Here is a 125,292-nt window from a genome sequence, read left to right as displayed (position 1 = left end):
TTTACCTGGAAATATGAACCTCTTATTCCCCTTTTGCTTCCCTTTTTAAATTTTTCAATTACAGTTCACATTCAGTATTATTTTATAGTAATTTCAGGTGTGCAGCATAGTGGTCAGACATTTATATAATTAAAGAAATGATCCCCCTGACTAGTCTAGTACCCATCTGGCATTATATGTAGTTGTTGCCATATTGTTGACTATATTCCCTATGCTGTACTTTACCTCCCAATGACTATTTTGTAAGTACCAATTTGTATTTATTAATCCCTTCACCTTTTTCACCCCTTAAATCCCTCCTATCACCCCAACAAATTTAGTACCCATCTGACACTATACATAGTTATCACAGTATTATTGACTCTGTTCCTTATGCTGTACCCTACATTGCCATAACTACTTTGTAACAACAATTTATACTGCTTAATCCCTTCCCCTTTTTTCACCCATACCCCCAAACCTTCTCCCATCTAGCAACCATCACAATGTTTTCTGTATCTATGAGTTTGTTTTGTTTGTTAATTTTGTTCTTAAGATTCCACATATAAGCAAAATCATGTTGCATCTGTCTTACTCTGTCTGATATTCCACTCAGCACAATATTCTCCAGGTCCATCCATGCCACTGGAGATGGCAAGAACCCATTCCCTTCCATGGCTGAGCAATATTTCATTGTATATATATATACCCTCATTATCCATTCTTTCCTTGACAGACATCCAGGTTCACTCCACATCTTGGCCATTGTAAACAATGCTGCAATGAACATATGGATGCACACATCTCCAAGTAGCATTTTGGGTTTCTTCAGATAAATACCCAGAAGTGGGATTGCTGGGTCCTTCACTGTCTCTTCATACATCCTTTGTTTTAAAGTCTTTTTTGTCTGTTATAAGTATTGCTACCCCTGCTATGTCTCCAGGTCTTCACCTAGTATCCTTATGTAGTAGGTGCCCTGTGGAGCCCAGTTACGGAGTCCCCCTGGTCACCTTCTCCCCGTGCTCCAGGTGTGTCATTTATGTGGATTGTGTGTGCCCTCCTGTTATAGTTGAGCCTTGATTACTATTGGCATATCAGTGGGTGGCATTGGTCCTCAGGCTGATTGGCTGTGGGATTTAGCAACATCCACTGCTTATGGGCTGCTTTGTGAATGGCTTACCCCAGTGAGTGGGATTCACCCCAGTAGGCTCTGGTGCCTGTCGAGGCCGCCCTTTGGGAGTGCCACTTATGGGGCTAGTTTGGCAGTGTTCTGCTGTGGTCTGAAGCCAACCTCCAAGTATGTTGGTTCTCGGGACTTTTGAGAAGGGCTCTGGTGCAGGCCCAGGTCACTACCCACTGCCTGTGACTGTTTGGGCACTACCTGGTAGGAGCTACAAAGTGATACACGGTTGTTCACTGCCTGTGCTAAACCTGGAGGCGCATGGGCGAGGCCACACTACAAACCAAGGACATCTGCCACCAGTACCAGGCCTGAGGTAGTTCTGCAGAAACCCAGGACACCCTGAGGCCTGCTGCCACCTACTGGCTCCCTTAAGGTTTAGCTGCTGATAGAGCCTTGTGTGGTCTGCAAGTTGGGTGAGGCAGGGTCTCGGAGTCATTAGAGTGGGTGACAGTTGTGGTCACCAGGTTAATGTAAATTCTGGTTTGATGGCAGTGCCTGGCGCTATTCAGCAAAAGTCTCAGAGCATACCAAGGCCAGTCGCCATGAGCCTGGGGCCTGTCAGACTCTGATAGTTTTCCAAGAAAGAGTGCAATATGGGTGGGACTGGCTGCTCCTGGAGAAAGTGCATTGGGTGTTGGGGCAAATGAGTAGGGTGGGAACCCAGTGAGTCAGCAGGGTGGAGCAGTGGAGCGCACCAGACCAATCAGATTCAGATTTGGCTGTAATTGTCAGGGGCGGGCTCAGCACATTAAAGATGGTAGCTGCCTGCCCTGCAGCATAAGAGGACCCCACACAGGAAAAATGGCAACTGACATCCAGCCCTTGACCTGCAGCCACACACCTCAGTCTGCTCCTCCTATGCCTCCAACACCTCCAAGTCGCTGTCCCTCCACCAGATCCTAAGGTGAGTGCCTGTGAGCAAGTGAGCCTGTGTGTGGGCCATTTAAGAGGCTGTCTGGGTTTCCTGCAGTTTTTCATCCCACCCAATGGTTTTTCACAGCCAGTTGCTGTAGGGGCTCCTCTTCCTGGCACTAGTACTCTGGGGTGGGGAGTCTGGTGTGGAGCTCAGGTCCCTCCCTCCTTTGGGGGAACCTCCACAGCCAAGCTATCCCTCCTGATTTTCAACCACCACACAGGTTTGGGGCTCATTCCGCGTCTCTGCACCTACTACCAGTCTCAATGTGGCTTTATATTTTCAGTTATAGGACTTCCGTTCTGCTAGACTTCAGATGATTCTGCAGGTTGATTATTCTGTAATCTAGTTGTAATTTTAATGTGTTCACAGAAGGGCTCAGGCACCGTGTTTCTCTACTTCACTATCTTGGATCTCCCTCACTTAATTTATATTCTTTTGCTGGCTTTTCAGATGTCCCCAAATCTCACCTGTAGCCTCCAAAGTGAGTAGGGTGTTACAACCAATGTTATCTCATCCTTGTCACCATAATGGGTAAGGGAGTATGTCACTTCTGGAGAGATTTGGCAGTGTCTGGGAGGAATACTAAACTTGTGAAAACGTAAAATTTTCTTACTTATCTGCAATCAAGTCCACAGGAGTTAAGAGCAGCACAGAGTGCTGGCAACATATTCCACAGTTCATACTTCAGCATAAGAAAGTGGTCAAAGGAACTGAAGAGTAAATTATCTTACATTCAGCATATTTGAGTCTTCTGTATTTCTCTCTTAAAAACAAAATATCTTTGGCTCCAATTTTACCGTAAGGATACATTTGCTGACTTATAGGTCTAAAGTCATAAGGGCAATCTTCTCTTTTTACATCTTTTTGTTCATGGAAATACCAGTATGTTACAGAAAACAAGAACATGGAGAAACTCTTAGGAGCACATTTTGCCGTTCTAATTTTGAACCTTCTTACATAAAGAAAACATAAGTTTGACTTTTAACTGTGCTTCACTCATTATACTTGGAATCTAGAAAATGACTTCTGAGGAAGTATTTTTTTTCTTTCATGGAAAAAGTCTCTAGGGAGGATGTCATTACACACTGTTTAAAAGAATAATGTTTTCAAAAGAATAATGCTTCCGTTTGTCCTGCATGGATGCTGTTACTGGGATTTAAACTTGCTTTATGTGACAGATTCTCCGTTTACTTAACCTCATTCGACATTCCTCTCTTCTACTCTTTCTCATTCAAAAGGATGAATTGTCTGAAATGATCAAAAGCAAATTTTGAAAAAAAAGGAAAATTGCCCTTTGAGGCTACCAAGCAAACTTGATCTCAGATCCAAACATTCAGGCGTACTTTCTAATAGAGATGAAAAGTACAAATAAGTGCCAAGTCCAGCTTTCCTTTTGTTTGCGTTAGGTTAGAGCAGACAGTAAATTAGTCACCATAGCATGACCACTCTAATACGTTAGCTCAGTTTCAAAGTAATTTCTAAAAATATGGCAATCGTGTATCTTTAAAAGAAAATTAATTAAATGGATTTTTTCCCTTTCAATGACCTCGTATATATTTCACTTAAAAAGAAGTTTCCACAGACAGTGATTTAAGTGGTTAAGCAAAAAAAAAAAAAAAAAAAAAAACCTGAAACAAATCACTGCTCTTCATACAGAGACATGTTTTATATCAAGGGTAGTGCATATTTGGTTAAAACTAAGGGATTCTTTGTATCTTCCAGAAAATGAAGCAATGTTTAATCTCCCTTGTAACTGAGTAATCAACTATGGAATCTCAGCACTACTCACTATGAAAGGAGTGCTTCAAGTTCATGGAATTATATGTGAGCTGTTGTTCAGGGGATTGGCAGGACTTTCAGTCCCAGCCTTAACGAAAATTTGGGAATCATTGGCATACAGAGCTTGTCTGAGCAGTGGAAGGGACATATGCCCCTATTTACAGTAACTGATTAGCTAATGAACAGCCGTGATGATGTATGTGACCTATTATCTGCTGAGAAAACATTCTTTTGAGATCATAGCCATAATTGATAATAAAGTCACATATAAGACCTTATTCTGGGACTGTTTTAATAATTAAAATTTATTGCATTGCTTAGAATATTGAATTCTTCCACAGTATTTTAGTCATAATTTTTAAGAAGTATCCAGTGTTCTAAGGTAACTAGAAAATAGTTTTAACAATATTATGCACACTCAGTATGTTTGTAAAAAGAAAAATTTACATTATCATTTACTCTGTTTTTTTAAAAGTCTTGATAGTTCACAAACCACCCACAAAGAGCTCAGAAATTTCTCCAAATTATTAAGAGAAAGCGAGTTATAAAATGTTACATTTGTAAGTTAAAAATAAATTCCTCTTTTTCCTTAGAAATATGAAACAAGATTAAAGTGGATATGGTCCTGGGTAGGAGGGCCATGTAATTTTATCTTTCAAGCTGGGCGCTTTTGAGAGTTAAAGGAGGAGCAAATAACAGATATAAACCAAGACTCTTCTAGGAAAACTAGGACATATGGTCATCTGTGTCATCGATTACAGGAAATAAAAGGGGTTAGGAGGTGTGTGAGGGTCTAACTTGAAGTTTCATGCTAAAAAAAGAAACTTGAGATGATAATCTGATGGAGCCTCCAAAATCTGCAGAGGAGGAAACAGACTTCAGCAGAGGGAGCTCTCCTCTCTCCCACTCCCTGCCCTGTGCTTAGCTCTGCTTATTTCCATTGGCAAAGTCCATTGGCTTGATTCTCGCCTCTTTATGTTCATGTTGAGAAGAGGTCAGTTTGTGCGACTTATTTACCTTACTGGCAAAGGTGATATTGTTCCAGCAATGTTTCATTCAGCTAGATATTTGCTTTATCCTATGTAATGTCAGTGAAGTACTGACAGTTTTGAGGAAATGATAGAGACATCATACATTCTATTACATGGTCTAAATGTTTAATTCTTGGTCATCTATTTTAATAGACAGGTTCAAACTGTTAAACAAGACATGTAGTCAGCATGTGAAAAATAAAAGTCAAAGTTGCATAATGACTTTTCTTTTCCTTGGCTGTATAGTTTCCCTCTTTCTTTTGGGGGTTTATTTTTTGGTTTGGGTTGTGCATTTTTTTTATTTTTTTTTTTGTATAAATTGCAAACACACATAATTGAAAAAATAAAATAGTGCTAGAAGGCTTGTATTTTAAAAAATCTGCCCAATCCCTTCTCAGTTTTGATTCGTGCTTCCCAGAAGTAACCAATTTCTGATAATCTTAGCTGTTGTATCCATTATATCCTTGTTTATGATAAGGTCTAAAACTTCCTCCCTCTGAAGGAGAGGATTTAGCTGTCTTATTCTGTCTTCATACTGATTTTATTCATCCCCAACCTTCTAACAGAACTAGCATCATTTTTGGTTAAGTCAGTATTCAGTATTTATAAAATGCTATTGTATAAAAAGTGCTTTCAAACGTGATGCTATATGAACAGGGACTTGAAAGAAATGAAGGTATGAACTATGGAGACACCTATGAGAAGAGAATTCCAGGCAGAACAGCAGTTACAAAGCCTAGAGGGCAGTATATGTTTGGTGTGTTTCAGGACTAGGAGGCCAGTGCAGAGTAGGAGAGAAGAGAATGGTGCAAGCAAGATCTGATCATACATGCCCTCACAGGTTGCAGCAGACTTGGGTTCTGAGGTGGGAAGTCAGCTGAAAGAATGGAATTGCGATTAACTGAGATGTGGCAGGCTGCAGGAGGAACAAGTATGGGGAGGTTGAGTCCAGGAGCTTGTATACTTTCTAAACATCCAAGAGGAGACACATAAGTGGATTCCATCAGAAGATACAATTGTTAGTGCCTTCTTAGGTTAAATGGAAACACTCTAGCTGTGTAAGAGGAGAAATGCATTCTGAGTAATGGAATCGCATAAAGAAACCAGTATGAAAAACCAAGTCTCGTCCAAAAACTCACCCAGATTGGTGTGGTTGGCTCCCAGGGCATGTAATGAGGAATGGCTGAAGGTGAGACTGGAAAGGAAAACAGGGAGTATATTGTGCAGGACTTTGTATGGCATGCTAAGGAATTGGGACTGTATTCTGGAGTGAGGGCTCCTCACATTTTTCATGCCTCAGCATAACTGAGGGGTACAAAAAATACCCATTACTGAGCCAGCACAGCAGTGATTTTTATCGGGTGATCTATGTGGAGGAAGCAAAAGGGATTTGAGTGAGGGGAGATGATATGGTGATGTTGTGTATCTTGTGTGTGTGTGTGTGTGTGTGTGTGTGTGTGTGTGTGTGTGGTTTTGAAAAATCCTTGAGGTGGTGCTGATATGCCTCCATTTTCCATACATTCTAAAGGAGGATTTCCCTCTAATTGGAAGTCACTGCCAACAATGGAGAGCTATTGAAAGATTTTTCTTCTTTATTTTTCATTTTTATTTTTTTAAAGATTTTATTGGGGAAGGGGAACAGGACTTTATTGGGGAACAGTGTGTACTTCTAGGACTCTTTTCCAAGTCAAGTTGTTGTCCTTTCAATCTTAGTTGTGGAGGGTGCCGTTCAGCTTCAAGTTGTTGTCCTTTCAGTCTTAGTTGTGGAGGGCGCAGCTCAGCTCCAGGTCCAGTTGCCGTAGCTAGTTGCGGGGGGCGCAACCCACCAGTTGAGAGCCCGCGCTCCAACCAACTGAGCCATCTGGGAGGCAGCTCAGCTCAAGGTGCCATGTTCAATCTTAGTTGCAGGGGGCAGAGCCCACCGTCTCTTGTGGGACTCGAGGAATCGAACTGGCAACCTTGTGGTTGAGAGCCCACTGGCCCATGTGGGAATCAAACTGGCAGCCTTCGGAGTTAGAAGCCTGGAGCTCTAACCGCCTGAGCCACCGGACCAGCCCAAGATTTTTCTTCTTAAATAATCAGATTTGCATTTTAGAAAGACAACTGGAACTTCAACATAGAGGATGGACCCAATGGGAAGGAGATTAGGAGGCTATTTCCATAGTCTAAGTAGGAGATAATCAGCTCCTTAACTAAGTCTAGAGAGGGAATATTTAAGACTCAGCTCACAGGTAAAACCAATAACCAAAGGAATGTATATTTTGAAGGAATTTTGGTCAAAAGATGATAAACCAATGGGCCCTCAGAATGTCTGTGTCTCTGAGTCCCACTAGCTGTAAAAGAACATGGTTGCCTGCCATGGCTCTGTCCCAATTACCTGACTTTCCCTGAATACATTTAGGAAATTATTCAAATCTTCCTGCCATTTCTCTTTTCAGCCTGCCTGTTTCAGGGGCTTCACCTAGACTGGTGTGGCCGAGAGTGCAAGGTGTGGAATGGATGGTGGTAGAAAACAAGACTGGAAATTTAGAAGGGGGTGGAGAGGATGTCTCCCTTTTCACCCTCCATTTAATTTTTGAGAATAGTGCCAATTGTATGAGCATTCTTCTGATTATCCCAGGCATTTGGATTCCCTTTTAAATGGAAAAAGTAAAAGTGCTGCTTTTTCTGCATGTCTCCAGAAATTAGTTATTGGGAAGTCTTTGTCATGGGAGGATCATATGATTTTAGTGGTGAATCCCAAAGGAAACACTCATGATTTGGGATGGGATTTTGAGGCTTTGGTTTAAAGTAGAATTTCTTCAAGCAACAGCTTCTAAAAGCATTTCAGTCAGCCCAGCACTTTCCAAATTAAACAATGAAAAATGACTTTAGTATGTATTAGGAATTGTTTTCTGAATAAGTTTTCACTGGTTTAGGCACCTTCTTTTTCTTTGAAAGAAATAGTAATACAGGATAGCTTTCTGTGTGAGGAGAACATCTTGTCAGTTTTCCCTATTTCTACTCTTCAGCATTTGTTGTTTACCACTTTTTAATTTTGTCCTGGACAAGAGACGGCTCCTAAAATATAAGAAAATCCTATTTATTTACTTCTTGTGCAGATAATCTCGATTTCTTAGCTCCTTCACCCCACTCTCTAAGGAATTTGTTTTACTGACAGGATGGGTCCATGTCATTTATTAGAGTTTTGAGGAGAATTCTTAGAGCACTGTATATATTAAAGCTCTGTTCTTGATACAAAAAGAACTGAAAAGAGGAAAATGTGATTATTTTGAAAGATGAATCCACAGAACTTTTTTCAAAGTCAAAGTTGACATATAAACTGCAGTAACATATTAAAACATCACTATTACTGAATACTTCCCTCAGGTAGCTCACACTTAGGCGACATAAAAAGGTCCTAAAAACCGCTGCTCCATCTGTCTCCCCCACTAGACTACACTCCTTGAGGGCAGGGATTTTATCTCTCACTCCTTATGTATACTTGGTTCTTACACAGTGACTGGCACAAACGTCTTATTCAAAACAGACTTGATGATTGACAATAAATGAACAGAGCACAGAAGATGGTGGTCCTCAAAGACCATCACATACAGACCTCCAGCTCTTACACCGAACTAATAACATCACTAACCTCCCACATAGCTGTGATGCTCCTGCTGGACCCTGGAGCTGTTTCAACATTGCCACCCTGGGCTGTGGTGGCCCTAAAATTCAATCTCCACGACAGGGTACATCAGAAAGATAGACGTTCACAAGATACACGTGCAGCTGCTATATAGCTGTTATTGCTAATACACGTGATGGTCCCAAGTGGGATGGAAAGCCCAGATGCCAAAGCACCACTTACAATAACACCCCGTTTGTGTGGGATGTTGTAAACCACAGGCATCAACAGACGGTTGCTAAGCTTCAGCAGTTGCCCGTGAGAATGCCTTCTGAGTTCCTAACATTGTGCAATCCAGCAAGCAAGGCCTCACCAGCACAGCTGACTTCCTAGAGAACATACTAGGACAATACGGTCTGGGTGCAAGCGATGTGGGCGGACAGTGTGGCTGAGGGGGTTGGTTATTGAGCTGGCCTGGCAGCCACACCTCTACACACGCCGAGTCACACCGTGGCACCTCAGAGTACACGGGGTTTCCTGAAAAAGACTGGCAAGGGGAGTATCTCATATAAGTTATACACTTTTTTCTCTATTTCTAACGAGAATTTCTGTGTTGCCTAGTGGATATTTAAGAGCCTTACAGATGATTCACCTTTGTGAATTCACTGCTAAGGAGTGGTCATTTTTTTTAGTGTAAAAAAGTAATTTGGATGCCAGAGGAAGAAGTAGGGAATGAAAGACTATTTGATAATTCTGTAAAACAAGTTTTGTTGTTAAAATAGGATGTAAAGAGCCCACATGCTAGGCTTATTTTATAAAATGTGCTAAAATTCATGAAAACATGGCTCAGTCCATGTTTACACCATTTTTATGTTACAGCATACTGGATAGCAATGATAATAATACCCATATTACTGAGGCCTAATAGAGTTCGAGAGCATTGCACACATTTGCATACCAATTCCATAAGGAAGATACTAGCTACAGCCCCATCTTATAAATTAGGAAGCTAGGTTCAGAGAAGTTAAGAAATGTGACCATAAAACACACAGCCAGTAATTATTATGGGCTATTGCATGAAGCTCAAAATAAAACAATGTTTTGATATTTGTTTTTAATTATTTGGAGTGTTCAAAATGCCACATTATAATCACTTAAATTATTGAGTGATGACCAGAAAATTATTGAAACTATTAAAGTCTCACTACAATGTTTTACCGTTAATCCTGTAAAACCAAAAAGAGTAAGCAAAAATGTTTTTTGTCAAAGATTTTTAAAATAAGATAGATTGAAGGACATCTCATATTTTAGAAATTACTACAAGTATTTGTCATAGTTTAGAATCCTGCAGCATGGCTTACAGAGAGCACAAGATACATCATCAGTACAAATACCAGACTTCTACTTTCTGTTTGCAGTCTCATCTTGTACCCAAACTTTGAGTCGCTTTGATTCTTTCATAGTAGAACTTCATAAACATAAAAAAAAATTATTTACTAATTTCTTCATATCCACCTCTGAATTTAGTGTTGTTCTCCAGACTTTGCTCTTTACTCATAAAATGTTTGTGGTTTTTCAGATGATTGAAATGAATGAAGTCATTGTAAAACTATAATGCTTTCAACTGGCTGGCTAATACTTTATATAAAATAAGCCTACTTTATTACCTCCTCCTAAAGAAGACAAACATTTGGCTGAAATAATTATTAACAGGCATGGAGATATCGAAGAGGCTAGAAAATATTTCACAGTTAATGCATCTTTCAGGTAGTCAATCACTTGTCACTCACATTGCTTTTGAAGCACCAGCATTATATGAAAGGAAAAAAAATGGAACTGCAGTTTTGGATTTATTTCCCCCTGTTTTGGCAGATATTTTAAAATCTTTGTTTTCACTTTTGACTAAATTTTGTTCTTACTTGTTTGTATTTTTGGAGATCATGCCTGTTCTTTTCTAGAACTAGAATTGTGTATTTTAGAATGTTAGAGTTGAAAGGGACCCTGAAGATAATATAGTCTACCCCTCCCATTTTACAGTTAGGGAAACACCTTGCTAGGGCAGGTAAGGGTATCATCTAAATAAACATTGCCTGCTTTGACTTTTCCACTGCTAGTTGGGCCAACACTCGGTTGGGGAATAAACAGGGATGAAAACAAGTTTATAATGCCATCAATCTGGCTGTTGGATTGTTCTTCCCCAAAATATTTTCAAGTGAGTTATAGACTTAAATGTTTGAACTATATTAATTCATTTCATTGAACAAAGATGGCTGATATTATGTTTACTACGGTAAATATCTGATTCTTTTCTTTGGATACCAGTTAGGTGAGCAAGTTAAGTGTTAACGCCCCATAGAGCACAATAGCCTATTATGGCGGTGAATTAGCGCCCTCTAGTACATTTCCTAGTCACCACTGTTAAAAAAATCTTTTATAAAATGTAGTTGTGAAACTAAAATATTCTAAATACTGTGCTGGGTTCTTTAAACTATCTCACTTTAATTTTCACAAAAATTGAATGACCTCAGTTGAAACAGCTTTGAAAGGAGATAACGCTAATATGCAATCTAGTGAGGCCTACCTCAGCTTGAGAAGAGAGTTGAGGAAAGGGAACGACTGACTTTACTGAGGGGTGCCGTGATGAACAAGAAGTCCTGGCTCTCTGGGAGCTCCCGGATTGGCAGGGAAGACAGAACTCTGGGAAGGAATGTTGCAATAGATACTTTAAGAACTACTGCAGCATGATTTATTTTTTTTAATGGTGTGGGAGCAATGAAACAGAAACACTAACTCTGCTTGGAGATTTGAAGATAACTTCAGTGAAAAAATGATATCGGGCTGAGTATAAAAGGAAGAGAGCAGTTTGTCAGGTGAAGAGCAGAGAAATGTCATTCAAGGCAGCGTTAAGAGCAAGTGAGAAGACATAGAATTGAGGAAGAAGACCATGATATGAGTTCAGGTACTATGGGGGGGGGGGGTTCAGTGCTGTTGGAAACTGGGGTGCGTGGGAGTGAGGCTGAGATGGGTGGAGCTAGACTAGGAAGAGCTTCTGTGACAACATAAGGAGTATAAAACTTGTGTTTTTGACAATTGGGAGCACTGGAGGTTTTCAACTGGAAAATAATGTAATTGGATTTCTTTTTTTTTCCTGCTTATGAGCTGAGAAATGTAACCCATAGCCAGAAAACTAAAACAAATATACTGAACGAAGCAAAATCATAAAGCAGAGACTTCTGTAACCCTCACCCTGGCATAGAAATAGAATATTGCGAACACCCCACTTCTCCCTACTCCAAGCATAATCCCATTCAAGCCCACTGTTTTAGTGATTCTTAATCACTACTGTGGTTTTCTTTATAGTTTTGTTACATCCTCAGAAAATAAAGTTTAGTTTTGGCTCTTTCTAGACTTTTTCTGAATGGAATCATTTGTGTTTGATTTCTATTACTCAACATTGTGTTTTTAACTCATCTTTGTTATCACTTGTTACTGTAGCAGCATTTATTTATTTTCATTGCTGTATAGTATTCTCGTTTGCATATTTCAGTTTATCTTGTCTGCTATTATTGGATATTTGTTTTTTGATTTTTTTTAAACCAGCTGTTGCCTAATACAAACTATAATGCTATGAGCTTTTGTACCCTGTATCCTGTTCACCTGTGAATAACAGTTTCTAGCGCATATTCAGATTCCTTTTTCAGGAAATTAACTCTGATAGGATTGTGTGGCATAAACTAGAGTGGGGTGAAGCATGAAGGGTCTGGTCAGTGATGGCAAAGTAGAGATGTCCGATATGAGGGACAGTCCTGAGACAGACCAAGCTGCACAGAAAATGGAGTGGCACCCACAGCTGACACTGAGTTTTTCAGCTTGAAAGACTAATATCCTTAACTGACTTAAAATTTCTGTGGGAGAAATAAGTTTTAGGGTAAAATGAGTTCTATTTTGGGTTTGAAGTGACTGCTGGACGCACAATGTAAATACCGGCTCTGCAATCAGAAGTGTCTATCTAGAACTTAGGAAATGAAGATGTGGAAATGGTAACATACAGTTGGTTGTCAAAGCTATGGGAAAGGAGAATAATGAAAACCGACACTTTTTGAGCATTTACTATGTGCCAGGCACTATTCTAAGAATGTTATATGTATCGACTCATTTAATTTTCACAACCACCCAAATGAGGCAGAAAACATTATTATTTTCTTTTTATAGATGAGAGAACTGAGGCACAGAGAGGTCAATTAGTTTGCCCAATGTCACACATCTAGTCAGTGGTGCCTCCAAAATGAGATTACTTAGGAAGTGTGTGGGGTAAGGATTGAATGTTAATGACTACCAGTGTTAATGGTTAGGAGGAGGAGGAGCCTGGCAGGGAGACTGAGGTGAATAGTCACTGAGTTAGGAGAAGAGCCAGAGAGTGATTAATAGCCACACTTAAATGAACTTAATGAGGTAAGTACTGCAGGTGCCTGACACTCCTGGAGGAGGTCAAAGGCCAAAGTAGAGTCACAGACAGTCAAGCTCTCAGTCTGGTGTCCACGAAACCTATTCAGGCTTAGTCCATTGCTTGCTTCCAAGAAAGAAAGTGAAACCTCTTTAAAGAATCTAATAAAAATTATAGAAAAATAGTTATTTCCCTTTGGTTGCTGTCTACAGTTAAAGTAAAAAGAAAACCCCTCCCTTAAGGAACTCAGGTATGTGTGGGTATGGGAAGATAGTGGGGAAACACGCTAGGTAGTGGGGAAGATGAGTGCTACATACCAGACGACTCTACTGAGTAAACGATCTGAGCGGGGCAGGAAGGAAGTTGTGGGAGAGTCCCTGCTCTGCCAAGGCCGGCAGCCCCCGATCCCCCACTGTGGCTTGGTGACTCTGATGAAAGTGGGTTGCAGTGGGTGGCCAGGTGGCCTTCAGCTGTACCTGAAACCTGTCCACAGCCCTATCTTGTCCCTGGTGTCGCTCTGTTTCTCTCTGGATAGACCTAGCTACAGTTTGTCACAAGGTTGGCATTTGAAATATGGTAGGGTTTCCATTTAACAAATGACACTCCTGTGCCAAGCAAAAAAAGGTTTGATCTTTTTTCTTTTTGTTTATACTTCCATAGGAAGAACTGTCTAGTCATTCAAAAATCTTAAGATAACAATAGGTTCCAGATTTTCAAATATATTACCTAATATAAACAATGTATCTACAAATTGTAACATGCAGAAAGGTATTTTTTAAGATTAAGAGTGTCAGACTTTCTAAATGTACTTGTTAATTTTGACATCTACAGTTGTGTCTTGCACACGGTGGATACTTAAAAGATACATGAGCCTTAATTTGATTTTACTCTCATGGGTGGCTCTTGAGGGCAGGATTGACACCGTGCTAAGATCTAGCGGTCATATTCCAACCAGGCCATCCCATTATTCTGAGTTCTCATGAGAGCTCCAGAGAACAATGCTTGAGAGCTAGCTTCCTTGAACATGACTGCACAGAACTTTCAGATTCACAGTATGAACGTGAACTTCCTTTCAAGAGTTTCATTTCTTTCTTATCTAAGAAATGTTTTGTGATTCCTGACAATGATAGTGTGGAGAAACAAAGGACTGCAGTTAAAACAAAAAAAAACCCATAACCACTGGTTTTCTAATGTGCTTAACATGAGAATCTCTCACTCATTTCCTAAAAGCTGAAGTAAATTGGTGTTCAGTTATAGATTTTCAAAAAGTGTAAAGGTCTTTCAAATATTATCTAGTCTACACTAGGAGAAAATTCTTGAATCCTCTCCTCACCATTAGTATATTTCCACTAAGTTACTATATTTCCAGTAAGGGTTGAACTTCTGAGCCACGTCCTCTCAGAGCAAGGCTGGGTATAAAGGGCTGGGTGATCTTCAATAGACCCAGAAATAGAACCAGCCACTGTTCCAGAGGTGGTGGGGGTAGATGGCAGGGTCCTAGACTCAGCTGCATGTTCTGGGAGAAAATTCAGGCTGGCAGGCAGAACCCAGACTTTCATGGCTATAGGAACCTGTAATAAGGACAGAATGATCACTGGTGTCTGGCAGATCCATGACGGGGGGAACACAGTGGTGGCAACCCCAGGATGTACTGATTGGAGACACAATATAACAGGATAATAAATAGGTCAGGATGCAGGTCAGTCTGTAATGAGTTTCAGGGGCAGGATTGTAAACTACATACTCTGGTCTATAAAGCCCCTCAACCTGACCTCCTACCTGTAGTGCTGCCCTCATGATGTGCCACCTTCCTCCTAAACCTCAATACCCCCATCACCCTGGCTTTCTTTCCAACCACAGAATACCAAGCTCCTTGGCACCCCAGAGCCTTGGTCATTCAAATTTCTGCTTAAATGTCTTCTCATAGAGACTTTCTCAGGACACTCCACATGATTCCATTATAATTATCTGCACGACCTTGAGGACCCCTCCCCCCAATTATCTATATCTTCTCCACTATAATGTAAACTCAATGAAAGCAAGGTGTCTGTTTTTCTTGTTCCTGTTGTATCATCTAATTATCCCAGGTACTTTAATAGGTACCTAGCATATAAACATTGAAATGCATGATTGAATGAACAAATTAATAAATTGGCTAAAAAGGAATTACTCCATTCAGGACAGGGGACTGATAAGATAAAAGTTTCTATAACTAAAAATATTTAAAACCAAATCCTTGACTAAATAACAGGGTTTAGGGAGAAAAGGAAGGCTGTCGCCAAATACAAAAGTCTTAATAAATGCAGAGAGAATTAAGAGATGGCAGGAGTGAGGTGGAGGCGGAGGTCGTGCTGAATAGCTTGAGCCTCCTCAGGGGAGAACAAACCATTAGAAAATAGTGGGAAAGCCCAGGTTTGGACATAGCAATGGGAGAATGCCAGCCCTTCCTCTTGCTTTGAGAAATGTGGGAGAATAAATAAACCTCACTCAAGAGGATAGAATGGAAAGATAACATTAGGTTACAGTTAAGGGACATTTGGATAAAGCCATCTGCAGAAATGTTGTGGATATAGTGGGATTTATTCATGATGGTATATGGAAAGTGTGGAGGGGGAGGAAACATCTTAGAAGAGTATGAGATGGGGGTGAAGAAGACTCTAGTAGTAAGAAGAGCAGAGTCCCATGAGGGACAAGGGAAGAAAGATTTTTCTATTTTGGAGATGTAGGATTTACAGAGATGATAGAGCACAAGCGATCCGCCTCAAACACGCAACTTTGCTGCAAGTTTTTAGGGAGTCTGGCAGGACCTGGTCTAATCTCAGAGAACAGGGCCCAACTGTCCTGTATGACAGTAAGGACCCTGATCTGGGCACGCTTCTGAAGACTCACACAGTGAGCATAGCTATTCACCCAAATGCTATGGAATGGTAGTCTTATGTCAGGCACTGGTGGTGGGAAGCAGCAAAGAGGTTAAGTTGAACTAAGAAAAGAATAGTACATTTCTTGCCCCTGCTCTCACAATTCACTCGGTTCCATAAGCTACTTTTCCCCCCAAATAAATAAAGCAAACCTAGTGGATGGGTGCCAACAGCAACTGGTTCACTGTGACCTGCCCACCCAGACTCCATATCCTGACACCCTTTGTGCTGTAAGGTGGACAGCTAAGGGCACACCAATTCTTTTAAGGTAGTAGAGAATCACTGAGTCACTGAATAAAACCTTTGGTCTACAGCTGAGCATTCATTTGGATTCTTAAATTATGTGCAACAGTTGTTTGTTATCGATTCCCAGAGTTGCAATGTAAGAGGTAATCCCTCACATTGAGTATTCATTTAATGGGCACACCCTGTATGTAAAGTTGCTTGACATACGCGACTCAATTTACTCGTCTCAACAGTCTTGAAATGTGAGCACTATTAACTATTATCCTGCTTTTACTAATGAGAATGCTGAGTCTTATGGGGCTAACTTATCACACACACACTGCACCTAACTTCAAAGGCCCTCTTCTTTCAAGTACATCTCACCTCTGGAACCACACAGAGTAAGGCTCAGTTTCACAGAAGCGGTTACAGTTTGTGTCAAAGCAATGTGCTTTGAGAAAACTAAAGTTGGAAGGAAGAAACAACATGCTTGTTAGATGTAGCTGCAGTTTGAAAGGTTTTTGGTTCCAATAGTATTTATGAAGAACCATGTACCCCCTCCCCCACAGTGATCAACCTGACGATCACTGAGAAAGAATTTGACACTCCTCCAGGTACTGACACTGTCAGGACATATCTGGGAGGAAGAACAAAGAGGTAGAACTCAATATGATATATTTAGTCTAATGTCCTTAGTCTGTGGGAGAGCAGGCAGAGAAGAAAACAGTCAGGGTGAATGACACCAGAGGTTCTGTCCAAAGGGGGACAGGAAGGGGACAGGACATCATGGAGGTACTAGAACTTGAACTGGGCTTTCTTGTGAATTAGCTTATTAAAGAGAAACCAGAAATTTGTCCTTGAATAATGTTTCCTGTAAATGATCAATTTCTTTTTAACTGTTTGGTCTGACTGGGAGTCGGCTTAGGAGCTTGGAGTGGCTGCAATAGAGGAAAATCTGGTATTTTCCCCAGTTAGCCCAAGTAAAAAGTATTGTTGCAACTGCATTGGGGCAGGAAGGGTAAAGAAAGTCCCCTAGTTGGTTGTCAGCTGGGTGGAATCCGAGGTTACAATAGAACGGAGTGTGTCCTCAGTCAGCCTTCCTGAAATGGTGGAGCAGCCTGTGGAAAGGGGTGGTTAATGGCATGTGTGCTTGGGTTTGTCAACCAGGGCTTGTTTGGTTGAAATAAGAAAGCGAAAGGTCGTAAGGCCAGAGAAAACTTCTCTTTTTGAAAGCGGTTTCCTGACAGACGGTTGAAAGCTTCAGACCCCAGCCCACCCAAACCATTCGAGGCGCAGGGCATGGGCGAGGCAGAAGCGTCCGCAGCGCCTTGGGGAAGGAGGCCCATGGAGAAGTTTCAAGCGGTGCTGGACCTGCACCTCAAGCATCGCAACGCTCTGGGCTATGGCCTGGTGACCTTGCTGACCGCGAGCGGGGAGCGCATCTTCTCCACCGCAGTGTTCCAGTGTCCCTGCAGCGCCACCTGGAACCTGTCGTATGGCCTGGTATTCCTGCTGGTACCCGCGATGGGACTCTTTCTCCTGGGCTACGCGCTAAATGCCCGCACGTGGCGACTGCTGACCGGCTGCTGCGCCCCAGGCACCCGCTCGAGCTGCGGCTCCTGCCGGCGCGGAGTCCTGGTGTGTGCGCAGCTCAGCGGGATGGCCGCGGTCGCGCCCCTCACCTGGCTGGCCGTGGCGCTACTCGGGGGCAACTTCTATGAGTGCGCTGCTAGTGGAAGCGACATCCTGGTGCGGTGTTTGTGCCCCGGGGGTGACTCCGCCTGTGCCGCCCAGCTGCCCCTGGTGCCATGCAAGGGCAGCGCTCCCGAAGGGCCGGACCTCCGGAAGGAGCTCAGGGCCCAGTCGCAGGTGAGGTGCTGGCGTAGGACGCTGGGGGAGGAGCGGAGAGAGGCGGGCTTCTGCGGGGCGGACCGGGTGAAGTAGAAATTGGTGCCCGTGTACCAGATAAGTGACACCGAAGACAAATTAGAATGGCTTCTTCCTTCTAATGAGCCGACAGCAAATATTTAAATAAACTGAATGAGAAAGAGGGAAGGCACTCATATAGTCGCAGGCACCTACTCTGGGCCAGACACGGCGCTAGACCCTTTACCTCCTACGTCAAGTTGTTTGCCCAGCCAGAGCAAGGCAGAAGAATTGTTACAATAAAATGAGTCTTCCTGGCTCTAAAGCCAACACCCTACACTGCTTCCGGGCATATAAAACTCAGAGGTTCTTGAAAATGAATGCTTGTTCATTAGATTTGCCAAAATTCCACGTCTTGAGTTCTAGTGGAGTGATATATAAGTATCTCCCTGGCCCTTTGACGTGACTTGGAATATAACTGACTTGCTAAGCCAGCAGACGTACTGAGGGGCTTGGGAAGTTACTGCTACTCCTTTTTCTTAAGTGATTAAGACCTAAAACTGTTGCTTGTTCATCATCATGACTGCTGAGTAGTTCAAACTTTATCTGAGGATCTTAACATTTTTTTGTGAAACAGGTGACTAGATTAGTATTTTGTTGTGTTTTCCTAGGTACTGGGCTGGGTCCTGATAGCAGCTGTTATCATCTTCCTTCTGATTTTTACATCTGTCGCCCGATGCCTGTCTCCAGTTAGTTTTCTGCAGCTGAAATTTTGGAAAATCTATTTGGAACAGGAGCAACAGATCTTCAAAAGAGAAGCCACAGAGCATGCAAACAAATTGGCAAAAGAGAATGTTAAATGTTTCTTTGAGTCCTCGCATCCAAAGGAATCCAAAACCCCAAGCATGAAAGAGTGGCAGCAGATTTCCTCAGTATATACTTTCAATCCGAAGGAACCGTACTACAGCATGTTGCACAAATATGTTAACAGAAAAGATAAGAATGATAGTATCAGATCTGCTTCAGGAGATACAGTGATTCCTGCTCTTGACTTTGTAGATGCATCTGGTATGACTAGTGATGTGCCCTTATGAATGAATAGAAAAAAATTTCTTTTGAGTTTTTGCTTCATTAAAAAAAATAAGCATTAGGATTGTTTATGATGGCTTTCATCTTTTGGTCTTCCCAAGTGTGGAGACATGGAATTTTAGATCTGAAATAAAAATTTAGAACTTTACCTCTTTATTATATTAATTATTTAAAAAAAGAAGTGAGGTTAAATGATTCACTCAAAGTGACAAACTGTAACTAGATCAGCAGTTTTACATCTCTATTCTAGGGTCCTTTTCACTGAATAATAATGCTGATTTTCAAATTAAAAGACTTCAGTGGCAAAGACAGTGAAAGAACAATTGAATTTCAGACCTTTCTTTTAGATTATCTGTTGTTAATTTCAAGTTGACTTTCTTGCAGGCAATACCTTCCTTGTTTGGAATTTTAAAATACTGATATTTTATGTCTCTAATGTAATTACTAAACAAAAATACAAAAATTCATCATGAAAAGGAAAGTAAACTTTTTAAAATGCAAAATTGAAAACTGAGTTTATGGTAATTTCAGGCAATAATTGTTGTTCTCAGTTTGTCAGATCAGAGGGAAATTTTAAAAGCTGTTTATTATGGTAAATTTCAAGTATGCACAGAAGTACAGAGGATAGTATTACAAACCTCTATATAGTCATTACACAGACTCAACAAATGGAGAAGTCAGATAAAACCAATACCATACAAATAAATATCGACCTATAAATTGTGAGTTGATTTAGATTAGGGGAAGAGGGAACTGGGAAAGTCTGTGAGAAACTGAAGTCTGTAAAGTAGGAGAAGAGCATTTCAGTTTGCAGGAACAGTATGTGCAAAGACTGAGATGAGAAATATCTTAGCAGAACTGGAAGCCTTAAAGGTAAGTGGGAAAAAATGAGCAAGGGACAGATGGTGGAGCCCCTTGAAGTCATGCAAAAGATTTCGGTTTTCATCCTCGGAGCACTTTAGAAAGATTGATCTGCTTTTCTTGTAGAAAAAGGAATGGAAGGGGGAAGAGGGAGAGCCAAGGTGGAAATGGAGAGACTATAATCAGGAGGCCACAGCAGTGGAAATAGGCAGGAGTGAACTTGAACTGGGTTGGTGGTGATGAAGATAGAAAAACGGAGATAGCTTCAAGGTTGATTTTGATTATAGACATAGATAGAATTTGTTGATGGAGATGATGCAAGGATTTGTTGGGAACAACGATATCTACCGATAAATTCTGTTGCTTGATGACGCGAGGATTGAATTTTCAGGGGACATTAGATTGTCATTCCTGCCCATCCTACAAATTTATGGCTATTTTGTGCATTTAAAAAATGAGATATGAAAACTTTAAACTGTAAAACAATTGAGCACTGATTAGCCCTCTTTCCTCTCTTGGCAGACTCTTGTGCCAGCTTCTATCACAGGGTCATTAAAAAGAACTAGTCAGCAGGGCTGAATGTCCTGTTATTGAGAGTCATATATAACAAGAAAGCTCATAGCAGAAACTTCATTGTCAGTGTTTTTCTATTCCCTAATGAATACTTTTGAAAATCATATCATGACTGCTTTCATTTTTGCTTCCTTTATTTTATTTCCCAATTTCTTTTGCATATTTTTCCCTTCCAATACTTTTTTGCTCTGGTCTACCTTTTATTCTGACATTGTTGATGTCATTCCTTTGTAATATAGTCTTTCCAGAGGAAGTCATATACTCTGTGTCTACACAAATATTATAAATGTAGTTCTGCAACTTTTTCACATAAAATATAATTGTTCCATGCACGTATATGACAATTTACCTCACAAAAAAATTACTGCATAGTATTCTACCGATCAGTATAGGTATGATCCCTTTTTTGTTAAAAAATTACACACACAACTATACACATATATTCATAAAGTATATAAAGATAAACACCAAATTGTCAAACGTGGTCAATTCTGGAGACTAATAAATGGGGGAGGGGATTTGTTTTTAAACCTCACACACATCTGATCTTTGGATTTTTTGGTAATGAGTAATAAATATTAACTGTGTCATTAGCAAAGATTAAAAAGGACCCTTACACTGGTGTAGGATTTTATATTCAACAAAACAGTTTTGCATCTTTCACTTCCTTTCATTTTCATGTGTATACCCATGTAGGATACCCATGAAGCACATCACTCACACAAGTGAGGAACTGAAGATTAGAGAGCTTACACTACTAGTCCAAGGTTACATGTCAACAAAAGCAGAACTGAAGCTGGGAAGCTGACCTCTCTGGATCATGAGGTTCAAAGTGGCTATTTGGCTGCTTTTATTACAGTTTTTTTCCCTTTTTAGCCCATGTGCCCTTGTAAGCAGAGAAGATAAAGATGTCCTAGTGGCCCCAATATTTTTCATCTCATTCAGAAACTTGGCAACTATTGATAGCTAAAACCATTTTGAACAACCACAGTGAGATCAAGACACAGCACAATTATGTCATGATGGGAATATGTCACTGCTGTTTGATAGTACACACTACTCATCTTAACCTGGCCGCAAACATGCCACATCTTGGACTCAAGGAGCATTTATTTCTACACTCCATGTATGTTTATTTGCTGGCTCGCCAAATGAGTCTTCATAAACACCCTGGCTTTACACTGCCCTAAAGCCGTAAGCTTGGAAAAGACTCAGACAGAGCATCTAATATTAATATTTGTTGATAAACAATCATATTGTTCTAAGAGATGATTCTACAATGTATTGAGTACTGGTAAGATGATACAATTTACAGAGCATAAGTTTATGCATGGTTTCTTTGCTCCATCCAAAGCCATGGACAGAAATATAGTCTATGAACTGATTAAAGAAGCAAGTCCTGAGGGAAGCATTCAAAAATAGAGTTAGCCATGTACACAAATTTCTTTGGCTGAAAAACATCTTGGAACGCCTAAGTCTCACAACATCTTGCATCTTATCTACCAGGTGGCCTATTGTAAATAACCCTTCCAAAGACAAGAGATGGAGAAATACTCCCTGTCTGAGTCAGTCCCAGCAGCAGCAACCACTGTCTATTTTGTCAGCAAGAAACTCCCACTGAGTGCCTACCATGTGTCAATCACTGGGCCTGCCCTGAGCACTAAACCATTAGTTGATCTTATTTTCTCTCTTCTTCATTACCAACTTATGAAATACCTGTTGTGAATTGCAATGTAAGGGCTATGAAATTTATTATATTGCATTCTTATCTAAGGAAAGATATCTGTATCAAAGAAAGGACATGGTCTGTCAAGATCCTTTGCCACAAAGAGCAGAGCATTAAAAATTTCCAAATGAAAGAAAAATTCTACAAGATTAGGTAATTTATTATCATTTTTAAAATTGTGAGATATCAAACATAGAAAAGAGTATATGAAACACTTATGTACAATTTAAAAAATAGTGACAAAGCAAACATCTATAGGATCACCACAGAGGGAAAAGAGATAGTATATTTCCAGTATCCCCAAAACCCCATGCCCACGGTGCCTCTTCACAATCTCAACTCTTTCTACCTAGAAGTGGGAAGCGATCATTTCCTTACTTTTGTAGTCAGCAGGGTGGAGCCCCAGAACTCACCAGACCAATCAGATTCAGATTTGGCCATAAACGTGGGAGGCGGAGTCAGCGCATTAAAGATGGCAGCCGCCTGCTCAGCTGTTGGGAGAATGACCCCACAGAGGGAAAATAGCGACTATCTTCTAGCCCTGGCCTCAAGGCAACACACCTCAGTCTGCTCCCCATATGCCTCTGATGCCACCCAAGTCACGGACCCTCCACTGGAGCCCAAGGTGAGTGACTATGAACGAGTGAGTCTGTGTGCGGGCTGTTTAAAAGGACACCTGGGTTTCCCACAGCCTTCTGTCCCACCTGGATGGTTGGAATCCCCACTGTTTTTCACAGCCAGAAGTTGTGGGGGACTCTTCTTCCTGGCACTAGTACTCTCGGCTGGGGAACCTGGAGTGGGCCTGAAGTTCTTCACTCTCCCGGGGGTAACCTGCGCGGCTGACGTATTCCTCCCTGTTTTCAACCGCCAAAGGTGTGGGACCAGCCTGGTTCGCCTCTCTGCCCCTCCTACGAGTCTTGACGTGGCTTCTTCTTTATATCCTTAGTTATAAAACTCCTGTTCACCCAGACTTCAGATGGTTCTCCAGGTTGATTTTTCTGTAATTTAGTTGCAATTTTCATGTGTTCATGGATGGAAGCAGACATGGTGTTTATCTACTCCACCATCTTAGATTTCCTCTTATTATCTGCTTTTATGTTTGTTTTTGTTTGGAAGATTATGTCTAGAACAACTTACTTATTTTAATTGCTGTGTAATATTCCACTGCATGAATATACCATCTATAATAATCTAGTTGTCCATTTATCTGCTGATGGACACTTGGGTTGTTCTCAGTTTCTGATTCTTATGAGCAATGCTGGAGTGAACATTCACGTATTTGTATCTGGTATATATGGATGAGTGTTTGTTCAGGGTGTGTTCTTAGGAATAGATGGTAACACAAGGACATGTACAAATTCTAGTTTGTTAGATAATGTTGAATAATTGCCATAATGGTCGTGCTGCTTTACACTACTGTGAGACTTCCCAATGCTTCTTATCTGTGTAACACTTGTTATTTCCAATTACTTACTTTTTGTCACTCTGGTGAATATGTAGTGGTGTTTTTCACTGAGGTTTTAATTGGCATTTCCCTGACTGGTAAAGGCTTTTCCACAGCTTTTTATATGTTTACTAGCCACTTGGATGTCCTCTTTTATGAAATACCTAGTCAAGCATTTTGCCATTTTTTATATGGAGATTGTTGGTCTTTTCCCTGTTGATTCATAAGATTTCATTATTTCATTCAGTTAAACCAACAAATCTTTATTGAGTGCCTGCTATGTTCTGGGCATATTTTAGGTGTTTAGGTACATCAGTGAACCAACAGCAAAGACCCTGACCTTGTAGAGTTTACATTCTAAGGAGAGAGAGAGAGAGATAATAGACAGTAAGCGTTATATATAAAGAAGTAAATAATTGGGTATGTAAGGAGAAAAAGAATACTGTAAAAAAAATGAGAATACTCTAAGAGGCATTAGAAATGCTGGAAGTTAAAGAACTATTACCCTCATTGAGATGTAACCTTTGAGCAGAGAGACTTGAAAGGGTGGCCTGAGATGTGAGCTAGGGGACAAAGGTAGGCCATGAGGTCAGAGAGGTAAGGGGGTGGAAGACAGATCATATAAAGCATTTGGGCCATTGTAAGGAGTTTGGTTTTTGCTCTGAATGCACTGAATAACCACCTCACACATTCCCTAAAACACCTAAATTATCTGATGACTGAATCAGCCCATTGGATACCCTGGGATAATCAACAGAAGGCAAGAATTTGCTGATAAAAAAAAGGAAGTAATGCTCCCTTTTAGACTATAGATGTCCATAGCCCTGCAATTAGGGAAATGACGCCTAAGACCTAATGGACTTTGTTACTGTGGAATTAAAATCAGATGGGAAGTGTGTGTGTGTGTGTGTGTGTGTGTGTGTGTGTGTGTGTGTACATGAGTTCTCTTTTGGTGCCTTGCATACATTTTTATAGTCAGTTTTGCTAGGAGAATATTACTCTAGAAAACTTGATTTGATAAGATTATTGATAATGGTCAGAAATGAACTTATATATCCAATAGTTACAGATTGCTTTTAAAACTCTATAGCTCACTTTTCAGAGATTCTCCATGTCAAATTTTGGGCTCCATTTAAGTAATTCCCTCATGTTCACCATGAACTTCTTAATACATTCACTTTCAGTCATTCAAGAAGAAACATCCAAACATATATTGAGAATACCTACTATATGTGGGAGTTTTATAATACCATGATTAAGAACTCAGTCACTGGAGACAAAGTACTATTTACTGTGTGGCTTATGAACTACAGAAACTTATTTCTCACAGTTCTGGAGGCTAGAAGTCCAATATTAAGGTACCAGCAGATTCGGTGTCTGGTGAGGGCCCATTTCCTTTTCATAAATGGCCATTTTCTTGCGGTGTCTTCACATGATGGAAGGGGCAAGAGAGCTCTCTGGAGTCTCTTTTATCAGGATATTAATCCCATTCATGAGAGCAAAGCCTCCCAAAGGCCCCACCTCCAGATTCCATCAATTAGAGATTAGGTTTCAATATATGAATGGGGGGCAGCGGACACAAATATTCATGTCCTAGCTGAGCCTCTACTAAGGATGTGACCTTAAACATCTCTCCAAATCTAAATTTCAGCATCTACAAAATGTAGAACAATCATATTACTTACCCAGATGATTTTTGGAAAGATTAAATGAGATAGTGCCTAGAAAATGCTCAATAAACAAAATTTGTTGTTATTGTTGTAAGGCAGTAGTTTGAATGGATTGAAGAAAAAGTAGAGAAATAACATGTAATCTGTTCTCTTAAGAAGTTTGTAGGCAAATAACTAAACAGTTAACCACAATAGAAATAAGAATAAAATATACTGTAATAGAAATGTAAGCAAAATGTTTTGAGAAAAGAGAAAACAAATTCTCCCTAGGATTTTTGGAGAAATTTTCATTATAAAAAGAAATGTTTTAGCTAAGCCTTGAGAATAAGTTAGATTCCACTCATCAGGGAGAGATTGAAAAGTCAAGTTTACTGAAAGTATAATCTCATAAACTCACAGGCTACCCAAAGCCACCCAATAAAGGCCTGTCCTAGTACATTCCTACTAACCAATGTTGCTTTGGAACATGGTAATTAGCAACAAGTCCTAAAGGATTCTCTCTGGGATGCCATTTCAGGGTTTTTCCACAATAGCTCATCCCTCTAGAGTGCTCTTTTCTTGAATTCATCCTCTTTTGGGGAGCATGGTGATTGTATTTTTCAATGTGATGATTCATTCAGTATGTGTAGGACTTTTTAAAACATGGTGGCAGTTTAAGAATCTATCTAATTCAAACCAATATTTCTATGGAAAACTAACTCTTTCAAAAGTCTTCCCAGCATATTTGCAGTGTCTGGTGATCCTTTTTCAGGTACTGAATGGCATTTGTGGACATAAATATTTTGCTTTGACATTGTGGATCAAAACAAATCAACTCCTTCCTATATTTAAAGCTCTTAGGTGCTCTTCTCCTTTGTCTCCTTTCCTCAACAATTTGCTTTTTCCTAGAGTCAGTCACTTACATTTAGCGCTGGTTTAACACACTGAATCACTTTGTCTCGGGGGTCAGGTGTAAGGTGCTGAGATGAGTTTCTAGTTTCCCAGAGTCTGTCTCCCCTGATTCTAGATTATTGCAATAGTCTTTTACTTGGTTTACCTGTCTGTAGTTCCTCCTTCTTCCAATCTCTCATTCCTGTAATTGCATAATTAATTTTACCTAACACTGATTCTGTCACCCTGATTGAGAGATCCCTACTATTTGTCCTATCAAATCTAGACTCTAAGCTCCATGTAAGAAAGAGGTTACCACTCAATTTCTGAAAAAAGGAGCTAAGTGTATTGCTTGCTAAGCAAAACAGAACTGTGCTTGTAGGGCACAGGCTCCTTAAACAAAGAAATTTGCTGATCTTACAGAGGGTTTGAGACAGTGGTAGATTTCAAGAATTTGTGGACTTTTTGAAGTGAGAATTGGCAGAATTTTAAGCATAGAAGTACAGTTATTGGAGTAACTGATTGGCTGACTTTCAGAAGTGTGAGATTATCACTGATTGGTTGACTTTTAGCATCATGGTTACTGAAGCAAAGTTGTTAATGGTCAACTGGGACAGGTTTCAATTTGGTTCTAGTAGTTTCTTATTCAAGGCTTGAGTCTGTGTCTCTTTCTATGTCCCAATTCCTTTCTTGAATTTGGGGGATAGGGAAATTTTATTTTCACATGATTAGAAAGAGACTGTCTGATTTTGTTCCCCACTGTATGCCCAGTGCTTAATATTGTTGCTTAGTAAACAGATCTATTATACATTTCTTTACCTGTCTGTCTTAGTCTGTTTGGGCTGCTATAGCAAAATGCCATAGACTGGGTGGCTTATAAACAACAAAAATTTATTTCTCACTGTTCTTGAGAATGGGAAGTCCAAGATCAAGGCACTGGCAGATTCACTGTCTGGGGAGAACCTGTTTTATGGTTCATAGACAGCTGTCTATTCACTGTAACTTCACATGGCAGAAGGAATGAGAGATCTCTATGAAGAGTCTTTTAAAAGGGCACTTATGCCATTCATGAGGGCTACATCCTCATGACCTAATCACCTTACAAAGGCCCCACCTCCAAACACTGTCCCACTCGGAATTAGGTTTCAACATATGAATTTTGAGGACACAAATATTCAGTTCATAGCACTGCTGTTCAAAGCCTTTAAAATCTACCTGCCCCCCACCTCCATCCCAAATGGCTACTCTTATTTTTCAATATTCCCCAATATATTACCTCTGACTTAATCAGGCCTTCTGACCATTATGCCGTGCCCGTTGACCAGTATGAAACAAGCAGGCTCAGTTGCACCTCCCCACTCAGTTGATTCTCTTGTCTGCCATTACCCTAATGTCTTGTCTGGAATTTGATTTTACCCTACTTATAAGCTACCATGTTTCCCCGAAAATAAGACCTAGCCAGACCAACAGCTATAATACATCTTTTGGAGCAAAAATTAATATAAGACCCGGTATTTTATATATTATATTATGTTATGTTATATTATATTCTATTATATTAAAGACCCGGTCTTATATTATAGTAAAATAAGACTGGGTCGTATATTAATTTTTGCTCCAAAAGATGCATTAGAGCTGATGGTCCGGCTAGGTCTTATTTTCGGGGAAACATGGTAACAGATAACGTATTACTGTATCACGGAAGCTGACAGAAAAGATGAAATTTCTGGGTCAAAGACAAAAAACTATATTAATCACAGCAGATTAAAGAACGTGAGCATCATTTTTGCATTGGTTCCCCTTGCCGCCAAGGGTAAAACACAGAAGGCTAAGATAGAGACCTGCACCCACAGCAGATTGCATTACTAGAAAGAACACTGAGCTTGGGGCACCACCATTTTATAGGAAGTAGTAATCAAGCCTGATCGTTACACAAAAGGGAGCTTACTTCATCTCTCAATGTTGTTTGCTGCAAAACCAACCCTGAAAAATGGCCTGGGTAGAAAGCAGTCAGAGCTTTGCATTCTGGCATACTAGTAAGACATATAAGAGCATAAGAGACTCATGGAGGACTGCCTCCCAACACATATTTTCTATCTTTTAAGCCCCATCTCAATCGTACTTTCTCCTCAATGCCTTCCCCAGCTACATCAGTCCACAGTAATGTCTTTCTCCTCTCAGCTCTTATGACTTCACCTCTCAAACTCATGTAGCACTTGGTCACATACCTCTCTGTATCATATTAAAACTATATGTTTTCTCTTTCCAGCATGACTTCAGGCTTTTGAAGACTTAAAAAGAAAGGATTATTATTCAAATGCCACAAAACAACAAGTGAGATAAGACAAGTTGATAAAAACAAATGAGAAAAATTAAACATTTTATTATTTTATTAAGAAAAAATTTTCAGTATTGCAAATATTTCTTGAAATTTTAAGAAACAAGGCACATAACCATAGGGAAAAAAAATATCAACAACCAGAGGCTGCATTTTGGTAATTACATTATCATTCTCAGACTTGAAAACCATGTGTTCATATATGTTGGTCTTTGGTTTGTGACACTCCATTTCTTAAAGGTAGATTATAGCATAAGAAAAACAATTATATAACCATATTTAATATTTTTATTATGATAGAAAAGAAATAAAATTTAAAAGACAACACTTTTTTTTTTTCATGGAGTACCCACTATCAACTTGGGTTATTGATGTTCCAAAAAACACAATTTGGGATACAGTAATTCAGATAATTAGAGGCAGATGGAAAATTAATGGTTGTTTGGCTTACTTCACAATATTCTTAAATCACATAGTCTATCCAAAAATAGCAACTTGGATAAACTCAAGGCTGAGACATGGTCTAACTATGGGGCGACTTATTTCAATGGCCAAGCAAGTAGATAGATACATAGAGGATTCATTAAATCATAATTTATTTCATGGAGACCAGATAATCATGAGTTTAGGCATCTTTAAAGACACTTAAAAGCACTTGGAGAAAGGGTAGAGCATCAAAATAAAAAACAGATGTTTTTCCTCTTAAAAATCAAAACACTCCTAACCCCTTTCTTAGCTCCCAGCTCTGTTCAAGCTTTCTCGATGAGACAACTGTTCCTATCCAATTCATATGCAATCTAAGAAGACTAACTTTAATGATTCCACATTTTTTAACTTTAAAACTGCTTGACACTGTTCATACCAACAGAATTCCTCAATCTTTCCAGCCTCATAAGCCCAATTATCCTAGCTAGAAGCTGCTTAAATCTCCCTGCAGATGTCTAGTGAAGCTCTCTCTATATTTTATTTTCATAAAATCTGAATCTTTATTTCAGATCTTTTATATTCCTACTACAATTTGAGATTCAACAATTTACACTTATTAAAAATAATGCTTGGTAAATAGGGCTACTGGCAGTGAAGGACAACCGAAAGAAGTACTTCTGGTTTAAACTATTGGTTTGAAAGTACATATTCAACCACAATAAAACAAAAGCAAAGAGGTCTTTTGAATGTCATAGAGCAAATAACAGAATTGGAAAAAGCAACACAATCTTTAGAAGCTGAAAAGCAGATGGTAAGTGGTAATTGGCCTAACAGACCTGAGAAATCTGAATTCTAGGCCAGAACTGGAGAAAGATAAGAAGCAATATAAATTGTACCATGGAATTTGTAGGGAAAAAAAAGGATGGGTTCTCAGGAATTAGCAGCACCAGCCACCTCTGGAAGTGGGGCTGGAGGTGAGGCTAAAATCAGGATTGGTTGAAAGTTTGTTTAAGAACTGGTCCCTTAGATTTGTGTCTCCATTCCAAGTATCCGGACAACTACTCCGTCTCCTAACAAAAGATGGGAGTTGTAATCTCTAGATGCAGTTTTCCAAAAGATTTCTTAACTGAGGGACACTAGGCTACTTGAAGGCAGGGATACTACCGTGTTTTCCCGAAAATAAGACCTAGCCAGATCATCAGCTCTAATGTGTCTTTTGGAGCAAAAATTAATATAAGACCCGGTTTTATTTTACTATAATAGAAGACCATGTCTTTAATGTAATATAATATAATATAATATAATATAATATAATATAATATAATATAATATAATATAATACCGGGTCTTATATTAATGTTTGCTCCAAAAGATGCAGTAGAGCTGATAGTCTGGCTAGGTCTTATTTTCGGGGAGACATGGTATATTAAACAAATGGGAATTAAGTTAAAATGTATACGCAGAATTTTTATTTCCTCAGTCTTGCTCCCCAACCTGGTTCCCAGAATGCTGGACTTCAGGCCTGTGTTCTCCAGACACTAGGTCAGAAGAGCCATATCTAACAAATCTGACTATCTAAGAAAGGAGACTTCGATAAAATGATACATTTTGAGAGTCATATTTAAATTCCCCAACTAATCATCCTATGTTGAAGCGCATAATCTACAAGCTCCACCAAAGTTCATATTTTATAACATAAGTGGATAACTAAGGAGCTCCAGAGATTTGAGAAATGTATGAAAGACAAAAGCCAAACAAACAAAATTACTTGGAGGAAACAGAAGCAGTGTGCTTTTAAGGAAAAAAAAAACATTACTTTTCATGATTTTAGAGATAAAATAGGAGACCTTACATGTATGGAATAACTAGGATGAGGTTAAAGACATTTAGAGGACAAAAGAATTCTTGGAAATTAGTAACATGATAGCAGAAATTAAAAATGCAATAGAAGGATTAGATAATAAACTTGGGGAAATTTCCCAGGAAGTGAAGTATTAAGATAAAGAGAGAAGATAAAGATAGAAAAGAGAGAAAAGTAAAGAAAATTAGATGGCTAGTCTAGGAGCTATGACATCCTACAAATGAGACCCAGAAGAAAGAGAAAATGGGTAGACTAGAATAAGAAATCATAAAAAAACATTCAATATGTTTTCCCCAAAATGAACAGCACAGACTTCTATCTGACGAGCTCCATCGGGTGATCGGCTCAGTAGAAGAATGCAGGTCCGCAGTGAGATGCATCAGGGTGCGATGTGGGAACACTGGGGAAAAGGAGATTTTTCAGAGAAAGAACAGACCAAGTTTCCCAGAGAGAAGCAAAAATCAAATGTCATTGAACTTCTGAAAACAAATGGAAGCTGGATAATCATGTCTTCACAAACTTTATCTCCTTTTCACTGTCAGAAAGCTACTAAAGTAGGAACTCTTCCAGAAGAGGGAGTACACCAACAAAGTCATAGGATCAAGGAAACAAAGGATCCCATAGAATATCGGGGAGAAGGGACTCTGTAAGATGATGATGAAAGGAAAAGAGAAAAATGATAGTTCAGCTCTCCATAAGATTAGCCTGATACAGGTTGATCAAAGTTTAGGAAAGAAGAAAGTTAAAATTTTAACAAAATTATGAGTTCTTAATATTTTACTGGAAAAATCACTGTGACCTCTTTCAAATAGTGTGTGGTGGTTTTAAAACACGTCTACAGATTCTTTGAAATTCCTCCCTTCAAAAGATAAATTCCCTCCCTTGATTGTATGGTGGACTTATTGACTCATTTCTAATGAACAGAAAAAAAGTGGAAGTGATGATAATGCATCTTCAGACCCTAGGTCATAAAAGGTATTGCTGCAGCCTTTCTCTCTCTCTCTCTCTCTCTCTCTCTCTCTCTCTCTCTCTCTCTCTCTCTCTCTCTCTCTCTCTCTCTCTTCACCCCCCATCCCCCCATTACTCTCTCTGATGGAATTCAACTGTCAGGTTGTGAAGTCAATCAAGCAGCCACTGGAGAGGCCCATGTGGTGAGAAACTAAAACTTCCCGCTGATAGTCACATGAGTGGTCTGTCTTAGAGTTAAATCTTCCAGCTTTAGTCAAGCCTTCACATGACTGCATCTGACTCGACTGACATTCTGATTACAGCCTTGAGAGAAATCCTGAACCAGAAGCAGCCAGCTAAGCTCTTCCTAAATTCTTGACCTACAGAAACTGTGAGATAATAAATTGTTGTTATAAGCCACTAAGTTAAGAGGTGCTTTGTTACATAGCAAAAGGTAACTGATACATAGCCTTTTGAAATTTGCTAATTTATAACTATAAGGTCCATCCTCCCCTGTGATGCTGAATGACATGGCATCTTATTTTCTCTACTTGAATGTCCCAGGCTCCTCTTCTCCTGCTGGCCAAGAGACATTTTGGTGAGACTTTTACACTGCACTCTTGGGTAAAAAGAACTAATTTTGATAGGTTAAGGAACTGGGATTTGTATTTGCCCAACTACTGGTTGGTGAGCATCCTCTTCTTCCTGCGTCAAAGTTCTCAGCAACATCCAAATCTTATAAATTTGAGTCAGTTTTTCTTTTTCCCACTGCAATAGCTAAGCAATAATTCAACATCAAAAGGCTTGGGAAAGACTTCTTTAAGAAGATAAATTAATAGAAAACTTAATTTGTTTGAAAATATTGAGAGATTTATGCAAGTGGGGAAAGAGTTTGGGGATTAGTGATCTAAGAATACACAAAGCTAAGGGCGGCAGGTTAGCCCAGTTGGTTAGAGTGTTGTGCTGGTTCGATCCCCACATGGGCCATTGTGAGCTGTACCCTCCACAACTAGATTGAAACAACTGCTTGACTTAGAGGTGATGGGCCCTGGATAAACACACTTAAAATAAAAAGAAAATTAAAAAAAAAAAGAATAAAGTTATGAAAATGTAAAAATCTATTCTATTATTAACTTTAGGGAAAGCCAAAAGTTGTGGAGGAAAGGAAATCTACTCTTATTATCATATATGGTCGAGCGGTCAATAATGTTTACACAGTCATTGTAGTGTAACCCCTGACTATTGATCTAACCCCAATTACACTATACTAGGAAGAATGAGAATCAAGAAGTTTGCCTATGTCTGTGGTTAGGATGGCAGCTGTGTGAGAGAGTCTCATGTTTCTTGTGTGGGAATTTAAAAATCATGCCTCAAAGTGAAAAATCAAAAAAGAGCTATATAAGCATATTATGTATGGTATTTCAGGAAATGTAAAAAAAAAAAATGGTTACAAGAGTAGAAAGGAGATGCTCGTGTGAAACAGGAAGTGATAGAAGGCAGAGGTGGTAGAGGTCAAGGAGGAGAGCTAGGGAGATTATTTACACTCTCATTTGACTCTAAACTATTTGCATGAACACATTTTTAAAACATAAATTAAAAAGAAAAGAAATAATTACTAAAATGTACAGAGATAATCTGTAAATGTTACCGTTACTAATTGGTACTTTACATCTTTTGCAATGCCAAATTCTCTTCCAGGGGTACCCAAAATATGGTCCTTACATCTACAGAGAGGCATGTCTACATGACATTAATTTCTACTAAATATCTTCCAGTGTTTTCTGATCTTATTCAAAATGATCCTATGACGGGAGCCGTAATAATCTGCTCTTTGAGAAGAATCTTTTTGTGTCCTGAGATGGGACAAAATCTCTAGTGGTCACTTTAATCAGTTCTGGTGACTATTTTGTTTTCTCTATTGATTTAAAGGATGAAAAACAATATTCCAGTTATTTAATAGATTTTCTTCATTTTGACTTTCCCTTCTCTTTGCAATGTCACTCAAAAAATTTTAAACAGGTGCCAGCTTTATTTAATAAATTTTTATCAAGCGTTCGTTACATATCATAGTCTAGTGTGTGGTGGGGAGCAGGCCTGTAATCAAATAATTATAATGCACTTGGATTTGTATGAAGATTAGTGTGTGTACATGTCAGAGAAATAGTCTAGTGATAATTTGCCTGGGAGCTGCCTCAAATATTTTTGGAATGAGGCAAGGTATAAATTGATGAAGGAGTGGAAGAGAGGTGATGTGAGAAGGTTTTAGAGAACATGAGCCCTGAAGATGTTTTTGGAAGAATTGTTTACCAGGTATACAAGCAGGGGAAGAGCACTGCAGGAAGAAGGGACATGTGAAACAGAACAGAGGCACAAACAGTACTGTGTATTAAGGAATCAAATTACTTCAGCACTGATCTGAATGCAAGGACTGCAGAGGAAGGTAGAGGGCTGGTCACAGAGGCCTTCGTTTGTCATTATAGGGGACTTACACTTCACCCTGTAGACAATGGAGAGGCAGTACAGAAATCAGTAATATCATCAGATATAGATGGATCATCCTGGTGAAGGACTATTTTTACTTGATATTATGAAAATTATATATACTTATAGAAAAATAAAATACTATGATGAAGTGCTATAGACATAAATTTAAAACTTCTTAACATTTTTTGAAAAGTGTTTATTATGAAAAGTTTCAAGAATAAACAGAAGTAGAGAAAATAATATAATGAAGTCTCATGTACCCATAAGTCAGTTTCAACAATTATTAACTATTTACCAATTCTATCTATGCTTCAAAACACTTCCATCATTCCTAGATTATTTTGTGACACATCTGAATATCATATAATTTCATCTAATACTAATATGTAAGTGTATGACTCGTATATCTCAAAAGGAAAGGATACTTTGAAAAGAAATAGAATGAGTACATTGGCAGTTACAAAATAGTAGTCACGGGGATGTAAAATACAGCATAGGGAATATAGTGAATAATATTGTAATAATTATGTATGGTGTCAGATGGGTACTAGACTTATCAGGGGGATCACTTTGTAAGTTATATAAATGTCTAACCACTATGCTATACACCTGAAATTAATATAATATTGAATTCATCTGTAATTGAAAAATAAAAATATTTTAAAAACTCTTATCTAGAAGCTACCTGTTTTATAAATGTCCTCGATCTTTTAAAGTGATGTTAAAATGTGTTGTTTTTATTACAGAATATACATACGTCAAAGATTAAGTTGGAAAATACGAAAAACAAACAAACAAAATAGAATGTACAACACCAAGAGTGAACCATAATGTAAACTATGGGCTCTGGTGATTTTCATGTTTCAGTGTAGGTTTATCAATTGTAACAAATGTACCTGTCTGGTGGGAATATTGACTATGGGGGGAGGCTATGAATTTATGAAGGCAGGGGTATATGGGAAAGCTCTGTACCTTTCAATAAAGTCTTAATTAAAATAATAAAACAAAACCTAACCAAAAAACCTAACACAATCATCACACCTAAGAAATAACAATTTCTCAATATCAAATATACAGTCAGTACTTAAATTCCCATATCTCTCATAAAGGTATTACATTTTTGAATTGGGATTCAAATAAAGTCTATATACTGTAAGGTTTCAGTCTCTTAAATGTCATTTAAATCAATTCTCTATTATAGTCATTTGATTCATTATTTAAAAAATTTTTAAATGTGGTAAAGTACACATAATATAAAATTTACCAGCTTACCATTTTTAAGTGTACAATTCAGTAGTATTAAGTACTTCACATTGTTGTGTAACCATTACCACCATCCATCTCCAGAACTCTCTTCATCTTGCAAAACTGAAACTGTACCCATTAAAGAATGACTCCCATTCTTCTCTCCCCTCAGACCCTCATGACCACCATTCTATTTTCTGTCTCTGTGCACTTGACTAGTCTAGGTACCTCATATAAGTGGAATGATACAATATTTGTCTTGTGATTGGCTTATTAAGCTTAGCATAATGTCTTCAAGGTGCATCTATGTTGTAGCATATGACAGAATTTCCTTCCTTTTTTAAGGCTGAATAATATTCCATTATAAGTATATACCACATTTTGTTTATCCATTCATCTTCTGATGGTATGATAGTTAGGTTATTTCTATTGTGAATAATGCTGCTATGGACATCAGTATACAAATATGCCTCTGAGATCCTGCTTATGATTCTTTTCGATAGATACCCAGAAGTGGAATTGCTGGATCATATGGTAGTTCTATTTTTAATTTTTTGAGGAATCACCATACTATTTATACCATAGTGTAAATGTCACTGCACCATTTTACCTTCCCACCAACAGGGCACAAGGGTTCTAATTTCTCTGCATCCTTGCCAATACTCGTTATTTTCTGTTTTTTTTTTTGTTTTTGTTTTTGTTTTTTAATAATAGCCATCCTAATGGGTGTGAGGTGGTATCTCATTATGGTTTCTATTTGCATCTCCCTAATGATTGTGATGTCAAGCATCTTTTCATGTACTTATTGGACATTTGTATATTTTTTATGTATTCTGGACATTAATCTCCTATCAGATATATGAGTCACAAATATTTTCTCCTATCCCATGGATTGCCTTTTCACTCTGCTAATTTTGTCCTTTGATGCATATAAGTTTTTAATTTTGATGTAGTATAATTTATCTATTTTTTTCTTTCATTGCCGGTGCCTTTGGTGTCATATTTGGATTTTTAAGAAGATGTGAATCATAGATTCATATTGATAATTTCCAGTCCAAATCTGGACAACAAGGTTCTTTAAAATTAATTTTAACTTTATGGAACAGGCCTTTTTAATCTTCTTTTTCTTATGCCAAAAATCCCAGGTCTTAACAACACCAACTTGATTACTGTTTTTCTTTATACCACAATACACATCCAAAATAATAATACCAACAGTACCATAAACAATTTGATTACTGAAAGAAGTTTCAGATTTTTTATTTTGTATTCTCCGCTGTTCCTTTTTGTCCTTAGGGTATATCCCCCTAAAGTTGTAGAATCAAATTACTGTGTTTAAAATCACTTGAATTGGTTCTCCTCTATATTTTATACCACTAACTCAATATGCAGTTAGGTTTATTTATTTAATTTTGCTTTAATCTGTGAAGAATTGCTTTTAATTTAAAATGTTTAATTATTCTGTAAAGTGATTGCATGGCTACAAAGTTATATCATTCAAACAAGAACTATTTTGAGAAGCCTAGGTTTTATCCTTGTTGCTTCCATACTGTTTTCTCCCTCACACATTTTTTTTAAAAGGTAGGTAAGTGATTTTACTGTTCCAAAGGAAAGACATAGCTGTCTGAGTCCAAATAGTTGTCTATGGTTAGGCAGATTTGTCTGGTTAAGTTAAAGAATGCTATATGTATGTATATATGTATATACATACATATATACATATATACATACATATATATATGGGCAAATGGGCAAATATCAATAAGATAAACAGTAATTCCAAATAGACATGAATATAATAGTATATATAATATGTACTATATATTAATATATATTATGTAATATATCACACATGATACATACATTTTATGCACACATGCACATGTACCCATGAATGTACATATATTAGGTAGGTAACCTTTTAAAAAATGTTCTCAATTAAGTCTTCCATTTAAAAATATGTTTGTAACCCATATTTCTTAGATAAATTTTAGTTTACTATGCACACTTTTCTCTACCTTCCTTTTTTTACTTAGCAATATATCCTAGAGGTCACCATGCTATACAATAGCTATTACTTATTTATTTTTTATAGCAGTATAGTACTCCATTTTGTGGATATGCTATAGTTTATTCAATCAGTCCTCAATTGACAGACATTTGGTTTTTATTCTTTAGTTAGTACAACTGAATAGTCTTGTGCATATGTACATTTAATATTTTGCCATATTTGATTATTCTTTTTTGTGAATTAATTTAAACAGAAATATAAATATGTTATCTTTTTCCAAAATTTTTAATATATATCTTTAAAAAATGATAACATCCTAAATAACCACAATACCATTATCACACATTGCATAACTAACAAAATGGTAGTTGATTTTCAGGGAGAGCAAGAAGAAAAAGCCATTGTTGGTGGTGGTAAGGATGAAAACTAAGGCCGTTGCAGTGTGTAGGGAAAACAGGATATTGATTCAAGGGACATTTAGGAAACTGGGTTGTTATTCAGTGAGACTTGGGGATATAATAAGCACTTCTACTGTGGTTCTTTTTTTTTTTTTATAGGGGAAGGGGAACAGGACTTTATTGGGGAACAGTGTGTACTTCCAGAACTTTTTTCCAAGTCAAGTTGTTGTCCTTTCAGTCTTAGTTGTGGATGGTACCATTCAGCTTCAAGTTGTTGTCCTTTCAGTCTTAGTTGTGGAGGGCGCAGCTCAGCTCCAGGTCCAGTTGCCGTTGCTAGTTGCTAGTTGCAGGGGGTGCAGTCCACCATCCCGTGCGGGAGTTGAACCGGCAACCTTGTGGTTGAGAGGATGTGCTCCAAACAACTAAGCCATCCGGGAGCTCAGCGGCAGCACAGTTCAAGGTGCCATGCTCAATCTTAGTTGCAGGGGGCACTGCCCACCATCCCTTGCAGGACTCGAGGAATCAAACTGGCAACCTTGTGGTTGAGAGCCCACTGGCTCATGTGGGAATTGAACCAGCAGCCTTCGGAGTTAGGAGTACAGAGCTCCAACCGCCTGAGCCACCGGGCCAGCCCTACTGTGGTTCTTTTAAGATACATTCAATCTACCTATGAGGGTAAATAAATTATCTTTGATCATGTACCTACTTGTAGTATTACAGTCCACATGTTTTTTTTTTCTTTTTTCTTTCTTTTTTTTAGTTTCAGGTGTACAAAACAATGTAATAGTTAGACATTTATCGTTTATATCCCTCATAGTGATAAGCCCCCTCCCCCATCTACTACCCCTCTGACATCACAAACAGCCATTATATTTCCACTGTCTCTATTCCTAATGCTGTACTCCACTTCTTGCATATATATATATATATATATATATATATATATATATATAATTGTAGATGACTTTCATTATTGTTCAGCTTCAGCTTCAGGTGTACAGTGCAGCGATCAGGCATCTACATCATCCCTGAGGTGGTCTCCCTAATGAGACAAGTGTCCATCGGATACCCTACAAAATCTTTACAACATTATTGATTACATTCCCCAAATTGACTTTCATATCGCAGTGGCAATCTTGTGCTTTCTAATCCCCTCACCTTCCCCCTTATCCCTACCCACCTCCCATCTAGCAGCCCTCAGTTTTTCCTCTATGTCTCTGAGACTGTTTCTGATTAGTTCATTCATTTATTCTTTTCTTTAGATTCCCTATATAAGTGAGATCATATGGTATTTGTCTTTCTCTGTCTGACTTATTTCACTTAACATAATGTTCTCTAGGTCCGTCCATATTGTTGCAAATGGTAAGATTTCTTTCTTCTTTATGGCCGAGTAATACTCCATTGTATAAATGTACCGCAGTTTCTTAATCCAGTCATCTACCGATGGGCATTTCGGTTGTTTCCATATCTTTGCTATAGTCCACATGGTTTTTAATTTTAAACAATATGCATTGAAGAAAATGATCCACTGAAGAAACCAAAGGACATGTAAAATAATGATCTTTTACCTTATTTGTCATGAAAACTCTGGCCACTCCAGAAAATTAAGGGGCAGACCAAATATTCAGTAAAGTTATGATCTCCAGCTTAATCCCCACCTTGAGCAAAGCAAAGTTCATGGTGCTGTGCACAATCAGTTGAGACATCCTAGATATCCTCATGACCAAAGGAGTCTATATTAAGGGCACATTCCATGTGCTTTATATTGGCATTTTAGAGAATATTGTTTTAAAAGCTTGACATTAACAATAGAAGGCCAAATGAATAACATAAAATGGCAAATAATCTTCCGAGATTGGCCAATTAGACCTGTAGGTTATCATCTCATTCATTCATTCATTTTGTATATATGCCACTCAGAAAATACTATCTGGTATTGATTGAGTGTCAAGGACTGTGCCAGGTTCTGCAAATACAAAGATACTTGTAAATACGATGTGCTCTTTGCCAAAGAGTAATTCATAGATAAACTGGGAGGAAAGATATGTAGGAAAATACTCAGCATATAAGGTAGGAATTGGTATTAGGTTAGTGCAAAAGTAATTGCGGTTTTTGCAATTATTTTTAACCTTTTAAACCGCAATTACTTTTGCACCAACCTAATAAAAGGTACTAAAGAAACCAGAGATTAGGGGGCAACTCACTTAGTCCAGAGGTGGGGTGCAGAGATGGTTCAGTTAGGATGGTCTTCATTGAGTAAGTGACATATGCAGGAGGTTGATGAGTTGGATTTCACTTGGTGGATAAGGAGTATAATGTTCTAACATTACATCCTGTAGGTGGAAAAACCTCTGAGAGGTTTGCAGTGCAGTTGTACCACTCTCTACTTTGCATTTTCTAGAAATCATTTAATTCGAGTGAAATGGAAGTGGAGAGTGAAATGGAAGTGGAAACTAGAGGTGGGAAACCAGTCAGGAAGCAGTACAGATGAGCCGCTGAACTAAGGGGAACAGAAAGATCAAGAGGAGTTTAGGATGTAGAATTAGAAGAACTTGGTGACAGACTAGATGTAAATAGTAAGAAAGAGGAAGAAGTGAAAAGGTAATAGGTTTTTAGTTTTGACAATGGGGTCATTAACTAGGTAATGAAATATTGGATGAAAAGAGATTTAGCAGGGGATGAGAGAAAATAGAGTTGAGTTTATACCCAAATATGTGCTTCTGGGACATGTAGATTGAGTGACAAGTACGTAATAGGAGCAGATGGGTGAAGAGGGTGGAGAGGAGAGGTTTTCCGTGTGAGGGTTACACTCACTATCCAGGTGGAATGTCTGCCTTAAGAAAAGAGCCAACCATGGAGCCTGCGTGTATCAAAATATTTGGAAGGTAGAGGAAGTGGAGGGGAATGAAGGAGATTTAGAATTAATAAGACGACTGAAGTACAGGAGGAGAATCACTATGGAAAAATTTAAGGTGAGCATTTTTACATAGGATTGTCCAGTTTCACACCTGGCACGCTGTCTTCGTCAGTTTGGGTTGCTGTAATAAAATTCCATAGTCTTGATGGCTTAAATCATTTATTTCTCACAGTTCTGGAGTCTGGGAAGGCCAAGATCAAGGTGATAGCCGCTTCATTGTCTGGTTTGTAGATGGCCGCCCTGTTGTACCCCCACAGGGCAAAGGGAGAAAGCTCTTGTATCTCTTTCTCTCCTTCTAAGAACATTAATGCCATCATTAGGGCCCCACCCTCGTGACCTAATCTAACCCTAATCACCTACCAAAGGTTCCACCTTCAAATACTATCATACTGAGGATCAGGGCTTCAACATATGAAATTTAGGGGGAGACATTCAGTCTATAGAACATTCTATCTGCTATGTCATGTTTTCTTACAGTTTGTCAGTGAAGGATGAGGGATGCATTGGTGGCCAGTCAGGGAAGCAGTGTCAGGAGAATGGCTTTTTTTTTCTAGGATGACAGGGACTTAATCATACTTTTAGGCTTATGAGAAGGAGCCAAGAAGAAGGAGAGAGGGGTAAGTGATAATGTCCTTAAAGAGGTAGTGAGTACTAGAACATGCCTGTGTCTCTATAAGACTAAACAATCCCAGGTATTAACACTTATTTATTCTATTTGCTCTTCCCTGGGTTCGTCCTCATGACATCATTGTCCAGCTTCCCTGTCTCAGGACCTTCATTAATTTAGAAAAGTAGAATACTTCAGATAAACTGCAAGACCAAGTTTGGTCTTACATGTAAGATTTTATCTTTATAGCTTTTGCTTAAAGCCTACCATCATAGAACTAGAAAAAACTTTCTGAGTAGTTTGTCTCTCTGCCTCCAAGCCAAATTTGCCACAAATATTTCTACCTCTAAAAGGTAGCTACAAGGTATATTGTTCAGAATTAGTTCAATTATGTTCAACTACATTTAACTTGATAGAGTACAAGTCTTTGCCAAGAGATAGCTGGCTCATTCCATGCATAGAAATACCATCTTAATCAACTGTTGGACCTGGAGAAGTTAAATTCTTGGCAAAAAATTGCCCTTTGAGCTGTCTAAACTAGAGCAACTAGTTTCAGGGCTCCTCTCCCCCTATTCATTCATTTTGGTTTGATAGCCTCATGAGGGACTTTACCCAGCAGGGATTCAGAAAATTTAATAGGGCAATTTTTCACCTCAGGAAGGTTGAAGGATACATTATTTAGACCTGGGTCTCTTCCAGACAATATTTAGGGACTATTGACAGTGGGGTGGGGATTTTCCTCCATCTGTCGATTTTTAGTTATCTCTGGAGAAGTGAAAATTATGTCTGTGGACACTTTTATTTATTGGCTCCAGCTTTTGTGCTGCCTTTCCTGGGAATGTTTTTCTCAACAGTGGCATTTGTCAGCTTTCCACAGGATTCTGTGCAAACACTTGGAAAGTCTTTCCCAAAGGGGAGCAATGCTACTTCTTTTACAACCTTGGGAAAATCTCCCTACAAGTTTTCGCAGTCCAGGTATGTGGCTGTCTGTGGTTTTCTTCAGTAGTCATTTCTATTTGTGAACCATGAGCAGTTTCAGGATGCAGGAGTACCTGGGGCAGCTTCGTAGCCACAATCGATTCACTGCATGGGAAAGCTCCCTAAAAGAACCAACAGCCAAATCTCCCTATCTCCTTCAGAGACAGAGGAAGTCCTGCTTGTGATTCCTGTGGTCTCAAGGAAGTGCATCCAGTCAGAATATTACCCCCCGCTCTGCCCTGTTGTGTTGGAGCACAGGGAAAGCAAAGTTCATGTGTATTTTCTCTCTAGGCATGTGTATGATTTTTCAACCCGAAGGCTGGGGTGTTTTATACATCTGGGTGTGATAGCAGAGAGTATGAGAGGTGGCCTACAGCAGAAGATAGCCTTCTCCAGTCTCTGCCCACCTCCATCTCCACACAGACATTGAATCTTGCTTTGAGGGAAGACTGAGCCAAGAGTCATGAGTTCTAGCAAGGTCCTTCCTAAACCTTCAATCCCATTCCCATCTATGCCCACTCTCACCTTCATCACTCTTTTCTCAGGGGAAAAGGAAATCTTTACATAGTTCAGAATCAAATCTTTCTCTTAAAAACTGGATCCCACCCTCTTACACCTCCTTACAACGTAGCTTCATCAATCATTCCATCTCTCCTGTATTTTCAAATGCTTGCGTTCTTAAAAAGTAAAAATAAAAGAGTAAACAGTTTAACTTTGTGCTGACTATCCTATGTCTCTTTCCATTTACAGTCAATTTCCAAGAATCATCTATACACCATATCTCACCTCCTGTTGCCTCTTCAATCCAACACAATGAGGCTGCGGCCTCCATCTTGTTCTGTAACTCCTGAGGCAACGACCTTCTCCTTATCAAACCCAGCATCCTTTTCTGGCCTAACTTTCTTGGCTTTTCTGCGGCATCCAGTACTTTTAACCACTCTATTCTCCTTGAAACATTCTTGGTTTCAGTGTAACCAGTTTCTCCCATCTATAGTGCTGACTGAAAATTTGGCCTCACTTGTGCTCTTCTTTCCTTAATGGCTTTTGAATGTGATTTTTCTTGAGATTCTACCTTTGCTCCTATATTTTTCTCAAGTCTGTGCTCACCCCAGATTTTGCCATGACACCCACTACCTGCAATATTACCCATATACTAATGACTCCAAAGTCCATCTTCAGTTCAGATCTCTTGTCTGAGCTCCTACTGTTGTTTAGATGTTTCAAAGTTTCCTTAAACTCAAAATACTCAAAATGTATTAGCTTATTTCCTAATCTGGCTCCACTTCCTGTGGTCCCTCACTCAGCCTCCCAAACTAGACACCCAGGAGCGGTTGCCAGCTGCCTTTACTCACCAGCTCCGCATCTTAATGCACTTGAAGTGCTGGTAAATTTAGCTCCTTCGTGGTTTCATATGTAGCCCCAGACTATTACCAACTTAGTGTCTCAGATTGTTGTGAAAATTAAGTGACACACCACAAAATTAATGCGCCTAGCACCTGATAAAAATCTTAATAGAATCTAAAACCAAGAAAGCAGCATTTCCAGGTGTTTATATTATTTGGCATGTACAGGTCATTGGGAATAATCAATTCCTCTTTTAAGTCATTGAAATTTATGTGATTCACATACTACACTGACATAGCGAGTCACTAAATACAGCCTGCTGGCTTGAAAGATTTAGGCCACTGGGAGGCTCCAAACATTAGAGGATTGTTCTGACTTTGGACTTCTCAAGTGACTCCTGATGTGATTTAAGTTTCCAGTGGAAATAGTTGAAGCAAAGATGGGAAATCTATAAGGTTTTGTTTTGTTTTAAAAGAGCTTCCACTGCCCTCATATAAAATGCCTTCTCCCTAGAGAATCTTTTCTGGGGCTTGTGTGCTGGTATAGTTTGCGTGCTGCAAACTATAATGCAGTTTTTCTATTTTCTCCTTCCTATAACCCTTTCCTCTCTGTGAGTATGAGAGCTACTGTGAATCCAAATTCTATTTCATTGAGTAGTCAACCATGTGAAAAATATAATAATAAACAGTTTATTCTCTTTGGTATTCTCCGATACGTTGCAAATTATCTATTACATATTTATCATGCAATGAACTTTATTGCATTACCATAACAGAAACCCAATCTACTCTCTTAAAGAATACAGTGCTTTTATTGGTTCATGTAAAACGCAGGATTTCTTCTCTTCAATCCAGTCATCTTTGTCCCCCTCCCTATGTTAGCAGCGATGATGGTGGTCTGGGGCATGCCATGTCCTGACTGGCTTAGAGCCAGCTGGCAAGAGGCTGGTTTTAAACAGAGAATGAGACTCTGTGTCCAGGTGATAGCATGGAGCAGGGGATGACTTCCCCTGAAGTGGGTAGGTTGCCTAATAAAGAAATGGTGGGCACCTGAACGGAAAATTGCCATTCTGTCAGGAGGCAGAAAGGTATAAGTAACCAACAAATGTTCATTACATGAAGCATAATTAAAATAAAGGATATGGAAGAGGGAATAAAAGAGGAAGTAAAGGAGTTGCAAGAAGATACTTGGTCCTTCATAAACAGGGAGAAGAAGGAACTTTCCACTTATTCACATAGCCCATTTCAACTGCTAAAGAGATCCAGGCTTGTAATAACTAATAGATGAACTGGAGAGATTTGAGAAGACAATAAATAAGTGTATGGGCTGCTGAGGGACGTATTTCTGATTCCTGGCAACTTTAAATAGGCAATAGGCAAGCCTCCTCAGGAAACAGCTTAAGTAACAATTTGGTGAGGTCAATTGAAAGCTCTAAACTATCTCTCTGTTCCAAACCTTTCTTCCCCTTTAGCTTTTCCAAGATAATAAAAATCTCTGCATTGATCAAGTTTCCAGATTCTATTACTGGTCTTGTGTGGAACTGGTTTAAAGTTCCTTCCATTGATGCTACACCTGTCCCAGTGGTCCTATTTTGTCCTTAATACCTACGTCAACGTCCTTTTAAAGAGACAGTAGAGTAGGTGGGGAACAAACAATTTCCTGTAGTCTCTTAAAGTCTAAAAATGTGGAATTTCAGCTGTTATTGATGTCATTTAAACGCATTTATAATTATAGATAGTTATCATATCCTATCCACTCATTTTACAAAGAGAGAGAGAGCGATTATACACCTTAGATAGGTATTATGTCTTACCCAGGATCAGTCACTAGTCAGCATCGGCTGAAGCCACTAGAAACAGGACTGTATCTTGAGGCTCCTGAGTCCTAGTTGAGGTCTATCTCTACCATGTCACTTACACCCATTTTAACCGGTGGTGTTACTAACTGTAACTTTTAATTTGAGTTCCCTGCAGAATCCAGTAGATTCTGGACTGCCATATAGGTTGCCCTTGTATGCTGATGGTCTGGCGAAGAATATTGTTTATTTCATCCAGGACATTCTGAATTTTAAATATGTTCTGGTCACGGACAAAATATACTTTGTGAAGTTTTTAGGGGATAAAATGGCAGTAAAAATTCTAACTGAATAAGCTTTGAGGTAAGACAGTATTCTCAAAGAACATTATTCACCTCTCATTTTAGAGATTTTCTGGCCTCACCATCACCAATATTTCATGAGCAAAGGAAAAAAAAGTTGGTGAATGCCAGCTACCTAAAAATTAAATAAATTAAATGAATTAAAATCAAATCTTGTTTTTAAATGTTTCAGAATTGGCATCCAAATAAATATCTTGCCTTGATGATTACAAATCAAGAATAGCTTCAGGAGGATGAAGCAGTATGCCAAGCCAATATATGAGAAAAATCACATCTATAGTTTTTCAAATATATGGAAGATTGCTACAAATAGAACTGTTTCTATAGAGAATGCAATGTACAGTATCTAGAAACTAAATATAGTGAACTCTATGTTGTATTATTTCATCCACTTTTCCATTGAGAAGAGATAAATACATCACTTACATAGGTGACACTTTTTTTCTGTTACCATAAATAAATGAAATGACTAGACCTCTTAGGCTAGACTACGTAATAGGTGGAATTCATGCTTGCTATCTTATAAGGAGTTATTTGTAATAGAAATCTTGACATGAAATTGCAAATGTGTGATTTATAAGCAAAAGGAAAAAAAAATAGCTTTGTATACTAGTGCCCTGCACTTTACATTTCTGGCAGATTTATAAGCCTTTTAAAGCCCATGCTATTAAGCATTCAAAATTTCAATGGCTACATATGTTTAGCTCAATTAGCCAGCCTGGGGCATTCTGCATGCTATTCTTCATTTTTTCCGTCTGTATTTTTTCTCATCTAGCTTTTTCAGAAATGTTATTCCTATTTCTGTCACACTGTCGCCTTTTAGTCTGTCTTGCAAGAATGTAACATCAGCAGCCAAATGAACCTAGGAAAGAAGAGAAAAAAAAAACAGGTCTGCATCATTCAGGGTAAAAAACTGGCTACATTTTTCTGCCTCTTTTTTCAGCTTTATTTACCCCATAAGAAGCTGACTTTCCTTGTGGAATGATAAAAAAGAGCTTGCTCTATGGGTGAAGGGCCCTTTACTGTGTGTCCTCCAGATGGCCTGGCTATGTGTCAGCTCTGTGATGTGAGTCTGAAAAGGAAAGGGTGGTCCAGACCAGGCCCAACTTGGATGGCTCTATGGCCAGCCCAGAGATGTGGGCCCATGCCAAGTTTTGCTCACAAGGCTGAACTCTGGATCCATCTCAAGAAGAACACAAATTCCCACTCAAAGATAGCTTTGACCCAATGTACCTTGCAAGCAGAACCTCCAAGGATAAATGAATTCATAAACAATTCCTCTCCAACTCACTTGCCGTAAGTCATTCTGTCATTCGCTAAATAGCATCATCATTTATCCTAACAACATTTAGCAATCACTTATGGCTTTGAGAGTTTTGAAAAAACCATCAACTAAATAAATTATGAATATAAAATTAAAGATTGAAATTATAAATATGAATATTTGATACCCAGGCCTTCTTTTCCTCTGTAAAGTATATCCCATTTCCCAGACATTGAAGTCAGTCCTTAGGGTTTACTTCTCTATTCATTGAAATGTATTCATGTAAGAACAGCCGGTTATTGCTGACCTACCCACAATAGAATACTGTTCAGCTATTTTAAGTCATCAGGGTGAATAAGATAAAAAAGGAATGTACCTAATAAAAGCAAATAATCAGTGGAAAATCCCGGGTCTAGTAGGCAATTAATTAATATTTATTGAATTTTATCTGACTCACTCCCCTCTCACATTAAGAATTCCTTGACCACCCAGCCTGGATTTATTAAACCATAGACCTTAGTGTGCTAAGTTGTCTGGCTCATACAGGGTGCAAAAACCATGCCTTTGTGATGCCCACCACCCAACTTTGAAATATTGAAGATAGACTCATCCTCATTTTTTCCTATAAGATCCTTTTTGTCTTTGTCAAAATTTAACATAATATCAACTAAAATAACAAGGAGACTACATTGAAACTATTTGGATATTTGGGGCCACATGAAGCCTGATACCGATTTGTCATTCAGCATATACAATCAATTGTTATCCGTGCAAGATGGAGACTTCGTTATCCTATTTTTGACTTTGTTTTATGGTTCATCCTATAAATTCCCAGAACTCCATCCTTCTCCTTTCTTGATTTCATGGCCATTGATTGCAGAGCAAGCATTAAAAAAGTGGTAGGGTAGAAGCATGGACAATCTGTGTGAATAAACATTATTTCTATTGTTTTACTCATTTGGATTACCTGTTACTATACCGTTCCCCTAACTAGCACAAATAATTAAAAATTATGTGCATGCCTCATTATTGATTGGTCAACACATGTCTAGCCTTTGGCTACTGTCTGGTCCCACTATTCTAAATAGCTGAGCTTTTGGGAAAATGAGACTTGTGATTATTACCTCTGCCTAAGCTGCTGTTGGCTCATTAGTCTTTGATGGATTGATTGTCTTCTTCTCGGTTGCTCCTTCTAGGTATCCTTTAGTGCCTTTATATTCTCTGTTTAACTTCCTCATTGCGTTTTGTTGCTTACTAGGGTTCCACCTGTGACTTCTTTTTCTCTTTACACTCTCTCTAAACATTCTTTCAGAGTTCCAGTGCCTCTTCAGTTCACATTTCCCTGTACTTCCAGACATGTGTAACAACTGCTTAGCAGATACCATCGTGTGTGTATTAGACACCGCAATACCAGCAGCTTCCAAACTGAACTCTATGTTGTCTTTCCCAAACCCAAATGTACTTCTCCTGGTTTTGCTTTCTTGATTAATAGTACAACCATCCCTATAGATTGCTCAGGAACCTGAAAATAATTCCTGAATCTTTTTTCCCAGTCTTGCTCCTTTCAGTCAACTGATAACCGAGTTGTAAATCTGTTCTGCCTTCTTAATGTTGCTCAGATTGATCTTTTCCTATCCACTCCTTATGTCAGGGATTTTCTGTTTTTTCTTTTTTTCTTGAGGTTACCATCATCAACTTCCTAACTGCTCTCTCCCCCCCCCTCCAGCACTGCCCCCTCCAGGATACTTTCATTTTGTTGACAAAGGAGTGAAATTCCTAAGACACAAATTTCAAAATATCATTGCCCGTTTATAAACCCATAATGTATTGCTGCGGTTTTCAATATAAAAATCTAAATTCCCAACTTATCATATGAATCCCTGCCCCCTTTTTAATCAGGGCTCTGTAAAGAATTTAAATCTTTCTCATGACAATGCCTTTTTCAATGTACATGTCAATCATACTGAAAAAAAGAGTGACATATTCTTTTTGTGCCTTTGGACATGCTGGAATATTATTTTACTTGGAATATTATTTCCCCTGCTCCCTTTACCCCATGGCCTTCACCTAACGCCTATCTAATCCTTCAATGCCAGATCAGAGTTTCTCTAGGAAGTCTTCCATGCCCCCTCACCCAAACCAACCCAGGTATTACCATAACCCTTAGTCACACTTCTTTACACATCTGATTTCTCTACAGAACAGAAGATTCTGGAAGGGCAGCAACTGTGTCTTGTTCATCTTTGTAAGTCTAGTGCCTAACTCTCAGCAGATGCTAATAATCACCTTAGTTAAATCAATAAATAATTCAGGTGTGGAAGCCAATCTCCAAAATGGCATGCAATGATCCTTGCCTCCTGTTATTCTCACCCTCGGGTAGTCCCTGCCCACTTTGTCCCAGGGCTGGCAACACCTGTTGTGATTAGATCTACAGATAAGCCTATGTGGCCATGAACTTCATGAAGCCTTTAGCCAACTGCAGCTAGGCACTGAGGCTATGTGAGTGAACTTGGAGGGGGATTCTCTAGCCTCAGCTGAGTCTTCAGAGACTTGCAGCCCTGACCAGGAGCTTGACTGCATGTGTATTAAGCTGTGAAAAGCTCTCAGCCAGAGCCACAACCACCCAGCCAAGGATCAGACTTCTGATCCTTAGAAACGGTGAGATAATAAACATTTTTTGTTTGTTTGTTTTAAACTGCTATATTCTGGGGTAATTTGTTACCCAGCACTAGATAACGAATAATCCCAGCAAAATGAAGTTTGTGCTTTACCATTTCCAGGGCACCTCTGATAATCCCACAGAGTAAATTGCAGTAGCACAGAGCAGATCGCCCAGGAGGGAGCTCTTCCACGAACTCCACCAGAGGGTTCTTGTCTAGAATCAGGGAAAATTCATTTCTGCTTGAATTGTTACAGGTCACAGTGGGTGTAATTCCCAAATACATCTTGAAAGCAACCTAACAAAGAGGGGGAAAAATTACTAAAACTGTCTAGAACAAATATCTACGAATAGGGCCCCCAAATGCCCTCTCTCAGGCAGTACAGCACAATGGTTAAGTACATGGAATCCGTTCTTATGAAGTCTGGGTTCACGCTTAGCTTGGAAACGTCTGACCCTAGGACTTGTGCAAGTCTGAAAACACTTCTATTTTTATGGAACATCTTAAGGGGCTAGTTTTCTATGGAAACAGTATGGCTTATGAAACAGTTTAAGCATTATTTCCAAAATTTTTTTCCCCAAAAATAAATATCTTTTAGGAGGGTGGGAAATTAAAATATCAACAACACATTAGTATATTTGTCACATTAAGCCCTAGTAAAAGATAAGATCTTGAATTAGAAGGTACCCAGGACACAATCCAAATGTGATAGAACAGACGATATTATGGGAAGATTAGACCCAAGGGTGTGTTTTGGGAAGTGGAGAGAGTCATATCACAGAGGATGACAAGTCTCTGAGAAGGAGCAAGCAGTAGTGGTGGGAGACACATAAATGAGTCATAAAGTAACTTCTCAAAAAAGTCTCCTGCTTTACAGGACTTCAAAGATTTTACAATGTAGAAATGGAGGAAAGTAAACTGGGAAGCAGAGAAGCAAAATGACATAGCCAAGGCTATACTATAGCAGTTGCTTGACTCCTAGTTCAAGGAACTTTCTTTTCACAAAACGCACAGTCCTGGAATTTGACATTTATTAATGGAAATTTGTCAGCATGATATGTTGTCACTTTTAAGTGCCGTAATTCATTTAATTTTAAAATTAACACCAGTGTAGGAGAGAAATGGAAACAATTTCCTTAAATTATTTCTAATTAGAAGTACTGAAACGTTCATTCATTCATTCATTCATTCATTCATTCCTCAGTGAGTACTCTAGCACAATACCTGGCACACAGTGGGAGTTCAATAACTATTTGAAAAAAAATTGTTGAGTGAGCATGCATTCTGTGTTTGACACCATGTTTAGACCCAGAATACAAAAGTTGATAAAATGTAGTTCCTGTTTTATAATAGCTGGTATTCAAAAAAGTGCTACAGATATTAAACAAATAAGTGCAATGGTATAATAAGTCCTACAGGTACAATGTTATGCATTAGGAAGCAATCCTGGAAATAATTGCGGAGGAAGAAACTTCTACCCTGTTCATGAATATTGAATGAGATTTTTTCGGGTGAACAAAGTGGGGAGGGGCACTGGTGGTGATATTCTGGGTAGAGGGAACCTGTCATGGGCATGAAACACCATGATAAACTTCATGAGGTTAACATTTATAAACTTGTGGCAGTGGGGAGGCCCAAACCATGAATAAGCTCAGGCAGAATTAAATTTCTGAGGAAATTTTAAGGTTTAGAGGAATCTCCTTCATGTCAGCATGGAGGATGGATTTAGGATTGTGAGCAGGGTGGTCATGAAGTGAAAGACAGAGACACCAATCGAGAGGTTACTATGACAGCCTAGGAAAGAAATGATGAGGACTCGTCTCATTTTGTCTTTTATTCAACATGCAAATACTCCCTAAACTTTTCCATATGAATTTCAAATAGCCCAAATCCTAAAACTTGGTTGAAGTCTCTGACACAAGCCAGCTTAAAAGGATGTAAAATGAATCTCCCAGATCTTAAGTCAAGGAGCAAGAGAAAAGAAAAAAATCATAAAACTCCAGGCTTGGAGACTGATTTGGCTACCAACCAATTGGCTGAAATCCATTTCTGCTAATGTTGATTCCTCTGGTTGGAAAATTCCTAGACTATTCTTTGTTTGAGTGAGAACTTCTTTCAAATTCTCAAACCAAGCAGCACGGAAATAACATTAAAATGGAGGCTATGCACTTGGAGTTAACTCTAATTCTCAGTATTTGGGCTCTAGTCTCACGGCCCAACACCCACCAGTAGGAGGCATTATCTAAACATGATTGGGAAAGAGTCATTCCTAGGGAATGACATTGTTTCCTCATCTGTCGGAACTGCCTGAGGAAGAGCCTGTTTCCACCGTCCGCCACGGCCACAGCTTCTCTGCCGATCAATAAGGGCAAAGCATTTTCCCTCTTTATCTCCAACATGGATGCTTTTCAGGGGATTTTAAAATTCGTCATTAACCAGAAAACTGTTATTGGCTACAGCTTCATGGCTCTGCTGACCATGGGAAGTGAGCGTCTCTTTTCACTCGTGGCGTTTAAGTGCCCCTGCAGCACTGAGAATGTGGTCTACGGGCTGGTTTTCCTTTTTGCTCCTGCCTGGGTGTTACTGATCCTGGGATTCTTTGTGAACAACAGGACATGGAGACTCTTCACAGGCTGCTGCAGGAATCCCAGGAAAACCTTGCCCAGAGGCCGCTTCTGTTATGTGTTTGTCCAGATCATTCTGAGTTCATTGGTGGCTCCAGTGATGTGGCTGTCTGTGGCTTTGCTCAATGGGACTTTTTATGAATGTGCCATGAGTGGGACAAACAGTTCAAACCTCCTGAAATGGATTTGCAAGGGCAAGCCCAAAGAATGCTGGGAAGAACTTTACAAAATATCATGTGGCAAAACCAGCATGACACCCACAGACAATGAAGAACTGAAACTGTCCCTGCAAGCCCAGTCTCAGGTAAAAAAGGACAAACTCTCCTTTTTCTCCCAGTTTGCAATATTCTCTCTGTTCTCCTTTCATCCAGGGCTGAGTCTGAATCCTGCTAGGACATTTTGATACGAAATGGAAATTGGAACATGATGCAGTCTTAAGACAATCTCAGCAAAAGCTTTTTAGAGGTTGGGTGGCTCAGTGAAATTTCTGATTGAAGTGTCTTTTCCATTTCTGAAAAGAAAATGTCCTCTGGGTTATGTGTAGGTAAATATTTAAGTACTTTAAAACAATCTGTCGGGGTTGACTTTATAAATAATGCATAACACTAACTCATAATTGAGTGTTAAGGGCAGAGCTGTAATTAAAAATTACTGTCTTGTATCAATGATTTATTTTCAAACTGATTTCTCAGAAAAAGAAAAACACACACACATAGCATTCATCTTTTAAAATATAGCTGACTCAAACGAGCTAATACTTTGCAAAGTTGCATGTAATATAATTAATATAGAAATTCCCTTAAATGATTTTTGGCAACTGCTATCTCTCTATATAAATATTGTCAGGATTCAGAAGAGTTTCCCATATAAAGTAGGATTTGGCAATCTTTAAGTAGGCTTCAGTGAAAAGTGATCATATTCTCTAGGGAGGTTACGTCCTATGCTCTTTGTGCTGTACAGGTAAAGAAGTTGTTACATTACTTTAGAAGCTCAGGATTTGGGGCATTGCTTTATTTAACAGAAGGAAATCATAGCTTTACCTAACTGACGTAAGGAAGTAGCCTGTCAGCCTTCCAGGTGCATGAGCACAAATCCAGATGTGAAGCCTTGCCCTGGCCTCAGGAAAAGACCGAATTCCTTCTTGTGAGTAGTAGGAATTGCATTCCCCAAACCAAAACAAGGAATTAGAGTAGATAAGCAGATCCACAATTGATCAGGAATGCTATTTGTTTCTGAATAAATGCACTGAAAATAGTATAATTTTACTTTTTCAACAAGGACTTGTCTTTACAGCAGCACGTTAAGAAAAGTCTGTTTTTAAAATCATATATTCCAAAGCTGGTTGGCGGTATAGTCATATACTTTTCATAAACCGATAGGCCTAAAAATACCCCAAAGTTTTTTCTTTAATGCATAAAGCGCACCCTAGATAAAAACATGCCAGGCTCCCAGATGTCTTCCTTCTTTTGTTGAAGGAAGGTATTAATTACCAATGTTACGACACAATGAGTGATTTTTGATTTATGTCCCCAGGCACCAGGCTCCATTAAATTAGTGCCAGATCCAAACACTCATCACTGTGTTAGCTTTTCTTCTCTAAACACAAACATAAGGAAATCACGCACACACTGTCATAGCGTAGCCTGGGCACACTGACCTGTTTACTTTTCAGCAGAATGAGAAGGACCTGGGGCTGATTCCTGGGGGAGGATGCATGAGGGATGTGAACAAGAAGAGCTGTATCAACAGCAGGTGCTCACCGCAGTGGTTCACACAGGCCGGAGCAACAAACAGTCCAGACTAATAGTTGGGTATGTGGGTGGGGGTGGAAAAAGTGTCCCATGGGTGGGGCACATAACAAGACATCCAGCTGGGTGGCACTCTATTTTTAAGGAAGGTAGAGAATAGCAGTGGAAAGAACTTGGCCTTGGAGTTGACTAGTCTTGGGTTTGAGTCCTGACTCGATCACTTAGTAGCTATGTGACCAAGAACTAATGGTTTGACCTCTCTGAGCCCCGATTTTCTCTAGTTGGGGGTAATAACACCTACCTCAGAGGGTTGCTGAAAGGTATAGAGATAATGGACATAAACGGGCATAAAGCTGCTGGTACAGTAAGTGTTCTAAATTCATGAGGAAACTGCCAGGGTTTAAGGGAAGAGACTCAGGCAGAATGGGACACTATTGAGGGTTGGGGTGGGAGCATCCCCCGTGCCTAGTTACACTCTGGGTACTGTGAATTGGGGAAGAACAAAAGAGGGCTCAGTGCTCAGCACGCAGGTGAGAGCGAGGTGGTACTCAGGTCATGCAATGGGAGGAGGGGGAGTCTGAAGCTGATCAAATAGCTTAGAACTCAAGCAGAATTGGCTCACACAGGAGGCCCGGCTGGGGAAGGAGGACGGGAGAGGATGAAGCACAAAGGCAGTCCTGAGGCAGCCAACCACAAATGATTTCAGGCAAATGTAAGGACTTTCACGGGATGGAAGCTGTGCCTCATTCATTGACAGAAAGATACCATGAGTTCAGTAATGCTTTCATGTACACACGTGTACATTTGAAAAATAGCTTCAAAAAAAAAAATAGCTGCATGTGATAATAACTTACTGAATGCACGTGTATGTCTACATCATTTCATTTTAATGCCTCAAATCACCCTCTGAACTAGGTAACCCCATTTTACAATTGAGGAAACTGAGGCACAGAGCATACCCATAGTAAGGGAAAAGTTCAGATGTAAACCCAACTAGTGCCAATCCAGAGTTGGCATTCGTGTGGAGTCTGAGACCTTTACACTGACTCTCTGGTCTGAGCCAGAGTGTGGGAACCACTGGTTTAAAGCATTGGAGCTAATTTGTGGTTCTGTTGCTGTCTGAACGGGTCTGTTTGCAGATTTTTTTGGTTTCTATTTTCAAATAGGCCCATTTGCTGAGAAATACTAAGGGTCATTTCACTGAAATGTCAAGAGAAACTTTGAAAAGAATTCTGCTAGTTGCCCAAATATGAAATTAATTCCAATTGTGAAAAATATAATTAGAACAACAACAAAAAATTTCTAAGATAAGTTATACAGACTTCTGTTTTTAATATTCAGGAAAAAAACAGCCAACTGAACCAGTTCATATTCACAGAAAAATTTGTTTTTTCTGATTATCAAGATTCAGAACCAATAATCCTGAAGGTTTGGAATGACTGCAATTTTTTTCTTAGCTTTGATGCAGCCTTTCAATTCTTATAGTTTCAGTTTCCTTATTGTGTTATGTCTGTCTCGCTTTATCATAGATAATGAGTAGTATTTCTCTTAGAGAGGGCTGCTGTCCCTGCAAACAATAGAACATGGGAAAAATCAGTCACTAGCCACATCTATGCATTTATCAATGCCTGAAAACACCTGGCTAAGGAATTGCTCGTTTGCTCAAATGATCACATTTACCCATGCACAGAAGTCTTTCCTCTAATCGTTAATACTACTTGAGGTTTTGATTTATCTGATTCTTGGATAATCTGTACTTTTTGATTTTTTCTAATTTGCTTGCCTTCTGGTTATTTCTTTGCATACAAGCAATGATGGATCAGATAGAGAATAATTAAGTAAACTCACACTTTATTTTGACTGTTAGGAAAGTGTTGTCAAAAAATTAAGATGGAGAATTTCAAGTAAAATATGGCAATGACTGTTGTAGTAATTTAGCCGTACACTTCCCAATAATATCACCTCAGCTCCCTGAGAAGTGGCTTTGCTTTGACATGTCCTCAATATTTCTTTCTTTCTAAGATTTTAGGATGGTTCCTGATTTGTTCAGCATCTTTTTTCTCTCTGCTCACCCTTTGTTATGCTCGCTGTCAATCTAAAGTTAGCTACCTTCAGCTGAGTTTTTGGAAGACGTATACACAAAAGGAGAAGAAGCAGTTGGAAAATACATTTCTGGACTATGCAAACAAGCTGAGTGAGAGAAATCTGAAATGCTTTTTTGAAAACAAGAGGCCAGATGTCTTCCCCATGCCTACTTTTGCTGCTTGGGAGGCTGCTTCGGAGCTACATTCTTTCAACCAAAGCCAGCAACACTACAGCAGCCTTCATAGGGTGGTAGAAGATGGTCTGGAACTTAGCCCTGAGGACGAAGAGACCACAATGGTTCTCATGGATACTGCCCACAATGGGTAGCTCATCTGCCATCACTGACTCACGGTGTCCAGGGATACACTCATTCTGACATCTTCCTACTGAATCCACAGCAACCTGGGTATCTCTTTTTTCTCGCATTTAGTGTTCCTTTATAAGACAATAACACAAAGGGAAGCAGCTTTGCTGCATTCAGGTGCAGACAGTGTCAAGATGTGCTCATACTGATGCCGTGTGACTGGTCAAGGATGGCAACAAAGGTGCTCTTGCATTGGTTGGGGGTTGGGCTCAGTGTCTTCAAATTCTAAAATTTTAAGATTCCACAGCAAGACTCATGCAAGAAGGTCTGCCACTCTATGTACATACTGGTCATGGCATCTGGGGGCTGACGTGGTGACTTGGGAGTGAGCCAGATACTTCACAGTCGGCTCTGTACACAGTGGGATCTGCAGTGTAGTCAGCAGAAAACCTTGTCCTGTAAACCTATCCTCCTGCCTTTCAAGGATATATGAAATTCTACCATCTGAAATTCATTTCCTTAGACTCTGAAGACATCAGTTCTCAAAAATAATACATTGGAAGGATATAATGCCTAAAATTCAGAACTTTTCACATGTTTTTAATGTTCAATGAACGTATGTCCCTGCAGGCAGAACTGTATTATGACTTTTGTGGGCTCTAGGCACTTTTGCCTTCTTGGACCCCTTTCTACATGAAGAAATACATGCACACACACACTGTATAATATAAAGACAAATGTATTAAAATTATGTATTAAACCATTGTTTTCAATCCCAAGTTAATTTATTTTCTTCTGATTTTAAAAGAAATTAAAAACACGATGGGCCTTAGGGACAGTCCCTATTGTGCTGATGGGTGAGTTGGCTCTGACTAGAGGTCTGGGAAACTGTCCAAAGCAGTGCTGGTGTACAGTCGTTTTGCAGTTCCATGTTTATCAGAAAAAATGCAAATTTTGTGTTCTACTATGTAGTATATCCGCATTAGTTGAAATACATATATGATATATAATATATGTGCATATGCATACATATATATACATATATATTTAATTCCCCTTGAATCTCTGTCTTCTAGTGATGTTATTGGAGTACATAAGAATGCTATTATTGCATTACACATATCAATTTTATACCTCTCTGCTTTACTGATTCTTCTTTTATTCTTTGTAAAGCTTTTCAGAGTTAGAAAACAACCATTTTGCAACCCCTAATGACATAATGGATCCAGACAGTAAATAATGAATTCTAAACTAGGTGAAACCATGATGGGGTAAGGACCATACAACTTGAAACCATTCATCTAAACATCCCTAAAAATGGGACAACTGGATATTATGTGCCTGCCAATGTGATGCAAAGCAAGAGTAAATACACAGTACCATCTGTGAAATAGTCTTTTCAAAAAAATTAAACCTGAATCTAATCTAGTATTTAGATTTTACTAGTTTACAGGAAATATGGGCAAAAGAAAATAAGTGAATTAACAATATGAGAAAGGAACCAAGTAAATGTAGAATACGACGTAGAACAATTAAGTTCGTGAACTTATCCTAGAAAAAGTGCTACATACCTCACTGCTGAATATCACTATGGTCACCTTCAAAGTACTCCCCTTGGGAAGCTATGCCCCGACGCAAGCACCTAGTCCACCCTTCAAAATAATTTTGGAACTCTTCCTGGAATGGCCATCAAAGTTGTTGTCATATTACCCTTGATATCCTGAATGTCATCAAAATGTCTTCCTTTCAATATTTCCTTTGTCTTTCGGTAAAGAAAGAAGTCATTGGGGTCCAGATCAGATAAGTAGGGAGGGTGTTCCAATACAGTTATTTGTTTACTGGCTAAAGATTCCCTCACAGACAATGCTGTGTGAGCTAGTGCATTGTTGTGATGCAAGAGCCATGAATTGTTGGCGAAATTTCAGGTTGTCTAAATTTTCATGCAGCCTTTTCATCACTTCCAAGTAGTAAACTTGATTAACTGTTTTGTCCAGTTGGTACAAATTAAAAATGAATGATCCCTCTGAAATCAAAAAATGCTTAGCAACATCGTTGTAATAATTTCACGAATTTAATTGTCATGCTTCGTATACTACATTCTATTTCACATATGATCCAGTTTTCCACAATGGCATAAAAAAAAGGAGAATAAAAGAGACAGAAGAGACATAACAACCAGAAGCAGCCTGTGTACCTTATTGGCATCCTGTTTCAAACAATGAGCTGTATGTAACAAGACAACTTCGAAGTATTTAAGAAAATATGAATGACTATTAAATGGGTATGAGACGATTTTAGGGAATTATTCCTTTTGTTACATATGATAATAGCATGATGGTGTATGTTTTTGAAAAAGTATTGATTGGTTACAGATGCATATTGAAATATTTATATGTGAATTAACCATGTCTAGAATTATCTTTAAAATAATTTCAGCACAAAAAAGGAGAGCTAAAAGATGAAATGAGAGTGGCAAATATTGGTACTTACTAAAGCTGAATAGTAGGTACATGGGATTTGTTACATATTCTCTTTACATTTGCATATGTTTGAAAAATTTCATAATAGTTATGGAATAAAACAAATTATATACTTGCCTCGGTTATTTTGCTGAAGTTTGTCAGTCAACTCCCACATGCCTGGAGATTATCCTCTAGTATCATTCTCAGTAAAGGTTCTCTGGAATAGTAGTCCCTTAATTCTTACATATTCAAATTGTTGGCCTGTTCTATACTCGAAGGGCAGCTTAGCTGTTTCACACTTTCTCTACTTGAGTATATTTTAAGGGTTACTCCATTGTCTTTTGTCATTGAATGTTGCTAGGGGAAAATCCAATGACATCATGATTTATTACTAACATGATGTTTTTGTCTATATTCTCATAGCATTCTTTATCTTTATCTTTAAATTGAAAACATTTTATTTTGTTTCAAGAACATGAAATAGGGAATCATTCCCATCTCTCCACCCCCCCCCCATACACACCTTTTTGTTTTTTGTTCTACATGATTATCAAGAAACCTTACGGTTTTGGGTTTAGAACTAAACCACTACTATGTTCCTATTGGAATTTCACTAATTTAATAATAATTTTAAAACACTTCGTTAATTATGTAGTAACTTGTTTCACCTCTTCCTACCCTTTCTTTTCCTTTTGCCCTCCATGCAACCAGAACAGAATCCATACTTGACTTTTTGACATTTGCAGCTTCTCACCTGTGAGGTAAATAGCAAGGAGCAGTGGATCTGTATATGCACCTCTTATGTGGCAGCTTCAAGGATGAAAATTGTTCCTCTTTATGTGGTTGCTGCCTTGATTGTCATCACATATTCAACCCAATCCCGTCATTACTCAAAGTTCCCAAGGGAGCCTAGACTGCCCTGAGGAGCTGACACAAGGAAGGTTCTAGCTCCAGCTCTAATCATTTCTAGCAGTGGCTTCTGACTAAGGCTTAGTGAAGCCCAGAATGTGTACTGAGACCCAGTGAGATGTCAGGAGAGGCCAAAGAGCAAGCTGAGCTGCTGAGGCTGGAGCCGGAGCACGAAGGGTAACCCCAGCAGGAGCCTACATTACTGGTAGGCAAGGCAAATGCCAGTGGCTTTGGATTTATTCTTTTTTGAGTAGGATTTTGATAAAAGAGAATTAGGTTAGTTTAATCCCTCTGGGGAGTTAGAACATACTTATTACAAATATAAAATGTTATATTTGAGTCTGGAAGGAAACCTGCTTTTAGGCAGCTTCAAATAATATTTTCAATGTTCAGTTGTTTTTTAAAATTGAGTTATACAGGAAGAACAGTTGTCTAGCTATAAGACAGATCATATTCTAAATTTTGCTCTTCCACTAAGGAGGAGAGGCAGAATTGATGTTTATGACAACCTACTATGTGCTGGATACTTTACATATGGTTTATATTTAAAATTCACAAGTATACTGAGAAGGAGACATTACTGTTTTTATTTTTATGAATAGCACTAAAGTTCAAAAACATTAAGGTTAAGCCACAGGTGAGAGATGGAACCTAAAAAAAAATTTGGACTTGAATTTATATGAGTCTTAACTTTCACCACATAAAATGTTTCATCATGTTGGTGTATCGTCAGATACTCACCTAGCCATCAAAAGCATTTTTCCTCATTGTTTTAAGTCAGAGTGTTAGATTGGTATATCTCCGAGTTTCTTTCAACTCTGTTGTCCTGAATCTGACAGTCAGTAGCACATGAGTTACCAGTCAACTGGCTTCTTGGTGTTCTTCTGGGAATGGATGTCGATCTCCAAATTTCCTGGCCTGGCCTTTGTCTGGACCCCCTGGCTTCTTTCCCATCCTGCATAGCTTTTCCACCTTGGGTTTCTAGACATTTGGGGTAGTTATGCTCAAACTATGCTTCTAGTTCACTATATCAATTAGGTCAACTTCTTACTTTATTTCCTTTGATCAAAATGACTATTGATAAGGAATTTTCAGCAATAGAAAGTTCATAAAAGATTTAGAGCAGTCCCCAAACTTACATTTTTATATCTTCACATGTCACCTTGCCTCTACATCAATCAACCTAGAGTGCCAAGGACACAGTTTTCAAAACCCTTGCTCTAAAACAGTGGATGCCCACTAAGATCACTTGGAGAGTATTTTAAAAGTTCTTGTATTGAGCCCTATTTTCAGAGAACAGTATTTAATTGGTTAAAAGTAAGATCTGGGCATCACGATTTTTATTTTAGGAAGGCTCTAGGTGACTCAATGGAACAATAAGAATTAATAACCGTTACCCTGGAGAAATCACAGAGAAGTCAGGCCAAGTCTGGACAAAACTACACTTCTGACATGAACTAAGAATGACACCAAGCAAGGATGACCCAGAGTTTGGATGGCCTTTCCTGGTGTTTCTCTGAATCCTTAGGCCCAGATAGTTCTTGCTTTAGCCTTTGGGATTTTGTTTACCAAAGTATTCCCTCAATAGTTTTCATCTCCTGGTAAGGAATTTTGTTTTAAAAAATTATATTAATGAAATACTCCCAAAGCTATTGATATTTTCAATCTGTGAGTTAAAAGGGGGCTATATAGTAAGCCTGACAAGCTCAGGGGGCCACATGGCAGGGCTCACAAGCTCAGTGACCATAGGATGGTTTAATTATAAATTCCTAACTGGGCAGACCATGGCGGGTAGTCACATCCCAGGCCTACAGCTTCCTTAGCAAAGGTCAACCTTGACCTTCAGTGGGCTCTACACCATTCTCATGCATCTAGGACAACATACCTTTGACATGTCAGAGTAATTTTCTTTTCCTGCCCCTTGAAGGCCCAACTGCAGGCACCAGAGCACAAGACCAGAGCATGAGGCCACAGAACCCTTCCCTGTTATCTTGTTCCCTGGATACCATCTCTATGTACTGTAATTCTTAATTAATTATCCTCTACCCACCAATGTAAAAGAAGTATGTATTTCTCCATTTTCCTTTTTATCCTGTCTTAGAGATAGTCCCACTTTGCTTTCTCCCACCTCCTTAATCTATCACCAGTGGATTCCATGCACCTTCCATAAGTTTTCTCCTTTGATTCTAATGTATAAAATAAGCTGCAAAACTGCCGTTTTCTGGAGCATGTTCTCAATCTATTGGGATTTTGTTTCTGGGCATGTCCTCAAAATTTGGCGTAAATAAACTCTTTTAAAACTTTTTTATAGGCTGGACGTTCTTTTTTCAACAAATCTAGACACTTAGATTTGTTTTGTAAGTCAGTCTCTCATAAGTTTTATCCAAATAAGTTAAGAAATAGAAACAAAACCAAGAATCTCCAATGGAAAATTAGGGTAGACTAGATTTTGTAAAAATTTTCTCTATCCACTTCTTTTTTAAAAAATTAGATTTATTGAGATAACATTGGTTAAGAGCAATTATATAAATTTTACACCAGATTTTCATGTGCTGCGATATCTGGAGGATTGAAAACTTTCCCCTGGAACATCTTTGGTAATAGCATCAATAAGATAAGATGCCTAATGTAATGCCAGATATCCTATAAGTCCTGATCACAAACAGAAGTGAAAGGTGAACATTCAAGAGTAAGGGGAGATGACTTGTAGAATTAACTGAGACTTGAACCTTAAGAGATACTTGTCTGGGGCTAGAGGAAAAATAATGTTACGCAAATGTAGTCACAATAAAAGTTTGAGGGTAATTTTCCTGCAGGTGACTTGCCTTCATAGTGGAACTCTGCCGTAAGTAATTGATGTGATCTGTTGGGTTAGACCCAATCAGTCTGCAAAATCCATAGACCTTGTGCTATGCATATACACTTTTCCACAAAAGAAAACTTCCTACGCTTTTCTTCTTTCACCCCACCCAGAGGTACAAAGGGGAATAGTTCAAGAGTGTGGGTGTTTATGTAAGGCAGTTCTTGCCCACTCAGAGGGGAGAATTAAGACTAAATGGTTATGTTTGTTTAAACAAGTTTTTTATTTTTAATAATTCGTCTGCCATATTTCTGGCCCAAATGGTGAGTTTTCAGAATATTTTATGAATTGCTTTTGCTGTGAATAGTCATCATTTTTTAAATATTGAGAATTGTATAACTATAAAAGATTTTTCTTTCTTTTTAATTTTTCCACTCTCTTATTCCCTCCTTAAAAAAAAAAAAAGTGCTACTAAGTAGGAAACTGGCCTGACATTCAGCTGTGATGCCAGCCTTCTCTGGAATGCTGTGTGGTGTGCTGTGACTTCCACGGAATTCAATCTCTGCTTATCAAGGGCTCCCATTTATTTTAATATCATGTGTTGGAAGAAGTGGAAAAATAATCACTAAGCTCCTACCACTAACTTGAGGGTTAATCTTTGAAAATAGTGATTAATAGCAAAGAAGCGTGTTCTACTTTAGGCTTGATCTGATTAGCTTCCATTGTTCAGTTGAGGGATTAACGGAAGCAGTCATTCCAGGAAGATGTTGAGAATCACTCAAGTATGGTGCTTTAACCCTTGTGTCCACTCCTGCCTCCTCTGCGCTGAGAACTGCTCTCTGTGACCTGGTCACCAGTTGCCACTCTGTTGGTTGTCAACCTACATTTAAAGGTCTTCTGAGACCCTGCTGAGTCTTTCACTTGCACCTTTTCAGTTCCTTGCAGGACTCACATGGTAAGGAATGTCTGGCTCCCAAATGCAACCTAAACTCTGAGGACCCTACCATTTTAGTACCTCAGTTTCCCACTTCAATTTTTTCGGTCGGAGTGGGAGGCACATATAATAATGGCTAAATTCTCAAGCATTTATTTACAAATTATTCTCGTATACAACAGTGGCAAAATACCTAAATATTTTAGGATTGGGGGATCTCTGTAACTAGCACAGTCACAACTGGGGGCTGTTTGATGTATGTGAAATAAGTGGTAGCCACCTTGGACCCTCTCCCCACTTCTCACCCTGCCCTGTAGGGATTTCCTGGCAGATTATCTTGGACAAAGCATTGAGTTGTCTGAGATGGAGTAGATTTGAGCCAAATGGACGTTGCCGTTCTTTAGTATCTGTGGGGGGAGCACAGAGCCTCATCTCTATGTCCCAGAAGGCAGAAGGTGGAACCAGGGCACATTATCATCTGGTGATGCTGTCAGCTGGGCATGGCAGTGACATGCTCCCAGCCCTAATGATGTGAAAGCAGCATGAACGCATCACCTTTTGAGAGGATCATCAGCCCACACCAGTCCTCCACGTCAGTGAGAGATTTTAACACAGGGCAAGGATTGCCTAGTAATCAAAAGGTTTCAGGTCTCCCCCCCCCCCTTTTTTTTTTCATTGAGACTTCATTTCTTAGTCTACCCCTTAAAATGAGTTGGGTGTAAGAGGGTGGGATGTGTGGGGGAGTTTGCTTGGAAGGAAGATTCATTTAAAGAACGGGGCGGAGGGGGTGGGGGAGAGAGCCTCCTGTTTTGTGCATACACTTATGCTGTCAACATAATTCAAGTGTTGCATTGTACTGGGTGCATTACATTTAGGCTTATACCCAGAACCGTGAAATATGGTGATTTTTTTTTTCAGAGAAAGTATTTCTTTCTAAAATGTATGTTGTTTGGAAAATGAAAGAAGCCAAATATAATCAGAAAAAAAGAAAGGAAGGAAAACAAACTATTGAAACATAAGGAACAAAGCTGTTTGTTTTGTTTTTAAAGAAAGAAAAATAACTTAAGATATGCTGATGTCTCTGACTTGAATGGCTGGTTCAAGTTCATTTCACCTGGGCAGGTTTCCTACTCACATAAAAAATCAGGTAGCATTCTTTGAAAAAACACAGAATGCCAAGAGAAAGGACTAAAAAAGATTTAGAAAAAGAGAAACAAAAGCATAAGCCCCATAGGATTAGAGAACCAGAGCAAACTTTTCTGAGAAAATCAAAAGAAAACCTAATACTGTCTATTGTACTGCAACATCATTTCTCCTAGGAGAATTTGGCTATCTCCCTTCCACCAAAGCGTCTCTCTGAGTTTACTGTTCTGAGAAATGTCTGTCCTACTCCTGCTAACGGTTCAGAATATTTACTTTCAACTAACAGTGTGGTTTCCCTTGAAATGCTTCCTGAGGAAAACATTTCATTTTATCTTTTGAAAGATTTGCTTACTTGATTATTATCTGCAAAATGCATAGCAAAGACAATTCTTTCTACTTCAATGCTTTATAGTTAGCATGTGAAATGGAGCCTGCTACACTATTCTATCCAGGAGTTCTAGCCTCTGAAACAAAGGAAAACAAACACCAGCATCAGTCAGTAAGATGAATAACGCGAGGAGGGGACTCAGGTCAAGTAACATTCATAAATTACTGTTAATAATTTTCCAGACAGAAAAAAACAAATTCTGTGACAATTTGCCCTGTTTTGGAAAATCTCAGAATGTTTTTCATACCCAAACCCCCCTCCTTCGTGGTGTCCTGTGATGGTCAAGTTCTGTGTCTCATTATCCTGCTGTTGTGGCCACAGTTAATGGACTAAGATGGGGATTTAAGAGCACAGTCCATCCATAGTTTGGCTACTGGCCTAGCATGAAAACTCTACCCAATAGAGGGCTACTGATTGACTGGACAGGTTTTAGATAGAGACTCTCTTTTTGGAACTTTAAATATGAGACACACAGAAAAAGCCAAAGTTTTGGGTGATTAGGCAGAAAATAAAAGATACCCCCCCCCCCCCAAAAAAAAAGAGAATAAGCACAAGCCATAAGGCAAGAACTGAGAGGCAGCAGAAGCACTGAGGTAGAGACAAGAAAAAAATAGAAAGCCGTTAGTAAGTAGCTGCAAGAGCAAAATAAGCAGAGAATAGTTGAGTCACCAAAATGGTGGAGGACTGAAGTAGGGAATCACATATGTCTGCTTCTGAGATGACAAGATGGACTGAAGGATTTTTTCCAATTTCTGTTCTTCCATGAGACCTTAGCGCTTGTGTCCTAGAATATCCTTATGATCAACCTCTACAACCTGGCATAACCCAAAGGCTAGCAACCTAAAGGAGTCTACCTAACACAATTTGCCTCCATGATGAATTTTAGGATGCATGTCTAATATTTTCCATAATAATGGAAGTGATTTATTTAAATGATTACTATATCTCTAATTAGCTAATCTTAATAAAACTTTTATCGTAACTGGAAACCATGAAATATATGTTTGTGTAACTAAGAAGATTTTTTTTTAGATCTTACATAAGAGAGACGCATAATTGTATTTTCTATTTACCCTTATAATAAACTGGGAGAAATATATTCAAGTTTAGGGAAATGTAATATCTAATTATTTGATTACCTATTTAATGCTTGCATTTTGTAATCACAATTGACCTCAGTGTAGCACTTTCTACAATCATATAAATAATGGAAAAACAAAAGATTTCAATAAAATTATAAAGATGAGTTAGTTCACTATTATTTAATAAGAATCAGCTATCTTCCTGTCCAGGATTCTATTGCAGTTCAAATCTTGTTATTGAGGATGTATTATTGTGAGTAACCAGACACTTTTGGATTTTCGATATAGTAAATGTTGCTTGAAATAAGGGAACTTGTGCAAGTGTTGGGAGGGGAAGAGGTAGGAGTCTTTCATTTGGAAATGAACATGGACTACTGCCCTCTTCTGGAAAGAATAGGAAGAGCAACAGTATGTTGATGTGTGTGATATCTATTATTTTCTGAATTCACTACAACAATATGTAACGAATGTCTACAATGTTCTGCTTTGCCATGGCACAGTGGGTCAAACCCTAAGAATACCTAGAATTTTCCCTCCTTTTGAAAAGCTTACAGACATGATGGGGAAGTGAAATTTCCCAGAAATAAAAGATAACTTCACTGGATAATACAATCAAGTATCAAATGAAACAAAGTATATGTGTATTACCATAACCTGAGAAAACTGTTATTTTCATTCTTCGTAAAACACGTTTGCTCTATTTAGATGGAGAATAGAAATATATACAAAAGAAGCTGGTCACCAGTAAATTCTTGGAAGATCAACAGGCACAAAACACAATAAAATTGTATTTCACAGACTGATTAAAACATCAAACTAAAATTCAGACTTATATTGCTCTATTTCATAATAGAGATATTCTAAGTAAGGTTAATCAAGAATTCCCTCACCTTTCCAAGCTTGTTCTGTCATGTTCTTTTATTCATCTTGACACTGTAATTCCTGTCTCCTACAACACGAACTAAGTTTCACATTAAGATCTATGAACTTTTCAGAAAGTGAACCTGGTCAATTTACAGCCTATAACACCATTACACAGACTATAAGACTAAGCCCCAAGTTCTCAATAAATCTTTCACTGGTGGTAGTTTAAGTGCCAATCTGCCATTGTGCCTTGCACCTCACTTCCTTGGAATTCCAAGGAAGAAAGCACAAGATATTGGCCAGCCAGCCATACTCTGGAGTTCTTGGCCATAATGTCATTTAGTAGCACTTCCAACAGTAATAAAAATAGAGATAATCGATTTAATAGTCATGGGAGAGAGAGAACATAGATTTGGCTATAAAGACATTAGTAGAAAAAGAGGCAGTGACTGTATTTTAAAGAATTTCAGTGTTTAACAGAAAGCCTATTCCAGAAGAAAAGTTTGCACATTGAAAATTGTGCTCTTCAGTCTATTTCGCATCTTCAGTTGCAGGAAGTTGACACCACCCTGGTAAGAAAAGAATTTGGCTTCCTTTGCCACATCTTCCTTATGACAGCCAGCTAGAGATACAAGTAGAGGTGAGATTTGTTCCAGTGTGGGCAAGCAGTTTGGGTAGTCAAACATGAGGCCGCCAAAGTTAAAAAAAAAAAAAAAGAAAGAAAAGGAAAAAAGGCCATAAAAATGTTAGCAACAACCACAATGGCTCAGGCCTTTAGTGCTGGTTGTTAGATTATTGCTTCTCATCTCCAAACCCACTCTTCATTATCTTGCTTGTAAAGCTGGAGCTAGATCTTGCAAACATTTCTCCTTTGCCAGCAAGAGGTTCTGTAGAAGTAGAGCAAGAGGAAGGGACTTCTTTTCCTAGCTGTGGTGTATGTTTTCTTGATTTGCTCATGCTGGAAATGACTGGCAGTGCATGGGATAACCAGTGGCACTCATTTTCCAGCTTGCTAGTTCTAGACAATGGTTCCCTCAATGGGGGCCGCCTCAGCCCACTTATATTCCAGTGAGGGGGGTGGGGTCTTGCTTATTAGTTCTGATCCATAATTTCCTGCTCACTAGTCTTAGTCTGGGAACCCAAAGGCTTTGTCTACCTTCCACGGTCTAAAAGCACACCTTCTCCAAAGACATTTGAACCCTAGCCTTGGGAAGAGGGCCCCCTTCAAAATGTGTTCCTTCTTTGGGAAGTCTCTCTCAGCACTAGGGGATTCTTTAGCATGTTTTTTCTTTCCTAGTAGTTATTCGCCTATAAATAGTTAATAATTTTTTATATTAAACCTACCTTGTTGAAATGATAACGTGGTTTCTGTCTCTTGACTGGGCCCTCACTTGGAAAAATTCCAAGGCAGGCACATCCTTCTGAAAATGTCTAACAAAGTCGGATTTGAATGTAGTCAGTGCTTCTGAGTACAAATCTGTATGGAGATTGCAATTCCATGGCCGTGGACGTGCCACCACTCTAAAGTGACTCAGGAGTTTTAGGCTTCAAGGTATTTGAATAACTTGTATAGATTCAGCCATGGCAATTTTGTGTATTCAGATCAGAAACAGAATAAAAACTGGTTATATATATATATATAACCAGTATGATTTGGTGGAATTCTTCTGTGGAGATTAAGCTCTAATCTTAAATGGACCCCTTTATTGAAATAAAAATGATGCATCGAGTAAAAAAAAAAATTCTCTTCCATTTAGACTCCTCTCTGGATTATATTTCTAAATATTTTGCCCTAGAATTTATGTTTACAACACCCACAATTTAGATTCCCTTCCCTGCTTTATTCATCTTTATTTATATTGCCTCTTATGAACATTTCCTTTCAGTTATTTCATTGATTTTATATCACTCACCAAAACATCATTGCTCACATTATTTAAAGTAAAATTTTAATTTATACTATTAAAAGGAAAAGATCTCATTTTTGCTTTCCAGAATTTCCAACAAGTACAGTATATTGGGTTCCAATTTTTTGAACTAAAGATCAGAATTTCAAGTTTTAAAAGTATTTATTTAGTTAGTTATTTATGTATTTATTTATTATTAGTTTCAGGTATACAAAGCAACATAATAGTTAGACATTTAAGCCCCTCATAAAGTGATAACCCACCCCCCCAAGCTACTACCCTTTTGACAACTTACATAGCTACTACAATACCATTGACTATCTTCCCTATGTTTACTTCACATCACGTGACTATATATACCTATATATTTAGTTATAGTTGACATTCAGTATTATTCTACTTCAGCTTCAGGTTTATAGCACATGTGACACAGTCTATTACATTGTTGGTTATATTCCCCAAACTGTATTCACTACCAATTTGTATTTCTTAATACCTTCACTTTTTCCACCCTGCCCCCAACCCCATTCCCCTCTATCACACTGATAGATCTAGTACCTATCTGGCACCATACCTAGTTATTACAATATTATTGCCTATATTCCTTATGCTGTACCCTACATCCCCATGACTATTGTGTAACAGTCAATTTGTACTTCTTAATCCCTTCCCCTTTCCCCCATCATTAACCCGCCTCCCGTCTTAAAGAAGTCCCTCTAGGATTCTCTGTAATACTGGTTTGGTGGTGATGAACTCCTTCAGCTTTTTCTTATCTGAGAAGCTCCTTGTCTGTCCTTCAATTCTAAATGACAGCTTTGCTGGGCAGAATAATCTTGGGTGTATTAATATGTCACTGCTTTTCATCACTTGGGATATTTCCTGCCACTCCTTGCCTGCGAAGTTTCTGTTGAGAAATCAGTTGCCAGACCTTTGGGCACTCCCTTGTAGGTAACTGCTTATCTCTTGATGCTGTTAAGATTCTCTCTTTGTCTTTAATCATTGGCATTTTAATTATGATGTATCTTAGTGTTGGCTTCTTTGGGTTTATCTTATTTGGGACTCTTTGTTTCCTGGGCTTGTATGCCTATTTCCTTTACCAGGTTAGGGAAGTTTTTTTTCATTATTTCTTCAAATAGGTTTTCAATTCCTTGCTCTCTCTCTTCTCCTTCTGGTACCCCTATAATGTGAATGTTGGTACACTTGATATTGTGCCAGGGCCCCTTAAACTCGCCTCAATTTTTTGGATTCTTTTTTCTTTTTGCTGTTCCAGTTGGGTGTTTTCTGTTACCTTATGTTCTACATCGCTGGTTGGATTCTCTGCTTCAAATAATCCACTGTTGATTCCCTGTAACATAGCCTTCATTTCTGTTACTGTATCCTTTATTTCTGACTGGTTCTTTTTCATGGTTTCCATCTCCATCTTTATGCTTCCTATCTCTCTCTTGAAGTTCTCCCGGAGATCAGTGAGCATCCTTATAAACAGTGTTTGGAACTCTGCATGTGATAGATTGCTTATCTTCATCTCACTTAGCTCTTCTTCTGAAGCTTTGTTCTATTCTTTTATTTGGGACATGTTTCTTTGTCTCCCTATTTTGGCTGTCTCCCTGTGTTTGTTTCTATGTATTACGTAGGGCTGCTATGTCTTCCAGTCTTAGTAGAGTGGCCTTATGTAGTATGTGTGCTATGGGGTTAAGTGGAGCAGTCTTTCTGTTCACCTGAACCGTGCACTTCAGGTGTCTCCCTTGTGTGGGTTGTGTGTGCCCTCCTCTAGTATTTGAGCCTTGGTTGATAATAGCACATCAGTGGGAGGGACTGACCCTTGGGCTCACTGGTTGTGAAGACTGGCCTTGACTACAGTGGAAGTGTTGTGCAGGGGCTGATCTTACAGAACAGGATCTGCCTCAGCAGGACTCTGGTGCCTGCCTATTCTGCCCCTTGGGTGTGTTGTACTTGGAGGCAGCTGGGTAATGCTCTGGCTAGTTTTGAAGCTGGCCACTGGGAGCACCAGCCGCAGGACTACCTTGGAGGGGAACCACTGTAGGTCAAGTTCAGCCACAACCAGTGTGTGCCCCAACTGGGCCAGCCAGCACAAGCCACAAAGAAATCCGCAGATGTCTGCCACCTGTGCTGTGCTTGGAAGCATCTTAAGAGGCCAAGCCATGAACCAAGGCCAGCTGCCACTAGTGACAGCTTAGGGCTGCTCAGCCAGAGCTACAGGACATGCTCAAGCCAGATGCTGCTTGTCTGAGTTCGGTAAACCTTTGAGAGACCCTAGGAAAGTCTGCAGCTTGAGCCAAGGCAGGTGGTCTGCCCAAGAAAGCCACTGGATGTGCCCAAAAGTTGGGCGGGGCAGTGTCTTAAATCACCAGGGTGTGGCGAACGTACAGCTGAGACTCAGATATGGTGGCCACCTGTGTCAGCAAGTGAGGCATGGGGAGGGCTCAGCAAAGAAATAATGGCTTCCACCAGCTCTCCTGTCCAGGAGAAAGCCTCCTCTCCAGCCCCCATCCCCAGCCAGACAACTCAGTTCCCCACCATATGTCCCAGCCGCTTCTCCAGCTGCTGTCTCAGCGCTGGAGCTCAGAGCGAGTGATTCCATTGGTGAATAAGTCCACATGCAGTCCCTTTAAGAGGAGCGCCTGTGAGGGCAGCTGTACTCAGTCTCACTCAGTCCCAACCTCCACTGGTTTTCACAACCAGTAATTATGGAGACTTCTCTCCCCAGCACTGGAACCCTGGGCTGGGGTGCGGCTGGGACCTCTCGCTCCTCTGAGGGGTGGGGTGCAACCCCACAGATGGAATATCGCTCCCGACCTTTAATGGTCACGCATGGGTGTGGGACCGGCCCGGTCCATGTCTCTGCCCTTCCTACCCACCTGGAGGTGACTATTGCGCGTTCTTAGTTGAAAGGCTTCAGTTCAACTTGATTTTAGGTGATTCTTGATAATGGTTATTTTTGTAGATTAGTCATAATTTTGATATGGTTGTGAAGAGAAGGTAAACACAGCATTTACCTGCTGTGCCATCTTGGTTGTCTCTCATCAAAAGTATTTTTATGTTTTTAGTATGTTTTATATCATGTTTTTCTCTATTGCAAAATTTCATCCTACTGTGACAATACCAATGATGTGATGTTTATACTGAAAAAATGTTAAATTCCCTCTATACCTCTCAGAACAACTATCATAGTAACATTGTCCTGACAATAAGAAGCTTTCCCAGCTTTGATGAACAGAGTTTGTGCTAGGCCAAGCACTCATTAACTCTGCAAGTAACTAGAAGGTATGGATGCTCTGAGGGAGGCTTTGGAAGCTACACCCAGGCCACTCAGCTATTTATAATTATAATTCTGTGTCCAGATTTTAGCCAGAGAAAGCAATACCTGAAAATCAGAAGGACTGTAACTGCAAGGTCTCATCTGACAAATATGGAAACTGAGGTTCAGCCAGGCTAAATGACTTGCTCGGGGTCACACAGTGGGAAGGTGGTTCAGCAGGATGACGACTCCTATCTTTTAATCTCTACTATATTGGATTTGGTTAGACTATTGCTCAGAATCTGATGATGATCAGAGCTCCTTGTGTTTAAATTACTTTTAAAAGGCAACATTATATTTCTTGTCAAGCCTGACCTTTATGATCATCTTAATTTAAATGATCAAGTTTATCTTTAATTAGCTTCTCCTAATAATAAAAATTTATCATAAATATGTTTGGAAACCATGAAATACATTTTTTGTGTAACTAAAAATGTGTTTTTTAGACCTTAGACCAGAGAGAGGTATGATTGTATATTCTACTTGCTCTTATAATAAACTGAGATTTATGCCTGTTAAGTTACAGTTAAACTCTCTAACTTTTCATTATTACAACTAAAGTTAGCTAAGGTAACTCTACTGCAAATTCCACATTTCCATTTTTCTCAAAACAGTGATCACAATAGGAAATCTTCAAAGGTGTATTTTTAAGGAAACAATTATTTTTTTTGAAAAAGCACTGGAATCAGGTCAGAAGAAATAAATTCTAAGATGGCTTTTCTTACTATTTGTCCATGGTGATGTCGTCTAAGTCTTAATTACATCATCGGTAAAATGGGACTAATAATAGATGTTCTCTTTACTTCACAAGCCTATTGTAAGGGAAAAATAGATAATAGGTGGGAATTACTTTTACCTTTTCTTCAGAAAAACTCTATGTTACTAAAATTTTTCAATACCACATTATAACAGAATTTTTATAAATTATATGTCTTATTTAAAATTTGTTGTACTTTGAGACCTGTCATCTCCTTTTTATACAAAACATAAGACTGACTGAAGATTTTTTTGATAAATGATTTGGCCTGTCATGGGATTTCTTTTCATACCACTAGATGGCGTAATTTGAGATCGAAAGCCTGTCAAAATTGTCAGAAGCTTAGTGACACAGTCACCTTCCCTTTGGAAAAGTCCAAGTGAGGAAAACAAGAGAGAGGGGGATGTTATTAGTATCTGGAGTTACATAATGGTCCTTTCTCAGAGGCAGAGGAGTATAGAGTAGAGCACGAGGTCAGGAGACTTGTTCCTATGTGTAGTCTTTCATTAACTATTTCTTAAGAGTACTCACTTCACTCATCTGCACATAGGTTTCTTCATCTAGTCAAGTCTCTTCAAATGCATTCTTCCCTCTCTTTCCTTCTTGGAATCAGGACAGAGACAATGAGTTCTGGAAGCCATGGTAAATAGGTGCTAAGTATGGAGAAGGATGATGGTGGTGTTTGGTATAAGTACATGGTCTGAGAGGGCAGCCAAACAAAAGTCACAACCATTGGTTCTATTCTTGACCCTGCTATGCTCTGTGGGCAGCATGTAACCATGGTAAACTTCCTCTGACCTTGCCCACTTCTCTATAAAACTGACTGTAATATTTGACACCTGCTTCCTCTGAGGAGAGTTTACAAAGATTAATGAGATAATGCTGGCAAAGGCCAAACCTTTTAATAAAAGGTACTAATTATAAGCAAAGCATCAGTGGGTGAGTACATAACTAAAGTCTGACCCTTCGTCTCTGTTAAAATGCTCCTCAATTGGGTGACATCATTCCCACACGTAAAAGAACATTTTGCTGGAGAAGTAAAAATGATTAAGAGAGAGGAAATCAGGACTTTGAAGGAAAATATAAAGACCAGGAGATATCCCTTCTGCACAAAATAAGGGTGAGGGTGACAAAATATTCTCTTCATTGATAAAAAGGAATGTTGCATCCATCTTGAGATTATTTTTGTGTATAGTGTAAGATTCAATTCCATTCTTTTGTATGTGGATATCCAGTTTTCCCAAGCCATACTCAATGATGAAAAATTGAAAGCTTTTCCTCTAAGATCAAGAACAATGTAAGGATGCCGACTTTTACCACTTCTACTGAACATAATACTGGAAGTCTAGCCGGAGCAATTAGCCAAGAAAAAAAAAAAGGAATCAATATTGGAAAGAAAGATGTAAAATTCTATCTTTTTGAAGATCATATGATCTTATAGGTGGAAAACCCTAAAGACTCTACACACACACACACACACACACACACAAAGGTGTTGTAACTAAGAAATGATTTCAGAAAAGTTGCAGGATACAAAATCAGCAAACAAAAATCAGTTGTATTTCTGCATATTAACAACGACCTATCCAAAAAAGAAATTAAAAAAACAATCTTACTTACAATAGCACTAAAAAAGGATAAAATACCAAGGAATTAATTTAACTAGGGAGGTGAAAGATTTGTGTACTAAAAACTATCAAACATTGATGAAATAAATTAAATAAGACAACAACAAATGGAATGACATCCCACGGTCATGGATTGGGAGACTTAATATTATTAAAATGTCTATACTACCCAAAGCAATCTATAGATTCAATATAATCCCCATCAAAATCCCAAGGGCACTTTTTACAGAAATAGACACAACAATCTATATGTATATATTTTGAATATTTACTTTCCATTAAAAGAGCTAGTATTCTTGTAGTATTGCACATAGAACTGGTTTAGTGAAAAAATATTTCATTTTTCAAACTGATGCTTCTAGATCTCAGTTATATTCTGCAAATATGGAAAGAAAAAATATTTTAACCAGTTAATTAGTGTGGTAAACTGCACTAGGACTTGAAGACTTAGATTTCAACTTCAACTGCATGATTCATAAGTCATGAAATAATGAAAGTAATAATAACAGTAAGTGGAAAAATCTTTCATTTAGGTGTTTTTTAATGTATAAATATTCTTTCTCATACACTGGAATGTAATTTTTATCATATTCTTTCTGGGACTCAGTTTTCTTATTTGGAAATTGGAGATAACAACTCCTACCTTGCGTAATTCCCGGGGATACTGAAAAGATGAAAGGCAAAAACTACGTAAAACTGTGTTTAGAACCACAAAGCACTGTGTAGAATGATTATTGCCATTAATGTGAAGAATCAGTACGGCAATGTATAACAATATTAAGGATCACGAGAGAAAAGAAGAACGAGACTGATTTAATTAGTCAGTTATGAGAACCTGGAGGCAGCATATCTGGACCTTATAAATATCTCATATGCATGCATACGTTCAACGTCTCCCACAAATGAACAACACTAGGTTAGTAACCATAGGCCTGCAGATTAAAAGAATTCTGGCTAAGGATGCATTTCCCAATCTCATTTTATATCTAAGGAATCTGAGCTAGTCCCAGATGATTCCAAGTTGTCTCTCATATATCAGGGCTGTGAAAGTTCTTAGAGGACATACGTGTACATTGATGGGAAATGTTTTTCTCTTGGGAAAACATTGCTCCGGAAATGAAATGGCTACAACAATATTCTCTGAGGCAGCCAAAAGTAACCTCCTTCCACCTGCTGAAAATGATTTTACATAAAGAAGTTGGTTTGGGGTATGCATGTTATAAGCCTGCCTTATTACACTCCCCTTTGTTTACCTACTGAAAACATTTTTCCCAGTGTGGGACATATACTCCACACATACCATTTGGTCAGGAAAATCGATAGATGCTTAAATGCCTAGAAGCATTTATTTCTGTTCACAATAGCTTTATCTCTGTGCTAAAATAAAGTGCTTTTTAAATCAGAATCCCCTCTGTTAGCACCTAATAATAGATGGATGGAACCTGTTCAGGCAGAGCAGAAAACCACCAAACTCAGGATGAATCAAAGATTTTCAAAACATATTGACAGAGCTAAAAAAAAAAAAAAAGAAAAAAAAAAAAAAGGAAGAAAGAAAGAAAGAAAAGAAAAAGAAAATGCATTTACCTGAGCAATTATGTCTATAATTTCTGAGTAACTATGGCATCTTCTCACACAAGCTCGAGCCAAAAAGTCTTCCACCAGCCGTGTTCCAATACCATATCCCCTGTGGATGAAAGATTGTGGTCTGAAAATTATATTTGAGTAATTAGTGAAGTTTATCAATGTTGAAGAATGGATTCATTTATTTAGCACTTGCACAAGTGGGTAACAAACTAAACTAAATGTGACAAGTCAAATGGCTGTTTGGCAGTGGGCTCCTTCTTTGTCCCACAGACCGCAGAAAAAGAGAGCAACACATTCAGGAAATATTAACTAGTTTACAAGCAAAGGAATTTGAGGAGTCAGGGCTGGCCCAAACTTGACAGTGTAAGCTAAAGGTAAAGAAAGTTGGTTGGTGTTTGTAGCCGAATGTTTCTCATTAGCAGCTATCTTTCTCATCTTTAGCTGTTGACAGAAACAGAATGAGAGTCTAGCTAACTTGTTGCCTGCTATAGGTGTGGTACCGGATGCTCATTCCTCTCTTAGCATAGTTATCATGGTAGGAGTGTAGGCATGTCTGGGATAGGATCTGGAAGGAGAGGAAGAAGGGAATAGAGAAATCAATTTTTGTTGCCAGTGCAGATTTCAGCAGCCAGAACTCTGAATGTCAGTGAACAGAGAAAAAGCCAAGTTCAGAAAATTCATTTTTCATTCCAGGGAAACTGAATCTCTGGGACTTGAGAAAAGATAGTTGGATTAGCTCCACTGCATAGTGAATAGCTTGAGTACATAGTACCTGAAGTACAATTCGGAAAGCATTTTGTTGAGATGTGATCATGCAACTGAGTATGCAGCTAAAATGGCTGAGCAGACACCCTCAACAAGGTAAACCTAAGAATTTTCAATCTAGTTGAGGATAAATGACCTAACAGTGGAAATAAAAAGAGTAAGGCTGCTTTTGCCAAACCACTGACTCAAAATTGATCTTTTAATTCCACAGCCACATGTACACAAACAAGTGAAATGATTTGAATGGAGCAACAGAAGGCCCAACAAGATCAAAATACCAGAGTTTGTAGAGGCAATATTTACTGCATAGGGTCTAAAAAGTGGGGGGAGATATTTGGTGACTTGGAGATTGAGGAAGACTGATTTGATGGCAGAGTGCTCATGAATTCACTAAATCTATGAGATATCCTATGTATAATTCTGAGTGGATAGCAACATTCAGTTTAGCTAACTTGTCTTTCAAGAAAAAATGTTTTGTGATTCTAGTTAGGAAGTTCACACTGAAAAGACTTTTAAAAAGCACAACGTATACTTTACAGAAATAAAGTTGTTATCAGGATTTTAAAAATGTTTCCAGTGTTTTCTCATTTTTATACACGTACACAAGCTGGGCCACCGGGAACAGTGATGGTAAGCCAAAATGTTATGGTCAGTCTGCATATATATCTTGCTTTGGTCAAAGGGTAGGTTTCTGCAAAAAGATATTTTGTATATTTATATATCAAATTAAAAATGTAAGACGCTCTTAGCAGAAGCTATTAAAGAAACCTAAATGTGAATTATGGTTTTTCTTAAGGCAAGTCCTTTCTGAAGCCTCTCAAAATTATTCTTCAACTAATATTTCACTCGTATTTGTTAAAATGGGCATTCAAGTAGTATCTAACCAGAGGTATATTTTTAGCCAAATAAATAAATATCCTCATTTTCTACCAATGTTCCACAAAACAATGCACATTTAACATAAGCTAAATAAAATGATGTAACTTCTGGAAATGCTATACTGGGGGTGCCACAAAAATGTATACAAGTGGACACTTTGGTCAGTGTTGCTCAAGCAGTTCACTGTAATCAGAAGTGTCTGTAAGCTGATGGTAACCACTTTGAGCACCTCTTGTAATTGCACAAGTCAAATGTGACTTGTATTCATCTTTTGTTATCGGTACATATCGAGTAGTACAGTTTTAACAGTTTTTTTCTTTCTTAAAATGTATATACATTTTTTGGCATCCTCTGTATATCACATGTTTAAGTATGACTTAAGTGTAAAATATCTTAAACAGCTCCCACTTTTACAGACAGTTTAACTGAGGAAGTGCTCCTGACTAATTAAGAGGAAATAAAAAAAAACTTTTTTAAAGTACGTGGATCGAAATAAATAAATACAAGACAATGAAAAAGAATTTTTCAATAGAAAAAGGATAAGCATATAGAAAGGGAGAAAACCAAGGGTTTGGGAGAAAAAAATTCTTTCAAGCTTTCTTTATGTTTTTTTTTTTTTTTTCCTGTATGCCAACTGAAAATATAACGAACCCTTTTAAAAAGCTCTAAAATGTTCAACTAGGCTTAATTTCCCATTCAACCTGTCTAACTAAATCTTCTAAGTAGTCATTGCCCTGTTAGAATCCTTTTCAGGATCCATAGTTAAAAGGTTCAAAAAATATTGGCAGATATTTTATTATTGGGCAATAATCTGATGATCATATAATTATTCTGATTAAAGGCTGAATTTGTACAGAAGGAATTTCCATTAATGAAGATACACTTTATTTTAAAAGGAAGAAGTGGGTTCCTCTATTTAGTATGTATTTTAAGTAAAGCATAGTAATGGTAAAAGTGTCCAAACAATAAAAACACCACATAAGAAAAAGTAAATCTCCCTTCTACACATAATCCCTCATCTCCCAGTTCTCTCAGGCAACTGCCACTAGTAATTTTTGCATATCCTTCCATAGATGGTCTATGCTTATGTAAGCATGTATTTATATTGCAAGGAATAATGTTAAAACAAAAGGCTTGAAAAGAAGCAAATTTGATAATACATCATATTGTTTAAAAAAAAAAAAAAAGATTTCAGTTCTACCACATCCTAGCAAAGAAATGATTTCCAACTCAAAAGAAAACATTCCATGCTTGATATTCATGGAAAAAGTTTCTTCCTACTACTTTATGCTTTATGACTACCCAAATGGCAGCTGTAAGAAAGTATATTTAGCTTTATGTTATTTATTGAAATAGAAGAAGTCATTAGAGGTAGACAAAATGCAGAGGAGTTTAAGAAACAATGTACACACTCTACAAGAATGAAAGGCTTCTACTTACATTTTATCTAAATATTTATTCACATCTTCATCTTTTTCATAATCCTTACACAGTTGGGCAACAAGAGCTCCATAGGTGAGGACAAAGAGGTCTTTGTTCTGGAGAAAAGTAGATGGTTTTACATTACAGGCAAAGTTATAAACAATATACTACTCTATCTTTATTTACAAAACTTTCTAGTTAAAAACAGCCTTCCAGGTCATCTGTTCATTTTTTTCCAACCTCCTACTAATTATTGCAACAATTTTCACTATTGACAACAAATTACACCCATATTTGGATACATTCCTGGGGGGAAAACAAGCCGTGAAATAAAATTAATTTCTTAACATGAGAACATATTTCTATGCATTTGCTTATATATTATATAACTGGCAACATATTTTCACGGAGAAAATTAAAAAAAAAAAAACTAATTGCTAATATAAATTCCTGTTGTTCTAGAATGTCCTTTGGTATAACTGCCCATGTGTTTGGTTGGAAGAATAACTGGGTGAGACTTCTTATGAGTCTGCACAATCCTAAATGGGTTCCAGATCTGCCAAGAAGACCATCAGGATAAACCCAACTATAGCAACAAATTTATGATTTTTTTCTTTATACTTAGAGAAAAAAGGATATTTTTCACTTTCCTTATAGATCTCCAAAAATATATCTTATTTTCAGGGTGAATTAAAGTCAAAACTGAGGATAATTTAGGTTTGGTTTAGCATAGATAGGTTGAAAATATGGGAAACAGAAAACACAAAGCTCAATCAATCCATTTCTAAAAGTCTCTCTGTTTTATGTCTACTACTGAACACTATCTAAAAACGGAAAGGGGATGTTAGAGATAATGTATTCCAATGCTCTCACTTCTACAGAGGAGGGAATGAGGCCTCAGGAGAACTGAGTGACTTGTCTAACTAGCTAGCAATTGGCAGAGCCAAGATGGAGTCTGAGATTGTAGGCCCCACTCTCACATAGCAATTATCTCTGAGGTGCACAAAAGAAGCCACTGTTTGGAGTAAAAGTGGGTGAGAGAGGGAGGTGGGAAGGAGTACCACTGTTGAAAATAATCTTATTTTGTGCATAATCTTGTATTTTCATGAAAGGTCAAATGTAGATTCCACACTAGAGGAGGTATCCTTACTTCTAGGCCCAGATAGCTTAGATAGAAAACCATGGAGGAGAAGATAAGGCCTGATAATATGTATTCCATTTCTTTTTTTTAATCATGGGCAGAAATGGCTCAAGAAACCAATAAAATTGTTTATTCAATGAAGTGGCTTCTATAAAATGTTATGTAATTTTGATCCAAATACTTCCAAAATTGGCCCATAACCACCTGTGTGCACTCCCTTTTGTATGGGTTTATATCATGACCAATTATTTTTTTGTGAAGTAGAATATTTGTTATCACTAAATAAGTTTTAACTGGTTGGAATCTAAATATTATACAGCACATGTAGACATAGTTTATGTTGAAAAATATAAATCAAAATGTCATAAATGTATGTAGAATATACTTTATGTATGTTAATTGATATCACATTGAGGGCACTAACATATACAATTCAGGTATAAAAAAATAATAAGTACGTTAATATTTCTACTAGAAAATAAGGAACGTAAAATAAGTGATTTGAACAAAATGTTGTTAAATCACGAAAGGGTCATGATGTATTCAATTTTAATTCTGTTCTTATTTTAAGAACCTAATCATAAGTCACAAGAAATGACTGTAATTTAGACATGAAATATCTGCCTAACACATAAGGAACCATTGCCAAAGATAAATTACTGCTATGTTTCAATGCTGCAGCATAAACATAAACAAAGGTGAAAAAGAAAGAAAGAGACAGGGAATGATAACATGGTTTTATCACTAGCAGTAAAACAAAAGAATTTGAAAAGGACAGAAAATTATACCATCCCTCTATGCTCGAGTCTCAGCATTGTGCCTATTTATAATTAAGGCCAAGCTGAAATAATGACATTTTCTGATCACAAAAAAGTCAACATAACTTTATCAGTTTTTAAAACAATAATTTCCATATATGAAAAATAAAACACCATTATTTCAGGGCTTTTGGGATATATTAGGTGTTTTTATCAACTGATCTAGGTATAATATGAACTGTGTACAATATTTTATTAGCATTTGAGAGCCCCACATAAAAATAAATCAAGATCCCGGAATGCCAGAAATGGTATCTGCAGGCATTTCCAACGGGGATGTGCATGGGTTAGTCATACAATTTTAAGTATCCATGACTGAAATTACTTAATTTTATGCAATGCCCATCAGTTTCCTGAAATAATTAACAAAGCTTTAAACTTAATGATGAGTTTTTACATCTGCAACTTCTGAATGCCTAAAACTATAATAAAAGGATTAAGATTAAAGAAGAATATCCACATTTAATCTGCAAATAATTAAGTTTTAAAAATAACTCTAAACTTGGAATATGTAGAAAAGATAGCAGCACATACCAAATTACAATAATAACCACTTACATTTAAGACTAGGAAATATAGTTTTAAAGGCAATCTTTTAATACCGAGTTTTTGATGACCTATTCCTATTTAATTTACTATATAATCCACTATTTTCTATACATTTTATTTCCTATTTCATGAAGTATGAAATACAACAAATTATAACACAAGTATGAAATACAAAGAATTGCTTAAGCTTTTCATATTTTCTGTCAAGACAAGAAAAATTTTGACACTTTTGTAAATATAATTAGTCAGAAAAGAAGACGCTGAAATATGTATTAAGAATTCATTATTCTAAAAAAAAAAGAATTGATTACTCTGTTACAGTATGTAAGAGATCATTGTAATTATTCCCAGAGGTGTCATTTATAATCCACTAAATGCTCCCTTGTTCTACTGAAAAACTCTACTTAAAACGTCACCTTTCAAAATAAATCAGAAATCACTTAAGAAAACATTTTTTCTGACCTAGAAACAAATGTCTTTGAAAATATATTTATAAAAAGATCTTACTATTTTTTGGTATTCTGGTCTTCTGTGTGCAGGGCGAGACATAGTGCTTGAAATGAAGACTGTGATCTTCGATTTCTTTTCTTTGGCTTTGTTTTGTTTGTGCAAGTCCCTTCTTGCTTTGAGACACAAGTGCTACTTTTTCACTCTCCTGCTTTTGCTCTTTGCGGACTGGAGAGTACAATCATAAACAGGACTGTGCTGTAGCCACGTACCAGCCACACATCAAATAAATACTGCCTGCGAGGGTGAGTTGTAATCTACAGGCTTAAAAGCCGAGAGTGGGAAATCAGACCAGAAGCACCAGCTATGGAAAATTCTTTAGCCCAAGGGAGTATGAGAGTGGTGTTTTGTTCTCATGCCAAGGCATTGTTTTAAAATCACATACAGAAACCTTCACAATCCAAGATGGATCTAAATGTTGGCATTATTCAGTCTTTGTATTGATTGTTGTGTGAATTCAAGGCAGGATCAGCAATCCATAGGCACTAAATCCTGGGTTCAGACCTAATCAACAACTCTAATGGACATCACATTATCCCCCAAATACTGGGGCATCGCAGACCCCCCCCCCCCATCTTGTGTGGTTACAAAACTCAAATTTACTTGGTAACTTATTTTTCATAAACAGCAACTTGAAGGAGTAATAGAATCAGGTGCTGATATTTGCTTATAAAACTGTTGCTCAAAATGGGTGTTCTACAGTTTAATATATAATGATTCTGGCTGGCAGAGAAAGCGAGCCCTTAGCTTTCTTTTGATAGTACATACCTGAGATGTTAGCTATTGAAAGCTCTATTATTTATGCAGAAGTATAGATGTTTAAAGTTAAAACAAGAAACCCTCTCATCTTGACAACTGCAGGGTGTGGAAGATCAAAATGTTTCCAGAAATAGAAGCATAAAACTCAATTTAAGAAAGTAATTTCTTACTTCTTACAGCTTGAGTCAATTAGGCCTATGTGTTCTGGAAAATTCTTGCTATAAAGTGACAGACTACTGACGACTTTGAAGAAGAGTGTGGTGTAGTTGAAAGAGCCTAGGAGGATCTGGGAGGCTCAGGCTAAGCTGCAGTTCTGGCTGTGTGACTTAGGCAAGCCATTTTATTGCTCTCTGGCTCAGTTTCCACATCTGTGAAACGGCAATAATAATACCCACCTCACTAAATAATTGTGAGTATCAAAGAGATAATGTGTGCTATAAACTACATTATAATGCACGATATAAATACTAATTACTATAGATTATTTTTGTAGCTGAATGGAATTCTACAATATTTAAGTTATTTCCATTAATGCCTATGTTCTATGACACCATTCTCAGGAAAATTAGTTTTGCTGTGTTGTAGGAGATGGGGGGCTTTTCTGTAGCAAATTAATAGCACTTTATATTTATATAAACTTTACAGTTTACGACATGGTTTCCACTTTCTTTATGTCATTTTAATTCAACTACGATCTGTGAAGTAGTCAGTACTGTCATCATTACCGTGTTATAAACTAGGAAACTAAAAGTCAGAAAGGTTAAGAAATTTGTTCCAATTTAGCTGGAAAGGAGGCAACAAAGGCATTTGGGCTAAATTTGCTGCCTCCAAAAAAAAAAAAAATTATTTTTCTGCACACACTGTAATGTTACAGCAAGATATTTTACAGGTAGATTCACAAAAGCTGCTAAGGCTGCTGAGACAGGTTAATTAGTGTGTTGCTAGGTAGACAGGAAGGTCCCTGGTGGAATAAACAGAAAAGCAGCCATATCTTGAAACTCCAGGTTCTGGAATGTCTCCTTCACTCCAGGACAGAGATATGAGAATGTGCCTTGAGGTTAATGAATTATCTCAATCCCTTTTGGCCAGACAAAGGAGCAGATCTGATAGATAGGAATGGGTTTGTTAATCCCTTCAGCCTAGTCAAACAGGACAAACCTAATAGATGAATTCCATTAAAAGGCTCCAGCCCCCCTCCATAAGCAGGCAAGGGAAGGTCCCTGGGCTTCCCAGTTTGGGGTACCCCCTCCCACTCAGGAGCTGCAATCTCTTTTCCTGCTTCTAATAAACTATCTTCCTTTACAACTTTTTGCCTCTCTCTGTCCGTGTGTCCATTCCTTGGCTACACGAGACACGATCCTGGCCCACACCCAGAAACTGCCGGCAGGTCCTACCTACATCATTGCTAGGCCCAGTTTGAGACAATTCTGGACTCTGGATGCGAGGTCCCTGAGAAAAACATGGAAAAGGCCTGTGGACTTAATGGGAGGGGAGAGATGGTACAGCAATCAGTTTTACTAAACTCTAATGACTGTGGTGTGGTAACGTCAGAGCCATTGTGAGAATCCAGGACATCATGGGTACATTGGGAAAAGCCAGCTCTTCCTCCAGTCTGATAGGTCTCCCCTTCTCCTTGGCCCTGAAGCCAGGACCGTAAGGCTTAAGGAAGGAGTCCCTGTCTGGCGCTGCTGTGTAAGAGCAGTGTGCACAAGCACAGCTGTAGGCACTGGCTCTGGGACACTGGTTTGCCGGTTTGCACACTGTGAAATTCAGTTGCCCTCAGCAGCTCTTATGATCCACGCAACTCTTGTGGTCCACAGGCTCCTTCTTTTTATGTAAAACCACACTTCACTTAAATAGAAGAAAGCACAGAGGTTGTTTCAAACATGTAGATGACCTATGATGTCTGCCTTGGTAGCAAATTAGAGAGAAGAGTCATTTAAAAATAATGCAGAAGAAAAGTTTTTCCTCTTTTATTAAGAGTTCTATCGGTGGCCTAGGACTGAATTCGGAGCTGGGATTGGAAATATCCTTTCTTTACTCTCATTGCATCTGCAGTGTCAAACCAATCCAAGTAAATGGTGAACTGGGCCACTCCCCTATACTGTTCCTTTGGGAAGTACCTGGGCAGCTGAGTGGAGACTTGGGGAGATACTAAAAGAGAAGGATATCTACTGTCCTGTCAGCCAAATGATTACCATCTGAGATCATCCGCAAACTCTAGACAAGGCAAAGCCACTTTGAGCTACCATAACATCTGTCCAGGAGCTTGTTAAATTTTTGCAACTTCTTTTTCTATTTAAGGCTGCTTTTGGTGTTTAATTTAACCAGATTTTACATAAAACTTGTTGATTTGCTTGGCACCCCCTGAGGACAGCTGTAGCTGTCAGACCTGATCTCCCTTACCCCTGTGCCCGCATGCACTCAGTGAATGAGCTGGTGGGCCCCTCTTGAAGCAGCAGACATTTTATATGTTGGCTAGACAGGCAACAGCGAGCTATGTTTTACAAGGAGACCATTTGGCTACAAATTCAAAAGAAAACTGATTGCTCATAGATGTAGTCATTCACAATCATTTGATAAGTTACACACTAGTACCACACATGAAGTCATTACATCTTTCAACAGTTGCCTATATACTTCAGGCTTTGTTTTAAGGAATAACATAGTCCTGATAACAGCTGGAATATCCTGTGCCCTCCTTAATCCCATGCTTTCCTCCTCAGTGGCCTACTACCCAGAATTTGATATTTATCATTCCTATGCATGTTTTAAAATAGTGCATGTTAGCAAACATAAAGAATATGTAATATTTTGTTTTAAAACTTTACATAATGTATCATACTGCACGTATCCTACAACTTGTATTTTCCCTTCAAAGTTATTTTTAAGATTTATACATATCCATAGCTTTCACTGTAGTTATTTTCACAGCTCTAGCTGAAGTCAGAAAACTTTTTCTGTAGAGAGCTGACTAGTTAATATTTTAGGATTTATGGCCGTACAGACTGTTACAACTACTCAACTCTGCTGCTATGGTGGGAAAGCAAGCAACTGTAGACATCTCAGCAATAGGCATGGATATTTACCAATAAGTAAATAAATATATATGTATTTATTTATTAAATTTATTGGGGTGACAATGGTTAGTAAAATTACATAGGTTTCAAATGTATAATTCTTCAATACATCATTTATGTATCACACCAATAAATATTTATAAACACTGAGATTTAAATTTCATGTAATTTTCATGTCACAAATATGCTTTTTATTTTAAATCATTTTAATAATATGTAAAACCTATTTTTAGGTCAAAAGTCATATAAAACAGGCAGTAAGTCAGTTTGGTCCCTGAACCACAGATTACCAACCCCTATTTTATTACCATGGTTTTAAAATCTGTTTCCTTGTTATTGGACATTAATGCTGAAATTTCTCTTGTGATCTTGTACATGATCAATATGTGTTGTCAAATGATTTATTGGGAACTTATATAAATGTTCATTCTCTATTTTTAGGATATGGGATACTATATGTATCTTAGACAAAGCTTTCTAGGTTGGTGCAAAAGTTATTGCGGTTTAAAAGGTTAAAAACAATTACAAAAACTGCAATTACTTTTGCACCAGCCTAATAATTTTGTTCTCCCCCATCTTTTATAACCTTTCTAATGTTTATTGACCAATCATTTCTGATAGATATGTTAAAAACTTTGTTCTATGATTATAAGAATTTCTCCTTGTAATTTTATCAGTTTTTGCTTTCTATATTTTAAAGTTATGCAGTCACAGATATATAAGTTGATGATTGTCGTATTTCATAATGCATTGTTCCTTATGACAGTGTTCAAAATTAGCTTTTTTGATACTTTTTGCCTTCAGTTCAGTTTTGCTTGTATTAATATTATTCCCAGTGATCTATATTTCAATACCTTTATTTTTCAAGCTTTGTGTAGTCTAGTTTTAGGCATGTCATTTGTAAGTAGCATGAGTCTGTTTTTTAATCACTTTGTAGATGAGTTTACTCCAGCTCTGGTGTGGGGGTAAGAGCATGTTCCAGACCACTTGGGTCTTAATCCTGGCTCTTCCACTCATCTCTGTGTGATCACGTGAAACTCCCTTAATCTCTCCATACCTCAGTGTTCTCATCATTAAACAAGCTGAGGATAACATTAGTACCTCATCATAGGGTTATTGTGGGAATTAAATAAGACAAAGCTCTTAAAACAGTGCCTGACATGTAGTAAGCACCTAGTAATTGTCAGCTATTCAAAAATTTTTTGTGTGGTTATTGATGTGTTCGGTCTTATTTCTACCATTCTTTTGTGTTTTTGCCATCCTTTCCCCTTTGTTTATTATCTCTTTTCCTGTCGATCTTTCCTTTTATTTTCTCTGCTTTTTGAATAATTTATGCACTGTATTTCTATTATTTAATAATTATACCTAAAATTTTTACTGTTTTATTGAGATAATTGATTTATAATTTGATGAGTTTTGACATATTTACATACCCCTGAAACCATCAAATCAATCAATATAATTAACATTTCCATCTATTTTAACTGTGTTATCTTGGATTCTTTGCCTACATGGCATCCATTAGTAACAGGCATTTCACACTAACAGCCAAAGTAGTTTACATCTCCCTTGCAATACAGAGCCCATACTCTGAACTACCTGCTTAGCTCTCACACACCAAACCAGTATTTCCCCTGCTCTAGTTCAATCCAGACGCAGTTACCAGACACGTAGCATCAGCCCCTATGCTCCAAAGCCTGCCAGAATTGTTTAAACTAGCCAGTCAAAAAGCTGGTTCCCTGCCCTGTCTTGCCTTTTCCACAGAAATCCCAGTAAAAGCTCTGGCCTACGCTTTCCTCTCTGCCTTTCTGCCTCCTGACCAAACCTGGTGCATCTGCGTGTGGCGCTGTGTGGCCTTGGCATGCCCCTTTCCCTTGGTAAATGTAAGCAATAAATTCTTCTTTCAATGGCATTAGCCTCTCAGTCACCTCCATAAATTAAAATCCTCTGGTACAAATTGATTCAATGCCCAAAAGTTTTTTGATGCCCCTTGCTATCTCTCTCTTCTCATTTCTCTGCCTCCATTCCATAGACAAACACGGTTCTATTTTCTGTTAGTGTATATTAATTTACATTTTTAAAGAATTTTGTATAGTCACACATATGTGTACTCCTTTGCTGAAATTCTTTGATTCAAGAAATTATTTTGAATTCATTCTTTTTATTGTGTGTATCAATAGTTTATTCCTTTTGTCTTGCTGGTTAGTATTCCATTATATGGAGATATATCAATTTGTTGATCTACTCACCTGTTGGTGGATATTTATGTTGTTTCCATTTTGCAGGTATTATAAATAAAACTGCAATGGACATTCATGTACAAGTTTTCATTTGGACATATGCTTCCATTTCTCTCGAGTAAATACTTAGGAGATAAATGAATGTATTGTATGGTGGATGTATAGTTAACTTTTAAAGAAACTGACAATTTTCCAAAGTGGTTGTTCCATTATACATTCCCACCATCAGGGTGTGCGAGTTCCAGTTACGCCACAATCCTCACCAACATATGGTATAGTCAGTCAGTCTTTAATTTTAGGCATTTTAGTAGTGATATCTTATTATAACCATGTACTGCCTTAGTTGGATCTTTTAAATTAAAAAGTAGTATTTCTAATAAATAAAAGAATGTCTTTTAAAAATCATATTTGTATTCATCATTGTTTTTAACTCCCATGTCTTTCCTCAGAGTTCATTTTTCTCCTTATTGAAATACACTCTTTAATACTCCTTTTAATGAGGTTTTGTGAGTAGTAAATTCCCTTAGTCTAATACATCTTTATTTTGTTCTGTCTTGAATGATAGTTTAACTGGTACTAAGCACTCTGAAGATACTATCTTCAAGTCTCTATTGTTACTGATAAGAAATCTCTTGTCAGTCTATTGTCATTCTTTTGCAGGTTATGTATCTCTTCTTTCTGGTAGCTTTTAAGAATATCTCTTTATTTTTCAGGCTCTGCAGTTTTATTATGATGTGTCTATATGTGGATTTATCTTTATCTGCGTTGCTCATAACATCTAACGCTCTTCTGATGTGAGAACGATCTTTGATTCTGCAAAATTCTCAGTTCTCTTCAAATATTGTTTCTCTGCCTATTCCTTCATTTTTTTTCTTCTGGAACTCCTATTAGATTATCATGGAGTTGCTTAATTTGTCTTCTATTTTCTTTAATTGGTTTTTAAAATACTTTGTTTCTTTGTCTTTTTGTGCGCACTTTGGATGACTTCCTCAGCATTATGTGTCAATTCACTAATTATGTATTTAAACATGTCCAGTTGAGAGTTTATTTGAGAACAAAAATTTATATTTTATTCACTTTTTATAAGCCCAGCCAAGCCTAATCCAATGCCTTTTATATAGAAGTTACACAAAATATATTTGATCATTTTATTTCTTCTTTATAGATATATAACTTTAATATCTAAATATCACATGTTCATATAACAAAAAGATACAAACAAATTTGCAACTTAACTTATAAAGCAACACATTATTATATTAGATTCTGTCAATACAAAGATTTTTTTATGCAAAGTTAGAACGCTTTTGTTGTGATTGGGCTTTAGGGGTATCCAAGACTTGTTCATCTCTTTTGGGAAAGCTTTTGGGATCTTCTGGCAGAGCTCTTGGGTCATAGACACTCCAGATACACTCCAGTTTCTGATAATTTCCATTATTCTTTATGCCATAATTTCATAGTAACCAAATCCTGGACTAGTACAAAGGTAAGAATGGTCTCTCTTTTGCTTCCAATGTTTCGTTTGCTGGTGCTGAGCATTTTGTGTCACCCAAAGCAGCACATGGGACAATGGCAGCTATCTGCTTTGCAAGCAAGCCATCCTCTTTTGAGTGGGGAGATGCACTGAACAAGTTTTCCCCATCACTCATACCACATGAATCTCTCCTTCAATTTCTTCCAGCTATAATCTGAAGCACATTTATTAGCTCGGGATTCCCAAGGTACACAAGGAAAGATGCTAGAATCCTTTAAACATGTAAGGATGTTGGGTCGACTGACACAACCAGTTAAACCAGTAAGAGCTCATAAAATGGTTATACCTGAAGGAGTCTAATGATCAGAAAGGGTTACAAGCTGATTTGTGAAGGAGCTTCCCAACGATGGGCCCAACCCGCAACAGTATGGTATCTTCTCTGCAGAGAAGTGGAACATTTATCAATTCTTTAATTGGTGCTTTGACTATTGGTGGGCAACAACTGTTCTCCTCTTTTGCATTCAGATGTCCCTGTCAGGTTGGGAAAAACGTCTATTACGGCTCTGCTTTTCTAGTCCTTCCTGCCTTGATCCTTCTGGTTGCTGGCTATGCTCTGAGAAGCCACATGTGGACAATTACCAGTGAATACTGCTGCAGCTGTGCCCGTCCACAGCGGAGAATCAGCCCCCTGGAGCGCAAGCTGGCTTGCCTTAGGTTCTTCAGCATCACAGGGAGGGCACTCGTTGCTCCATTGACATGGCTGGCGACAACCCTGCTAACAGGCACCTACTACGAATGTGCAGCAAGTGAATTTGCATCTGTGGACCATTACCCAGTATTTGACAATGTCACTGCCAGCAAACGGGAAGAGATCATAGCTGGATTTCCATGTCGCAAATCAACTCCATCTGATGTGACCCTCGTAAGAGATGAAGTAACTCTTCGGCACAGATACCAGTCACAAGTAAGTTCTTGATTTTGTTCTGTTATCCTATCCCTTATTAACTACAGTCACTGGAAACCACTCACATTCCTACTGCTTCTCAGATTGTCCGATTATAGAACACAAACTAGATGCCATTTATCAAACTGATGTCTACTGAGTGACTATATAAATACAGTTAAGATGCTGGGCTTTGGAGCCAGCAGACCTGGGTTTGAGGCTAACTTTGCCATTTATTAACCTGCAAAATTTTAAGTGAGTTATATAACTTATGCATGCTTTACTTTTCTCAGCTGTAAAATGGGGACATTTATAGGATCTACCACATAGGGTTGGTATGAGGAGTAAATGAGCAAATATATCTAAAGTGCTCAGTACTGTGTCCAGAATCTGAATCTATAAAACCAATGCATTTTAGGTATTGTTATTAAAATTATTACTATATTACTACATTTCATCATGCTACATATATATTCTAAGTATGCATTTTTAAAAATATGCATTCTTATATATTATAATATCATCTAAAATTACAGGAAGCTTAATGGTAATTAAAAATAAATTTCAATGATGATTTTAAACCTGTCTAAGTGTCCTTAGACAGGTTTATGTGAGGGGTGGGGTGAAGTGGCAGGAAGGCCTGAACCTAATGCACTTATAGGTTAAATATAAAAAATGTAAAAGTACATTTTTGTCAGTAAAGGAAGAGTCATTTACTTTCATCCATTTTTCCAAGGGATTTGGGGAAAAAACACATTTTCAAACCACTGTAATACAGTAAAATATTATTTTTATACTACTTATTGCAAAGACATTTTTTTTTGCCCTATTACTTTTTAGTTACTAAAATTTAGAAGTGCCAATGATACTTAGTTGAAAACAATTGCTATCAATGAACAGAATGCTGAAGTGTTGCATATAGCCTAGTTTAGGCAAAATTGGAAATGCCATTAAGATAGGCTTTGTCTCAACCTTTTTATACTGGCCCTAAAGCTCAGGTAGAGGAGCTATATGAATATAATTGAAATGTCAAACAATCAATGGGGCAATTTTTACTTTCAAAAGTGTTCTTGCTTAAGGAAAGCTAAGAGGTAATACACAATGATAAGATTTTCTTGTGGTCAAAATAAAATGTCTTATTTAATGGTACACAGGCTTCTGTGAAAAGATGGTTTTACAGCTCTGAGTGCCCTCAGCCAGTGGATTTTTTGATTTAGTAACAACAAAACTAATATTTATTGAGATGCTCATCATATAGTGCATAAACATTTTATATCTTAACTCTAATCCTCATGACCTTAAGAACAAGTATAATCAACCCAATTTTACAGATGAAGAAACAAAAGCTCAAAGAGTTTATTGAACTTTCATAAGTTCATAGAGCTAATAGCTAATAGCTGATAAAGATATTCAAAGATCATGCTGTTTCCATTTCACCAGGCCACTTCTGGAACTGTCTTGAATGTCAATCTCATTTGAGGAATATATGCTCTCTTTCAGTTGAATTATTCAGGGGTGACCACGGAACATATTAAGTTCGAATCCCTTCTCTACCCTTCTTCGAATCCCTTCTTCATTCTAAAATATCTTCCTGACTGTAGTTGCACTCCATTTCAATTTACCTTCTAAACTCAGACCAAAATTATCTGTCTTAAATGCAAATTGTGATGAGCCTTCCCCACATGCCCCATATTACATCCTTCAATGATTTCCTACCAGCCTAAGTACAAATTCAAATTATTGGCATGACATACTAGATCCTTCAGTATCTGGCCCTTGACTAATTTTCCACATGACTCCTATGACCCTGTGAATCCAAACTTCTGGAGGTCTTCCCAACTCTTCACACTCTTATTTTTCTGTCTTCTTCTCTTACTAGAACTCTCCTCAACTTCTCAGATCTGGTGAACTTCTCTTTAATAATTTAAGTCTGGGCATCACCTCCTCAGGGATGGATTCCTTGATACCCCTCTCTTTTAAACAAGTTCATTTCTCTTCCATTGTGCTTCCTCCCAACCTGTGTTAATTCATATAAAAACTACCATATTTTATTCTATTTCTTGGCTTGCTATTTTGTCTTCCTCTTTAGGATTAAAGACTCTGAAAAGATTGAATATATCTTAAATTATTCACATCTGAATCACCATAACCAAGCACCATGCATGGTGGGAAGTCAACCTAGGGCTCAATAAATGACAGTTGATTAAGTTGAATTAATGGGCATCTGAGATGGCCTTTCCTCCACCATGCTGGCTTCTATTAAGTTTGTGATGAGTATCATTTTGTAGGTTTTAGCTTCCATAAAGTGCACTATCCAGCTGTACACACATGGGTAATTCCAGGCCTGTTCGTAAATCACAAACTGTGGAAGAGACCTTCCCCTCCCAGACTATGGCTACCTAATGCTGGCTTCCCTAAATGTATGGAATTTGTGTCTCTCACTTTCCATAACAACAGCTAAATATTGGTAAAAAGAATAATTAAAAGGAAAAAAGGATTGTGAGAGTAGAAAACAGCCATTCATATCAGTCTTTAATGGTGGAAACTAAATAGTTGTAAATAAAATCTAGTTCATTTTTCTTTCAAAGTGTATTTCAAAACAAGTCATAAAACCAGTCAGCAAATGACTATTTGAAGGAGGAGGGAAATGAAAAGGAAAATAGTAAGGTTCTTTACATTTAGGGACATAAGAATCTGCTCACTGACTTTCTTCTTTGGTTACCAAAAATAAAAGAGCAACTCAGGAAGATACATCAATGAATACTTGTTGGCACATCATTGAAGATGCCTTAGAAGGCTACCATTACTATCTATCATATCATCATTTTCATCACCATCATTATCAAATATTTATTAAGCCCCCAGAGAATGCATGGGTCTCTACCTGATGGTTGAAAAGGTTGAGCTAAAAGCAAAGGACATAGTTTGTGTACCTTATGCAAGGGTAATTGGTGGGTTATAGCGTCTGCCACTGCAAGGACAGCACTTAGAATCCATTCCAAGTTGACTGGTAAAAATTCTTTGTAATTCAAAAACCAAGTTTAATAGCTGGGTCTACACCCTCCCTCACACTTATATCCATGCTAAATGATCAGCACCTTATTAATACGTTAAAAACTAGAAAAACGAGTATCTTATCCACAGTTTAGTTCTCAGTTTTGTAGGAATCCCTCCTACGATGGCTGTTTCTCAATGTATTGATGTTTTCTGTTTTTCTTTTAAATAATTATGTGAAGATGCTGGGCTGGATTTTGATCACCTTGGCAACCATCATTGCTCTAGTCTCCTGCTGTTTGGCCAGGTGCTGCTCTCCCCTCACCACTCTGCAGCATTGCTACTGGACCAACTACCTTCACAATGAGAGAGAGCTCTTTGAACAAGCTGCAGAACAACACTCACGCTTTCTTATCATGGAGCGCATAAAGAAACTATTTGGCTTCATTCCTGGAAATGAAGATGTCAAACACATTCATATTCCTTCGTGTCAGGACTGGAAAGACATTTCAGCACCCTGTCTTCTCTGCATGGGTGATGACTTGCAAGGTCACTACAGCTTCCTTGGAGATAGGGTGGAGGAGGAGAAAGAGGAAAGCAAATCAGAAGGCATTGAATTAAAACCTTGATTGTAGCACCTTTCACGGTTCAGGTTGTTTAACAGATAGTTTATGTTTATGATGAAGTTTCAATGTAACCTCTTCACCTTTTTCTAATAGTTGTTTATGCAAGTCCATCCAAAATGCTATTTCCCAAATCAATTTGTCTGATAATTGTGCCAATCTCTCTTTTTGAAGTTTCATTGATTCTCTGGTAATGCCTATATTGGTCTAATCAAAACAATGGACTTTGGAGTCATATCAAAATTTGAATCTTGGTTCTATTACTTAGTAGCTGTGCAAAAATTAATACTATAAGTGCCTTGTTGTTATCTGCACATAGTAAGTACCCTGTAGAACTGTTGTGAGGATTAAATGTGATGATATAAGCAAAGTGCTCAGCATAATGCCTTTCATAAAATAAGTGCTAATAAATGTTACTTTCTCCCTTCGTCTTCGCATTCCATGTCTTATATCACATTTTCCCTGTCTCTAATTTCTGGTTTTCTTTCTTTCTTTTTTTTCCCCACCGATGTATAATATCCAAGAACTTTTCACTGCTTCCTCCTCTTTCTCCAATCTTACCTCTCTGACCTCTTAGAAACCAGAATAAAAAGCCTGGTAACATGTAAGGGAGAAGCCCATGGAAGAAATTCTTGAGCCATCCTGCCATAACCAGAGAAAGATGATGCATTATTGTATCATCATTAGTATCATAAATGTTATTTGTAGCACCTCCGCACTAGGGGCATTTTTATAGCTACGGCATATAAAGTTTATTCTAGAATGCTTCCCCACTGTGCTCCACTGCAGAGATACCATCTGTAACTTTTTAATGTCAAATTGCACCTTTAACTCAAAATCCACTTGGGGAAGTAAGACTACAACCTGTTTTTGTATATCCATTATCTAGAACTCTGAAAGGTGAGAGCTGCCTGAATTTTTTTCTGCGTGACTTTGCTCATCTAATATTTGACAATTTTCTAAGTTATCTTGATTATTTCTGATATACATGTAATGTCTTGGGCCTGATTTTTGCCACATTCACATAAGCAACTGGTTCATTGGGCAAAATAAACAAAATGAGGGCTTTATTTACTTTTAAACAAAAAGAATGGTTGCTTACTGAGCAATGGACCAACTGCCAATAGTCAAGCTGACTTTCAAGATTCACTTTCAAGGAGACCTGAGAACTTGAGTATCTAAAATGTAATCATTACTTGGTAATCTACTTTTACACAATCATGGCATAAAGAGTGTATTTTGTGTGAAATTATGGTCTCTCAAACTTAATAGAAACACATAAAAAATTAATTTAATTTTATTTTTTTAACCAATAAGAGTCATATAGTGTCATACTTTGCTAGAGCAGGAGAACTGTCCCCCACCCCTTACTTATTGGGCAAGTCAATTAGTCTCTCTGGTACTCAATGTTTTCATCTATAAAATAGGGATAATGAGATCTTACCTGCTAGAAGGCAGGAAAATGAACAAATAAATTCTTCATGTCCCTTCTAAATCTAATAAGATTTTTACGTTTATATGTATACAGGTCAATATGTATACAATCTTCTAGAATGGTAGTAAGCCAAGATTGTTCCTACTGGAAGAAAAATATCCTTGAATTTGATTCAGAGCATTCTCTGAAGACATTTTCAGGCATTCCACCTTTAAAAGAATGTTAATGTACTGATGTTTTATAAAACACTTATAAGTGGCCAAGGAAAGTTATTACACTTTGTCACCTAACTCTACATACAGTATTGATATGATATTACAAGAGGGATCTTTGAAAAATTGAAATAAGTATGGAAGGTAACTAGGTCCCTGTTTGGTGCTGGTATAAAAGAACCATATAAATATAGAAGGTCACATCCACTTTGTTTTCTATGGTCTCCTCCAGCTCTAAAATTATATAGCTCTATTTATCTGAGAATTTTTGAAATTCCTCTGTATTGGGACACATGAGTTAAACCAACACTTTACAGCACACTCAGAATTATTTCATTAGTTTTCAGGGAATATACCACAATAAATCAGTAAGATTTTCAGTTAACAGCAAAATCAAAGAGTGTATGAAGTTAAAGTAATACATCATTGGAAAGAAGATAAGAGTTGTTTATATGCTAACATCAGGAAACTTTCTTTCCACTAGATTCGGAAGCCCTTTCTACATCAAATTCTTTCAGAATATGAAATCTACAATTTATATTTTGAACCACTTAATCATGATCTTCCACTGTAGCTTTGTGGTAGAAAGATTGAAAGTATTCTTTGGTTCCTCCACATGGCTTTAAAGGGTTTACTACCGCGTATGTGAACATTTAAAGGATGGTACACATCTTTGAGATTTAAGTTTATATATCCATTTCAAATTAAATAAGTTAAATTCCCAGTCTTTTTTTATTTATTTTTTTGTCCAGAGCATTCTTTTGTTCCATAGCCAGTTAGACAAAATTTTTCCATTGAAAACATTGTATTTCCTCCTATTCATGCTTAATGGATTTATGTGATTTTAAAACATATAATTAAAATCAATTATGTTCTAATACTACTCTATATTTTGCTACCAAAAGCTTTTGACTACTACATCAAATGCTGTGGCTTGGCATACATACAGACTTATTCATTTCTTAACTTGAAGTTTGTCAGTTCCCTTTCCCCCACCACAATCTAAGTTACTGCCTTTCCAGAAGACAAATACAACCCCAATGTTTAGAGATGTTTTACTGAGCTTTCTTTATGTTTTTGAATTGCAGAGTCATACTTATACTCCTCGTCTTCTTTGTCTCCTTTCTCTGTTCTCAATCTCCAATTCCGTTTTTAAAAAATTCTAATGCATTGTTGTAATACAAAACAACAATCTGATTTTACAAATGTTTTCTTGCATTCTATTTTTAGCACAAAAGGAAATCACATTAACCTTAAAACTTTGAAATATCATGGCCAATCAAAGGCCTTCCAGCTGCAAGACTAGGTACCTATTTGGTACCTCAGAATATACGGTATAAAAATACGATTTTAGCTTCTAAATAAGTCTACCAAAATTTAGCACTGGTCACGAAAGAACAGATACTGGCAGGCTGTCATCGGAATGGACAGCTATACAGCTGGCTCCTTGAGCTATGCAGCACAAATCTGTGACTGTGACCTCTGGACCAAAGAGCAATGGATGGTATTTCCAGAGGAACAAATTACATTACCCTTGATCTGAATTATTTTTCTGTACTAACCACCAAGTACGATTAAATTCTAATCTCAGTACACCAGAACTTCAGTAAGAAATGGTATTGTTTCCTCTGCTGCCCCTCAGTGGTTCAGACAGGTGGCTGCACCCACCTGTAGTGATAATAGTATAAAAGTAATATGTATGGTGTTTACTGTATGCCAGCTACTTTAAACAAGTGATCCCACTTCCTCCTTATGACAAACTGGTGAGCAGATTCACATATTATAAAATAGATTTCTGAAATGACATTAAAATAACATACAGAATGTGAAGGAATTTTGTGTAAAGTCCTATACAAGTAAAATGCTTTCTCATTGATATAATTATTTTATTAGTTAACTGGTGAATATTGGTTCACAATTGAAATACAGGTCTATCTGACCCCAATAAAATAAGTTTCCCCATTTTACTGAGGAGGTAACTGAGATACATAGTAGTCAAGCAATTCGCAAAAGGTCCCATATGTATAAGTGTTGATACTGGAATCCAGCCCTGGTAGTCTGGTGTCTGACCCTGCACTCTACAGCACTAGAGGCAATACAGCAACAGGAGGCAGACTGTAGTCCTTGCAGGTGTTAGGAGGACTCTCCCCCACTCCTGTCAATGAATAACTAAAACATCCTGAGTTCCAACAATAAGATGTCATATCACATCCGAGTCCCTCTTTCTCCACTTCCACTGTCCATGCATATATAAAGGCTCAACTTCAAGGCACTGTGCTTCTTAGTAAAGTCACATGTTCACTCTCACTGAGGCGTAACTTTGGACATGAGCGACCCAACATCCAGAAGCACTGATTCTATTAGTCACAGACTTACTGTAAGATTGCCAAGGAAGCTTAGAGAGTCTCTTTCTTACTCAGGTTGGGGCAGAATGCCACTATAATCTGTTGATTTGTTTTCAATAGGCCATAGTTATGAACGGTCAAAATGAGAGTCAGGAAATCACGCTCTTTCATCATTCATATGGTCTTATAGAAGTCAATCTCTCTGGGACTTTAATTTTCCTTTACAAGAGATGGGGGAAGGTGCTAAAATTGTGGGACTGATTGAACTGTTTTGAATCATGGACCCCTTTGAAGAGCCATTCTAAGGAAAGCTATTTTGAGAAAATATCCAGAAAAATTGTGCGCACACACTCAGACACAGGCTCACATACCTCACAGTTCGCATACTGTGGTAGGCTAAATTATGGCCTCCCCAAAGATGTTCTTGTTCTGATCTCCAGAATTTGTGAATGTTGCTTTATAATTTATATGCGAAAGAGCCACTGCAAATGTAATCAAGTTGAAGATCTTGAGATGGAGATATTATCCTGGTGGGCCTGATATAAGGGTCCTTATAAGAGGGTCACAGGATTATAAGAGGGTCCTTATAATCCGAGTCAGAGAGAAGGCAAAGTGGCAACAGAAGAGGAGTGTCAGTGATGCCAGAGAAATTAGCAATTGTTGACTCTGAAGGTGGAGTCAATACAGGCAGGAGCCTCTAAACACTGGAAAAATCAAGGAAATGGATTCTCCACTAGATCCTCCAGAAGTTAACACAGCCCTGCTGACACCTTGACTATAACCCACTGAGACTTGTCAGATACAGTAAGAAATGTATACTATTCTTACCGAACTCTACAATAATAAAATTGTTTTAAGCCACTAAATTTATGGTAATTTGTTAGAGTGGCAATAGTAAATTAATACACATGCCAATACATTTTAGGAGCTTATGAACCCACAAACCTGTCATGACTGACACCCTCTGGATTAAGACCTCTTCAAGGTAATTTCTAGGGCAAGTATTGTGATTCTATATGTACTGATTCTCCGCCCTAAGCAAAACTGTTGCTCTTATATTTAACTAAATAATATATCTGTCATATAATATTTCATAAATTTGTATAAAACACACTGTCACAATGTGTTCTAAAGTGCAGAAAGAACAACTGGATATGTACTTTACATGTTTTTATAGATGTTTCAGTCTAAACTACAAATCAAAAATATTTTAACGTATTTTTCTTCTGTAGTTGCCAGTTAGTGATATCAACAGAACTCTATGTATTATAAACTACTTTATAATGTAGACATATTCCATTGGATATGTGGGAAAACAAATGCCAAATGGAAAGACTAATCTGGATCTATGTGCTTTATTGATTATATAAATTCATAAATCAAGAGTAATTGGCCTTTTCTTAATAAATTTATGCCTGTCTGCCATTCTTTCACTTTGAGATAATTTGAATTTGAGAAAACTGCCTGCAAAATAAGCATCTTTACTCTGATAATGATTTAATAGATCCAAAGCAAAAAACATCCAGTAACTACTGGCAGAGCTAGAATAAAATTTACTATGCAATTCAGTAATGTCAGCAGCCGGTGCCTGCTGTTCTGCATTTTGAGCTCATTCTCGGAATTTTCTGGGACCCGCCCGCGTGGGCCAGTTTCCTCCCTTCCCGACGCTTCTCCGAACCTTTCCTTTCTGGCTGCACCCAGCCTTCTACACATCGCCACCAGCTGGGCGGCCAGGCCAGGCGCCTGTGGGAGGAGCCAGACCAGTGGTCCCATTCACTTGCAGGGGATGTGCTTGACCAACTTGGGAGAGCACAACGTTTTCACTCGATCAGAGGCCAGAGAGGAAGGACAGCGATATGAGGGAGCGTTGTAAGCCTCGGAGCACATAGCTGACACACCAACCCAGCAGACTGCCGGGTCAGAGGCGTGCAGCCTGCGCGGGTGTTCACTCTGCGCGGGGGTTACCACCCGTGCTGCGCACTGAGCAAAGCACTGCGACACCCCGTGGGTTAAGGGATGTTGGCACTTCTGGTTGGAATGCCCCGTGTTCTGTAAAGTGTCTCTGTCGCTGTCAAAATGAAATTAGAGATCAACTAAAAATTGTTTAATGATGCCCATGTAGGTGTGACAAAGATTTTCGGTGTGTTCTCTTGATTGCATTAGCGCTGGACTCTTAGGGAGTCTGCTCCAGTATTAAAAAACAAGAAAACAACAAAACACTCTCATATATTCTGAAATATGCTTTACAGTGAATATACAACAGGTTTTAAAAAGGATATTTCACCCAAAATCTGTTAATAAGAAGGTAAAGGGGCACTACATTTAGTAGATTAAAACTTATCAGTATTAGCCTTTTTCTAATATAAACCTTAAATTGGTTGGTTTGCTGCATCTATCTTGATAGGCTGTTATTACCACTTAGGAAATTTTTTTTTTAAACTTTTTTACTTGATTTTTTCCTTTGATCCAAACCTTATTTAAAGGTGTTAGCAACTTCCTTGCCAAACTTATTCTATATTCCTCACCTGTCATTTAGGTAAAAAGAACTCCATCTTTCCAGTTCTTCTAGCCAAAAAATCATCTTTGACACCTCTCTCACAACCTACATCAAATCCTGAGAGCTCTGCCTTCCAAATATACCCAGAATTTGATCACTACCTCACCACTTTCATCAGGACAGTTCTGGTCGTCTTCATTGTCTTTTGCTTAGATTACCGCCATAGCCTCCTAATTGGTCTCCATCCTTTCAGACTTTGTGCCCCTTAAGTATATTTGCACTCAGTAGCAAGAGTGGTCTTCCTACATTAGTGGAATCAGATTGTCACTCTTCCATTTAAATCCTCCAAAGATCCTAAGTGATCTGCAACCCACCCCCATTCCCAACCAGTTCACTGTGCACCAGCAAGTGGAATCTCAGCTTAGGACCTTTGCACTGACTGTTCCCTTTGCCCAGGAGCTCTTTCCCCAATTACAAACCATTAATTTCTCTGAACTGAAGATATCCAGAAAAATAAGCACCTTACATTTGCAAAGTTACTTCCTGTATTTTATTTGATTCTCACCATGTTCAGGAGAGTTCTTGCTTTTCTTCTGAAAGTTAAAAGAATGCCCCAAATCAACCCCTTAATATGTAATACATGGGATCAGTACCCAAGTGTACCTGAATATTTTAATGTATTTCTCTGCTATAAGTAAGCAATACTTCTCAATAAAATATCAAGATGCCTCTGTTCCATGGGAACATCATCATTTTAGGATGATTAAAGAGAAAACTTCAGAGCCTCATCATTAGGGAGCTTGTTATTTAAAAACTTTCCCCCACTACACAAGTGAAACCAGCTTTAATACGATAACAAAACAAAGGAAAATACAAAAATGTGTGAAAAATCTTTTAATGTTGGATTATCTTCTTACATTTTCCCACTTCTTTTGACTTAACGTACAAATGTTCCTTTATTATAAACATAAATAGTTCTTTAAGATTATTCTCGTAAGCGTAACACGCTGATTTAGCCATTTGCTTAGCTTTTACCATTGTGGTTCTTTGAAATTTTTCTTTGTAACTGATGCGATGAACTGGGAGATGACAGATGTATATATGCATTTTAAGCATATTCCTCAGTTTCATTCTCCCAAATCAAAGGTTCTGAGCAGTTTTAAGTATTGTTACTTTGACATTGCTTATCAAAACTGTTACCGAAATCTACACCCCTCTACATCAATTCAGAGACACGCAATAGCATACATCTTTAAATCTATGTCCAGCCACGTTCATTTTATAAATTCAGAAGCCGTGAGATCTGAATCTAGAACCCAGATCCGCGGATTTCCAGTCGATTTCTCCCCGGATTCACTTGGGCTGGCCATTCAGCAGTTGGGCCCACATTTCGGGACGCGTGGGACGCACCAGCAGAGCTTCTGCTCTCTGGACTCTACACTGCTCTCGCCTGCTCGCCCAGTTCCCGGGGGACGCCAAGCACCTCGCAGGTTGGAGAAGCGTAGAAGTCACCCGCCTCCACCATTAGCCGACACTAGGCTGTGCGCCTGTCCGCCCCACCAGGCCACAGGGTCGCAAACCGGAAACCGGAAACGACGAAGTTCGCGGAAGCGCCCGGAGTGTCTCCCCCAGCGGCACCGTCCCGCGCCGCACGCGAGGCCGTCTTTCAGCCCCGACCTATCGATCGAGGAAGCCGCGCTGTGGGGCTTCTCCGGCTCAGGCTCTGCAAAGCCCAGGATCCCGCTCTAGGTGTCCGTGACGAACGCCAGACCGAGCGCCTTCACCATCCCCACAAATCCCGAGCGGGCGCGGGATAGGCGGCTACTCAGTGTTCCGCTGGCCAGGCACAACCAGTCAAACGCGGAATTAGGGAGCCAGCGGAGGCCGGCGCGAGCCTGTTGCTCAGCAGGCCGGGCCTGGCTTTGGGCCCGGGCCTCGCCGCCGGGGACTCTGCGCCTGCGCCCGCCCGGCCGCTGCCAGCTCTCCCGGCGCGGCCGCGGTCCCGGCTACAGCGCGCCGCCTGGGTGTCTGGGCGATCCATGGGCAGCAGCGAGGGCCACGATGACAGATTACGGCGAGGAGCAGCGCAACGAGCTGGAGGCTCTGGAGTCCATCTACCCCGACTCCTTCACAGGTGGTACTTCCGCGGCCGCGGCCCGGCAGCCGCCCTGGGGTGGAGTGGGATGGGTCGGAGCCGCCGCGGCCCTCGGTCGCCCAGGCCAGGATGGAGCAGGGGACAGCAAGACCACCTCGCCCACCACTCTGTCAAGTTCTCCCGAAGCATTCAGGCACTTACGAGTAACTCCACGGCAGTTTCCAGTTCTCCGCTCGTTCCCTGAAATCTTAAAAGTCCGGGCGAGGCTGGCGAGGTCCCTGGAGAGTCAGGCCTCGAATTGAGTAGTCGGGGGAACTGTGGTTTCTGTATAACTTACAGCAACCTGAGGTTTAATGAAGTAACACGAAAACAGATATCCCAAGGGGAAGTAATCTTTCCACAGCTACAAAGGTGTCGGTTTTCACGTTTTATTCGGGTAGGAGCTGTTTTTCTTACGATGTTGTTTCTAAGCTTATGGGACTCAGAGTGCTGTTCTCAGCGTTACCCAGAATCAGTTTGAGAGTAGCTTTGTCCCTGAAGTTTGTCGTTTTTCTTTTCTTTTCTCTTATATTTTGGCATTTTGCTGAATGCCCAATGAATGATGTGGCCCAAAATTCAGTTCCACTATAAATTCACAGGTTGTTAGACTTGAAGGGATATTAGACATCATCTAGCCTCTACTCTTGCTGCAAGCAAGGTAATGGAGGCTCAGGAAAGGGAAGGGGCTTGCTTTGGGTGGGCCAGCAAGTTAGCGGCAGGACTAAGAGTCAGTTAGGTCTGAAACTCCTTTCCTGTTCATTAACCTTCAGACGTGGGACTTGGGATCTAGTTCCAGCTGGGATGAGGGGCAGCAGAGGATTGGTTTGCGGGTTAGGCTAATGAAAAATATTGTTGAGAAGTTCATTAGCTGTATTTTAAAGGAAGAGCATCCTGTATGTATTAAGCAGTGCTTCAGGTGATTCTGAAAATGCAGCGAGATAACCGTATCAATGTGGCTTCTCCCACATTACACTCCGTTTTTGAAAAGTGATTTAAAAAAAAGCCAATAAGAACTAGTATAACCTAGATTTGTGTGATTTATGTTCCCTATCCCTTTCTTTGAGTGTTGTCCATCATTGTCAGAATTCAGAGTGTCAGGTATGTTAACTCATTAACTCTTAACTCCTCTCCCATTCATTGTTTAGTGTAGTTTTCTTAGCTCCAACTTTTGACCACTGCTTGCAATGGTAGCATATTTTGTTCTGCTTTGCCAACAGGCAGATGCCTCTCAGCTATCCCTGTATAGCTCCAGTCCTGTTCATGTTCTCTTTCACCAGCAGTACAGCTGTGCTGTGAGGATATTAAGGGGATGAGTGAAGAGGGGTTTGAGAGTGTCATTAACTGGGTGAGTGTGTATGGAGTCTAGCTCCCTTCTCTATCCTTATATATCAATGTCTAAATAAAATAGAATAGAGGGTCGGTCATTTGTTGGATATATTCTTAATTGTGACGTATGGTCATTTCTAGTACATTGGAAATGTAATAGGCATGAATACTGCGTAGGCAGAGATAAGAAAGCATAAGATGTGCTTTTCTTGTCTTGGAACATAAGGTATCCCTCATTAATTAGTGTGCATATAAGCTTTTGTAAAAGTGGTACATTTTTGACCTTAAAACAATCTTACGATTCTTTCAAATTACTAGGCTCTGATATAGCGTGTTTCCCCAAAAATAAGACCTAACTGGAAAGTAAGCCCCAGCATGATTTTTCAGGATGACATCCCCTGAACATAAGCCCTAATGCGTCTTTTGGAGCAAAAATTAATGTAAGACCCGGTCTTATTTTCGGGGAAACACGGCAGTTTAGTATGTACAATTCTTGTCAGATGCAAAAGTGCTTGAAGATTCTGAGCCAGGGTAATAAAAGATAATTTATGAGTCTGTGACGCATGCAAGTATTCTGCAGGATTAGCTGAGCCCATCTGTCTCTAATTCCTATCAGCATTCCTACCAGCTTTGCAATAAATAAATTGAGATGTCGTGATTTTATAGTTCTTCAAGAACTTTGCCTTACTCCTCCTTACCATGTTCTTTATGAAACATCTCAGGGAAAAGGCATTGGACTTTGGAATAAAATGTTTCCATGTTTGATCTTTTGAAATCTTAAGGATTTGCAAGGTTTTTATAGCCTTCCTTTGTGTTGATGATTTCATACTTTTTTTCGTACCAGGTTTAAGAAAGAGAGCTTGTGTGTTTCAGTTTGCAAAGGAACACAAATTGGTCATTTTCTGACTACATTTTAAATCACATGTAATATTAGATTTTTTCATATTAGATTTGGTAAATGCTCAGTGCTGTTGATGAAGGAAGTAGATGACTATTTTTTAAGTAGATGACTGAGTGCTTGACAGAGAAGCCTTTGTTAGCACGTCGTGACTCCTTTGTGCATGCTGGAGGGGCACCGTCCAGCCAGCCCGTGGTCCTAGCCACGTAGACCTAGCCTAACCTCAGAATTGATTGGTTGATATTTGCAAGGAACTGTTGATCCAGTATTGCATTTGTTGTGAATTTAAGAAATCATAATACAGTTTCTTTTTTTTTTTGCCTATTCTGTAGCTTGATTGCACATTGATTCAATCCTCCTAACAACTAGTCTTCCAAAATATAATGGACTCTCCTGATAACACATTCTCCTTTAGTAGTGCTTCTCTTGACAGGGTCCTACTGAGGTAGTAGAATTTGGTTACTTCCTCTTCTGTATCAAAATCTCTGCTTATGGGGAGTTTTATTGGAACAAATTGGTTGGCTTCTGGCTAACCAAAAGTCAAGTTCCCTTAATTCTGTTTGGTCTTACAAAGAGCAGTACATAATCCTGTATCACCTCTAAGTAGAGCCATGAGCATTTAACATTTATAATTGCATCTTAGCGATGGGGCAGAAATCATCTTGCAAAAGCCGTTTTTCTAAGATAGACACTTCCTAAAAATCAAAGGGACTTATTTTAATATGAGCTGTCTGGTTCTTTGTAAAAACCTTAATGTCATTTGTGTGTCCCCTTAGTATACCTTTCAGCTTCTACCTCCGTTGTCTGTGTTCTTGACAAAATCCTTAATTCTGTCCAGTTCACCCTCATCTGCCCCTATAGCACCTAACACTTCTGCCCCTCCACTGGTTCTTTCCACTATGCCCAACAACCTTAGTTTTGTTCTGAAAAGTATTTGATCCACTTACAATGATGGAAATCTAATGTTTTTAGCGAAGGCCGATGCTTCCTCTGCTTACCCCAAATCAGTAGTAATGCATTGAATGGGATTAGTCCTTCATCAAAAGTCAGGAATCATTCATCTTTACAAGTGCAATGAATACACTTCCATCCCTATTTTAGTCACCTCCAAGCTTTGTGATATAATCCCTTTCCATGGTGTGTGTGTGTATGTGTGTGTGTATGTGTATAAACACATTTATTTTTTAATTAGATTCAGCTGTGGCAGAAAACCTCAAATAACAGTGGTTTTAAAAATGTGAAAGTTTATTGCTCTTGTGCATAAAAGGTAGTTGTGTAGTTTTTAGTCCCAGAACTCCTGAGAGACCCAGACTTCTTAGTTTTCTGTCACCTCTAAGATGTAGGCTCTCTCTCTTGGTCATGCTGGCAACATTCCTTTTCCATACAGTAGGATAGCTTAAGGAATGATGGGGAAAAAAAAAAGTAAAAGACAGCATTTCTTAAGGAAATTCCCGGGAAACTGTTAAAGGACTTTATTTGCTTCCATCTCATTTGCTGGAACTCAATCATTTGGTGAGACCTAACTGGGGAAGAGTCTGGGAAATGTAGTCTGTATTCTGGGTGGTCAATATGCTCAGTTAAAAATCGTATAACTGGAAGAAGGGGAAAGTGGATCTTGAGGGATATTGACATCGTTTTTCAGCATCCTTTGTTTGTTGTTCCTGGTGCACAATTTTTTCCCTAATGGCTGCTTGGTATAATGAGTATTATTAGCTCTATGTCCTTAGACAAATCACATTACTTCTCTCTTCCTTATTTTCCATGTCTGTTTAATGAGGAATATGTAATGTAAATACTTTGTAACTGTTAAACAATAGATACTCTTGACTAGAAATTTGCCGTATTCATTGCTGATTCTTCTAATATGACTTCATAATTCCTTGTCTTTATCAACAAACGGTTTTGATTTCCCTTTTCTTCAATTGCATGGGGCCATAGCCACACCTTGGACATGCCATCGTCAAAATTTTGATCTCTAAACTTCCTCTTTCTGTCCATAAACTCTGTAGCCCTACAGTTCTTTCATTCCCATGCTTTTACTTAACATGCCTCTCATGGTTTGATAGTTTATCAGCTTCTTTCTTGTTTATCTTGCCTCCTTATTCTGTCTGGCCCCCAAGGTCAGGCAGTTCAGTGATGTTCTTGCTAGCATCCCCATGTCCTCATTTACCAAATATTTGCCATGTATGATTGTTAAAAGCTCAGTCTATTGGCAAAAGACATCACATAAGTAATTTATAACAGTGTGATGACTTTCATGGAAGTGTGTATAGGATGCAGTTGGAGCATAAGGAGAGGGGAGGGTCTGAGTTGTTTTGGAGAATTGAGGAGTGATGAGTTACGCATGAGACGTGGGGAAGGGGCACAGCATGTGCGGAGCATGACTCTGAGAGAGCAAAACGTGTTCACAGGACAAGTGGCTTGGTATTGCTAGAACGAAGTGAGAAGTGAGTCATGGAAAATGAGACCTGACAAGTAAGCAGGGGCCAGATCACAAAGGGCCTTGTTAGGCATTCACATAAGTTGTTAGGAATTTACCATATGTTCCTACAGGCCAAGGGTTCAGCGCCCATTTTCTCCCCATATAGGTACATAGACATGCACACATTGTAGGTGCACATTGTAGACGCTGCCAGGCAGACTTGGATCTCAACAGTTGGGTGGGTGGCTTTACAAATAAAATAGGTTTTTCTTGAGTGTTTTTAGCATTTTAGGCATGGCTGCTGCAAAAAAAAGCTTTTAATCTCTGGCACTTTTTCCTCCTCTTACTTTTCCCCAAATTTAAGATTCCTTACAAAACTGGTGTTGGTCCTTATTTCTCTCTGCTTTCTCTCTAGTGATCTCATTTAGTCTAATGACTTCAGCTATCAGCTCTCTGTGGATGATCCCAGATTAAATTCAAGCCTAGCTCTCTTTAGCTCCATTTGCTCATTTCTGATTGCATACTCAGTACTTCTAACTGAAACTGTCCTGTGTCCTTCAAATAAGTCATATTTAATTTTTATTTTGTATTTCTTGTTTTTGTTAGTGACACCGCCATCCTCTGCCTATAAATTCAGAATGTCATTCATCACCGTGTTCCCTGCTATTTCCATCACTGCCAACCTAGTTCAGAACCTCATTAACTTTGCTGGGATGATTTCAATAGCTGTCTAGTTTTATCCTGCCCTCAGTGTCATTTCTCTCCTTCCGTTTTATGCCCTGTTGCTAGATTTACCTTCCTATGTTTGGAAATACAATGCTGACCATATTGCTGCTGCTAAAAAAACAAAACCCACTAAAAACCTGTCACTGTCCACAACTAAGCTTTCAACTTTATTTTCATAGGTAGAGCCAATCATATTGTAAAAACTTTATTATAATTTCCTTTCAAGGACTTTTTCATCATGGGCTGGCTTGCCTGAGGCCTATTAAAATGAGTCCAGTGAGTCTTTTATCTTTTCGACAAACACTTTCCTAGTAATCATAGGTGTTCATTATTGCTTCAAGTACTTTTAAACGTCAATTAAAATGAAGTCATCTGTCTTGAAAATTTTATTGATAATGAATATTTATGAAGGCCTCAGAAGTTCCAGAGTAGGAGAATCTGAGTACTTTCCACAGTGACTTCTTCAGAGATCCCCTGGCTCTTTCATTTCGAGAAGAGGCTACTGAGCTGCTACAAACCTTGATAGGGGCTGATGCTTTCCAGGCCCAGAGTGAGGCACAGCAGCTATCATGGGTGTCTTGAATTTTCCTTGTTTCTTCTTCTAATGGTTCTGAATGCAAGATTTGTTTTTGTTTTTCTTCTTTTATTCCATTAGTTTATCTCTTTCATTGAGCCAAAATTTACTGAGTTTCTAGATACTGCCAGGCACTGATCTAGGCGCACTCATAGAGTTTTTATAGTATTCTTGGGAAATAGATAATAAACAGATATATAGTATCAGATAGACATCAGGGTGTAAAATGGTATATAAAGCTTTCTTATTTATGTAATTATTGATTTATGTGCCTTGTTTTACTTAACAGATTGTAAGCAATTTAATGTTTGGATATATGGCCAGTTTTGTAATTCCATGAAAGAAGGCAGAGGCTCAATAATTTGTGAAAGAATAAAGTTTGGTTCTAGAGATGATGTGGGGGAGAGAGAGAGCTAGAAGATACAAACTAACAAATTAATATTTACTATTTGTCCTGGAGATTCTGAGTTATATTTCAGAACATATAAGTATAAAATTTAGTGATGATACTGAGTATTTATATATTAATATAGTTTCTAATAAACATCAAACTCTTTTGTCACTCCATTTGGGAATTTTTTAGAATGTAGTTTTCGTTATATACCCTGTTTCGCCGAAAATAAGACCTAGCCGGACCATCAGCTCTAATGCGTCTTTTGGAGCAAAAATTAGTATAAGACCGGGTATTATATTATATAATACTTACAGTAAAGTAAGACCGGGTCTTATACTAATTTTTGCTTCTAAAGACGCATTAGAGCTGATGGTCCGGCTAGGTCTTATTTTTGGGGAAACACGGTAGGTGGAAATTTTGAATTAAAAGGTAAATTACTTAAGTATTTTAATTGATTTGATAAATCTACAGGAGGGTATCTACTGTAGGTATTTCTTTCCAGATTACAGACATCCCAAGATTTAAATAGAAAATTGATGTATGTGCTTTATCATTTGAATGTTCTGTTCCGTTTGTATTTGTGGAAATGGAAATTCAGGCTAGGGGATCAGTTTCCCCGACTGGGTAGTGATATTTTGCTAATAAGGAAAAGCATCTACCTTAGGAAGCTTCTTAATAACTTAACCTCTGTGTATATTTTCTTGCAGTATTATCAAAAAATCCACACAGCTTCACCATTACTGTGACATCTGAGGCTGGAGAAAATGATGAAAGTAAGTCTAATTAAAAATACTTGTGGTTTTTCTAAACCTCTCAGGAATTTTACTCATTCTGCAGCCATTCTGTGCTGGGCATTGCAGGTGCTAAAGTACTGGTAAGAATCTAGTTTAAGTGTTGTGTGGTTCTAGTTGGTAGTATGATGTAAACATGACTTACAGAGAAATAGAGAGGAAGTCAACAAGATATATTCTGACACAGTAAGCTTAGTTTTTTAAAGTGAGGCAGAAACACAACAATACCCCAGATGGAGAAAGGATAACAGATTTTTGGTCAAAAAAAGACTTTGCATGCACACACATTTCAGTGATTGTGTGGTATTCCATTGAGTGATTGTTATTTTTCCATGACTATTTTTTGTCTTTGGACATTTAGGTTGTTTACTAGACTTTTGCTGTTATAAATTAGGCTGGATAAACATCTGCATGTTTTTTTCTCTCTCTCTTTGAGATGGATATCCTACTGTTATATAAATATATTTGTATAAAACCAGGTAAAACCACTATTATACAACTATAGAACTAAAACATACGCAAATTGAAATAAAGCATCTATAAAACTAATAAATTAATTTAAACTTGGCAGATGTTCGGTGGGGAATATCTGAAGTTCATCTCTACCTTTAGTCCAGTTCAGTTAATATTGTAATTTGATAAAACCATTATGTAAGTTGATGTTAATCCCAAGGATTTTTTTCCCTGTTAAGCTAGTCAACTAAAATTCTGCCATGTGATACCAATTTTAGTGGTATCACTTGATAACTCTAAATCTGGCTTATATAACTGAAAATGAGGTTAGCGTAGAAATAATACTGAAATCTGAATTAAAAGAATGCTGGATACAGTTATTTACATACAGTATATTATACATAGGTAATATTTACATATAGGTATATATATATGTATGATCTAAAAAAAATGAACAACTTTTTACATTTTGTTTAAAATGTAAATATATGCATAGAAGGATACTTTAAAGTGTCCTTTTAAAAATACTTTAAATATACTAAAATGGTAACAGTGATCGTTTCCTGATAATAGGATTATTATTGATTTTATTTTTATCTTAGTGTATTCCTAAATTTTTATGAATATCTATAATGAATATGTATTACATCCTATAGTAGAATGAATAATATTTTTTAAAAAGTTTCTTTTTTTAGCAATAAAATTAGAAACATGTTAAGAAAAAAAGAAAAATGCCAAAAGATACGGTATTTCTTACTGACCTAACACTTAATCTTTCTTACATCCATTGACTCATAAAAATACTGTGTTGACATCCTACACAAAAATTAAAACAAAATAGCAAACCAGCGGCACATTTTAAGAGAAATCTAGATTTGAGTTAAAATCATCCAAATCAGGAGGTTTTAATAATTAAAATGTAAATTTTAATTATTTAAGAAAGGCGAAATCTAGACAAAGGATCATCATGGCTAATAAGTTTTAACAGAAAATGTGTATTATGTCAGCTTAGTTGCAAATTACTTAGTGGAACTGAGAATTCACTAGGCTGGGCTGCAGGGCGATACCTTGTACTGATGTGCCTGCCTATAAGAATCTCACTCCAATAGTGAGACAAGTGTGAGATCTGTCAATTGGCACAGGCCAAAAGAGTGAGTGGGAATATGTAGATGAGTCAAGTTTAAAGTTTCTCAGACAACATCTCAAAGTGTCCAATTCAAAACTATGTCATTCAGCAACCCCTTATCAGTCCAATGCTGTCATTGTACAGACAGAAACATAGACTCCAGTACTATAGCCAGACCTGCACTGGGAACTCTGTCTAGTAGAGGCCTGAAAATGAGCCTCAGACAGTACTTTTTCTATTATATCTGGTACCTTTTGTTCATCTTAAGGAGGGTTTTTTAATGAGTGGCTTGTATCCATCCTCTTTCTCAGAATTGCAATATGGTAGAATACCAATAAGTAGTAAATGTATTTCATGTGTTAGAAGTGATTTTTGGTATACCCATGATTTTCACTTTTCTTTGTGGTATGTGTTGTTCATATTAGTGATTTTCTGTCTGGTCTCGTAGTAACCTTGTTTTTCTTTGCTGCAAAATCTGCTGTGCTGCTTTTCATTGACACATTGTAAATTAATTACTGATTCAACCAAGATGTGGACTTCTCCATACTTTACATTTTAAGGTATTCATATCAAACTCTTATCTTGTGTCTTTAGCTGTCCAGACTACTCTCAAGTTTACATACAGTGAAAAATACCCAGATGAAGCCCCCCTTTATGAAATATTCTCCCAGGAAAATCTAGAAGATAATGATGTCTCAGGCATTTTAAAATTATTAGCACTACAGGTAAGGAAATAACTTTTGTAATCGCATTATTTTATTAGCCTTAAGTATTATACATTAATTTCAAGAGTCAGAAAATGCTATTAAATATATATCAGTAGTATATGAACAAGCAGAATTATATATATATATATATATATATATATATATATATATATAGTGTATACTTGTATATATGTATTCACAAAGCATCTTTATTTTTGTTTCCCACTGTACCTTTAAACTTTGAGTAAGAGAAGTTGTCCCTGTACCCCTGTTTGAATCTCAGTCAGCCCCATGACTTTTAGATGATAAGCAGTCTGGTAGGTACTTTGAACTATAAATACAGCTTCGATTTGGTTCTCAGACTAGCCAGTCCCCTGTGCAGTTAAAAATTCTAACTAAACAAAATGAAAACTTCCAGCCTCTGACCTGCTGCAGGCTAGTGGCCTACAATCTGGGAAGAGAACTGGTGATTGTTTTTTTCCCTGTCTCTCTTCCCTAAACTTACAAACAGCAATGATGGTGTGTAACTCCTCTAAGAGGGGAGGTTATGTGGAAATAAACATGGGCATTGGAAAGTTTTTATTTGGCCAGTTCTGTGGTGGGATGGGCTACCCACAGTCTGGGTATTTAAATCTGTCTCTTGCTTGGGTAGAGAGTTTCCATGGGTTCTTCAGAGTAGGATGTAGGGAGGTCAAGTAAAATCTTCACCACCTTAAAATCAGAAGTCCTAGTTTTGTTTGTTTGTTCTAAGAAGAATTGACAGGAAGCATGTCTCTACTTTAAATATAACTTGTATATTTTAAGGTCTATTGGTTTTTTGAATGCTGATATTTTTAAAATACCTGGACCTATTAGAGAATGGAGAGTGAAAGAAGATATATATCAAGCTGATCCTGAGCCCTGTTCACTCTGTTACCCAGTATGAAATTATACTAATTCTATTATCATTTGGCATAAAATGCTTCCTTTAAAAACATTGCAGAGAACCTGAGACAATGTGCTATATTCAGTCAGTCATATATTTAATATGTTATTTGATCTGAGTGATTTTTTTCTATGCATTTTATATTTTATTCATACTCAAACTCCTTCCTTTCCAAAAGAAAGTTTTAATTTCTTTCTAATTCTTACATGAGATCAGATGTATTGAGGGAATATTTGTAGTTTTTCTCTCAAAATAGTTGTATTAATTTTTAATTATCAAAATATAAATTCATGTTACAAAATATTCAGAGAAAACAGGAAATAATGAAGAAGAAAATAAAGATTACTCTTAATCTCACCAATCAGGTAAAACTGCCTATTAACATTTTGATGTGATATAGTTCCAGACTGTTTTTCTTATGCTTATATTCAGAGTCCCTCTCTTTCACCCCTAGTTAGATCAATACATCATGTTTTATAACATCCTTTTTTTCACATAACAGTATAGGAGTGGGCATCTTTCCATTTTAGTAAACATGTGAATCATTATTTTTAGTAACTGCATAAAATGTCACTGTAAGTATGTGTAATTACACATATCCTTTCTGAAACAACTTCAAATTATTTCTCATTTTTGCCTGTTTTGCTATATAATTCTTTGAACATTCTTACGTATCACTATTTGCAAATCCTTACCGCAGAGTCTGCATTGAATCTCTAATACCTGGCACACTGTAGACAATCAAATATATATTTTTTTAATTTAAAGAATTAATTACTGATGAGTGTACTAGTCCGGTGTTAGAAGTACGTAGCTTAAACGGTATGCATACTTAATTTCGTACACATTTCGTACACATTTCAAATTGACCTTCAAAATGGTTGTGCCAAGTTAGGATCTCACTATAGCCTTTGAAGGTGTCTGCCCACATTTGCTAACACTAGATAGTTTGATTTAGAAAGAAAACGATGACAAAGATGAAAATACTATATTCATAATTTGAAATTCTTTAATTATATAGTAATGTGGATATCTTTTCATATGACTTCTAGTTATATAGTTTCCACATGAATGACTTGCTTGGCTTTCCTATTGGAATACTTCACTTTTTAAAAAGAGATCCTACTGGGATTTATTTTTGAAATGTATCAAGCATTAAGTGACCAAGACAGACACCATCCCCCCTCTCACAGATTTTATATACTCTGGTGAGGAATACAGACTAGCAAATTGAATATCATTATTCTGTGTGAGAAATGTTATGATGGGTGAGGCACGGGAGAAGCTTCCAAGAGGAAGCTGAGACCTGAAGAAAGAGTTTGCCAGGCAGTAAAGGGAGTAGAAGAGTTTCAGGGTAGATGAATAAGCTGTTAAGAGGAATGAAAGTGAGAGAGAAGAGATCATTATTTCCTTTAAGAACTTCTAGTCATACTAAATTACTTGAGCTTAGAATTTGAGGTCGGTGGTTATATGTGATGGAATTAAAGATGTTCATTCCTAAAGGGTCTTCTAAACTGTTTAAAAAGTATGCTCTCATTCCTGATTGTTTTGGGAAGCTATGAGGGGTTTTGTGTGTGTGTGTTGAATGGTCAGAAAAGTTGATATCAAGGGTGACAAGACCAGAGTATTTTAAGAAGAGCAGTTAGGGAGTTCTTGTAATATTCCAAGTTGAAGATGATGGTGTCCTGATGACAGTGTTAATGGAGAACAGTAGGTGAACTTAAATGATATCTAAGAATTAGATATCTAAGGCTGTTACTGTACTAAATACTACAGGCAGTTGTAACACAGTTTGTATATACAGTATTTGTGTATCTAAACATAGGAAACATACAATAAAAATATAGTATAAAAGTTAAAAAATATACCTGTTAGGGTACTTACAAGAATGGAGCTTGCAGGATTGGAGGTTGCTCTGGGTAAATCAGATAAAAGACAGTGATCGGGCCTGGGATGGGATGGGAATGTTCCAGTTGGGTGGATGATAGTGTGATTCTCTGAGATGGAGAACTTAGGTATAGGTTTTGTGGAGAAGATGATGGTTTCCGTGTTGAGGTTCCTGTGGGACATCCAAGTCACTGTCCAGTGGGCAGTTTTCATATGGGTTTGGCACTCAGGAGAGAGGTTTGTTTAGAGTCACATTTAGGCTGGTTAGCATGGAAACACTACAGAGAAGCTCCACTGAAGAGGATTACAGGAGCTAGCTTGAACCCTAGTACCCATGGAGGGCCCAGGGGATGAAATACCCACTCGAGTGCTGCTGAGGAGAGCCCTGTCAAAGGAATGCTTGGAAATCTCTTCTAGGACAGAGATTCTGGCTAGCGTATTTTGGATATGTTTTTTTTTTTTTTGTCTGCTTCCTTGGAAATGTATCTTATTTCTGTAGATAAACAAGATAATCTTGTTTTAGTTTATTCTGCCTTCAAATGAATAAGTTCCAAATAGCTTTTGAATTATATCCTTTTCATGAGACAGAGATGCTTTTATATTTTGTTTTAAACCATTTCAAATCAAAAGAAAAAATGGTAGATAAAGATAAATCACAAAAGTACCTACATTTTTTATTATTGTATTATGTTAGAAAATCACTTTAGCCTCAAAGTTAAGTTCATTGTCACAACTCTTAAAGTACCCAGAAGGAACTAAAATAATGAAAACATGCTAGAGAACTGATGTTACTAGCAACTGTAGGAAAGGTTTTCTGAATTCTACCTACATTTATAATTATTAAACAGAATTTACTGAAATACCTGTTTTAGGTTGGACATAGCAAATTACATAACATTTTAAAGTTAAGAATTATTATTTATATATAATGCTCAATTCTTAAATGATCACTTAATCCAATGTCAGAACTTACAGCGTGTAACTGAATTAGTAATCATATTATAAATGTATGGAGTTCAGTTATTATGCTGAAACATTTTTTTATTGGTTAGTTGTTTTAATTTTTTCTGAGAAGTGTGCTTTTCACTACAACCTTGTTTTTGTTGTTGTTACATAGGCAGAGGAAAACCTTGGAATGGTGATGATCTTTACTTTAGTGACAGCTGTGCAAGAAAAATTAAATGAAATAGTAGATCAAATAAAAACTAGAAGAGAAGAAGAAAAGAAACAAAAAGAAAAAGAAGCAGAAGAAGCCGAAAAGGTATATTAAAAGCTATGTTTTATTTCGCTATTCCTTAAGCCTGGTTTTTTTGGTTGTTTTGTTTTTTGGAAATTTCATTAATTTTTTTGGAAGTAATAAAAATAAAAGTAAATTTTAGTAAAGCTTTTACTAAGAAAAATTTTAGAAGTCCCTCTTTTACTTGGTTGCATAGCACAAGTAATGATTAATAATCAGTTAATAAGGTTTAGTAAAGTTCATGCAGGTAAGATCAAGAAATATAAATTATTTCACTTATGGTATATAGTTTGGAATTATAAAGCCCTCACCAGAATTTTTAAATATAGTTAGGCATAGCTTAACAGATAAATGTTCTAAGAAATGCATCATTAGGTGATTTCATCATTGTGTGAACATCATGAGTCCACTTACACAAACCTAGAGATAGTCTAGCCTGCCACACGCCTGGGCACTTACGGTATGGCCTGTTGCGCCTGGGCTGCAAGCCTCTACACCGTGTTACTGTACTAATACTGCAGGCAGTCGTAACACAGTTTGTGTGTACAGTATTTGTGTATGTAAACATAGGGAAGGTACAATAAAAATATGGTATAAAAGATAAAAAATCTACCTGTGTGGGACACTTACTGTGACTGGAGCGTGCAGGACTGGAAGTTGCTCTGGGTGAGTCAGTGAGTGAGTGGGGAGTGAATGTGAAGGCCTAAGACATCACTGTCACTACCGTAGACTTTATAAACACTGTGCACGCAGGCTACACTAAATTTATAAAATAACATGAGATTAAATCAAGCATAAGAGCAAATGATGTAATCAAGAGATGCAGTAAACATGAGATGTATGAGGTTGCTGCCAGTGAAACATGGCACACTGTGTTATAGCAAACTTTTTTATTTTTATGAGTAGAAAGAATATGTTATAAAATAATGATAAATGGGACAGTATCTAGTAAGCACATAAGCCAGTAACATAGTTGTTTATTATCATCATCAAGTGTGTACTGTACATAATTGTATGTGCTGTATTTTTATACGACTAGTAGCACAGTGTGTTTGCTTACACCAGCATCACCACAAACACACAAGTAACACATTGCCCTGTGTTGTTAGGGCAGCTACAACATCACTAGGCGAGAGGAATTTTCCCATTCCATTGTAATCTTATAGGACCGCCATCTTATAGGCGGTCTGTCGTTGACCAGACATTATTATGTAGCACATGACTGTATTTACTAAGGTAAAGAAAACCTCAGAGTCTGAAATGAAGTGAAAAGATAAGCTACATACTAGTGTTGTAAATTGATGCGTGTTGAAAACATTAATACTGACAGCAACAATTTTCTTCTTAAGGGTGAGTAGCAATGGAGATACGTTGCATATTATTTTTGATTTGTGTAATAAAAATAAAAAATGGACTCGTCCAGAGCAAAATGCCTAAAACTAGTGAGAGTAGCCAGTGCAGGCAAAAATCACATTAAATATTTCAAAACTTGAAAAAGCTTTTCTGTGTTTTACCTAGATCATTGGGCTTTAGTTTTTAAACTGTTGTCTCATTTATCTGGTGACGTGTCTTTTTTATTTTCTAAGCAATTATTTCATGGCACTCCTGTTACAATTGAAAATTTCTTAAGTTGGAAGGCCAAGTTTGATGCAGAACTCTTGGAAATTAAAAAGAAACGAATGAAAGAAGAAGAACAAGCAGGAAAAAATAAATTAAGTGGTATGACTCCCCTATCTGTTCCCCCCAAACTTTTCTGCGTTGCTTCTTATATAGCAAGAGAATCATTTGGACAGATTTCTATGAGAAAATAATATACTTAGGCATGTATGACAGAAAGAGAAAGCATTTTCTACTTGATGATGTATCTTCGCACGTAATTGTAATGCATATTTATGGATTATCTTTGATCTGAATATCGCAGTGGATAGATTTTAAGATACAGCTACCATGACTTTCAGGATCATAAGCCTTAGAAGTGACAGAATCAAATCCATTTGTTTTTCTAGGACTCTTAAGGCAGATTGGGTTGTCACTTGGTCTATTTTAATGCAAATGCATTTCATATGCCTTTTAGCTGAGTTCAAAAATTTCTTGAAATTCACAGTAAAACAGATTTTCAGACTTCTTTTCTTGGGTTTTTATACTTTTTAAAGGGTTGTAGAGAAGATGGGGGAAACCATGCTGTTCAAATTAAACATATTTCTTTTTTTTAGGGAAACAGCTATTTGAAACAGATCATAATCTTGACACATCTGATATCCAATTCTTGGAGGATGGTAAGATAATAGAATTCCATCTGTACATATTGTTTCTTATATTAAACCATGAAAATCAGAGTGATAACTTAATGTAAATCTTTCCTCCCAAGGGTGTAAAGAAATACATTTTGAAGGATAAATTGTAATGTTTGATCAATTTATACATTGAACTATAGCAATGTATTCTTTAAAGTTTTCTGATAAACTGAAGCAAAATCGAAGATAGCAATAGATAAACAATTGTGGTCACATTACCCTCTCACAACTAGTAAACCAAGCTATTGTGACTTAGGTGATCTGTTTTCTTCAGATTTCTAGTATCATACATCTATGGAAACTATATTCCATGGTGTGTCATAGAACTTTATAAAAACCTGAGATCTGGAACTCCCCTTGCCCACTAACACAAAATCTTACTTTTCATACCACTCTTGCTCTCTTTGGGGTATCTAGTTCCTTATGTTTTCTTTCTTCTCCTTTTTATTCTAACTCTGCCCTCTTTCAGACTTCCATCTATGGATTATCCGTCCATCCATCCACAAGTATTTATTGTACCTCTGCTACTATAAGCCAAGCACTCCCCTGGCCATTGAGGATACAACAGAGAACAGCTTAGAAAAATTCCCTGCCCTCATGGAGCTTATGGCATACATCTGTTTCTTAAACTGTGCTTCATACTGTTGCACCTTCAGTAGCGCCCTACATACTCGTAGAATTCTGCACGTCATTTGTTAGCCTTCTGTCATGCCCATGTTGCCAGTTGGGGATCCTCTAGCATCTGGCCTTTCAGCCTTGTCCCGGGACTATCTGCTGGAGAATGCTAAGAAGCAGTGTTGATGTGGCCGCTGTTACATCATGCTTCTTAACCTTAGCTGTGCCCTTACCGACATTCCACATTTTTTAAGTGTGTCTTACTGTATTCTGGCTCCAAGATTTTCATAGTCTCAAAACAAACAAAAACCAGCAAGGATGTCCTCATCTATCTCCTTCTCACTTTAAGGGCTCATTTAACCTCCTATTTTGATGAGAAATTCTAGATCCAAAAAACTTTGTTTCACTCTCTCTTGCACTTTAGAAGTTTTACTATCTTCACTCGTTCTTGACTTCTCTATGCTAGTGCATCAGGTATCTCCTTATATCTAATAACTTACCAAAGACTGTCTGTTGCGTCTGCCACTGAAATGTCTTCTGAACTCTTTCCTCCTGATTTGAAGATTTGTCATTTTTCACCTGGACTTTTGTGGTAGGTTCTTAAATTGTCTCCCTGTATCAGTCTCTTCCTCTTTCTAGTGACCTTACCTACTCTATAGCCACCACCTCTGTGGTGGTGTTTCCAAACCCTGATTTAATTATGACTTTTCTCTCCTTAAAATCCTTCGATGGTTGTCTACTGCTTAGAGGACAAGGTTGACCCACGCAGTTCTTCAGTCTAGTCTTTATCTGTGTTATCTCCAGATGTTTTTCTTCAAGAATCTTGTGTTCCGGTTAGAAGTACTCAAGATCTTAGCTTTTCTCTCGGCCTTTGCATGTACTTCTACCTAGAATTACTTCATTCTGTCCCCCTTTCTTCTCGGTGGATTCAAATTTATCCTAAAGATATTTCAGAGGTCATCTGCTCTGTGAAGCCTTCACTACCTCTCTCAGCAGAGCCAATCGTTTTTTGGCCTGGACTTGGAAAATTGTATTTTATTACTGAACTGCTCATACGTGTGAAGCAAGACTCATTTTCATTGAGTTGAATGTCAGTGGGCTAGAGTTGGGGGAGGAAGCTGAACAATTTTGGGTGAAATTAAGAGTACTGTAATATCCTACCTTTATGTATTGCAGACAAACTGAAGGAAGAGTGAAGATGTTTAACGCAAAGCCCGGGTATTGTGCCCGCCAGGGCTTAGATAACTGGGCATCTTGGAAAGGCATACGATTGGTTATGAGGGGAACTGGGTGACAGTGAAGATCAAGTTAAATCTGTCACTTAAATAACAAGTACAGCTGAGCTTTAATGATGTACATGTCTGCCACTATTGTGTTCTGGTATGGGGCCATGGTCAGTGGTAGTCAACTTTGTACAATCAGGACATATCATCATTGTCTTCAGCTTACCACATGCCACATCATAAATAATTCATTCTACACGGCTTTTTAATAACTGGATTTTTTAGACTAGGAACTGGAAGCATGAAGTTGTTCTTAAAATGTGTGAGTCTCTGCTAACCAACAGACCATTGTCGGTATAATTTGCAGCAGTTAGGGTTTCATCACTTGCACCTCCCACGCACAGGTAGAAGTTTCTGCTTGGTGCTGCCAGTAGTTGTGCTTTGATTCCTTACTGGAGAACTGAAAGTGAAATCTTGTCTTTTGCAGCTGGAAACAATGTGGAAGTGGATGAGTCTTTGTTCCAGGAAATGGATGACTTGGAGCTGGAGGATGATGAGGACGATCCAGACTACAGTCCTGCTGAGCCAGAGAGTGACTTGACTGACTAATGGACTGTCCCGTCTGCAGAGAGGCGCGACTGCCACAGCATCTGTGGCTATGCTGAGAGGGTGTTGATGTTCCTTTCTTTTTTTCTAAGAAAAAATAATTTTCAGGAGAATATTCTTCTGATGCCTTTCATCATTGAACTTAATAAACTGACCTTAATGTTTCAAATATAAGATGTTCAATTCCTCTTATTGGTAGGAAGCAGGAAAAATAATTAAAATCATATAATGTTGGAGAGAGACCTGCCTGTCACTCCAGACATGAATATAGGCTGCTACTGTTGCTCAGGTGTGGTTTTTATACAAGGAACTGGAATAACTCAGAACTTCTGTGGTGGTTTTCGGATTCTAAGTGTTGTCATTTGTCTAGAGTATTACAAGACTGAGGTGATTAGAACATTAAACCTTGTGCATTCTAGCCTTCAGGCATGATAAATTGAAGTCTTAACAAAACCAGAAGCCCATATTATAGTCAGGAGAAAGTGGACTTTAGTCCTGTGGTAGTGCCATCTGTGGAATTGTTACAAGGGGTGCACTTTAGGCCCTTCTCAGTTGAGGTTAATAAACACTGAGCCTCAGTCTGAATTTTAAAACAGTGAAATCTCATGCTAGTGACTTGGGACTGTAGTGCCCACTCCTGATGAAGAACCACGGTCCTACTGTTGTGGAGTCATGTGTTGTGATGTTCCCCTGGTTTCTAATTACCCATCGTGAAGGGGTCTGAATTCTTGGTGTTGGACACTGTCAACAAGAGAACCACATTCACATCTGTGCACTTATGAGACATTCAGAATAATTTGGAATGATTGACGGGGATTCCAGGTAGGACCCAAGCTTCATCCAAGTTGTTATCCAGTCACTGCAATTTTGCAGGATTGAATCTTAACGACAATGAGAAATGATTTGTGCTATTGCAAATAGCTGGCTCCATTTAAAAGTACGTCTCCCATACGCATAAACACAGCAATATTAATCGCACATTTATTTTTGCAGTCAGACCTTATGATTAAAATCAAATACTTGAAGACAAAGCTATCATTGAGGAATTTAATACTTTTCATAGACTTCATCTCAGACCAGTGAAAGGGAATGGCAGCCATGTTCAGCATTTCTTATTTTTTAGTTTCAAGTGTTGAAAACATGATTAAACATATGCAACCCTCACCAAGTAATAATCCCCACAAGTCTACTTCATATATAGCTATTATAATACCATTGACTACATTACCTATGCTATATTTTACCTACCATAACTATGTATATATATATATATATATATATATATATGTATGTATACACATGTATAATTATAGTTGACAATATTATTCTACATCAATTTCAGGTGTACAGAGCAGTGGTCAGCATCTACACAATCTAGTGATCCCCCGGTAAATCTAGTACCCATCTGACACCGTATGTAATATTTACAACATTATTGATTATATTTCCAATACTGTATTTCACATCCCTATGACAACCTTGTGAGTAACAATTTGTACTTCCTAATCCCTTCACCTTCTTCCCCCACCCGCTCCCATCTAGCAGCTATCAATTTTTTCTGTATATCTCTGAGTCTATTTCTATTTTGTTCTGTTATTTATATTCCACATATAAGTGAGATCATATGGTATTTGTCTTTCTCAGTCTGACTTATTTCATTCGGCATAATATCCTGTAGGTCCATCCATGTTGTAAATGGTAAGATTTCATTCTTTTTTATGGCAGAGTAATATTCCATTGTATAAATGTACCACATCTTCTTTATCCAATCATCTACTGATGGGCATTTCAGTTGTTTCCATATATTGGCTATTGTGAATAGTGCTGCAGTGAACATGCCGTGCATATATTTTTCGAATTGGTGTTTTGGATTTCTTTGGATAAATACCCAGAAATGGAATTGCTGGGTCATATGGTAGTTCTATTTTTAATTTTCTGAGGAGCCTCCATACTGTTTTCCATAGTGGCTGCACCAATTTGCAATCCCACCAACAGTGCATGAGGATTCCCTTTTCTCCACATCCTTGCCAACACTTGTTTTTTGTTGATTTATTGATGATAGCCATTCTGACAGGAGTGAGGTGGTATCTATCTCACTGTGGTTTTTATTTGCGTTACTCTGATGATCAGTGACGTTGAGCATCTTTTCATATGTTGGCCATCTGTATGTCTCTTCATCTCCTCTGCCCATTTTTTAGTTGGGTTGTTTGTTTTTTTAGTATTGAGTTGTATGAGTTATTTAAATAAATTTTGGATATTAACCCATTATCAGATGTATCATTGGCAAATACTTTCTCCCATTCAGTAGGATGTCTTTCTGTTTTGTTGATGGTTTCCTTTGCTGTGAAAAGGTTTTTAGTTTGATGTAGTCCCATTTGTTTATTTTTTCTTTTGTTTCCTTTGCCCAAGAGGATATATCAATAAACATATTACTAAGGTTAATGTCTGAGAGTTTATTTCTTATACTTTCTATTAGGAGTTTATGGTTTCAGGTCTTACATTTAAGGCATTAATCCATTTTGAGTTTATTCTTGTATATGGTGTAAGGAGGTGGTCCAGTTTCATTTTTTGCATGCATCTGTCCTGTTTCCCCAGCACCATTTATTAAATAGACTATTTTTAGCCCAATGTAAATTCTTGTTTCCTTTGTCTAGATAAATAACCACATAGGCATAGATTTTGGGGGTCTTTATTCTGTTCCATTGATCTATGTGTCTGTTTTTATGCCAGTACCATCCTGTTTTGTGTAGTATAGATTTGTAGTATAATTTGATATCAGGTAGGATGATACCTCCCACTGTTCTTATTTCTCAGGATTGCCATGGCTATGCGGAGTCTTTTGTGGTTCCATATAAATGTTAGGATTATTCTAGTTCTGTGAAAATTGCCATTGGTATTTTGATAGGGATTGCATTGAATCTATGCATTGCTTTGGGTAGTATGAACATTTTGACTACTTAACATGTTCAGCACTTCTATGCAGAGAGAAGTCTAAATGTTTGTGTTACACTGAGATTTTGCTTTTCTTAAGGAAAGATCTTTGACGCTCATCAGCAGATGCATAAGAATCTAAAAGAGCAGTTCAAGTAAGGATAAGAAAAACAATGAAGTCAATGACGACTTGACTTTGAAGTGTCAGTGATGATTCCACCTCCCCCTCACCCATGATTTTTTAAACTCTTAAATTTTATACATTTCCTGCAGATATTGAAGTGGATATCCACCTTTGTCATTTCATAATGTCATTTGCAGCATCAAATGACAGCCTGCTTTAATTTAATTTTAATTTTAAATTAAAGCAGCATTTTGACCCAATGGCAGAACAGCAATGGTGCAGAACCCGCTGAGGGTAGAGTTGGCGGGACGGGTCTTGACTAGAGCCCGTGGCTATCCACAGCCTGCAAGTGGTGCTGGGGAAATGGTTCTGAATGGGGTTGGAAATGGGTTGCAGTATTTTTGGTTGTCACAGTTTATCAGGGTGAGTGGAAACCAGAGATTCTGGGTATTTTCTGGTGTGAAGACAGTCCCACAACATGAAAAACTGTTCTGAATCCTGAATTAGAATATTTCTAATACTCCTCTGGACATTTGTGACTGAAAAACCCATATAACTACTTTAATAGACAAAGAGTATTGTGGGGGGGAGAAAGGTGGTGGTATAAGGTCTAGGACTTTTTCCACAATATAAAGAAGTTCCACTAAGCTCATGTAACAGATGAAGAAGTGCTAAGACCTGGGGTGAGGCTTAAGGAGGCTCCTGAGTGGGAAGAACTTGAGGCCTTAGGCAAAGCAAGGCTCTCAGTCACCACCAGTAGCTGCCAGTTTCATGCAACAGACCTCAACTGGATGTGGAACGAGAGACTTCTTAGGGGAGGTTTGCAAAGCTCAAAAAGAGAGAAGATATTCCAGATTAGAAG

The 125,292-nt window shown here is 38.0% G+C and overlaps 5 protein-coding genes across 7 annotated transcripts; 4 read left to right on the top strand and 1 right to left on the bottom strand.

The window, feature by feature from the left end:
- The first annotated feature begins 17,162 nt into the window (after positions 1–17,162).
- Positions 17,163–20,575, top strand: CALHM6 (calcium homeostasis modulator family member 6). The gene is made up of 2 exons (XM_019741334.3): positions 17,163–17,951; positions 18,620–20,575. Exons 1-2 carry the CDS (start codon positions 17,382–17,384, stop codon positions 19,040–19,042), a joined length of 993 nt encoding a protein of 330 aa, XP_019596893.3. The 5' UTR covers positions 17,163–17,381; the 3' UTR covers positions 19,043–20,575.
- On the top strand, positions 19,784–94,975 carry CALHM4 (calcium homeostasis modulator family member 4). Of its 2 annotated transcripts, XM_074333470.2 has the most exons (4): positions 19,784–19,910; positions 22,584–22,822; positions 90,514–90,952; positions 94,168–94,975. In XM_074333470.2, exons 2-4 carry the CDS (start codon positions 22,776–22,778, stop codon positions 94,552–94,554), a joined length of 873 nt encoding a protein of 290 aa, XP_074189571.1. In that variant the 5' UTR covers positions 19,784–19,910; positions 22,584–22,775; the 3' UTR covers positions 94,555–94,975. The 2 variants fall into 2 exon arrangements, with proteins under 2 accessions (XP_074189571.1, XP_019596900.1); XM_019741341.3 differs by lacking the exons at positions 19,784–19,910; positions 22,584–22,822 and having other exon boundaries at positions 90,133–90,952.
- TRAPPC3L (trafficking protein particle complex subunit 3L) lies at positions 37,249–82,884 on the bottom strand. The gene is made up of 5 exons (XM_019741330.3): positions 82,436–82,884; positions 79,439–79,536; positions 76,355–76,454; positions 49,931–50,116; positions 37,249–46,757 (listed from the first exon to the last, which is right to left on the bottom strand). Exons 1-5 carry the CDS (start codon positions 82,475–82,477, stop codon positions 46,638–46,640), a joined length of 546 nt encoding a protein of 181 aa, XP_019596889.1. The 5' UTR covers positions 82,478–82,884; the 3' UTR covers positions 37,249–46,637.
- CALHM5 (calcium homeostasis modulator family member 5) lies at positions 50,134–59,185 on the top strand. Its single transcript, XM_019741328.3, has 2 exons — positions 50,134–52,747; positions 56,214–59,185. The coding sequence occupies exons 1-2, from the start codon at positions 52,217–52,219 to the stop codon at positions 56,601–56,603; spliced, it is 921 nt and encodes a 306-aa protein (XP_019596887.2). The 5' UTR covers positions 50,134–52,216; the 3' UTR covers positions 56,604–59,185.
- A 7,667-nt stretch (positions 94,976–102,642) lies between the features above and the next one.
- RWDD1 (RWD domain containing 1) lies at positions 102,643–123,817 on the top strand. Of its 2 annotated transcripts, XM_019741374.3 has the most exons (8): positions 102,913–103,171; positions 104,389–104,516; positions 110,219–110,284; positions 112,476–112,606; positions 116,518–116,661; positions 118,224–118,356; positions 118,851–118,913; positions 121,257–123,817. In XM_019741374.3, the coding sequence occupies exons 5-8, from the start codon at positions 116,536–116,538 to the stop codon at positions 121,376–121,378; spliced, it is 444 nt and encodes a 147-aa protein (XP_019596933.1). In that variant the 5' UTR covers positions 102,913–103,171; positions 104,389–104,516; positions 110,219–110,284; positions 112,476–112,606; positions 116,518–116,535; the 3' UTR covers positions 121,379–123,817. The 2 variants fall into 2 exon arrangements, with proteins under 2 accessions (XP_019596932.1, XP_019596933.1); XM_019741373.3 differs by lacking the exon at positions 104,389–104,516 and having other exon boundaries at positions 102,643–103,171.
- The last annotated feature ends 1,475 nt before the right edge of the window (positions 123,818–125,292 follow it).

This window comes from Rhinolophus sinicus, chromosome 2, assembly GCF_057876585.1.
Source record: "Rhinolophus sinicus isolate RSI-liver-muscle chromosome 2, RSI-T2T, whole genome shotgun sequence".
Lineage (NCBI taxonomy): Eukaryota > Metazoa > Chordata > Mammalia > Chiroptera > Rhinolophidae > Rhinolophus > Rhinolophus sinicus.
The sequence above is the reverse complement of the archived record's forward strand: the minus strand, read 5'-3'. Positions and strand labels throughout refer to the sequence as shown.

What these genes read in the sequence shown, in the direction of transcription:
- CALHM6 (XM_019741334.3), top strand. Translation starts at nt 17,382, where the DNA reads ATGGGCGAGGCAGAAGCGTCCGCAGCGCCTTGGGGAAGGAGGCCCATG. An exon ending in AGCTCAGGGCCCAGTCGCAG is followed by an intron (nt 17,952 to 18,619) that starts GTGAGGTGCTGG and finishes GTGTTTTCCTAG; the next exon opens with GTACTGGGCTGGGTCCTGAT.
- CALHM5 (XM_019741328.3), top strand. Translation starts at nt 52,217, where the DNA reads ATGGATGCTTTTCAGGGGATTTTAAAATTCGTCATTAACCAGAAAACT. An exon ending in CCCTGCAAGCCCAGTCTCAG is followed by an intron (nt 52,748 to 56,213) that starts GTAAAAAAGGAC and finishes TTTCTTTCTAAG; the next exon opens with ATTTTAGGATGGTTCCTGAT.
- TRAPPC3L (XM_019741330.3), bottom strand. Translation starts at nt 82,477, where the DNA reads ATGTCTCGCCCTGCACACAGAAGACCAGAATACCAAAAAATA. An exon ending in GACCAGAATACCAAAAAATA is followed by an intron (nt 79,537 to 82,435) that starts GTAAGATCTTTT and finishes ACTTTTCTCCAG; the next exon opens with AACAAAGACCTCTTTGTCCT. An exon ending in AATAAATATTTAGATAAAAT is followed by an intron (nt 76,455 to 79,438) that starts GTAAGTAGAAGC and finishes TTTCATCCACAG; the next exon opens with GGGATATGGTATTGGAACAC.
- CALHM4 (XM_019741341.3), top strand. Translation starts at nt 90,395, where the DNA reads ATGGGCCCAACCCGCAACAGTATGGTATCTTCTCTGCAGAGAAGTGGA. An exon ending in GGCACAGATACCAGTCACAA is followed by an intron (nt 90,953 to 94,167) that starts GTAAGTTCTTGA and finishes AATTATGTGAAG; the next exon opens with ATGCTGGGCTGGATTTTGAT.
- RWDD1 (XM_019741373.3), top strand. Translation starts at nt 103,099, where the DNA reads ATGACAGATTACGGCGAGGAGCAGCGCAACGAGCTGGAGGCTCTGGAG. An exon ending in CTACCCCGACTCCTTCACAG is followed by an intron (nt 103,172 to 110,218) that starts GTGGTACTTCCG and finishes ATTTTCTTGCAG; the next exon opens with TATTATCAAAAAATCCACAC. An exon ending in GGCTGGAGAAAATGATGAAA is followed by an intron (nt 110,285 to 112,475) that starts GTAAGTCTAATT and finishes TTGTGTCTTTAG; the next exon opens with CTGTCCAGACTACTCTCAAG.